The 139,326-nt window shown below is 56.7% G+C and overlaps 3 protein-coding genes across 6 annotated transcripts; 2 read left to right on the top strand and 1 right to left on the bottom strand.

Annotated features, from left to right (window-relative positions):
• Nucleotides 1-9,225: 9,225 nt before the first annotated feature.
• On the bottom strand, nt 9,226-59,370 carry TRAF3IP1 (TRAF3 interacting protein 1). Of its 2 annotated transcripts, XM_047773934.1 has the most exons (17): nt 59,153-59,370; nt 55,390-55,458; nt 54,815-54,976; nt 53,052-53,195; nt 52,572-52,955; nt 50,002-50,073; nt 48,993-49,065; nt 46,535-46,636; nt 39,052-39,114; nt 36,606-36,626; nt 35,391-35,475; nt 34,874-34,957; nt 33,683-33,806; nt 33,462-33,498; nt 30,933-31,009; nt 13,000-13,223; nt 9,226-10,971 (listed from the first exon to the last, which is right to left on the bottom strand). In XM_047773934.1, the coding sequence occupies exons 1-17, from the start codon at nt 59,273-59,275 to the stop codon at nt 10,806-10,808; spliced, it is 2,010 nt and encodes a 669-aa protein (XP_047629890.1). In that variant the 5' UTR covers nt 59,276-59,370; the 3' UTR covers nt 9,226-10,805. The 2 variants fall into 2 exon arrangements, with proteins under 2 accessions (XP_047629890.1, XP_047629891.1); XM_047773935.1 differs by lacking the exon at nt 46,535-46,636 and having other exon boundaries at nt 59,153-59,368.
• A 26,270-nt stretch (nt 59,371-85,640) lies between these two features.
• PER2 (period circadian regulator 2) lies at nt 85,641-127,964 on the top strand. Of its 2 annotated transcripts, XM_047773932.1 has the most exons (23): nt 85,641-85,789; nt 96,294-96,540; nt 97,319-97,381; nt 98,315-98,469; nt 100,273-100,394; nt 101,375-101,576; nt 103,635-103,686; nt 104,557-104,699; nt 107,263-107,341; nt 109,342-109,448; nt 109,932-110,085; nt 110,282-110,390; nt 111,095-111,220; nt 111,836-111,920; nt 113,187-113,334; nt 113,418-113,542; nt 114,311-114,475; nt 115,396-115,650; nt 117,881-118,656; nt 119,722-119,908; nt 122,216-122,408; nt 123,297-123,447; nt 126,978-127,964. In XM_047773932.1, exons 2-23 carry the CDS (start codon nt 96,311-96,313, stop codon nt 127,125-127,127), a joined length of 3,777 nt encoding a protein of 1,258 aa, XP_047629888.1. In that variant the 5' UTR covers nt 85,641-85,789; nt 96,294-96,310; the 3' UTR covers nt 127,128-127,964. The 2 variants fall into 2 exon arrangements, with proteins under 2 accessions (XP_047629888.1, XP_047629889.1); XM_047773933.1 differs by lacking the exons at nt 85,641-85,789; nt 96,294-96,540; nt 97,319-97,381; nt 98,315-98,469 and having other exon boundaries at nt 100,274-100,410.
• Nucleotides 127,965-135,638: 7,674 nt separating this feature from the next.
• HES6 (hes family bHLH transcription factor 6) lies at nt 135,639-137,390 on the top strand. 2 transcript variants are annotated; one of them, XM_047773929.1, is made up of 4 exons: nt 135,639-135,821; nt 135,903-135,989; nt 136,088-136,169; nt 136,381-137,390. In XM_047773929.1, exons 1-4 carry the CDS (start codon nt 135,741-135,743, stop codon nt 136,803-136,805), a joined length of 675 nt encoding a protein of 224 aa, XP_047629885.1. In that variant the 5' UTR covers nt 135,639-135,740; the 3' UTR covers nt 136,806-137,390. The 2 variants fall into 2 exon arrangements, with proteins under 2 accessions (XP_047629885.1, XP_047629887.1); XM_047773931.1 differs by having other exon boundaries at nt 135,641-135,821; nt 136,088-136,129; nt 136,381-136,509.
• Nucleotides 137,391-139,326: the final 1,936 nt, after the last annotated feature.

Here is a 139,326-nt window from a genome sequence, read left to right as displayed (position 1 = left end):
TGCACACCCACACTGACAGCAGCACTAGACACAAGAGCCAAACATCCATATCCAAGGACGAGATGAGTGGATGACCAGGATGTGGTCCATCCACAGGTGGAAGATTACGCAGCCGAGAGAAGAAAGGAACTTCGGACCCAGGCTACAACACGGATGAAGCCTGAAGACGTTGTGCTAAGAGAACTACGCCCCGTCACCATAGCCCAGGACTGTGTGACTCCACCCACACAGAACATAGAAGGCAGGTCTGTATCTCCCCAGCCCCTGGGGGGTGGGGGAGGGGTGCCTGGAGGGTTAGTGTTTCATGGGGACAGTTTCCGTTTGGAAAGAAGAAAAAACGCCGGCAATGGAGGGTGGCAACAGGTGCACAAAAACGTGACACAGAAATGTACTTAAAAAGGCTGAGGAGTTCCCGTCGTGGCGCAGTGGTTAATGAATCCGACTAGGAATCATGAGGTTGCGGGTTCGGTCCCTGCCCTTGCTCAGTGGGTTAACGATCCGGCGTTGCCATGAGCTGTGGTGTAGGTTGCAGACGCGGCTCGGATCCCACGTTGCTGTGGCTCTGGCGTAGGCTGGTGGCTACAGCTCTGATTAGACCCCTAGCCTGGGAATCTCCATATGCCGCGGGAGCGGCCCAAAGAAATAGCAAAAAAAAAAAAAAAAAAAAAAAAAAGCCAAAAAAAAAAGGCCGAAAATGGTCGGTTTTATGTTACGTGTATTTTACCACAATAAGAATGGGTGGGGGAGATAAAGACGTCAAATAGTGTTTGTTAGGCCCCAAAATGAGATACATTTTGAAAAAAAATTTATAAGGCATTTTACGAAATTACGTGCTAGGCCATAGGCAGCCTCCACACAGCTCAAAGGCTGAGATTCGGCAGGTCCCATTCTTTCCCGTGATGCAATCAAGCAGAAATCAAGAACAAATGATAAGGGCGGGAGCATGTATTTGGCGATAGTTCAAAAAAGAAATTATTATGGAATGAGGAAATGTTGGCAACTGAACCAAAATAAGCTATCCACTCAATGAAAGAGCACTCCACTATGAAAACTACGGTTAAGAGAAACAATGGCAGAGGGAAATAGAGTAAATCGTTTACTGACAAGAAGAAGTCCAGATTCATGACAGCACAAGCCACAGTCCCAACAGGGCACACGTGCACGCTGCCGTGCCCCTGCTGCGTATGAATAAGAACGGACAGAATTGTGAAAAGAAATGTTTAAAGATGGGAAAACAGATGCGTATCAGCAAAAACATCACGGTTAACTCTGGAAGGTGGGATTATGAGTTATGCTTATCTTCTTAGAAAGTTAGCTGCTTTCTAACGGAACAAAGACTAAGTGGCAGAAAGTGAAAACAACGAAGGTCATTGAGACGAAAGTAGCAACAGCTGTGTGGGTGGAGCGCAGGGACCCCACCCAGCACCCCCTTTTTGGTCCAATTCGTGCTGCTGCAGGGTCACCGGAAGGGCACTGGGTGGCCAGGGAAGGACAAGCGACCCTCCCCACCCACCCTCCTGGGTGAGGGATGCCACCAGCAGGACCCCGGGTGGGGGCAGCCTGGATCCATCCCGGAGGCGATGAGGTGCGTTCAGCTCCGTCGGCAACGTCTTGAGGCTCTTCTCTGATTCTGGAGCCCAGGCCAGACCCCGGGAGCACCTCGGTACCCCAGAGCCCGCTCAATCGGGGGGAAGGAAGCCACATCCCAAACTCCCTCGTGTGTCTGTTTGAGAAAACAGAGCCTGAGGTCACCGTGACCGCCAGGGGCTGCTTTGCTGGGAAGCGGGGCAGGTGTAAGCATTTAGAAAGCGCTCCGCACACCTTCCCTGGCTCCGCCGCTGCCCTTTACAGGGGCCTGGGGACCCAGCAGCAGCGCAGCCTGAAGACCCTGCTGTGGACGGCGGGGGCCCCCCGCCAGCCCGTTACCAGTACAGAAGGGATTTCCAGACCTGCCTGCGGAGGAAGCCTGTCCCTTTCCCAGGGGCTCGAGGCCCTCGGCCTCCCGCAGCACGGAGGCCCAGAGCCTCCAGGAGGGCCCCCCGGCTCTGGCCCCGAGTCAGACCCAGACGCCTCTCGCCTCTCGTAAGACGGCTCCTCCCCCGACCTGAGGGAGAGGAGCCACAGGAATCAACAAGGGGACGGTGCCTGAGAAGAGACGCTCGACGTATTACTCAGCGGTGTGTAGCACACAATGTCCAAGAAATAAAATAGGCGATACTCGTTATTACAAATTCCCCATCAGTGGACGCTTTTGTAGATTTTTGCTGAACGCTTGTACTCGTAGCCAGCCTGTGGTTGCAACTGACAAACCAGCATAGTTCTGACCTGAATGTCGGTTAATAATTTCTTTCTTTTTTTTTTTTTAAGGCCGCACCTGCAGCACGTGGAGGTTCCCAGGCTAGGGGTCGAATTGGAGCTGCAGCTGCAGGCCTCCACCACAGCCACAGCCACGCCGGATCCTTAACCCACTGAGCGAAGTCAGGGGTCGGACCCGCATCCTCATGGATACTCGTCGGGTCTGTCTGTTAACCACTGAGCCGCGAAGGCAGCGCCGAAGGGCCTCCATTGTTTGGCCATTTCCAACGTACTTTATCAGCACTTCCGCTCTATCAATCTGCCGATTTCCACGGCGTAGACACTCCAGCCTTAAGTGAATGTGGAGGCAAGAAGGGGTGAGCACACGCTCGCATCTCCACCACACAGACGCGCTCAGAGGCGCAGACGGGCGCAGAGTCGTCAGAGAAGCACTAAGGAGCTTTTGTCTCTGCTACTGTTTTTCACAGATCAGCTCAGCGTCCCAGAAAGTTTAACAATTGTAGGTCCAAGCGGCCCCAGCCCACCTGCGCCTCTCAATCTGCACGCAGGCCCCGGATGACAGCGTCTGTGACCGGGGGCTCTAGAGGCCAGGAGGTGCCCCACAGGCAGGGCCCTGCCAGGCTCCTCCTGGGGGACCCCAGTCCAGCTCACCCCCCAAGACCACTTTGCTTCTTATAAACTGTGACCTTTTCATTCCGTTGCTAAGAAGTCTAAGAATTTTATTTTAAAACCACAAATGGTTGTTTTGGCAGGTGTAAAAATAGGGGAAATACTGAGCTGCATGTGCGTTTTATAGGTGGCAGGAGAGGGCCTTGTGGACGGATGGAGGCCAGTCCGTAGGCCCCAGACAGGGGAGCTGAGCTGGCAGTGGGGCACAGAGGCCACCATTAAGGGGATAGCTTCCTTCCAGGGCGCCAAGGGCTGCAGGAGCCCATCCAAGTGCTGATGCGAGGTTTTGATTTTTTTTTTTTTTTGTCTTTTTAGGGCTGCACCCGTGGCATATGGCGGTTCTCAGGTTAGGGGTCAAGTTGGAGCCGGCCTATGGCACAGCCACAGCAATGTCAGCTCTATGGCGCGACACCTTCAACCCACACCGCAGCTCACAGCAACGCCGGATCCTTAACCCACTGAGTGAGGCCAGGGATCAAACCTGCGTCCCCATGGATGCCACTCAGATTCATTTCCACCGAGCCATGACGGGAACTCCGAGAGGTTTTGATTTTGCAACTCTATGAATGAGCTTAACGCCTGCCTAAAAGCCAGGGTTTAAGAGTTTCTGTTTGCAAATTCTGTTCTTAAATGCTTCCCAGTGTGTGGATTGAAACGGCCCCAAAGATGCTTCCCTTCAGAGCCATAACCCCTGAAAACGGGAAACCCACCGGAAGAAAGCGGGCTCTGCTCTGCTCCCTGGGAGGGCGGATGAGGTCACCTTCGAGGTGGGTCCAGCCACCTGGGGGATGGGGTGTGAGTCCCAGTGGCCAGGGGCACTCAGGCTGCACCGTGGCCTGCGGTACCCCTGCCTTTGTGGGCCCTTTCTTCACAAAAAAAAACATAAAAAATTGTATTTTACAACCACATTGCAATAGAGGCAGATGCATTCATATTATGTATTTAAACATTTACTCTGACCCAAGAGTTATTTTCTTTTGATTATAAAATACATTAAAACACTTTCATGGGCCCCCCAAAAGTGCTGTGGGACCTGGCACTGCACCTGCTGTGCCTGGTGGGTTGGCTGGTCCCGCAGAGGCGCCCCGATGAGCAGCTGTGGCCCCCGGGCAGGAAGAGGGTCCTGGCTCAGGTGTATGATTTGAGGCGGGGGTGACCCACAGCCACCACTGTTGGTTAGAGCGCCCTCACCCTGCCGGCTCGGGCTGGGGGCAAGAGGGGCAACCCCCCCAACCTTCTCGCCTACCTCCCCTGTGGGGGCGGGGAGGTGCCCCGGGTCCAGGGCTGCAGCCCAGGGGGCAGGAGCACAGAGAGGCCACATTCCAGGGATAGAGAACCCACAGAAGACTGGGGTCAACCAAACAACAGGGGGTGCCCCCAGCCCCCAAAGCCAGGCCACAAGCATTTGGCAACAAGAAACCCTGGAATAACGTGTTTGTAACAGAGCCAATCCGTATGCCAAAAGAATAATTCATCCTGATCAGGCGGGGGTTCATCTATGAATGGAAGGATTTTTTTTCTTTTTTGGCCACCCTGCGGCACATGGAGTTACAGAGCCAGGAATCAGCTCCAAGCCGCCACCGCAACCTGTGCCACAACTGTGGCAACAGGGATGCTTAATCCACGGTGCCAGGTCCGGGATCAAACCCGCGTCCAGGCGCTACAGAGGCGCCGCTGATCCCGTCGTGCCACAGCGGGAATTGTGATGTTAGGTGGTCTGGAATACCGCGCCGCCAGGCCAAAGGAGAAAAAGAGTCTCTCTCCCTCACAGAGAAGGACAATCACCCAAAAGGCTTCCTGGTGGAGGCTCTCTGTGAGCCGGCGTGAGAAGGCGTTTGCAATGTGCTAAAAGGACCGCAAAGCAGGGGTCAACACCGCTCTTGGCAACAGCACCCGAGGGACCATCCAGCACGTCAGCTGTAAAATGAGGACGATCAGCAGTAGGTGCCACCTGTTCAGCAGCACTCTGGGTGAAAGGCCGACTGGAAAATCATACCTACACCTCAAAGACACAAAGGGCTTCGAGAAATAGATCCACGAGTCCAGCAGAATGAAGGGCAAGTGATCAGAAGAGTCAGTTCACAGAAAGCAAAGGGCCCTTAAACGCACCACGAGATGCTCAAACCCCCTCAAAATAGGCGCAAATTAGAGGTCACGGAGATCCTCTCTCTCCCCCCTCAAAGTGGCGAAACCCCCAATGCGTGGGTATACGATGCTGGAGAGGCTGTGGGGAAACAGACACAGCCACACGTGTGCTGGCCAGAGACCGCACGGCACAGCCCGCAACCAGCACCTCGCAGCCAAGGTGCTGACACGACCGTGTGTTCACTCAGCGGCCTGCGACCTCACTTCTGGTCTCCGCCCACAGACACATCTGCACACGTAAGGAACAAGGCCCGTCACGGCACCAGGCTGGGGGCCATCCGAGGCCAGCGACAGGGAGCTGGGTCTCGTGCCAGGTTCAGGGGACATGGGGACAAGCCGCAAGGTTTGCAAGGCCTCTGGGGACTGTCAGCCTGTGGGCTCCACCAGACGGGGTGAATTTTTATTTTATGTATTTATTTTTATGGCTGCACCTGTGGCACATGGAAGTTCCTAGGCTAGTGGTTGAATCAGAGCTGCAGCTGCCGGCCTACACCACAGCCAGAGTCTACACCGATCTGAGTCGCATCTGTGACCAACACCGCAGCTTGCAGCAATGCCAGATCCTTTACCTGCTGAGCAAGGCCAGGGATTGAACGTGCATCCTCACAGAGACAACACTGGGTCCTTAACCCCCTGAGCCACATCGGGAACTCTGATAGAGTAAATTTTTAAAAGGTGCAGAAGAGCGTACCACAGCATCTACCTTCTGCGACGCTGTGTGATGGGGGGCATAGAGATAGGTATTCCTGTCTGCTTGCATTTCACTAAAGAAACATAGAGGAAAAGGCCACAAAAGTGGCCGCCTGCAGGGGCAGGGAGAGGTGGGCAGGAGGGGAGACGGCTCAGTGGGGACCTGTTGTGTCACTTGGATTGTTAATCCATGTTAATATTACCTACTCCCCATAGGAACAGAACAGAAGCCTGATTTTAGAAACCAGTTATGCCACATCTGAAAATTTAGAATGATTAAGGATACTGACACGTAATTACCAGTCAAAATACTTTTCCCTTTTTTTTGGGGGGGGGGGACAGGCGTGCCAGGGGCATGCCGAAGTTCCTGGGCCAGGGATCGAATCCACACTGCAGTAGTGACCTGAGCCGCTGCAGTGACAAGGCCAGATCCTTAAGCCGCTGAGCCACAGGAGAACTCTTCTTTAAAGAGACATTTACAGTAATGCTGGCCTTGGGGGGCACGCTGGGCTCCAGGGGACACAGGACTCTGGCCTGTGTTCTCAGACCAGCCGGGCCTCCTCTCCAGGGGCACCTCCTGAGATCAAGCTGTGCCCAGGTTTCCGAGTCCACCCATGGGGCCCTGCGGTCCCCCCGATGCTCTTCTCAAGTCAGGGCCAGCCTGGTTCCCTCTCCCCACGTCCTGGGAAAACTCTTCGGTGCCTCTGTCCTTCTAGGTCTGTCACGCTAGCCACACGCTACACAGACCCACTTCCCGCAGCTTCACCCCGACCAGGAAGGGGTCCAGCAGGCCCTGGGTCCCTCGGGACGACGCCGGTCCAGACAGGAGCCTCTGGGGGAGGTCCTCCCGGTCACGAATCCCAGACACACGTGGGCATCCCGACCCGGGGACGCAGAAACCCTGCCACGTGGCTGAGCTGTGGCTCCATCACACGCGCCCTGACCTGGCCCTCCGACCTCACCGTCGCGGCAGGGCTGTGGCCCCAAGGGCCCCACTAGCCCTCCACAGCCACCCGCCACCACGCGTAGGTTTCAGATGGGGAGGGGGCGGGTTGTCTGTCATCCACAAGGGGACACTGCTGCAGGTGGGGGTGGGGGGATGGGTTAATAAACAATCACGCTCTGAGAAGAGGCGCGGCTGCCACTGTCCTGAGCAGATGGGACCACAGCTCCCCTCCCGAGGGGGCCGCACTCCCAGGGGCGGGAAGGGCCGGGCGCACCTTGTTCTCGCGTGTCTAGCACACAAGTCCCCACACAAGCTGGCTGTCACCAGCCAGCAAAGTACTGGCTTGGATGAAGGTTCTGAATGGCAGGGCTGAGGGTTCTTCTGTTTGTCCGTCCTGGTGACAGCGATGCTAAGGCCTTTCCCGAGGACAGAACGGGGAGTCTGAGGCTGCAACCGGGAACAGAACTGTAGCGGGGATTGAACTGAAAACCCAGGGCTGGAACCTGGCGCAGGCTGCACGTCCTGCGAGCGGGCCGGACTCGCCAGCAGCGACGAGCGGGACCTTGTAACCCCAGGCGTGCTGTGCTGGCTGCTCTGCGAGCAGGTGCCAGGCTGCTGGGAACCTGCAGGAGCTGGGACCTGGACAGCACTCGTCCCCAAAGCCTTGTTCCTTCCTCCGCGCGGCAGCTCGGCCTCCCGTGACTCATGGACTTAACTTTCTTCCAAACCCCATTTTCCTTCTTTCTTTTTTTTCGGCTGCACCCACAGCACATGAAGTTCCCAGGCCAGGGATCCAAGCTGCACCACACCAGTGACCACATCGGATCCTTAACTGCTAGGCCACCAGGGAACTCCCCTGAACTGCATTTTCTACCAGAAAGACCAATTTGCTTGATTTAAGAAGCTGATAATCAATCTGAAAGTCAGCACTAAATATGGATATAAACCCTAGCTGCACAGCTTTAAAAGCCATTTAAATGTCTTTTCTCTCACGGAATTTAAAAAAGTCCTTCCCGGAGCTCCTGCCATGGCTCTGCAGAAACGAATCTGACGAGCATCCAGGAGGACACAGGTGCCACCCTTGGCCTCACTCAGTGGGTTAAGGATCTGGTGCTGCTGTGAGCTGTGGTGTAGGTCACAGATGTGGCTTGAATCCTATGTTGCTGAGGCTGTGGTGCAGGCCCGCAGCTGTAGCTCCAATTTGACCCCTAGCCTGGGAACCTCCATGTGCCACAGATGCGGCCCTAAAAAGACATATAAATAATAAAAATTTTAAAAGTCCTTCTAACCTCCCTTGATGAAGTCAGATAACCAGCAGCACAGGATTCTTCCGGGGGCCTCCTTCTGCCCCCCTGTATGAACTGTACTTACTAAAACACTTTTTAGAAAAGCACAAATCCCTTTCATGAGCAAATGCATCACAGGCCCCACTGTGGCAGAGCGCGTCCAGGCACACGCCTGCTTCTCTGCATCAGGTCCACCTGGCCGCTCAGAGTCGGGGGTGGGGGAGGGGGGCTCCTGAGAGACAGGAGGAATGGGGGTGGGGGGGGCCTGGCTCCGCCTCCGCCTCCTTGGGGTGGGTGGGAGACCCCAGAGCTGGGGTGGGGGAGGCCCGGTCTGTGCAGAAACCCCTCCTCCACGCTGCGCTCTGTGCGCCCTCATCCTGAACCCGACGCCTTTGGGAGCTCCAGCAAACCGGTCGTCCTGAGCCTGCGACCGTGACACAAGCTGTCCATTCCTCTCGCCCCTGAGCCATGACGCTGAGCGGGTCAACAGAAGGTACACGTCGTCAGCAGGGGCGGCTTGGGAGAGAGGCCCGGGAACCCTTCGGGGCACCTGTCACTCGACAGATTCCCGACAACCCCCTGCCACCCTGCACTTAGCGTCACGAAATAACAGCGTCCCGTCTTGTAGGTTCCAGCCACTCCTCTTTTTAAGTTGCTTACTGGAAAGAAAAGTCCGTACGAATACTAAAGCAGAAAGCTTGAATTTTAGTTTTAAATTACTTTTTTCAAAAGTTGACACATTTCCTTTAAATATAAATTAGTATCAGCTCACCCTTTAAGTTAAAATTTCTGATGTATGAATCCAGTACTTTCTGAAAACTTATAGACCAGAGGAAAACATGTGATAATCCCATTGGTGTATTTTATCAAAACAATAAATAACATGGAATTTAATTCATTTTTGAAAAGATACAGTAATACCTTCATGCAGAATCTTTCTAAAACTTCACGAGCGATCTTAAAGTTTCTGATAAATGCTTATCTGTCCTAAGGAACTTCCATTTATACAGAAAAGTGCTGTCACAATATGAATGAAAAGACACAGTTCCCTGAACTTGCTTCAGTGAAAAACAAACCGCACACACTTTAAAATTTAAACAATCCAAAGGCTTATAAATGCTTTTTCCAGGTGTGAACCGAACTTGCAACCCATGCACTTATAGAAAAATAGGCGATTATTTGTAATGATTTATGTATAAAAGAAAAATAAATTTTATGATACAATTTGATCAACTATTTCATACAAAATTTTACTCGCATACAAGGTCTGCATTCTTTCGCCACAAAAACTCTCCTCTTCTGGACAGACTGAGAAAAGGCAGACAGCTTCACCTGGGGCAAGACAGGGCCCACGTGGGGTTGCGGCCGCGTCGCAGGGACCGAGGACGGACACGCGAGGGGAGGCCGGGAGCGGACGCGCCTCCCCTCCCCCAACGACAGGTTTCGGGCCATCTGATCCAACAGACTCCCAGGCGCCGCACAGAGCGGGGGAAGGACCGGTGTTTCAAGATGCCAGATCTTAATAAGCTGATCTTGAACTCGGCTCAGAAAATCATACGACCTCCCTGTTACAGGTCCAGCTTGGAAATTACCCTAAGAAAACCTTACCCGTGCCCTTTGTGCTAACCTTTTAAAGAAACAAAGCTTCCTCAGGCAATTCCTTGGCTTGCACGGTACACACGGTATCTAGAGGCAAAGGGTCAGGTCCCAGACCTGAGGACCCCTGTCTCCAGGCAGGGGAATCTTCACACGCAAACCTCAGACCTTAGCATTTACAACAGCACATGGGGTGAAAACTACACGTAAACGATGCTTTAAAAAAAAAAAACCTTCTGCTTTAAAAAACAATTTAAAAAATGGTAACATCAACACCTTCAGTAAACCCGCACCCCCCCTAAAATCTTCCTTTTGCAGTTTCCCCCAAGCTCCCGGCCTCTCAGGGGCACAGGTGTGCGCCTGTGGGAAGGAACAGGTGGCGAGCAGCCCCCCGTCTGCAGGGCCGAGGGCTCCCTCCAACTATGCTGGGAGGCGCGTGGGGGAGGCCAGGGTAAATGCTGGGGAGAGTGAGGCTACGGCCTGTGACGAGCTCCCGTGCAGACGACAGCCGTGAAAGCCACTCCGAGGGCTCCCTGCCAAGTGTGTGAACTGCCAGGGCTGGAAATACAAGCCAGAGAGAGCGGGGACCCAGAGGAAAATTACACGAAGCAGCGCGTGTAGTTCCCAAGAGGCTGAAAACAAAAGGCCACAGGTACCTTCTAAGGACAGGAGCGGAACCGAAGCCTTTCCAAGTGGCAACGAGCTAAAAATGCAACGGGTTCCTCTTCGGGCCTCCCTGGCAAGTGCTCATCAGGAGGTGCAGCCCTCCTTCGCTCAGCAGAGGAGCCCCTCCCCGGGCTGAGTCCAAAGTCAAGGTCTCCTACGCCCTGGGTTTCCCGCCAGAGGACCCGGCACAGAACCGAACAGAGCAGCCTGCCGCAGAAATACCAGGACAGGCCTGTGAAGAAACTTCTCGCACGGGCGCTTTGCAGAGCTCTTTATAGCCGGCAAGCACGCTAGCCGGAGGAAGGTGGGCAGGCACGGTCTTCTCAGACACGGAGCAAGCCGGGCCGCGGGCGCGGAGAGGCAGCGGGCCACCAGCGAACCCCGCTCCCTGCCTCCCACCCGAACCCCAAGGGGGGTAAACGCCGTCCTGTCTCTTGCGCTTTACCCGCACACCGAGGACAGCGACCTTCAGTCTTGGACGCCGCGTGCCTTCACCTTCTGGAGCTCAAGCTGGCGCTGTGCACCAGCCTCCGGATCTTCTCGTCGTTCCTCAGAATGCTGGCCTTCACGGCGCGGATCTTGTCCTGCTGCTCTCCGACCAGCTGCTCCAGCTCGGCCAGCTGCGCCTTCAAGGGCTCCACGGCGCAGTCCGTGATGCTGGGGAGGACAAAGCCAGGGGCCCGTGAGCGTCTGGCTCGCCCTGGGTCTTTGCTCCCTGACCAAAACAGTGAAAGACAGTGACAACGCGGCACCCCAAGAAAAAGGGTAAAAACCAAGCCCTTCTTGGAGAACGGCATAAAGGGAGGAGAACTGCACGCCTGGGAAGAATCTTTTTCTTACGTGCACGCACACACCACAACCAAAAGCAAAGTCGAACATGGACTTTCCACAAAGGAGGCTAATATTTCTTAAAGGAATGGGCTCGAATTCCTGAAGGTGCATACGCTGCAGAGGCCTGAGGACGGCAGGGAGCTGAGCCTGGGGCCCACAACACCCCGAGCCGACAGCCCACGGGGCCCTCACCTCCCGGAGAGGCGCTCCAGCTTCAAGGGCTTCCTGCGGCGGCCCCTCTGCCTCGCTTGTTCAAGACAAGTCAGGAGGCCTTTGAGTTCCTGGATTAAATGCTAGGAAACGTCTAGAATATACCCGGGAAAGCTGAAGTCAAAAGTAACCTCTCCCTTTAGGTTTTTATATGTATTCTTTTTTTTCTTTTTACAGCCGCACCTGCAGCATATGGAGGTTCCTGGGCCAGGAGTCAAATCGGAGCTGCAGCTGCTGGCCTGCACCACAGCCGCATCCGTGACCTAGACCACAGCTCACGGCAACACTGGATCCCTAACCCAATGAAAGAGGCCAGGCTCGAACCCACATCCTCACGGAGGCTATGTCAGGTTCTTATCCCACTCAGCCACAATGGGAACTCCTATTTTCATTAAAAAAATTTTTTTTTATGGTCACACCCAATGGCCTATGGAAATTCCCGAGCTGGGGACTGACTCTGAGCCACAGGTGTGGCAATACCAGACCCTTTAACCCACTTCGCCAGGCCATGGATCAAACCCCCACCTCGCAGCAACCTGAGCCTCCAGCTGCTACAGCTGAGTTCTTAACCCGCTGGGCCACAGCGGGAAAACCCACTTGAGGTTTTCAAAGCACATAAATACAAAATAAAATATAACCAAAAACAGTGACAGTTTTCAACCATCCTACATAAAGCAAAATCAGGTTCTGTAAGGAAGCAAATGTCTGGGGAGATACTTTCTAATACCTTAAATCGAAATGTAAGAAGTGCCAACAGGAGTTCCCACTGGGGCTCAGCGGTAATGAACCCAACTAGCATCCATGAGGACTCAAGTTTGATCCCCGGCCTTGCTCGGTGGTAGGTGAAGGATCCAGAGTGGCTGCAAGCTGTCATGTAGGTCACAGTCACGGCTTGGATTCTGTGCTGCCGTGGCTGTGGCGTCAGCTGGCAGCTTCAGCTCCGATTCGACCCCTAGCCTGGGAACTTCCATATGCTGTGGGTGTGGCCCTAAAAAAAAAAGGCCCCCCCACCCGCGCCAAGGGCTGACAAGTTATCTCGTCAGAACAGGCACCAAAAAGTTCTCAGGGACCACCTACTTCTGTCATGCCGCTAAATTTAAGGGACTTTTAAGAATAAGCAGACTAGTAACAGAGAGCAGAGCTTCACTATAATTGAACTTTTAGTTACACGGGCTTACAGACAGAGCCCCGAGCCAATGCAAGCGTTTTCTCAAAAAAAGAGTTAACAGTTGATAGAGCTGCCTGCCGCCGCCCGGATCCACTGATCACGCACACAGAGTGTCAGACACTCCCTAAGCTCCATCTCTTCCAGTGGCTAGTCCACTTCTCTTGCAGGAGCAACTTCCACATGGGCTCACGGGCGTTCCTTTCGGAGGAAAACACATTCAAATCACAAACAGTCACAAAACGGGGCAATTCGATGAGACACATGAAAAAATACGGCATCCAAACTGCAAAGCCTCCTGTCTTTAACGTCTGAGTGCATCCTGCCGGTGAGCCAAGGCAGCAGGTCCTTTCTGACTGCTGCACAGAAAGGCGGGCTCTGAGACCAACGAGAGGGGGCGAGGGCGAGGCGAGAGGGGGCGGCGAGGCGATGGTCTCCGGGGGGATGGCCCCTCCCCGCCCCCGCCCCCCCCCCCGCACCTCTGCTCCTTGTGCAGGGCCTCGGCGTGCTGCCGGTTCTCGCTGTGCCACAGCTGCAGCTCGCTCTGCATGGCATCCACGTCCTCCTGGATGTAGTCCATGATGCTGCCCAGGGGCAGCGCGCTGCGGCACAGGGTCTGGATGGACACGCGCAGCTTCTCTATCTCCTTGGACACGAGGTCCTTCTCCTTCTTCCAGGCCGACTCGAAGACGAGCACCTTCTCCTACAGCGGCGGGAGAGGAAGCAAGAGAGACTCAGCTTCGGAAGCCCAGGGCTCGCCGAGGGCCGACAGGCCCGCGTGGGGACAGTGCTGGCTCAGACCCCGGGCTGCGGGGCCGTGAGGTCGGCCAGCAGCATGTCTGGGGTGCCAAGCCCTGCACGCGCCCCTCGGCAGCGTCCGGTGAGGGCCGGTTCCAAGGGGCACCTTTCTGCCCAGTAAGAGTTTTGGTTCCCAACTGACCAGAAACTGACTGCGGTCACTGCTATAAAAGCTCAGGACCCCAAAGAGTCTGGACAGGGGACCTGGCCCTGCCTCCCCTCCTTGACCACACCTCCTCGGTGCCTCTGAAACCCAGCTGGCCAGGCCGAAGCGGGAGAGCGGGCCAAAGGACAGGGGGGCTGGCCAGGGGTGAGGGGCAGCGCGTGTGCAGGGTGGCCAGCAGCACCACGGGGGCGGGCGGGGCTGGCAGGTGCAGAGGCCGTGGGGCCTGGGCCCTGTGGGCATCGATGGTACAGGGCTGGGGAGGGCGGGGGAGGCCTCGTACAGCAGCAGGTGACAGAGGTGAGGGTGGTGGTGGCTGGGGGACTTCATTCGGTTTGGCCAAGAGTCCTGGGCTCCTCCTCAAGGAATATTTAGAATTCTCTGCATAAGAGTTTTTACCTCGGGCCACGTCTCTGAATTTCAAAAACTGATGTAAGACTCAGCAAGCAGTCCGGCCTGGGAAACCTTTCCTGGGACAACGTACACGGCTCAGGCCCTCCCGGGGCTCCCACTCCACACAGGCGGACTAGGTGGCCCCGTTCTGCCCACTGCAGTGTGAGTCAGAGGCCCTAAGCTACAATGAATCAACTTCTTGCTGTATTTTCAGACTTGTTTTACTAAGCTACATAACCTCTCAGTCATTTCTAGTTCTGGTCTCAGACCACAGGCCCCAGGAGGGCAGGAACCCTGCATCTGGTCCGTATAGGTTCTCCTTAAATATCTGCCCACTGAACAGACGGAGAGAATATGTAATTTACAGGTGAAGATCCGAGCTCCAGCAACTCCTGGGCTTCGGAAAACACATCCTTAACATAACGCCTGGCACGCAGAGAGTGTTAAATGAACAGGACTAGAAGTAAAAGACAAAACTCACAGAATGAGCGAGTCCTGCCAGGTTGCGGGACACAAGAAAAAGACACAAAAACCAATTGTGTTTCCATTGACTGGCAATGAACACACGGGTTCCCAAAATTAAAAATACAGCGCCACTTGTAATTGCTTGAAAAAAGAGGAACAGGTGGAAATTAACAAAAAATGTATAGACTCTGCATATACTGAAAACTGCACGATACGGATGCGATAAATCAAAGGAGAGCGAAAAGAGAGAGCCACGCGGCCCTCCTCCCTCCTAAGAGTCAAAGCAGCAAAGACGTCCATTCTCCCCAAATTGACCCACACAAGTCCTAACAAAAGCCCAAACTGTGTGCAGACACGGACAAGGTTTTCCTAAAATTCACACAGAAACCAAGGAACTGGCGCAGCTTAGACATCCTGAAAGAGAAGAAACAAGAGGGTGGACCCAGGCTGCCCAATTTCAGGACTTGCGACGTGGCCACAGCGAGCAGAAGCGTGGCCATCCAGATCAACGGCTCAGAACAGAGGACCCAGAGACAGAGCCTCACGAGTGCGCCCAACTGACTGTTTTGTCTGGTACTAGAAAGACGGACCGCCTCTGGTCAGCAGGCTCCGTGCCTCTGTGGACCAACGTCTAATCCCCAAAAGGGTCAGGAGATTCTTCCACGCAGGCCTGACTGCAATCCCTTTTTTTTTTTTTTTTTTGGCAGTGCCCACGGCCGCACGGCACGTAGAAGTTCCTGGGCCAGGGACGGAACCCACGACGCGGCAGTGACAATGCTGGATCTGGATCGGGGTGCCACTCGGCAGTAAACAGTAAGGACCCCCCCGATTCTCACAACCACCTGGGTGGGCCTCCGGAGAGGGATGGGGAGTGAGAGAAGCCAGTCTCAACACGTACCTGCTGCCAGACTCCACCGACCTAACACTCTTCAAATGACACAGACAAGGTGGAGAAGAGGCCAGTGGTTGCCAGGGGTCCGGGACGGGTTGGGGCGGCAGGTGGGGGTGCGGTGCCCATCAGAAGGTAACAGGTTGTGACGCTGTGAAGACGGAGGGGTTCCCTGTCTCGCTCTATCAGGCCAGCATCCAGCCGCAATCCTGCACCCGGCAAGACGCCGGATGCCATCGGGGAGAGAACTGAGTCGGGGTCTCTAGGATCTACTGCTTCTTCTAACTGCACGGGAATCTACAGTTACCTCCAAATAAGTTAACTGAGGAAGAGGTAGTGGCCATAAAAAAATGCCCTTAAATTAAAATGCTAAATGACCAGGATGAATCCACACGATGATAAACTACTTCCCGGGGGGAAATGTATTGTCTTTAAAACTGACTATCGACTCAGCGGAGAAATTTTAAATTCTACTTAAACCCATGTGTAACGACGATTAAGTCATTCTCATGCGTCTGGCACTGCGTCGACTCTAACACGAGAGTGTTCAGGGCACGGAACTCAGGACGGAGACCTACAGGTATAAACGTCTTCTAAGATGGGCGTGTCACGGCGTGAAGACGCTGGAAGGTTACCTGTCACAGTCCGGCTTTCGGTGTCACAGCACCAAGCAGAATCTGGATCACTCATCTTAAAGTTTCTAATTTTACTTTTCAGAGACTAAGAATTTAAAACGAGTGTCCCTGGGCTGGGGTGACGATCGCGGGGGAGGCTTTCACTGTTGCTGCAAACACGCTGCTGCAAGACACCAGCAGTCTGGCATTTTTCAACCGTGCACTGCAAGTGGCGGTGGGCTGGGCAAGTCCAGCGCTGACAGTGCCTGCAAAAGCACACCCCACCCAGGACAGCCTCTGATTTACATGGAGCCCGTGCTACTGCACCAGCAACTTTCCCGGAAAATGCAGCTATTACACACCCTTGCTCTATAGACTTTTAACACACACGGTAAAGCCTGAGAATCCGCCACCACACCCACCACGCAGGAGAAAATAACGCAACTGTATCATTACACAAAACAGGACCCACAACGACCCAGGACACGGTGTGGGGTGGGGGGGAAACGCGTGGCAAAGTGGCGCGTGGTCAGGACACGTGCCCTGCAGGCCGGCCCGCCACCTCCTACCCCGCCGGCCCGGGATGAAGCCCGACCTCGCGGAACCTCGCTTTCCTCCCGGTTAAACGGAAATAGTCCCATCGCCCCTGCAGGTCAGATGACACGGGACAATGTAGAACAGGCAGCTGGGTGCCCCGCACCGAGCAAAGCCCCCCTCGGCAGTGACCGTGACCGCACATTCATCCCGCACAGGGCCCAGGGCGCGGGCCCCGCGTCAGCTCCCGGGTGACAAGGACTCCCGGTCAGGCTGGAGGACACGCTGCTGTGTGGTTGGCACCAACTACCAGGCTGTAGGTCCAGCTTCCAGCAGACGAGCTCTCCCCAAAACTCACTCGCCCCTCCCTGACACGGCCCCTCCCCATCTCCACCTGCTCCACATAAATAACCCCAAGCGTGACACCTGACCTTACGACTCAGCACCCAAAGGCTGACTCCGAGCCCCGAGGTCTGCTCGGAGCCCCGCTGGGCGGCCCGCCGCTCCTGTGTGTGGCACCCCAGCCCCGGGATCGGGTTCCACAAGTGACACAGAGCGTGGCGGCCGTCTGCGTCGTGGGGACACACAGGTGCCCTCCTGTGCCCCCGCCCCCTCCCCGCAGCGGGCTTTGGCACTTGGCCCCTTCACACATGCACTTCGATTTTCCAGCTGAACGGTTCCTTACTTTGGGGACCTACTATTATTTGCATTCACCACACACACACTTGTTCCCAGAAACGTTTACAGCGATTCTTAAATTCACAAGTATTTATTGTTCATAGTGATTCTTAAATTCACAAGTATTTATTGTAAGCCACACACCTAAGAACCACTGGCCAGAGAGATGTGTTTCATTACATTGCGATGCGATGCTTTCGAATGAAGTACTACAGTTCAAATGAGGCTGAAAAGCCTGACCCCAGCTACTGCAGAGGCCTCTCAGAAGCAGGAGTCGGGGTCTGACACTGGCCCCCCACGCTGGGCTGAAGGTCACAGACACCCCTGCGCAGGCCTCTCCCCTGCAGTAAGCAAACCCAGTAAAAAAAGACCTGACTGATGGCGGGGGAGGCTCATAAATCCACGCGTGTAGCTGCTTGAAGCAACACACTCTCCCGTGACCTCGGGAAGTCACCTACAGACGGCCTGTCAAAAGCTCACGTTCCGCAGAAGCCGAGGACTACGCCTACACGCGGGCGACCGAGCAGAGCTGAGGCTAGCGGGGCAGCTGCTCAGCCAGAACCTCCGAGGCTCCTGCTCATCCAGAAAAACCCCGTCATCAAGCGTCTCTGGAAACCACACTTTGGCCTCCCCTGCGGCTCAAACTGCGTGTCCCGAGCGCACAGGGAACAGCAGCCTGTGGCCAAACACCTCAGCCGTTCACACCCCCGGAAAAGCGCCGGAGACGTGGGCGTCCAGCTTCACAACGTGACAAAGCGACGCCTGCAGCCCTCGCCTGGGTCCGGACCGCCAACCCCACCAGGGTCCCCGAAGCCCGGGGCCCGTCAGGCCACCGTCGTGGAGACGGCGTCTGGGCGTGCGGGACCCGCTCTGCTGTGCGCCGACCCGCGTGCCTGTTGTGCACACCCGCGTGGGTCGGCCGCCTCTGCCGGGTTTAAGAGCCAATCGCGGAGTGAGGCTGGGTGTAACCAGCATCCTGCTCTTTGCCCCGCGGTGGTTGTTTCCTTACAGAACGTTCCACGAGTTAACCCTCGCTCTCCAGCGATGGAAACGGGCTATTCCTGGCAGGGGGTCACTGCGAGCCATGCAACCCTGAATAATTCCATCTTCTACCTCTGTCCCCGGACACACGGGCACAGGACCCTCCAGGGGTTGCCACAGAAGTGCCACTGCTGGGTCAACGGGCACACATGTCTTCAACGGGGTGACGTGACATGGCAGTTTTCTACAGTGGTCACGCCGGCTGACACCAGCGCTCCTTCACACACCAGCACTTGATTTCTGCGCACGAACAAGAGCACAGACTCCCACGGCTCTTCCGCAGCCCGACGACTGCAGTCACGACCCCGAACCCCGGCGGCGGTAAGAAACCGCTGCTCCCCGTCAGGGATGTGCTGCGGAAACCCTTCCGATGGTAAAGCCTGCTCACTGCAGCAGCAGGAAGCTTCTGGAAGATACCTTTGAGACGTTAAACAGTGTGAGGGTAACTGCCTGGGTGGGGGCCAAGCACCCCGACCTCTGTGACTCACTTGCTGCATAGCCTTGGACAGATGCTCTTGCACCTCAGCTTCCTAACCTAGGAGACGGGGCGACACCTGGCGGCTCAATTCCTGTGACGTAATGAAACGACTGAATCTTTCCTGGACATGGCAGCACACGTGAAGAAGAAATACTGACTATTAAAGAAAACAGACAGAGTTCCCGTTGTGGCGCAGTGGAAACGAATCTGACTAGGGACCAGGAGGTTGCGGGTTTGATCCCTGGCCTTGTTCAGTGGGTTAAGGATCCCTCATTGCTGTGAGCTGGGGTGTAGGTCACAGACGCGGCTCGGATCTGGCGTTGCTGTGGCTGTGGTGTGGGCCGGTGGCTACAGCTCCAATTAGACCCCTAGCCTGGGAACCTCCATATGCCACCGGTGTGGCCCTAAAAAGACAAAAAAGAAAAGAAAAGAAAGGAAAAGAAAAGAAAAGAAAGAAAAGGAAACAGACAAAATATATTTACTAGGGAATAGAGTTTTTGATCCTACAGTGTATTCTATTTCACAGTTAATCATATTAAAAATATGTTCGGAGTTCCTATCAGGGCCCAGCAGTTAACAAACTTGGCTGGTATCCATGAGGATGCGGGTTCGATCCCTGGCCTCTCTCAGTGGGTTAAGGATCCAGTGTTGCCGTGAGCTGTGTTGTAGGTCGCAGATGTGGCTCGGATCCCGCGTTGCTGTGGCTGTGGTGCAGGCCGGCAGCTATAGCTCCGATTCCACCCCTAGCCTGGGAACCTCCATATGCCTCGGGTACAGCCCTAAAAAGAATACATACGTCCTTTAGAAAAAACATAAGATTATCAATTCCAAAGCATGAACTTCTGGTAGAAACCTTACAGGCCAGGAAAGAGCAGTACAACTATTCGAAGAGGTGAAGGAAGAAACTGCCAACCAGGGATACTCCACCCAGAAAAGCTGTCTCCCAAAAACGAAGGAGAGGGAAAAAGGTTCCCAGACACACCAGCGGAGAGTTCATCAGCACTGGCCCCGCCTAAGAAGAAATGCTGAAAGGAGTTCTTCAGACTGAAATTAATTAGTAACATGAAGACACAGGAAAACGCATGATATACTGGTAAAGGTTAAGGACACGCTCAGATTCAAAACTCTCCAAGACTAACATGGGGGAGGTACAACCTATTTAATTCTAGCATAAAGATTCAAGGGGGAAGGAATTCAATACAGCTAAAGCTACGATACTTTGTCCACAAACACCCAATATAAAAAGAGGTACAGCACAGCATCCCAAACAGAAAGCAGAAGTAACAGCGAGGAGCTGTCCTCTGCCACTGAGGTTAAGCTGGCACCGCTCTAAGTGAGATGCTGTGTCTTATGTGAGCCTCATGACAACCACAAAGCAAGAACCTACAGCAGATACGTGAAGGGTGAAGAGAATTAAGACACACTGCTATGGAAAGGCATGAATTCACAAAGGCAGGGAGACAACGAAGAAAGGAACAGGGCAACTACAAAACACCCAGAAAACGGTAAGACGGCCGTGGTCAGCCCCTAGCTGACAATTACATGTAAGTGGATGAACTTCTCCCAGCAAAAGGCATAGAGGGGACCCAGCAGTTCCACCTGGTGGGACGCCTCTGGAGGGGATGAAAGCGGTGTGTCAGAGAGCCGCCTGCAGCTCCACACTCACTGCAGCACCCCTCCCAACAGCCACGACGTGGAAACAAGCTGTGTCCATCCACGGATGACTGGCCACAGAAGCTGCGGGACAGAGAGATGGCAGATATGCACAGCGGAACGCTCTTCAGCCTCATCAAAGGAGGAAGCCCTGCCACGTGCGACAACGCAGCTGGACCCCCGGAGCTAATGCCGAGCGACGTGCATCAGGCAGAGACGGACCCACACTCAACGGTGGGGCGTGAAGGGAGGAAGGCGGTCAAGACGGACGGATGTCCAGTTACAAGGAAAGTGAGGTGCACCCCGCTGACTGCGGCGAACGCTGCTGTGCGGTGTGCGTGGGAACTGCAGATCCTACGAGTTCTCATCACGAGGCGACAGCCTGTGTGTTGTCACATCTCCACGCGACGATGCGTGTGAATGCACCTGTCACGGCAAAACCATTTCATGGCATATTTCAGTCAAATCGTTACGTGGGACACCTTAAAAGCACACGGTGCCACCGCCAATTACACCTCAACAAAACCGGGGAGAAAAAAGAGAGAGGCTGGATGGATTAAAAAAAAAAAAAAAAAAGCCTCAAGCATCTGCTGCCTACAAGAAACTCCCTTTAGCTTTACAGGCACAAACAGGCTCAAAGTGAACGGATGGGAAAAAGATATTCCATGAAAATAAAAATCAAGAGCTGTGATGATCGTGGTACAACTATAAATGCAATAAAATTCACTGAGTTAAAAAAAGAGACAGGAGTTTCCGTCATGGCGCAGAGGAAACAAATCTGACTGGGAACCAAAAAAAAAAAAAAGAAAAAGAAAAAGGGAAAGAAAAGAAAACAGACAAAATATATTTACTAGGGAATAGAGTTTTTGATCCTATTTTGTGTATTCTATTTCACAATCATATTAAGGTATATTTGGGGTTCCTATCGTAGCCCAGCAGTTAATGAACCTGACTAGCATCCATGAGGACGCAGGTTCAATCCGTGGCCTCTCTCAGTGGGTTAAGGATCCAGTGGTGCCGAGAGCTGTGGTGTAGGTTGCAGCCGTGGCTCAGATCTGGCGTTGCTGTGGCTGTGGTGGAGGCCGGTGGCTGCAGCCGTGGGAACTTCCGTATGCTGTGTGTGCAGCCATAAAAAGCCCAAATAAATAAACAGACCTTCATGGACAGCAAAGCTATCAACACCCTTTCATCCTTTTCGTTACACCCGACATCCCTCTAATCTCTCTACAATTCTGTATTTGTTACTCACATCTTTCAGGAGCTCAGAGATTAGAAGGTGTGTGCAGACACAGCTTACTGACGGCTGCTAGGATGATCTCGCCTTGCGGTGAGCGACGGAGCTCGGAGCGGCTGGGCTCAGCAAAGTCGGGGCCGACAAGAACCAGCCCTGCTTCTGACCCAGAAACCTGGCTGCAAGGGGAGGGATGGAAAAAGAAGGGCACCTGCCGGCAACAGGCCCCGCCCCCTCGCGTCAGCAAGACGCAGCAGCAGCAGCCGTGCTCGGCGCACACAGGCCACAAGCAGGCGACAGTGGGTGTTTGCTACGGGTCAGGATGATGCCTTGAGATCTGCCTCAACTCCACAGCTCCCCACCCAAATGAGCCAGGCCCCAGGGGACACTGCCACCACCCCGGGGACCCAGGGAGCAGACAGGCTCCTCCCCAAGCATTAGGACCCCAGGTCTTCTGAGGGTTTCGTGTGTGTGTGCATGCGCAGCCCTGTGGGCAGGAACCAGAACTGCACGCTAAGCAGCTTCCGCCTCCTTCCTCCAGGGTCCAGGGATCAGGGACCACCTGCAGAAGCGCAAAGGCACCGCTCACGCCTGGCGGCGCATGCGAATCACTGGGGAATTTTATAAACACACTCGTGTGGGGATCCTGCCCAAAGGGGGCCGTGGGTCAGTGGCAGGCCCAGGACCAACATTTAACAAAAACTCTCTGGCAGTTCCCGTCATGGCGCAGCGGTTAACGAATCCGACTGGGAACCATGAGGTTGCGGGTTCGATCCCTGGCCTTGCTCAGTGGGTTAAGGATCCCACACTGCTGTGGCTCTGGTGTAGGCCGGCAGCTGTAGCTCTGATTTGGCCCCTAGCCTGGGAACTTCCATACGCCACGGGAGTGGCCCAAGAAATGGCAAAAAGACAAAAACAAAAAAACAAAAAACAACAAAAAAAACCCAACCTCTGGACAGCTCTAACGTACAGACTGCTCTGAGCAGATATACCTGAAGGAGGTTTCAAAGGCCACAAGGCTCTCCATTCACTTGCTTTCCATTTTTTAATCACCTCCCATGTTATAGGCAGTAGCAGCAAATGAATCCAAGTGCCTTTTCACTATCAGCTCTGGAAAGGACCATTAAGATTATTAGATTATTTTGCTTTCCTTTCCATTCCATTAACTACTTGAATTTGCTCTTTTAAATGCCTTGCTAAAATATTTATCATTTGCTATGGAGCCTATTGCTTCAATCTTGTAATTCTGGTTCCAGTTTTATTTTTACATATTTAGCCTTCTAAAGTTTTATATTTAGAAGCTCTAAAAATACCAGATAAAATGATCACACCCCAATTAACCATTAATCCCCAAAGGCAGTTACTAGGCAATTTGCCCTGTTGCACGAAGACCCTCCGGCCTGGAGCCAAATAAGAGCTGGGACCCAAGCCTGGGGCCTGAGACCTCGCAAAGCCCTCAGACGCCCAGACCTCAGCATTCTCAACAGGCAGTCGTCCTGTGGTATCCAGGCACTGGGACCCCCACGGATGCCAAAATCTGCAGATGCTTGGGTCCCTCATGTAAAACCACCTGCTTCCTTGAAATCACCTCTGGATTACTTACAATACCCATCACAGTGCAGGTGCTGCGTAATTAGTGCCGTGTAAAGAGTCCCACACACGGCAAATGCAAGTTTTGCTTTTTGGAATTTTTTTCTCCAAATACCTTCTGTCTGAGGTTAGCTGGACCCGTGGATCTAGAACCCAGGGGTAGAGCTGGTGGTGGTCACCACTGCTGGTGGTAACAGACGGGGCCCCGGAGCAGGGAGACGACAGGAGACAGTGCGTGGGGAATGGGGTCTCCCGGCCCACGGCCTGCAGAACTGCCATCCACCTGGGCGACCTGAGCACCTGCCCACGAGGCTGCCGGGGGCTGTGCTGTGGGGCGGCTGGGGGCTCAGCCGGATGTTTAGGCCACTCCCGGTGAGCCCTGCTTTCTAAGGTTCTTTTGTCCTTAAAAAGCAATCTCGTGATGTCTCACGGATACTTCTAGCCTTCACACCTCCTCACACACCTCCTCAAACGAGACAGAATTACTCTTCAATCGGGCCGAGCGTCAGCCGACCCGTTCTGTCAATGGAGCTGCAGACTGGCAGCCGGGGCTTCTGGGACTGGTGACGAAATCTCCTACTCGTCTACCTTCTGCGCCCCAGTCTACTGCCTGCACTCCTTTTCCAGCCAGTGTGACTAAATTCAGTCTGAATGCTCGTCCTGAGCACCTGACGTTCGCCCTGAGGCGTCTAGAGCACGGCCCCCCCCCACGTCCGGGAATGGGTCCCAGTGAATATCCCTAAACAGCGGGGCCACGCGACCTGTAACCGAATTGACATCTACAGACCGAGGCTGTCAATCCGTCAAACTAAAGACATTTTTTAATGCAAAGCACAGAACAGGGTATTGATGGAATTAAGGCCGAAATTACTTCTTGGGCCAAAACTGGCTAACATCTAGGAAAGTGATGGACATGATATGATATAAACCTTAAGTTGACATTTTGAGCAAAAATAAAATATTTGTCACATTATCGTTCACTGAAGAAACATATTCAAGAGAAGATGATGCCCACTCAATCTGGAAATGTCTGCATGGCTATAGCTAATCACCAAATTAAGAATCCGGCGTGGTCACCACTATGGCACAGGTTCCAATCCCTGGCCCAGGAACGTTTGCAAGCTGCAGGTGCAGAGAAAAAAAAAAAATGGAAAAAGACTACAGCTAATCATATTCTCATAACCCAAATTCTTAAGTCTCATACAAACATTTTCAGGTAAAGCTCCCCGATCCAATCATGCACCACATCACAGGCTGAACGGAGAAGGCCTGCGTCCTCTTAGCCATCCTCCCAGAGCTCAGACGCATCATGCTGTGTTTCCAAACATATGATGTAAGCTTTCAGTTGACATTTTGAGCATTTTCATGGCCTATAACATATTCATGGTGCCCATCTGTACATATGTTTAAGTGATGCTGTTGATAATGTGGGGGCGATAATTACATTTTATATCCAAAATCTAAAACCCAGAGCCTACATATGGGAAAACACTGTGCTATTAGGGGACATAAAACTATCACCTTATTTCCTAAAAAATAAAAAATAAGAGCAAACAAAAACCCTGTAACTCTTCACGGTTAAAATCAACCCCAGGGGCCCCCCATTTAGCTACAGAGGTCTCACCGATGAAGAAATATCATAGCGTATGTCCTTCTTAACTTCCTTCATAACAAGGTAAACAGGAGCGATATTCCCAGCAAGAGACCATCCAATGACACCTGGACCACGAACTTCCAAGCGAAACATACAGGGATCCGCAGTAGAGTTTCAGTTAGGCGGGGATTTGGAAGGGCATTTTCCCAACAGGGTTAAGGAATTTGTGACGAAAGTGCACCATCTAGTGACCAAAATAAGAAATAACTTGAAGGCTTATTCGGATCACAAGTAAAAGAGAGTAGGACTGAAATTCTCCACCCTCATACAAGAATTTAGCTACACTCTGTTTACCATAATGAAAATATAATATGTTTATAAGGTCGCATTATCCATCAAGAGCCATTTCAAGATACAACAGGCTCTCATCTGCCCCAGTAAGTGCTTCTTAAAGAGTCACCCTCCTCTCTCCCGATGGCTGGGCGCCCCCGAGGCCCTTGTGCCATTTTTCTTCAGGACAGAGAAACACACACCCAGGGTCTCATGTGAAGACGCGTGCGACCCCCAGCAGACCCAGAAAAATGCAGTCTACGTGACCGGGAAGATGAAGAGTCAACACACAAGAACTTTAAACAAAGAGGAAAAAACCCAGGAAGAGAAATCGCTCTGAGTCTAGTTCAAAACAAAGCATTTCAAGGAAAAGAAAAAGCACCTGAATGTTACCTTCACAGAACAGAGCAAATGAAAAACCAGCCAGGAGAAGACTGTGTACAAGGACAGTGAAAAATCAGGAGAGAGAAGCCTTTCAAGAGTCCTTTCAAGCGAGGGAACCTCTCTGACACCGCCGGCCCGTCCTCCAAAGCACCTGCGTTTACAAAGACTGAAAAGCAAGCGCCGTCGAAGCATGAGAAACTCCGCCATAAGACTGCTCTCGGGCCGTTCCTCAAAAACGTCATGAGTCTGCAGGAAGAAAATGCTCGGCGGTTGCAGCAGGTTGGCATCTGCTCTTGGAAAGAGCGAGGGCCAGTCGGGGAAAGAGAAGGCTCGGCGCACCCGACCCAAGCAGCCAGTCCCTCGCGCTGCCTGCCTCCCGTCCATCCGCGCGGCGGGAATTGGCTTTTCTTCCGACGCAGCTGCAAAGACCGGCTGCAGAGACGCCCAGATGACAAGCACGTCTTTCCTCACCCATGCAAAACACGCTCCCTCCAAAAACTAAAAAGCGCCCAAACGAAAGGCACACACAACTTAGGTGCAAGCAGAGCGAACTCCTTCCCCTGGAAGTTCGGAATGAGACAGAGAAGACACGCACGCAGGGTGAGAGGAACACGCATCAATCGGCAACGACCAGAGACGGGTACGGCCGAGACTTCCCATCGCCTCTGTGAAATCAGGGTGCACTGAGGTCTGCACCCCAAGTGTGGAGAGTAGACAGGGCGTGCAGGCGCCCAGCGTCTCTAGGAACGGACTATAAAGTCTCAATCCCAGAGCATAGGCAACTTCACACGGACCATGTGCAGTTACATTCGCGTCCCCCCAAAGAAACTTTTTAAAAACCCTCATGTTTGAAAACTAAAAGCCACACTCCTAAATAGGCCACGTGTTACAGAAGAACTAATAACCGAGGAATTTTTAATGTTCAAAATATTCGAAATTTAAGGATAAAGTATAATTAAAGGGAAATATGGTCTTAAGTATATTGTTTAAAACCATAAAACTACAATAAATGAGCTGTGTTTGTGACTCAGGAGGCAAGAAAGAGTGAACACCCACAGCCATCAAGAGCCAGAGTGAGGAGCGGGAATCCGAGGCGCGGAGCTGCAGACCCGAAGCTGACCTTTGCTGGAGGACGTCCAGCTACTTCCACGGTTTCCCCAAGTCTTGCGAAGGAGAAAAGACACAACAGTTGCGGACGGAAACGACACCTACAGATGTATTTTTTAAATCATAAAAGTGTCTTGAAACATTCTTTCGCCATGACTTGGTAAAACGTGGGTGAAAAGGCAGTTCCCTGGAGAAGCACCGGGAAGGGACTGCTGGTGGCCCCTGCATCGGCTCTCCCTTCTTGCAGCGACGCTGCCTGCACCGGGGGGGGGGGGTAGCCCTACAGTGCTGCCTGCGCTACATGCACCTGCCAGGGCCAGAGAACCGAGGAGGGGTGACCGTACAGAGAAGGAGGGGTGACCGCACGGGGGGAGGAGGGAAACGGCGCAGGGGAGGAGGGGGACCACAGGCGACACTGTCCTGGGAGCCAAACGGAGATGCCTCCTCTGAGAAGCTTTGCTACGAAAGGAGGGCAGACAATGGCCAAGAGGGAGCGTGTCAAGTCAAGAAGGATGAGGAGTTCCTGTTGTGGCTCAGCAGAAAAGAACCTGACTCGTATCCATGAGGACATAGGTTCGATCCCTGGCCTTGCTCAGTGGGTCGCGGACCTGGTGTTGCCATGAGCTGAAGTGTAGGTCGCAGACGCGGCTCGGATCCTGCGTGGCTGTGGCTGTGGTGTAGGCCGGCAGCTGCAGCTCCGATTCGACCCCTAGCCTGGGAACCTCCATATGCCGAGGGTGCAGCCCTGAAAAGCAAAAAAAGAAAAAGGAAAGGAACAATGAACAGAAGTCCAATCACAATCACAGCTGGATTTCCAGGGGAGCCACACACAGCGATTCTAAAATTCATGCAAAGCCAGAGAGATTTGCGAGTAAGAGCCAGGACAACCCGGGGAGTGGGGAGGCGGGAGGGGACAATTAGAGCATCTTTGCCAGGCACAAAACAAAGGACACAAAGCCAGACCACACAGCAGAACCCAGAAACGCCCACGAGGGGTGGCATCACGACAGGGAGAAAACATACAGACGCCTGCCCCCAACACAGCCAACTCCAGGCGAGATCACAGCGGAAAAGGAAGCCTGAGACTTATCAGAGGAGAACTACTCAGATAACCTCTTGACCTCATGAGGGGCAGGAGGTCATGGTTCTGGAATCGGGAGTTCTGCCACCCGCAGCGACTGCACCAAGCCATCCACGCACAGCCCCAGCACAGAGGGAACGGCGACAAATCAGAGCTGCCATGAGCACTAAAGAAACGGAGACCACAGAGCACAGCCACAGAGCCCCGGACGGCCACGTCTTTGTCCAGTACGACGCCGCCACAAGCGACGCTGAACATCTGGATGCCACAGGCAAACATAGATCAATGCACTTCAACCCACACCTCACACTCTACAAAAATGAACTCGACGTGTGAAACCTAAAGCTGTGACACCTCTAGAAGACGTGATGAAACCTCTGAGACAGGGTCAGGCAAAGACTGCTCGGTCCCAACCCCAAAGGCACAACCACGAACAGAACAAACTGACACAACTGACGGCTTTCAAATTTTAAACTTCTGCTCTTCGAAAGACACTGTTAAGAAAAGGGAGAGACAAGCCACAGGCTGGAAGCAGGTGCGAGCAGGGCGTACGGGACGGAGGTCCCCAGAACAGCCTGAGCGCGCTCAGGGCACAGCAGCAAGAAACCAACCAGCCCGAGTCAAAGAGCTTGGACACCTGAGCAGAGTGCGGAAGCAGCTGTCCACACGCAGACTTGTTCACAGCAGCGTCACTTGGAAGAGCCCCCACCTCGAAACAGCCCACATGTTCACCAGCTGAGAAACAGGTGAACACCCGGGGGAAGCTTGGGACAGCGGCCGGCTCACTCCTAGAGGCTGGGAAAGCCGACTGCTGGCAGGCACGGTGGCGGGGCTGTCGCGCAAACTGGTGACTGATGGATAAGGGGCGCCAGGCCCAACGAGACGTATATACCAGGGGATTCACGCATGCACAATTCTAGGAAATGCACACTTACGCAGGGTGACAAAAAGCAGACTAGCACTGCTGGGCCTTGGGGGGCAGGGGAGCATAGAGGGAGGTGGGGGGCGGGGAGCACCAAGGGAGGTGAGGGGCATGGGGGGAGCACAGTGGGAGGTGGGGAGCACGGTGGGAAGTGGGGGGCAGGAGAGCACAGACAGAGGTGGGGGGCGGGGGAGCACAGAGGGAGGTAGGGGGCAGGGGAGCACAGTGGGATGTGGGGGGCAGGGGGAGCACAGTGGGAGCTTGGGGGAGCACAGTGGGAAGTGGGGGGCAGGAGAGCACGGAGGCAGTTAAGGGGCGGGGGGAGCACCGAGGGAGGTGGGGGGCTGAAGGAAGGACAGGGGCCACTCCGGAGGGCCGGGCGCAGGTTCACTGTCCCGGTGGTGGCTGCACAGGGGTGCGGAAAAAGACTCTCATCCCACTGGGAGAACACATCAGCAGAGCCGCCAGGAGGAGTAACTTGGTGGCACCTGGGGACACTGAAGTCCTGCCTGCAGAGCCGTTCCAGGCCTGGCGCTGCCTCTGAAGCAGGGGGGGGGGTCACAGACTACCGGCCCAGGCGGGGTCCTGCTGCTGTGAATGCAGCCACACTGGCGTCCGGGCTCTGGCTGCTTGCAGGCTCCATCGGCATGCTGAGCCTGATCTATTTCCTATCTGACTCTCAGAGAAGACGCCGCTGACTGCTGCTTGGGAGCGACCGGGCTCTTGTGCCAGGACACACGTCCAGGGGCCCGCAGAGGCGCGGCTCACAACCGCGAGAGGCTGCAGCATCCAAAACATCCCGAGAAGGGTCTAATCAGTAACATACTGGACCATCGTTCGTCGTTACAGTGAAGAGACCAGATGGACAGGAAGCAAAGCAGGCAGGCTCTGAGGGCCCCGTGCTGCCTGAAGAAAGCACCCCGCACGACCTAGCACGGTTCACCTGTGGTTGCCCCGTGAGGACAGCCTGGAGCAGGGACAGGAAGGACTTGGACGCCTCCATTTATTTTTTTAAAAAAATACCTAATTATAATGTTTTTAGAAGTTAAATTTAAATCTGATGTTTAACATATACCAAAGAAGCCGAGACACCTGCTTCTTCCCGCCCAACTGTAATTCACATTGCCCCAACTGTACTTTTTTAAAGCAGCAAATGTTCACCAAACAAGACCATTTTTTTCCCTTTTATCTCCTAAAGTCAAAAGATCGCCTCATCTGAAATTTACTCCTCACAGGAAATTGAAACGCAGGCCTAGTGAGCTTTGCATAAACAACAGAGCTATAAAATTTAAACCAACTGAAGCTTCAAAGGCTACCTACAGCAACAGCCTGGGGCACACGCCGGAGGTTTCCGACAGGACTGCAGAAACACTGCCCGGACGGACACAGGACCACGGCTCAGGCCCATGAAAAGAACAATGATGCAATAAAATCCCACAGCAACACGAAAGGCATCCCGTCCTTTCCGAAGAGCCTGGGGCAGCTGTGAACGCCCAGGGCTGCCGTTCAAGGGCGCCCCCTAGTGGCAGTTTCTGCCCAGCGGCCACTGCCCGCCACATCTTGAAGCCAAACCAGGATACTTTAAACAAAATTATCAAAAACGAATAACCATTCTTTCTACCGGAGGGAAAACAAGGTGTCTGTGTGAGTGTGTGTATAAAACTTATGGCAACTGTTTGCTGCTGCTAAAGCTAACTAATCAAGAAACTTCTGTTAAAAAAAAATGAAGACTTTTTTTTTCCAGGCACCGTACCAGAGACCCAGCTGTGGCACTGCAGGCGCACATCCAGGCCTGCAGGTGTTCCCTCCAGGTCACCCCAAGCAGTGGCTGATGGGAGGCTGTGGGTCGCAACACCTGAAAGGAAGTTGGCTCGGAGGCCAGGAACAAATAGCACATGTATTTAAAAGCCAGGCTTGGGAGTTCCTCCCATGGCGCAGTGGAAACAAATCCGACTAGGAACCACGAGGTTGCGGGTTCAATCCCTGGCCTCGCTCCATGGGTTAAGGATCCGGCATTGCCACGAGCTGTGGTGCAGGCCGGTGGCTACAGCTCTGATTTGACCCCTAGCCTGGGGACCTCCATATGCCGCGGGTGTGGCCCTAAAAAGACAAAAAATAAAAAATAAAAGCCAGGCTTGAAAACTTCCCAGGCTGTCATTTCATAATCAGCCAGGGCCACGCGCACAGCTGCCCACCCTGCAAGCAGAAGGGACAGACGAGGCAGGAAGGAGGCCAAGGCCCTGCACAGGACAGGACTGGACGTGGGTCCAGGGAGGCAAGAACACAGAGAAAAGCCCCGAATCTTCCATCCCCCGCCCCTGGGGTGGGGTGGGGGGGGGAGGAGGCTTGGGAATATGTAAATGGGCGTTACTGATGACCACACACTTGAAAGATGCTTCTGGTTTTTAAAGTAAACGTGTGCAACAGACTACCACGATGCCAGAGTTTACCGACTGCGTTCTGTTACCTTTTCTCCGGGTTTGGGTGACGGCTGCGACTTCTCATAATCCTTCTTAGTCTCCAAAATTTTTTTGACAAGTCCTCCTGTGGAAAATCAGCAGTTTTAGGTTAAAGCGTTCTCTGCCTTAAGAAGCTGTCCTAGTCCAAACAGGGGGGATACTAGGTTCTGATTCTTCCTCTTTCCATCCTGACTTCGAGCAATCTTTACGCGATACAAGAGCAGAGCCATCCATTCCGCCTATGGAAGGCAAGACGTCCTTCACACGGGGCGAGAGGCATCAGCGTCTGCTTTTTTAAAGAAGGGTTACTTGTGGGGTAAATGTAAGAAAAGCCATTTGAAGAGAACCTCATTTGCTACATTTGACCTTGGAATCATGTGACTATTTTACATAAATAAAACGAAATTAAATCAAAAATTTCAAAGCCTGAAACCTGAAAGCAAAACGAAACTATAACTGCAGCAATATCACACGCAAGCATAACCTAACGGAGAAGAATTATTTCCTAAGCTGAAAACAGTGACACCGGCCTGCACCCCTGACGGGCCCTGCACACCGAGAGCCAAAGGCAAGCAGACCCACCAGAAACAACCCTCAGGTGTCTTCAGGCACCCGGTGGTGGCTGCTCTCAACTGCTGTGTGTGCATCACGGCAACAGACAGCTGACGGTGTCGGGGGCCAGGATTTGAGGCCCGAGAGAGAGATGTAGTACACAAATGAGAGAACTTAGGAGAAAAAGTCTGCAGCCATAAATCTGACTTGGAAATACCAGTAGAAAGTCAGGATGTTACTTCCTCACCAACAGATTAGAAAACTCCTACAAACAATGACCACCCCGGAAGCCGTGCGCGGCCTGGCTCCTTGGACACATGGGGCAGGAAAATACACAAAATGAGCCGAAAACTGTCACACCGGAAACAAGGAAGCTACAAAGTCCACTGGGACATGTCCACAGGCCCCCAGAAGGTAACGTGAGCCAGGCTCCCGACCAAACACCGGGCCACCGAGCATTAAGTGAGATGGACTGAAATGAAACACATCAAGTGTGGGAAAAACCGTGAATTCACATCGACGTCAAAGCAACCACCACCAGGAGCTCCTGCTACGCTGCAGTGGGTTAAGGACCCAGGGCTGTCTCTGCGGAGGCACGGGCTCAATTCCGAGCAGGTGCGGTAGGTAAGGATCTGGCAGTCTACACCACAGCTGCAGCCGAGATTCGATTCGTGGCCCAGGAACTTCCAGGCGCTGCGGGTGTGGCCAAGAGAGAAAGCAAACCATCACCACCACGGCCTCGGCAGCGACCCCCCAGGATGCCAGGAAACCAAGGCACCACCATGAACACGAGCAACAACGGGGGGCATGAGCTGGGCCTCGGATCCAGGCGGCAAAGGCCTGGGGAAGGAAGGCCTCACGGCCAGAGCCCTGCTGGGGGACGAGAGGGGGACGAGAGGGTCTTGCCCCAAACACCTGAGTCTGACCAAGTCCCGAGAACCACTTTTCAGGAGCAGACCAACACGTGAAAAACCCACAACACCGGGGCTACTGAGCAACACCCACCGTGCGCGACTGAAGGACAACCGACCAGCCTCTGCCACAAACAAACGACAAGGCAGGGCAGCGGCGGCGGGTTAGCAGGGACGTGGGCGCTGGACCAGCCTCCTGCGCACCCGGGGACTGCGTCTGGCTGCTGACTCACACCCGCGAACTAGGAAAACCACATGAAAACCACCAGAAACAAAGCAGCACCAGATACGAAGGAACGGCTGCTGTTTACAGGCGGTAACGGGACTGTGACGACGTTTTTCCAAAGCGAACTCGATTACAGAGGCACGGATGCTCTCCAGGACTCCAGGGCAGGCGGGGAGCGGGCTTCCAGCGGGCGGGGACTCCGATAAAACGAGAGGACCACTCGCTCGCTGCAAAAGCTGCAGCACAGCGCCGGGTTCAGAGGACCGCTCTCTGCCTACGAGGGTCGGAAGCACGAGACGCCGCCGTGGCGCTTGGGGAGAAACCACACTTCAGAACCGCCCATTTGGGAAGGACCTCGGAAGTCATCCAGTCCCCGCCCCACGTGCAGAGCAGAGGTGACGTCCCCCACCCGTGCCCCACCCGACCGCGGACCCGCCCCGCCCCCGCGAGTAAGACCACAGCCTGGGAGAAACCCTCTTCCCGCTGCCCAGACCCTGCCCAGACCCAGCGTACAAGGCTCACTTCACCACATCCTTTTATCTAAAAAAAAAAATAAAAAAAAAATTTTTTTTTGTCTTTTTAGGGCTGCATCCACGGCATATGGAGGATCCCAGGCTAGGGGGCCAATCAGAGCTGTACCTGCCGGCCTGCACCACGGCCACAGCCACGCAGGACCTGAGCCGCATCTGCGACCTACACCACAGCTCAGGGCAACGCCGGATCCTCAACCCACTGAGCGAGGGCCCTCGTGGATAAAAGTTGGGCTCGTTAACCACTGAGCTACGACGGGAACTCCCACCAGATCCTTGTAAGACCCACGAAGCGGACGCCCGGTGCGCCCCACTCACCGTGCTTCTCGTCTCCTTCTAGCTCCACTGCTTGAACCTGAACAAGGAAGGAAGGAGAACAAAAGGAGAGTCTGGTTTGTCGAATTCTCAAAATCAGGATTTCGTGGATCTCATCAGAGGAATGACGAAATTAGAGAGGGTAGAGACCCAGCTGAAAAGAGGAACCTTCTATCGCCCTAAGTCTGAAGGCCTGCGTGTCCGCGCCGCTCCGGTGAACTCACCAGCTCGAGCTCGGCCGTCTCGGGGAGCTGGGGGGCCGCCTCCACCACAAACTCGTCGTCGCCCTCGTTGTCAGAATTCTGCGAATCTACAATCACGTGTGCAACGGCCTTCCCGCTCCCCGTCCTGAGTGGAAGGACACGACATCCAGGGAGAGGCGAGCTTTCCCCAGCTTGCTCGGCCCCCACAACCCAGGCGCTCCCGGGAGAGGGGCTCCGCCCAGAACCACCCCCAGAACCACCGCACCGCGGGGCCGGGCCCGGGCGGGCCGAGCTGACGGCTGGCCACGTGGAGGGGCCCCGCCTCCCCAGGGGGCAGAGCCAGGGCAGGGGGGTGGCCTCGAGGTGAGGGCCTCTGCCGGGCCACTGTCACCCTCCAGGAGGATGCCTCCTGCCACCGCCTCCTCTCTCCTCCTGCTCGGGGCTCAGGGGAAAGAGCCAGAGAGAAGTCACTCCCAGGATCTCATGGCGCCCTCACCCCCCGGGCTCTGTCCCCTCCCCGCCCCAGCATCTCCTGTGCCCGCCTCCCGGGGGTCGCCCCACCCCCAGGCTGCCTCCTCTCAAACACAGAGACTCACAATGTCCCCTGACGCTGCCCCCCGCTCCTGCCCCATCCCTTTGCTTCCCTTTGCAGCAAAACTCAAAAAGCACGTCCACGCGGCCTCCAAGCCTGCTCTCTATCTGCAGCCCACCCGACCTACAGCCGGCTTTCACGTTTCCATTTTTTGTTCTGCTTTTTCGTACTTTAGAGACCACACTGTACCCACGGCAGGTCTGTCACATGTACAAAGCCCGCCTGCGGCTTGTCTTTACGCTGCTCAGGACTTTCCGACCGCCTTCTGTTTCTTCCTAATCTTCGTGCGATTGAGCCTTTCATCTTTTGATCCTGTCTTTCCCCCTAACTATCTGGATGCTGAGAAAACCCTCTAGCTGGAGATCAGAGAGATGCACCGTCCTGTGACCGCAAGGGCGCGACCGCGGGAACGGTCGCCTGCGTCTTCCTTCACGTCCCCCTGAAGCGGGTGGCTGCTGCGGGCTGAGGCAGGGCCTAAGCCGGCGTCTCTTTCCCTCGGTGCCAGGCCTCCCCAGCACCCTCTGCTGCTCTCGCCCCCCTCGCCCTGTGCCCGCCCCACCCGCCGGGAAGCCCCGCCCCTCGGTGCAGGTGCAGGTGCAGGTGCGGAAGGCAGGGCTCACCTGTCCGTCAGGAGCGCCTCGGCGCTCTCCTGCCGTCTCACCCGGGGCGGCGCTGGCCTCGCGCTCCCTGGCCGGGGTGTTCTCCTAAACCGGACAGCGGAAAACCAGAGGAAGAGTGAACAGCCGCTCCTCGCAGGGGACAGAGGACGCGACATGAACACCGATTCCCAGGCCACCATCAACCTGCCAGTGAGGACACGGTCGGCAGGGCCCCGGGAGCACGGCCACCGACACGACCGACCTGAAGGCGTCCATCTCGTGGTCTCCTGTGCTCACGAATTTTAAGGCACAAAAAGGAATCACACAACGACCCGGAGGCAGACCGTGATGTGATTCAGCCAAACCATGCATCCCCCTAAATCTCTAACTCCGTCCGCGCGCCTTAGCTATGGTTAAGCGGACACCTTCGGCTTTCTCTGCCCAAGCATTTCCTCACACCTGGGCTCAAGCCCGGGAGGCGCTGCGGGTGGGCAGAGGGAAGCGGGCAGCAGCCTGGGCGGGACTGGGGCACACGGACCTGACGGCGGCTGGGAGCTCGCTGGGTGGCTGGGAGTCCTCCAACGCCTCGCACTTGTCCTGGCCAGAGGGTCCGACCTCTCCTTCTGAGGGACGACGAGGCAACCGGCAATGTGCAAGCAAAGACACAAAGAGCCAGTAAATGTGGGAAAAGCCAGCAATCCGGCAACTGCCCACATAAATGGGCTTTCCAGCTATCATGCTGATGAAGATAAAAACAAACACTTGCCATCTAACCTGAGGCGAGATCTGGGCACAGGGGACCACTCAAACCTCGGAGATACAAACTGGTTCCACTTCTCAGGAAACAGAACCAAAAGGCAGGTGAGGAAGTGGGCAATTTACCTTAAAGCTAACACAGCCCGAGGACAGAAACGGGCGTGGGTAAACCCATGTGTCCAGACGCCCACCTGTCATCATTCTCAAGAGTGACAGGCCGCGGGACAGCTGAGGACGGCAGCCTCGGGGGAAACAAGGTCACCACTTTAACGTCGCCGTCGGTAGAGCAACGTGTCCAGGAGGGACACACCCCAGGCAGGGCTCTGGAAGGACCTTCGTTCAAGCGACGCGTGGCGGGAGTCCCAGTGCTTTCCGTTCTCTTCTTCACATTTCACGGCCGTTCTAAAGTTTTTTACTTTGGCTCTGTGCCATTTCTATTTTATTTTATTTTATTGTTGGTCCCCCACAGCATGCGGGGTTCCCGGGCCAGGGATCAGATCTGAGCCCCCGCTGCGACCGAAGCTGCAGCTGCAGCGACATTCCTTAGCCCAGGGAGCCAGGCCGGGGATCGAACCTGGGTCCCAGCGCTCCTAAGATGCTGCTGATCCCGCTGCACCACAGGAAGAACTCCATGTACCATACTATTTTTATAATCTGAATAAAGCTGCCTTCATTTTGATAAAAAATTTAATCAGTAAACAATAAGCCCAAACTATTACACTCACTCTACTGTTTAAAGTAAAAGGGCTTTTACCTTAGAAAGTAATGAAAATAAAACAGAATCTGATTATTGGAAAACCCTGGAAAAAATCTTGAAATGCATTCTTTTGAAACATAAAATAAAAAAGTTAAATCTTAAACTGGTATAGTTATGTTTCCCTTCGTTACTTTCACTCATACAATTTAGGCACCACACATCTGAGAGCGCCTGTGGAAAGCTATACGCGTGGATTCAGCTTACATCAAACACATTTATCTAAGGCCGGCCATTCCTTACCTGCATCGCTAGGGGAGTCACCTGGAAAAAAAAAAAAAGGCACATCAGAAAAGCACCTTCCGTGTTAGAACCTCCGTGAACTCAACGAGCACGACGGGGTCAGAGAAGACCAGGGGACGGACCACTCTGGACGCCCATCAGGGAGAGGTCATTTCCTCGCTGTCTTTGCCAGTTTCCTGCCTCAGCTTTACTTTCAACGCGAGAAGGACAAAGACCAAACAGAACCATGACGCCAACGTGTTATTACATGAGAAGAGCAGAGATGCGGAGAAGGTGAACCTCAGAGATGAGAAAAACAACAGAGGAGGGTGCGGGTGGCAGAGCCTGGAAGCCACGGGGAGGCCGGGACGGGGCCGGCACGCGGGGCCGGCGTGGGCCGCCGCGGTCACGTTCGGTGGGACCAGCACAGCCGCCGCCCTCCTTGCTCGGCAGCAGGTGCTGCTCCCTGGGCCCCAACGAGAACGTCTCCCAAGCCTGAGGCGGGCGGGCGGGCCTTGGCCTCTTCACCAGGGCCCTTGCCCTTCAAGTGCTGCGTGGTGGGGACAGACAGGACCCCTGCGGCCACAGTTAGTGAGCGGAAGCGCTGCGGGGTGGGGCGGACCAGAACTGTCGCTGTGTCACTCTCTCAAAGCGCACGAATGAGTTTGCAGGAGAGCCAAACCGCCACGGATGCAGGTGAGGCCAAGGACACTCGGGAGCATCCATGCCCCACGGCCACCTGCAGGCAGGGACACCCCACAGGTCCCCAGGGATGGGCCTCGGAGCACACAGGCACAGAGGCTGCAGCTGTGTGTTGGCAGGAGGCCCTGGAGAGCTCTCTGTGGCCTGTGGACACCACAGTCAGAGCCACAGAAACACTGCCCCAAAGAGGGGCTCTTGAGGTGAGGAGCCCTGCTCAGGGCAACAGGACCCACCTGCGGGACCCACAGCGCCTCCCAGAGGCCCCGCCCACAGAGGGACACCGCAGAGGACAGGCCTGGAAGACGGGCCATGGGCTGCTTGCAAAGGAGCCGGGAAGGGACCTGTGCGACAGCCGCTGTGCGACTTGGGCCTCGGACTTCCTGCAAAGCCCATGCCCTCAGCCCTGGGGACAGACTGTAGGTTCACATGGAGCTCGGAAAGGTTCCCGGGTGGCAGCTGAGTTACGAGCTGATGTCCAGAGGGGAGGCGCACAGCAGCCTCCATCCTGCGCAAAGGGGGTCCGGCCCCGCAGCGCCCCCCAATGTGGATGCTCAGGCCCTCTGGCTCCCCCTCAGCACCCCCACCAGCTCAGCCGCATCCCCAAAAGCCAGGGCTGAGGCCCCGACATGGCAGCCTCCCCCCACCGCGCCCCACCCCAGGCGAGGGCACCCACCGCCCAGCTCCCACCACCAGCAAACGGCAACAAGCCATCCTCTGAGCTCAGCCTCGGCTGTCCCTGAGCTTCTGAAATCTGCTGCTGCTCCCGGACCACAGCCCAGGCCCTCCTCTCCCTGGAGCACCGCCCAGCCTCCCAGACGAACTCACCCGACCGCAATTAAGCCACTCGCCCTACAAATATCATGAGCTTCCTGCTGCTACTGTCCCCAACATGGTCACCGGCCCCAACTCTCACCACCGCCCCCCAAGGCTCCCCCGGTCCCCGGGGCACAGGCTCCCACAGCCCTGCTCTAGCCTGGCCTCTGCCCACAAACACCCTCCCTGCCCGGAGCCTCAGCGCCCACCACACAGTAGGCCTTCAACAGTAGGCCTTCCAACCATATTTGGTTGGAAGAAGCCGACCACCACCAGGCGCCCCTGGCCCTGCCCCCTGCTGCCCCGGCACCACGAGGCCTGGTGCCGGGGTGCTGGTGCTGGGGTGCGGCTGGGCCTTAAAAAGCCTGGTAGAAGTGGCACGGCACTGCACATCAACTGCGCTTTAATATGAAAATTTTACAGATGTAAAAACTGTTTTTAAATAACTTTTTTTAAAAAAAGCCTGGTAGGAGCTCCAGGGCCTTAAAGAACAAATGCTAAGCATGTATTTGAGCAGGATTCCCTTTTTTAATGCTGAGGAAAACTACGCCGAAAGCAGACTCTCCCTGAGGTTCGACTTCAGACACTCCAAGAACACAGGTCACAGGAAAGCCAGGGTCCTGACGGTGCTCTGAGCTGCGGGAACGGCCTCTCCGGACACGAGGCCTGGGGCTGCACAGCTCGGCCTCTGGGACCCAGCAGGGGCCCCTCCTGGCTCTGCACTGAGTCTCAGAAGGAACAGTGGGGACACGGGAGGTGTGCTGCCATCAGGCGATGACCAGAACGTCCCACCCTCTCTATGTAGAAGGGCGCCCTCGGTCCCGACGGTGTAGAGAACGAGGATGCGGCCCCGTGTGGGTCGGAGGGCCGGGGGGCTGCGGCCGCGGCCTCTGGGAAGAGAGGCGCCCACAGAGCCAGCGTGTTGCCCAGGCGGGAAGGGCCTCCTTCTTACCTTTCTGCTTCACTGCGGGCTCGGGCTCAGCGCTGTCTCGCCACAGACCAGCTGAATCAGCATCTGAAACACGAGCTGAGTTAGTTTTGGCTCCTTCTGTTCCTGACGTAAGACAGTTAAAACGGATCCTCAAGAGGGGGCACGGCAGGCTGGCCAGCGGGCTCCGTTAACCTCACCGAGCTCCACTCCCGGCCCCAAGTGTACCAACGAGGACCCCGGGCGGCGCTGCAAAGAAGGCAGGGGGTCCCTCCCAGGCATGGCCGGGGCACAGACCCCGAGCCCGTCAGCCTGGCCAGGCGGAGGCCTGTGGCCCCACAGCCAGAGCCCCGCTACGTCCAGAGCCACCCAGCACGACTGTCAGCCAGGCCTGGGAGTCATAAGCTGCAAAGAGGCTGCAACTTCCGGAAAGCAGGACGAACAGGAAAACGATGCCCAGCCTGGTGCTCAGCCTCAGCCATGCGGAGAGCTCCCAAATACCCGCCTCCTGATTCCTGAGTGATGTGCAAATATTTATAAAAACAGAATATATCAAAAGCCTAAGTAATAAAATATTTTTCTATTAAAAACAAAAGGAGTGGATGCTGGAAGAACAAGATTTTGAATCGTGGCAGCACCCAGGGTAGAAACCTGACTTGTCACTAAAGCCCCCCCCATCCCCCCACTCCCTTAAAATCTCCATCAGGAGACAAAAATAAAACTGGGAGAAAGTTTCCTTTCCTGAAACCCTATCTTATAATTTCTTCAAAGAATGGCTTGTGTTAGAATTAAACTGCCATTAATGATCAAAGAACTGCTTTACTTTCTGTAATGGAACTACATAAAATGGACAACATAATTTTCTAAAAAAATTTTTTTCGATCTATTAAAATGCTGACTTAAACAGTCTGTTTCAAGGAATTAATTATTTATGATATCCCATAGAACGCAGCCAAAAAACCAACATGAAACACCATTCAGTTCTGAAACAAACAAATCTTGGTGTTCCCGTCGTGGCGCAGGGGAAACGAATCAGACGAGGAGCCATGAGGTTGTGGGTTCGATCCCTGGCCTCATTCAGTGGGTTAAGGATCTGGTTGGTGTTGCTGGGAGCTGTGGTAGGTCACAGCCACAGCCAGGATCCTGAGTGGCTGTGGCTATGGTGTAGGCCGGCGGCTAGAGCTCCGATTAGACCCCTGGCCTGGGAACCTCCATATGCCATGGGTGTGGCCCTAAAAAGCAAAATAAAATAAAGCAAATCTAAATGTAAGTTTGGCAGCTATAGATAATCAATTTTAAAAGAAAACATCCCAATAACTTTTAGGTGTTGTATATTATTTGAAAGTGTCAAATATTTTCTATACCGTGCAAAACTCACCAGCACAGTCAGTAAATTACAAAGGCATTATTACCGTCTGTAGCTTAAGAAGAAGGCTGCCCTGCACAATTTTATCTTCTCAAAGTTCTTTCTTTTATGAGAGGCCTATGGTGGTTGTTTTAACATTGCTAGTTGCAGTCTCAAGTAAGCTTCTGCTAAATCCCAAGATCACGCGGATAGAAAGAATATATAAAGCAGGCCACACATTCACTAATAATACTACAACCCACTCTTTTTCCTTTGTCTTTTGTCTTTTTAGGGCTGCACCCGCGGCACGTGGAGGTTCCCAGGCTAGGGGTCGAATCAGAGCTATGGCTATGGGCCTCCACCAGAGCCACAGCAATGCGGGATCTGGGCCGTGTCTGTGACCTACACCACAGCTCACAGCAGTGCCGGATGCTTAACCCACTGAGCAAGGCCAGGGACCCAACCTGCATCCTCATGGTTCCTGGTCGGATTCACTTCCACTGCGCCTCAACAGGAACTCCCTACAACCCACTCTTAATCACAGAAGGCAGTTTAACCAGCTTGACAAACAACAGCCCCAAAAAGACAACACGCCCAGAAGGAGTAAAGACCACTGCGAACTGGCCCCTAGGTCAGCACAAGCCTCTTATCTCAATCACTGGCAATCACGGAACCTCGTAGGTAAGAACGTGGCCTTGGTGTCAGACCTGGAGGCTCTCGTGTCAGCGAGCGTCGTGCCCTGAGTGGGCTGTGGCCCGAGTGCGGCCACACGGAAAAAGCAGGGGCAGTGGGCAGGGCCCAGTGTCCACACCAGCGCCTCTCTCAAAACTTGCCGGCCAGCCCCATGGCCCCCAGCATGGCACAGGCGGCCTGCCCTTCTGCCTGGCTCTCTGCAGAGCTGAGTGGCACAGGTCGCTGACCACATCTTGGTGGAAACGCACACAACCAGGGTTTGAAACGAGGGGCCCCAGGGGTCAGTCTCGGCATCACATGGTCAGATGCAGAGGCTTTAAGCGCATCCTGAGGACATGAGATAAAGGGCCCAGTGTCACGCGGGCAGGGGCGAGGGCGAAGCAACGTCTTCACCTCAAAGCTGATCAAGAATACGGCGGGGGCGGGGCGGGGGGCGCTACATAAGTAAAACGACACCCCAAGGAAGCAATCTGACAGCTGGGGAGGAGGACACCATGGAGACAGGCGAGCCTGCAGCAAGTACCGTTCTGGAGCAGAAGGCGGGGAAGAGCCGCTCCGGAGTCACAGACACAAGAGACAAAAAGAACAAGAAAAGCGTGCAGGGGGCTCACCCTCACAGGACCTGGTGTTTAAGCAAATAAAACTGCTGAGACAACCAGAACACAGCCTGCCTGGGTCTTAGATGCCCTCCGGCAACGAGAAATCTCTTTGAGAAAACTCTGATTTTGCGGTCGTGCAGGAACATGTCTTTTTTGGTTTTATGAGCTTCATGCTGAAGAATTTAGATGGAATTTAGAGGTAGAGTGTTAAGGTGGTTGGGTTTTTTGGGTTTTGTTTTTCTTTTCTTTTTAGGGCCGAACCTGTGGCATAAGGAAGTTTTTCCAGGCCAGGGGTCAAATCAGAGCTGCAGCTGCCGGCCTGCACCACAGCCACAGCAACGCAGGATCCAAGCCGCATCTGTGACCCACACTGCATCTTGCAGCAATATGAGATCCCTAACCCACGGAGCGAGGCCAGGGATTGAACCCACATCCTCATGGACGCTAGCTGGACTCTTAACCTGCTCATCCACAACGGGAACTCTAAGAGTTTTTTAAATACTTTGAAACAGTTCATAAAGATACATCACGAAGGGTGGAGCAAAGAAGCCCGCTTGGGAGTAGGGCTGAATCTAAGTTTGAGGTACACGGGTGTGGCTCACGCCCGGCTTTCTGCTTTTCTCTCCTTTTCATAGTGAAAAAGCCTGAACAATAAAACAAGATGAAATGAAGGAACCACGCTGGTGTAACGTGCCAGGAAACCTCGGCCTGCAGAGCCGCGGGGGGAACGAGACGTGTCAGTGAGCCTGCGTGCGAGGTGCGGAGGGCAAGAGGGCGCGCGTGGAAGCAGCAAAGGGTGAGCTCTTGCTGAATTCTTTAATCCACCTGAAAAGGCAAACGAGAGCCACGGGGCCCAGGAATCCTGCGAGCCCTCCCTGAGGACGCAGGCCACGAGCAGCCACATGACGGGGCTCGGCTTCGGTTTGAAGCACGAGCCAGAGCAAAAGGCCGTCAGCCAGACCCAGGGCCGCGGGATCCAGAAACTGTCATCAACCAGAGACGCGAAGGGATCCTGCCAGCGGCTGAGCCGTTTCACTCTATGTGCAATGACGACCAGCACAGGACATCTGGGGCTACGTGACTGCGAGTGCGCTGTGACAGGACTCAGGGAAGAAGGGGGAGGCGTCACAGCACCGCCCAGGGGCTGAGAGCGCCCAGGACCTGCTGGCAGCCACCAGGTGGCACCAGGCTTCCTTGTCATCTCTGCAACGCACTCGACTGAGAACTAACTGCCCGGTGCAACGTTTTGTGTTTGTTATAATAAAACACTCAGCTTTTAATTTTCACGCTTGCAGATTAAGATCTCTAAAGACCAGCGTTCCCGTCGTGGCACAGTGGTTAACGAATCCGACTAGGAACCATGAGGTTGCGGGTTCCATCCCTGGCCTTGCTCAGTGGGCTCACGATCCGGCGTTGCCATGAGCTGTGGTGTAGGTTGCAGATGCGGCTCAGATCCCGCTTTGCTGTGGCTCTGGCGTGGGCCGGTGGCTACAGATCCGATTCGAGCCCGAGCCTGGAACCTCCATATGCCGCGGGAGTGGCCCAAGAAAGGGCAAAAAGGCCAAAAAAAAAAAAAACAAACAAAAAAACAAGATCTCTAAAGACCTACAAAATGCTCACGTGTGTCTAAAGAGCGACCTCAACTGGTTTCGAACCCACACCAGCTCAGGACGCGCGCTGACTGACCCTGACCGGGGCTCTGCACACACGGTAGGGGGATGGGAGCTGAGGCGGCGCCGGGACGGGCCGGTCATTCCAGGAACACCATCTCCTCAACCCTCAAGGCGCCCATTCTCACGGCCACGGGCCAAAGACGAGACACGGCTCCGAGGACACCCGGCTGGCTCGCTCCGGCCGCAGGCAAGCAGGTGTGGCTCTGGGACACAGGCCTCTCCGCACAGGATGCCCGGACGCCGGCAGGGCCGTCCCTCGCCCAGGCTGCGCCGCCCGCTCCCTCCCCTGCGGAACTCGGACGGCGTCCTCCCTCCTACAGGACCCTGCCTGCGGCTCAGCGGAGCCCCCACGGAAACAAAATACACGACGTCAGAGGTGGCTGAACTGCCACACGCATGGCCACTGAGGAAAGACGTTCCCCCGTAAGACGCCAGCCTGCTCCAGCCTCGTAACCCTGTGTTCAGCCTTCCCACTCGGCCGAGGCCCTCGCTAAACCCCACGCAGGCCAGCGACCTCCTGGGAACAGAGCAACGGCGGATGCCCCCTGCTGGTCCAGGGCTGGAGGAGAAGGCGCTACCAAACACGCCTGCCCTCAGCAAAGCCTCATGAGGAAAACACCCAAGAAAGACGGGCTTCGTGTTATTCTAGCTACAGAATTTTTATTTTTTATTTTTGTCTTTTTGCCCTTTCTTGGGCCGCTCCCACGGCATATGGAGGTTCCCAGGCTAGGGGTCGAATCAGAGCTGTAGCCTCCAGCCTGCACCACAGCCACAGCAACGCGGGAGCCGAGCCGCGTCTGCGACCTACACCACAGCTCACGGCAGCGCCGGATCCTTAACCCACTGAGCGAGGCTAGGGATCGAACCCGCAACCTCATGGTTCCTCGTCGGATTCGTTAACCACTGCGCCACGACGGGAACTCCGTCCAGCTACAGGATTTCTCAAACCCAGATATCCAGCATTGTCACTGCAGTGGTTTGGGTCACTGCTGTGGCTGGGGTTCAATCCCAGGCCCGGGAACTTCCATGTGCCGTGGGCATGGCCTTAGGAAAAAAAAAGGTTAAGTCTGAGGCAAGTTCAGCCTAGAAAAATTTTTACAGTTCCATACACAGCTAAGCTTTACACTATTTTTCACCCTTAACACTACTCAAGAATTGCAACGTTTCTGAAGAGTTTAAGCATCCCCGAAGCCTACATGCAGTTATCACCCGGACTGTCCCACTGGAGTTCCAGATCCGCACACCTGACCGCATCAGCGGGGCGAGCCCGGGTGCTCGGCACGCGGCAGGCCTCGCGTGTAAAAGGGTGTGCCTGGGGAACACCTTCCCCGGGGCCAGGGGCAGGCCCTGTAATCCTTTATGTTCTGAAGAGAACACAGCAGAGTGGGCAGAGAACTCAAAGGCGCTTAACCATCCACTTCTTCACGACCCAGCAGAGACCGCGAGCGCCTCCTGCCTTGGAAGCAGCGACAGGACCCACACAGGGGAAAGGTGAGGTGCCTTTCAGCAGCGCCCACCTTCCTCACCGTAAAACTTCACACACCAGGGCAGACTAGCAGGTCGGTTCCGCCCTCCTGTACACTTTTTTCAGTGAACAAAAGCCTCTGGTGAACATTAAGTGGTCGTAATAATAGAAAATAACGGCAAACACCCTGAGACACACATACTTCATACCAAAGTGGGGAGGAATTTTAACTAACGAATGTATTTTTCTTACCTATTTCTGAAGTTGTAGTTTCCTGATCTGGTTCATTAATTAATCCAGACACTACGGGGCTTAAACTTTTAGCTGAAACGTTACCCTCCTTTCTTCCTGATGTAAAATAGTTAACGACAGGTTAGAACATTGCACACGTTTTTGCGTTTGGTTGGCCTGGTTGGGAATTATGCCAAGGTCACCAACTCACCGCCCCGTCCACTCAACGGTCGGCTCCCAGCCTCCGGGGGCCCCTCGGAAGCTCCCTCTTTTGGAAGGTCCTTCCCTGGGCTTGCAGGACGCCCGCCGGCTCTCCAAACCCCTCCAACTTGCCGGCCTCTCTCCCCTCTGCCACAACCGCCCCGCTTCTCCGACCCTGAATCCCTGGCTCCACGCTCCCCCAGCTTAATTACTGCAGGAAGGTCCAGGCCCACACATCCGCCCGCCGCCCCAACACCTCCACCTGTTTCACAGGCATCTTGAACGTGAGGCACTGCCCCCCGGCCCACTGGCCAGTCTCCCCCAGATCCTTCGCCACGCCACCAGCACCACCAGCACCACGGTGGGGGTGTCGGCCCCTCCCCAGATCCATCCTTCCTTCTACTCGTCTCCAGCAGGTGCCATCCGCGTCCTCCCTTCCGTAACGGCCCACCCCAGACTCCCCGCCTGTGACACTCGGGTCCCGGCTGCCACAGCCACTCACCCACCTATCTCAGCAGCCACCTGACTGCCCTCTGGCCTCCGGCCCAGCCCCGCTGCACGTTTAACTCATGTCAAACCCTGAGTCAGAGCCTGTCCCTGTCCCGCTGGACATCCTCCGGAGACTTGCGCTCAGTTACCATAAACACCTGGCGGACACGGCCCGGCCCCAGCCTGCCTGCTCCCAAGCCCCTGCTCCCATCTCTCTTCCCCCTCTCTGCCCCAGACAAACCAGGCTGCCTGCCCCTCAAAAGGCAAGCCTGTCCTCAGCTCAGGGCCTCTGGCTATCCCTGGACACCTGCCGGTCACGTGCTCCTTGACCCTGGTCAGCGCTCTGTCCAGACAGCCCCCCGAGGGGCCCCCGCTACCCCCGCCCCCACGCCGCGTGCCCTCGTTTTCCTTCAAGGGACTCATGGCCGGGATCGTGAGCGTGTCCGCCCTGCGTGCTTCTTATCATCTGCTGCTGCCTCTGGACCACGCTCTCCGGGAAGGCAGGGACGGCACCCAATCGGCAGAAAAAATACAAGAAGGCTCAAATGGACGGCTCAGCTAGTGACAGACGGACAGAAAGGCAGTCTGCGCATGGCTGCGGGCAGGGGCGCCTGCAGCTCTGCCATGGGGCCCACCTGCCCTTCTGCCCTGCTCCGCCCCGGGCCAGGCCCCACGTTCAGCAGGACCACATCGCTGCTGCACCACCCCGAGCTCCACCTGCTCCGTGACCAAACAGAGGCAAAGGGTCCGGCAGCTGCGGGTTTCAACGCTCAAACACGCACTCACGGACTCCACCGGGGCGCCGGCTTACCAAGCTGTTTCACCGTATGTTCCTTCTTAGCTTTGCTGTAGCAAGAGTTACGTTCTTTCTCGGTGGGGAGACTATTTCCACTGGTTCTAGAGTCCCTTCTTCCTGACGTGAAATTGCACAATGAAAATGCACGGTAAACGCAATGTGCAACACTGCACAGCACCCAACAAATGAAATTCAAATGCACTGACTCAAAGTGATTCGTTCTGCTACAATACACTAGTTGAGAATAAGCAAAATTATCATGTGCTTGTGCAGAATGGTTTTTGGATCCTATGGGGTTCTAGAATGGTTTTAAGATTCTTTTTTTTTGTCTTTTTAGGGCTGCACCTGTGGCATATGGAGGTTCCCAGGCTAGGCGTCCAATCAGAGCTATAGCTGCTGCCCTACACCACAGCAACACCAGATCCAAGCCACGGCTGTGGCTAGATTTAAGATACCCCAGCTCATGGGCAATGCCGGATCCTTAACCCACTGAGTGAGGCCAGGGATCGAACCTGAATCCTCATGGATACAGCTACGAAAATCAGGAAAGTGTCTAAACTCCAACAAGAATGACTAAAAATTAGTGAGGCAAAGAATGATACCATTTCCAAAAAAAACCTAAAAGCCAAGCCATGGAACAATCCAGACTGACAGACACACAAGCGCTGGCGCACACGTCTTCTCACGAGAGGGGGGAACCCTAACCTGCAGCAGAGGCGCCCTCTCCTCCCGAATAACGAAACCCTAAGTTTAATCAAGGGCAGTGACATCCTGAGAGGCCCGGGCGGTCTGAGAGGTGGGGCTCTGACGCGTAAAGCGACGGTAAAATGCACCTGGAAGAACGAGCACATGCGACGGCTTAAAACTGTTTTCAAAAGACGAACTGGTCGTGAAAAAAGAAACAGTGGAGTAAGAAGAAAAACGGAGACACCAGACTCGGACTACAAGAGGCATGGGGAGGGGTCGCAGAGGGAAAGGCAGGGCTAGTTAGTAAGTGACCCTGGAGCGCCCAGTGAATTATAAAAAATAAATACATTCAGAGCCTCATTTCCACGGGAATTAGAACAAGCGATAACCCCAACGATGCGACAAACAGAAAACGAAACACAAACCTCCATCTCTCACGGCTCCGAAACCAACTACAGAAAAAGGTTGGCGGCTTCCAGTGCCCACAAAGTAAACGCCTAGACAGGTCAGACCCAAGCGTAATGCAAAGAAAAAACTGAAAAAGGCTTATTTAAAAACCGGCAAACATCTTTAGCGCACAGGATGCCCATGCAAATTAAGAGCATGCTCCATCCCTCGAACGAATCCCTGCAGAGGGCAGGGCGGGGGGCTCAGCTACGACCCCCGCAGCTACGACCCTACGATGGCCAGGCCTTCTGTGCCAGGAATCACACCCTGGAGACCCATCCCACGGAGATCCCCCAAAGAGAGAGAAAGTTTCTGGCACAAAAAATGTCCTTTAAGGCGTCTGTCCATGTCAAAGAGTGGAACTTACCATCTAAGTTTAATTTTAAAATGAAAAATTCCAACTGCTGCATGCCTGCCTCGCGTCTTTAACATTTCCCATTTAGGAAAAGGGTGGTTTCTCAGAAACACTGCTGCTCAAAGCAACTTCGAGTTTCCACTAAAACCCCCTGGCCTCCGGTAGTACTTCCCTGCAGACCGGCCCTCCCGCCCGCACACGGGTCTGTCAGAAGAGGGCACTGTCCCTGGACAAACCAGGCCAGGTCCGTGGGCTTCGGCTGCAGCTTCCGCTTTTCATACCGTCCCTGACGAGCTCCGCTCGGTTTAAGTGCGAGGCCGTCCCTGTCTCAGGGCAGGATGCTCCTGCTGTCCGCCCTGCGTCAGGACCGAGTTGACCTACCCACTCAAGAGAGAGTCGGGGAGCTCCCGTCGAGGCTCAGCGGAAACGAACCCGACTCATACTCATGAGGATGCAGGTTCCATCCCTGGCCTCGCTCAGTGGGTCAGGGATCCGGCGTTGCCGTGAGCTGTGGTGTAGGTCGAAGATATGGCTCGGATCCCGCCTTGCTGCGGCTGTGGTGGAGGCCGGCAGCTGCGGCTCCGATTGGACCCCTAGCCTGGGAACCTCCACACGCCACAGATGGGGCTCTAAAGGACAAAAAAAAGAGAAGAGAGAGAGAAAGCCAGGGAAAAACGGATGACTGATGAATGTTTCTGGAAAATTAAAATTCCACCACCGCTTTTAGATCATAACGCAGACCTCCAGCAAAGAGGTGCTGCCCTGCCCCAGGTGTCAGGGGATCTCACACACGTGTGTGTGCATGCGTGTGCGTGTCAGAGCCCCGCATCTTCCCCTTCACATTCTCACGTGGTCTGTGTTCCTCCCTCCCAGGGGCAGATGGGCTTTCCAGCCGCGGATACTTTTTCCTACGAGACACTGTGATTCAGGCAAAGAATCAAGCATCCACCGTTTCAGCTATGTTTCTGATACGCTGTGCCGTACCTTCCACCGAATTTCTGGATCGCCGTTTCGACGTCTTTGCTGTCACTGAGCTAGACGCCCGCGCGGACTCAGTCTTAAAGAAAAGAGAAGGAAAGGCCATCAGTTGAGGCGCCACCCCGCAGCACGGGGAGCAGACGCGCTTGTTGAGCTCTGCGCAACCACGAGCACGCGCTTCAGAGAGGGACTGACTCCAGCTCGGAGCAACCAGCACTCGAGACCGGACCCGGGGCTGGAACCGCCGTCACTCCAGACGCAGAATCTACTCTTTCGTACAGCCCGAAGGTCAGCCATCCACGGACTGGACTTTGAGAACCACCGTCTCATCAGAGGTGTTTGTGGAGACCCAACTTCTGTCACCAGATGCTCAACTACCTCAACGCAGCTAAGACTCTGAGAGTAAAAACGGGCACGATGTGTTTGCCCGGGGCATGAGTCAGCAGCCCTCCCACCGCTGCTTCCCTGGCCCGACACGTCTCTCAGTGTCTCTCCACCGGCCACGCGGCCTCCTAACGGGCCCCCAGCCTCCACTCCACGCCCAACCCTCTCCCCTACGGCCGCCTGGACACACTCTGCTCTGAAATGCCACCTGGAAGAAGCCCGGCTGAGTCCGAGCCCCCAGGCCGCTCCCCCGTAACGGGAAACACACAGCAGGGCCTCCGGGGGCCCTCCCTCCCCTGCACCCCCCCGCCTGATGACATAATCCTCTCCCGGGCCCATCCAGGTGCCCCCTCCGCCCTCGCCCAAATGACCACCCTGTCCCACCGGACACCGTGTCATCCTTGTCAAAGGCGGAAGGAGACCCGGAGTCCACCGTGGAAACCGGAGGAGACACACTCCCATCCATTTCACGGGCCGCCGGCCTCCATCGTTGGTTTTACCACAACGTAAACGTGGACCTGCTGTGGGGGCCTCGCCGTGCCCCGGGGACCAGGCGGGGACCAAGGCACAGCAGTCACAGTTCAACACCGCTGTGGCTTTACGTCTCTGAATGTTATTTTTAAAAGTTTACCTCTGTTTCGGCTTTGGAGTCTTTAAAAGATCCATCTGACAACTTTTTAGACGCCTCGCCTGTGCTTGAGGACTACGAAAAGAAAAAAAAAATGTTCTCCAAACTCGAGAATAATTCAAATCTATAACATCTAAAAACACAGCAAGACGTTTTCCCCAACGCCGACCCACAGTGAGCCCGCCCTCCCCGCAGGGGCGGCAGCACACGCCGGCCGGGGCCCCGGTGGCTGCTATGCAGCCTGGATCCCAGAGGGCTGGCTGAGGCCAAGGGCCTCCGGGTGCAGGGGTCCCTACTGCCAAACTCCTGGGAAAGAGAGACTCCGGAGGTGAGGGAAGCAGTGAAGGGAAAGCTCCGACCCCCAGGAAAGGCTCCCCTGCTCCCGCCACCCAAGGGGCCACCCCCACCTCCCAGGGGCTCTTGCTCAGCAGAGGCTCCAGATGCCCCACCAGGAAAACACTCTCAAAACAAATGACGTGAAAACTGACAACTGTTAAATCGACACCTTAAAAAAAAAATCTGAGTTCCCATCATGGCCCAGTGGTTAGCGGATCCAACTAGGAACCATGAGGTTGCGGGTTCGATCCCTGGCCTCGCTCGGTGGGTTGGGGATCCGGCATTGCCATGGGCTGTGCTGTAAGTCGCGGATGGGGCTCAGATCCCGCGTTGCATGGCTCTGGCGTAGGCTGGCGGCTGCGGCTCCAATTCGACCCCTGGCTGGGGAACCTCCATGTGCCGCGGGAGCAGCCCTAGAAAAGACAAAACAAAACAAAACAAAAGTCTCCCGCTGAAATCAACTCTCAGAAAGACCCCTCTGGACACGAGGAGTAGAAGAGACACAATCACGGAAGCTGTCCCCCCTGAAGACCGAAAAGCAGAGGATGCTTGTTCACTATTTCAACGACTAAATGTCCTCACAACGTCATCATGAAGCCAGCAGTCTGCGCCCGCGGTAATTACCTGGCCCCGCGGCGCTCAGCTCCCCGCAGACTGGGGAGGAGGGCGGGCCACACCCACACACGGCCACTGTGACCCCAGATTCGTCTCCCCCGCCACTCAGGACACACCTGTCACTTCCGAGCACCTTCACACCTGCAGTTTCACAGACTGAGAACGTCTCACCACCACCTCCCTACATCAAGAAATCCGACTGGAGGGTACAGACGGCCCAGAGGGGCCCGGGCTAGAACTGCCTGCACAGGAACCCCAGGGCTCAGCTATATGGGGGCAGGGGGGAGGCACGGCTCCCAGGGGAGCGAGCAGCCTGCCTCCCAGACCCCCGGCCCACGAAGGAGCCCCAGATGGACACAGAAGGGCTGGTCCAGTAAAATCCCCACGACCGATGTACACGAATCCGCCCTGGGCCACCGGACCAGCTTTTAAACAAAACCATCGCCCACTCACAGCTGCAATACGTTCCGTTCATCCACCCCTAAAAATACCCTCTGGAACGGTCTCTTTTTAAAAGACCAGTCACGGCACCGGCAACCTCAGCGAACATCGGCTGGGCCGCTGGGCCCGAGGCCCGGAGGGCTGAGAAGTATGCAGGCTGGGCTGCCTCGCGCACCTGAGCACAGGAGAATACGCGAGAGCCGTGGAAAAGCCAGGTCGGCGGCGAAGACCTTTCTCAGAGCTCTGGAAAGAGGCAAAAGACGGGGAATGTCTGGGTTCTGTCTAAAGCTCCCTGGGAACCCAGGTTTCCGAGGCACGTTCAGCACCGTGAGTGATAGTACCCCCAGGATGGCGCTGGGGACCCCGGGGTTCGGGGCAGAACACCCACAATTACTCACAAGACCACCCAAAAGACTGGTTTCCAGGCCTGGCCTGGGATCCGTCCCAGGGGACACGAGGCCACAAAACCAGGTGGCTGACTCGACAGGAAGGAGAAAGGCTCAGGCCTGGCCCTTCGCGGCCCGGCTCGGACAGACCGTGAACTTCTGCGGACCTCAGCTCCCTCGGTTCTAGCAGCTGGAGACCAGCTCTCCACGACCTTCCCAGGGTCCTCTGCCCTGTCCAACGGGCCCAGGAGAACAGGCGTCTGCAGGGCCAGCCCCGATAGAGACTTCGCCCTCGGGCAGTGAGGCCAAAGTAGCCTGCACGTTGAGAAAACACTCTGAAACCTAAAGAAGTTCCTGGAAAAATCCTAAATTTACCTGAAATTTTAATTAAACAAGAACTCGGCAACCCGAGGTCTCACTGCACATCTGTGCTCAGGCCTCGGAAGCCTGGAAAGCAGCTCTAATCCTTCGTAAATGCAGCTGCGCCTGCAGCCCTGGGGCCCGCGTGCCCCGAGGCCGCCGGGAAACACCGCTCACCGCCAAGGCTGCACCCCGGTCGCCAGAAAAACACCCCAAACACACACGCCAGCACAGACGGGAAAAGCAGGGACTCTGCCAACGCCTGGCAAACACTGGCATCTCTGCAGGTTTCTGCCAAGGGGCCAAGCTGGTCACGGTTTTGAATCGGGGACAGAGAAAGCCACTTTCCTAGTCACACACAAGGACCAAGGCCCCTTGGGAGGACGACACAAAGCCCCCTGGGGAGAAGGGCGGCGGCTCCCACGCAGGACCCACCTTCTCCGGCCTGTCGTGCTCGCGGCTCTTCTCCCTGTCGGGGTCCCGGGCGTGCTCCCCGTCTCTCGCCCTCCGCCGCTCCCGCTCGCGGCCTTTCCCCCGCTCCTTCTCCTTGCCCGCCTCGACCTTCCGCTCCCGCTCCCGCTCCGCGTCCCGGTCCCGGCCCGGCCTGGGCCTGTTCTTGGCCCGCTCGCGCTCCCCTCCGCCGGCCGCGTCTCTCGCGGGCTCTTTACGTCTGTCCCGCTCCCTCTCCTTGGCCTTTTCCTTGGCCTTCTCCTTGTCCCGCTCCTTGTCCCGCGGCGGGCTCTCTTCTTTCAGCTCTTCTTTCTGGTTCCTCTCTCGGCTTGTACTTCCCACGTTGACTTCCGAGTTTCTTCTCCTCTCCTGAAAAGAAAGGCCAAGTAGCGCTGCCACTGCTGTATTTACCTGGACCACAAAAGGCCCCAAGGGCTCAGGTCCAGACGTGTCACCTGCACTCACCTCTTTACCTCTAGGGACCCCGGACTCTCCGTCCCTCATGCTCTTATGATCCGTTTCTCGAGGGTTCGCCGCCAGCGAGGGCCTTCCTTTCACGTCCCCCTTCTCTCCGGCCAACACTCTCTTCACGGCGTCCTCACTGGAGAGCTTACCCCGTGGGAGGAACAAGACGCAAGGTGACAACGACATCCGTGCGCGGAACAGACCCCAACGTCGGCGTGCAGAGCAGCCCGCCCGGCGGGTCCTCTGTGCGCCAGGGACGGACGTTAAAAGGAGAGGTTCTGCCGACAACGTGCTGCCTCGGCCACGGCCGTGCCCTGGGGCGCTCTGCCCGCTCACCGCAGAGGCCACCGCGCTCCGCGAGGCCGGCTCCGTTCCACCCGAGCGGTCAAGAGCGGACACATGCTGCTCAAGGACACGGACGCCAGCCCACGCGGCCCAGCAGCGCCTTCCACCTGGCTCGGGCCACAGAGGCCCGGCCCTGAAAGGCCCCTACGGAGCCCTCTAACCCGAGCCCCAGCCAGGGCACAACCATGCTCGACCGCCACCCGGTCCCTGACCCTGTGCGGCCGGGAACCCCGTCGCCCACACACTCACGGGTTCCACAAGCACACGTGAGCGACTCGACCACAGGCCAGGGACACACGGCATATGGGCAAGGGGCCCAATACAGCCGTCAAAAGTTAGTGCGCTGTGACGAGGATGCCAAGACAGCCTGGGGGAGGGTGGACAGGCCAATCCCGCGCGGCTGCCCACTGCCCGCTGCAGCAGCACCAGCCGAGAGCCCAGCAGCGTGGTGGGAGCGCGGCCGGGCGGGACAGGGGTGACAGCAAAGGACCAGGGAGGAAGCAGCAGCAGGTCTCAAGGGCTCCGTGAGCTGGGCCATGGAGCTGGGGCCACGGAGCTGGGCGGGGACGCGGGAGGAGCACCAGTCAGGTGTGCTTTCAGAGACAGGCAACGCACAGGGCCTGGGATGGGAACCAGGATGGGGCCAGCAAACGGGCAAAATCAGCTTCTGCATCCCCAGGCCTGGGACCCAGCCTGAGCCCCCTCCCACTTCCACGCTGCTGTGTGAGCCGAGAGCTGCCTTCCCCACCTTGGGGACATCGAAGGTTAGCCCCCCCTGCAGCCCATCAGCTCCGCGAGAAAGGGCCATGGCCACTCCCCGGGGGCTCAGCTCCCCCTCAGCTCCCACAAAGAAGGCAGGCCTTGGGGATAACCTGCTCCAGGGGTGCTGGGGTACCATGAGGCCAGAGAAGCCAAGACTCTAGCCCACGGAGAAAATCTCGGGAGTAACCAACCCAGCCCCTGCGCAAGTGAGAGAGGGTCTTGAGAGGCAGCACAGCTCTGCAAACGCCCTGGGGGGAGGGCGGGGCCGAGGGAGGCAGACCCCAGAGGAGGCAGGGAACAGGGACGTCCCCCAAGGCCCAAAGGCAAAGAAAAGCAGCTCCTCGGCCACCCGGGTCCTGGCTGGAAACAGTCACCTGCCCTGAAAGGAGGCCCCAAAGGAGGAGGCACCCAGGGCCTCCAGCCACGTGTCCCCCGCCCAAAGCGCCCAAGTCCCTGCCTTACACTCCCAGCCACAGAGCTCACAGGAACACCCTATGGTTTTAAGCTACTTCTGTGACTCGGGGCAGGGTCAGGTTCCGAGCTGGCCTGGAGTCCCTCCCCCGGAACACCTCCCACCACGTGGTCTGCCCTCCCGTCTGGGGTCTGCCATCCTCCTGCCGGGGGGTTCCCACTCCGAGGGGGCGGGCAGGGGGCACCTTGCTGAGACAGCACTTTCCAAGTCTCTGGAGAAGCTCGTTGGTTTTCTCAGGCTCGTGCCCGGCCACGATCCGGGCCGGTTTCGCCGACAGTGGCTCTCCGGAGACCAGCACCACCACGTCTATGGCCTTCTGGAGGAAGCTAATTTTTGCATCTTTATCCTGCAAGATTTCCACATAAAAGGCAAATATTAAAACACCTGAAGAGGAGGGTACGCTACCTTCAGTACATTCAACAGACACGGTTCCGGTTTAGATAAAAAGCGATTTTCAGATATACGTCCAGTTTAGAGATACTGACTCTTTACAACAACAACAACCAGGAACCGAAGTCCAAGAAAGCTCTGCATTTGGGTTGATGGGCTGGCATGAACCTTTAGAAGACTAACGCCATCTCTCGAGGATAAAATTCGCTGCCAGGGAGACCACGAAACGAGGAAGAGCAAGGGCGACCCCGGGAGGGACCAGCCTGGCGGTCCAGCCACAGGTCAGCACGGAAGCGAGAGCTGGCGCAGCTCCCGGCTCACAAGAGCCGCGTTCACGCAGGCGGGGCCAGGAGAGCCCCTCGGACCTACCTTAACGTTATCGGACTTCATCTCCGCATCCGTGTAGAGGCCCTTCATGAAGCCGGTCATCCGAATCACCTTCAGAGAGAAGGTGAGGCCTTGGTCAGCACCCACGGGACAGCCCGTCCATCAGCCTCACCCACTGCCCTGAGCAAAGGGCTGCCAGAACCCGTCCACGCGCAGGAGGTTGTTCACACACTTCCGCGACAGACACCTGCGTGTCTGCCACGGCGAGGCCGCACCGCGGGCAGAAGCCCTCCCGGTCCTCCCAGAGCTCAGCCTGGCCAGGGACCCCCAGGGAGCACACGATCACCCACGACCCACGAGCAGGAGGGCCCCATGGTGTCAGGACACACTTCCCCAGCCACTCACATCGAAACTGAGCCCAGAAGCTTACAGGGAACCGGGGGAGAGGGTACAAGGAAGCACGTGCCCGACAAAAGAAACAGGCCCACAAGGTCCAGGGCCAAGAGGGTCCTGCTCAAAGGACCAGAATTGCGCGGACAGGAGGAGCCTGAGGCCAGGGAGTCGGCAGGGGCTGGCCTGCAAAGCCATTCAGAAGCACGGCCTCAGCCTAAGGCCCACCAGGCAGCCCTGAGAGGTCCCACAGCAGGAACAGCCTCTTAAGAGGGTCCCTCAGGACAGGGAAGAGGATGAAGTTTGGAAAGAAGAACTCCCGGGCAGGGGTTTCTCCTCATCACCGTCACTCCCTTCCAGGGACGGGGTGCTCTGGGTCGCATCACTTTTGTTCTCCTGCAACCTCTCCTCTCCTGAGTCAACCTGGACCTCCCAGTGACCCCTGAGTCCAGCTTTTGGGGGGGCGATGTTCTCGGCTCCTCCCACCCCCAGACCCAGGCAGGGCCCTGGGCTCTCTCAGACCAGAGGTTTCCAGAATGCGGCAGCTCACTACAAGGTCAATGTAATGAGCAGCAATAAGGGAAAAGTTAATAAACAGAAAAGAAAACATCGGGCAAGGATGACTATGCCTGTACATGTGAGTCCTGGGTCAGATATAAAAAGTATTTTTTACCATAAGAAGTGTTTAAAAAAACTGTCAAAGACAGTCCTACACTAACATCGGGCTCCTTCTCTGAGACCAAACTACAACTAGCTACTAATTAAGCTCTTTCAGTCCTCAGCAAACTACTCAAGAGCTGTAAGAGCTGTGCCATTATTTTTCCTAAGAAGACAGGTGGAATATTAAGAGCATCCTGCATTTAGTATTCCTGGAACTTTTTGATTTTGCTTCTTTTGAAGTTTTTCCAGTGTGTTGACAGTTAAACTTGTGAGCAATAATTTAAGCAACAAAGAGACCTTAATTTCACAGGATCAAGGCTTCGATGTAGGCAGGGTTAGTTTAGCAGTAACTAAAATACTAATATGGCCATTGGAATACAATACTCAGGGGCAGCAGAGAATTTTCATTAAGAGGAGCTTCACATACTGTCTGAAAGTGCTTTCCAATATGTCAATTGTCCTGACATCTTTTTTTTTTTTTTGTCTTTTTGCCATTTCTAGGGCTGCTCCAGCGGCATATGGAGGTTCCCAGGCTAGGGGTCAAATCAGAGCTGTAGCCACTGGCCTACACCACAGCCACAGCAACGCGGGATCTGAGCCTCGTCTACAACCTACACCACAGCTCACGGCAACGCCGGATCGTTAACCCACTGAGCAAGGGCAGGGACCGAACCCGCAACCTCATGGTTCCTAGTCGGATTCGTTAACCACTGCGCCACGACGGGAACTCCTGTCCTGACATCTTGATCAAGTAGGTGACATCAACACACTCATCTCTACACAGGTAGAGAAATTCATTGCGACCCTGGATTAGAAAAAACCTGTGGCAGAAAAGCAGACCAGTGGATCCTGATTGGGAAGGTGGGATGCCTGCCTCATAGCCTGGCTACCTGGCCAACCAAGCCAAGTCCCACCTGGCCTTCCAGGAGGTGGGGACAGCAGCCACCACGAGCCAGGGCCACACCCAGACCCACAGGACGAGGCATGCCCCCGGCCTTCTTCCGGGATCTCTGTTTCAGTGAGGAGACAGGACTAACACAGAAAATGACAGTGTCAGGCCAGAGTCGTCCACTCACCCCCCGGGGCTAAGTGACTTGATCCCTCCTGGGGAAGAGGACCCTACCTGCCTCCTCCACAGGGCAGAGGTGACACAGCTCAAGGCCTGGCTCCCACCAGGCTCTCCACGCAGCCACCCCCTCCCCCGACACGGTCCAGGGCAGGTGTAAGTGCTGCCCTAGCTTAAAAGGAGGGGGAGGCCAGTCCAGACGTCCCTGGAATGTGGGTGGGATTCGAAAGTCAGGAGTACAATTAGGGTTTTTAACGCAGAGAGGCAGACAATAGAAGCTAAGATCGCAAAAATGAGTAAAGCAAATTTTGTGGACGAGCAACACGTCCAACCTCTTGGAAAGAGTGAGGAGTGAAGTTTAAGGACTAACATGGGGGGGAGAGCAATAGCCCCCACTGCCCGCATCCCACCGAACCCCGACACCTGCAAGGTCAACCTGATTCCTAAGGCCCAAAGACCACATCCAAGTTCCCAAGGTCAACACCGCTCTCAGATGTACCCTGAGAATGGGTGCGGCCACCCCGGGGTTACAGGAGCCTTGACAGACTCCACTCAACAACGAATGTTTGTTGTGAACCGTCTGGGTACCATGCCCAGGATATGCCAACAAACCAGTCACTATCTCCCACACTCAGGACTTCACCATCCAGTGGGGGAAAGTTAGACCTCGGCCCCTGGACGCAGGCTCTACCACTGATCAACATACACTCACCTGCTCTTTCAGCTTTTTCTTTTCAGGTCCCCTACAACCACCTTCAATACTTCACCCACAGGTATTAATTAAGCATCCAGGAGGAGTTCCCGTCGTGGTGCAGTGGTTAACGAATCCGACTAGGAACCATGAGGTTGCGGGTTCGGTCCCTGCCCTTTCTCAGTGGGTTAACGATCCGGCGTTGCCGTGAGCTGTGGTGTAGGTTGCAGACGCGGCTCGGATCCCGCGTTGCTGTGGCTCTGGCGTAGGCCGGTGGCTACGGCTCCGATTCAACCCCTAGCCTGGGAACCTCCAAATGCCGCGGGAGCGGCCCAAGAAATAGCAACAACAACAACAACAAAAAGACCAAAAAAAAGAAAAAAAAAATTAAGCATCCAATCTGTGGTGACCACTGTGCAGAGCAGGTGGAAGGAAACTGGGGGAGCAGGAGGTTTATAACAAAGGATAATCTCATTCTCCCGGATTTTTGTGCACCCTCCACGTGCTAGACACGGTGGATGGGGGGACGGAATGGCAGAAACAGCTCTGCCAGGCTGAGTGGAAGAGAGTTCTAAGATGTACTGGGTAGGATGGAAAGAAATGAGAATATTCCCTAAGGGGCCTGGAGCCTTCTTAGACGAGGCGGCCCTTGGGCATGGTGAGGAAGGAAGCGCAAGGGTGAGAGCAGAGGCACCGCGGCATCGGGCCCAGGAGTCATCCGTCCGCCAAGGCCGGGGTTATCCGGCAGGGGCCGCGCTCAGCGACGCGAGGTCCGACCCCGGGGCCAGCCCTGATCCCGACCCCACTCCCACCCCGCCACTGACCCCCGACCCGCATCCCGGCCCCCGGCCCGCACCCCGACCCCCGCGTGGGCCGTCACGCCCAGCCCGCGGCTCAGCCCGCACCCGGACCCCGCACCCCGACACTGGCCCACACCCTGGCCCATTCCGCGCCCGGCCGCGACCCCGCCCCCGCCCCCGGCCCGGCCCGGCGCCCACCTCTGTGATGATGTCGTGCAGGTAGCGGAACGGGGGCTTGTTCAGCAGCTTCTCCGTCAGCGGCGGCCTTCGAATCACCCTCCCCAGAGCCTCCTGCGTCCGCTTCACCACCGCCGCGTTCATGGCGGCGCCGTCCGCGCCCCGCCGGCCGCCGAGTCTAAGCCCCGCTCCCCGACCGCCGCCGGCCCCGCCGCCGCCGCCCGCTCCGGCCGCGACGCGCCGCCAGGGTTTCCATCCCACAGTGCACCGGAGTCCGCCAAGGCGCGTGCGCGGAGCCGCGGCCCTCGGTCGCTAGGGCGCCGCGGCCTTAGCAACGGACGCGCCGCGGCGCCCCGCCCCCTGCCCGGCTGCGCGCGCACGCGAGCGGCGTCTGGGGCGGGGCCGCCTCGGCCTCCCCGCGGACCCCCAGCGCCCAACCCCGCCGCGCTCGGCAGCCTCGGGGAGAAGATGCTGGCTCCGCGTTAGAGGAACCCGCCTGAGCACCGGGTAACAGCAACACGACTTCCGAGATTCGTGCCGACTGTTCCGCAGATTTCAGGGGGCTGGAACGAGTTTTCCCAAAAGACGGGGAAAGGAAATACCCTACTCTGTGTGTTACTTAATATGGCTTCTTGGGCGAGCAACTCCTTTTCTCAGAGACTCTGTTTCTGTTCCTCTACACGGGGATATGTGCCAGCCTCCCTAAAATTCCCAGGGAGGGGAGGACCAAGAGATGCTCTAGGGCTTTGTAAGCAGGACGAAGCCGCGCCCTGTGGTTCTACCAGGTGTCTGTGGTTCTGTCTCACCTGTCATCCATCTGTTAGGCACAGGCTCACTGCAGAGCCTCCCAGCAATTTCTAGCTTCTAGAAAGCATCGTGGTCTGGTTTTAGTTCTTCTGATGGCTACCTTTATAACTTTTTTTTTCCCTGCCTTTTTTTTTTTTTTTTTTTAGGGCCGCACCCGCGGCATATGGAGGTTCCCAGGCTGGGGGTCTAAGCAGAGCTGCAGCTGCCGGCCACAGCCACGCCAGATCCAAGCCAAACCACAACTCACCGCAACGCGGGATCTTTAACCCACTCAGTGAGGCCAGGGATGGAACCTGCAACCTCATGGTTCCTGTCAGATTTGTTTCTGCTGCACCAGGACGAGAACTCCTATCTTTATAACTTATTTACATTCATTTTTACCATTTTCAGTGTTCTTCATTTTTTATGTGCTCTTTGTGTGTGATCTGTCTGGATGTGGAGGGGTTTTTTTTACTTAAAATGTCTACTTGATTTTTTTTTTTTTTGTCTTTTGCCATTTCTAGGGCTGCTCCCGCGGCATATGGAGATTCCCAGGCTAGGGGTCGAATCGGAGCTGTAGCTGCTGGCCCACGCCACAGCCACAGCAACTCGGGATCTGAGCCTCGTCTGTGACCTACTCCACAGCCCACGGCTACGCCAGATTCTTAACCCACTGAGCAAGGCCAGGGATCGAACCCTCAACCTCATGGTTCCTAGTCAGATTCGCCAACCACTGAGCCACGATGGGAACCCCTCTACTTGATTATTATTGACAGTCAATAAAATTCACCCATTTTAAAGGTACAGCCTGACACATTTTTGAGAATTATGTGCAATTATGCTGCCGTCCCTACAGTCAGATATAGAACAGTTCCTGCATCCTAAAACATCTTCTCCACCCCAGCCGCAGGGAACTACTAATCTGGTTTCTGTCATTATAACCATACCTTTTCTAGAGTTTCATATACAATGAATCAGTCTTTTGTGTTAACTCTTTCTCTTACAATGTTTTTGGTTGGTTTTTCGGTTTTTTGGGCGACATCCATGGCCTGTGGAAGTTTCCAACCCAAGTTGCTGCAGTGACGACTCTGGATGCTTCACCTGCTGTGCCACAGGGGAACTTCTCTTATAATGTTCTAAGATTCATTCATATGTCATTCCCTTTCGAAGCAGAGTAGTATTCAGTAGTACACCTTATCTGTTCACCAATGGCTGGACATTTGAGTGCTTTTAGGTTTTATTTGTTTGTTTTTTGGCTGCAACGTCAAGTGGCTTGAGGTGGGATCTCTGTTCCCAGATCAGGGATTGCACCTGGACCGAAGCAGCGAGAGCACCAAATCCTAACCACTAGGCCACCAGGGAACTCTCCATCGGGTTTTTATTATTATTATTATATATAACATTATTAACACCATTCACATACAAGTCTTTACATAAACATAAGTTTCCCATTTCTCTCGTGTAAATACCTAGGAATAGGATTGCGGGATGATAGGGCAAAAATATGGTTAACTTTACAACGTACCCCTATACTGTTTTCAAAGTGGCGGCACCATTTTTCATCCCTCCCAGCAACATATGGGATTTCCGGCTGCTCCCTGTTCCAGCCAATGTCAGTCTTTTTAGTTCTAGTCATGCTGGTCAGTATAATCGTATCTCGCTATGGTTTTAATTTGCATTTCTCTGGTGATTATTAATCTGGAGCACTTCTAATGTACTGACTGGACATTCGTAGAGACTCGGTGAGGATGGCCCAGGAAGTATCATTCGGGCATTTATGGACTCACTGCTCTGGGCCGAGTCCTCTCTAGGTGCTGGGGAATTCGTGCAGGACCACGTACCTTCTAGTAAGCAACTTCCACAGCATCCAACGCAGTTCTGCTCCTGGGACCTTCCTTCACTTCTCTGCTGCCAATGGCACCTGGGACCCTGTGAGCACTGGTTATGTCGCCAGAGGCCAGGTGAACAGCCAGGGTTCATCTCCTTCCAGCCCTGTTGACCTCACTTCTTTCCACACCTCTCTCTGCAGGTGGGTGGCTGTCAGAGACTTTACTGAGGGGTTGGGAGAAGCCTGAGAGTTGAGAACCCACGAGGGAAGGAATTTGACGACACACCAGGGTACAATTCCTCAGTCCTTAGGGAGGAAAGCCCCTGAGAATCGCACCCTCGGAGAGACGCTCTCCTGGTGGCCCCACGTCCAACCCTCCTGGTCCAACCCTTGGCCAGAGCACTTCTGACCTCTGACGCCTGCCTTATCAGACCTTCCTGACTTTCTGGAAACCACGCTGGCCGTGGGAGCTTCTGTCTTCCCATCCACCCCCTTTCAGCTGTGCATCTGGCAGAGTCTGGGGTCTGCAGTCCAGACCCACAGCGCGAGGCCTGGGCAGGACCGTCCCCTGTGGCATTTGGTCCCTTGGAGGCGTCCAGGCCAGTGGTAGACTCCATGAACCAGGCTCCTTCCAGGGCTCCTGGTTTCCTGTTACTCTCCGACTGTCCACGCACGTATCTTTATCACGCACATGGCCTGCTTCCCAAGGACATGCATTCTGAAGCAATTTGTCAAACCCCGTAAAAAAGAATAAAGTCGCTTCTCAAGGGCCTCGTCACTTCTGAGCCCCCTGACCCTCCCTGAAACCTACCTGCACCTCACAGTGGAGAGTGACATTCATGCCCTTCCTTCCCTGCCCACCCCCCAACCCCACCTGAGGCCCCGAAAGTCTTGAAAAGGAGGGGGGGGCCACACAAAAAAAAAAAAAGAAAAAAAGGAGTTCCTATCGTGGCTCAGTGGTTTAAGAACTTGACTAGAATCTGTGAGGATGCAGGTTCGATCCCTGGCCTCGCTCAGTGGATTAAGGATCCGGTGTTGCCATGAGCTGTGGTGTAGGTCGCAGACGTTGGTTGGATCTGACATGGCTGTGGCTGTGGTGTAGACCAGCGGCTGCAGCTCCGATTGGACCCCCAGCCTGGGAGCCTCCATATGCCGCAGGTGCAGCCCTAAAAAGACTAAATAAATAAATAAATAGCGGGCCATAGTGAGAGTATGTACTTTTTTTTTTCTTTTTTCTTTTTTTGGCTGCCCCGTGGCATATGGAATTCCCAGGCCAGGGATCAGATCTGAGCCCCAGTTGCAATCTATGCCACAGTTGTGGCAACACCAGATCCTTAACCCACTGTGCTGGGCTGGGGATTGAACCTGCATCCCAGTGCTGCGGCGAGGCCGCAATCCCATTGCACCATGACAGGAACTCTGAAGGCTGGGCCTGAAGGCGGGCCCAATGCTCTGAGGCGATTAGGCCCTTAGACAGGCTGCCCCCGCTTCCTGCCCTCTAGGCGTTAGCGGGAGAGGGAAGGGGATGTCCCTGGCACCGGGGGTGGGGTTGGGGGCAGACAGAGCCCCCCAGGGGCTGCATCGGGTGCCGAGGGTGCTGTGGCGTCTGTGAGCCAGTGTCTCACCCACACCTCTTCCCCCACGTGCTCCCCACAGCCACACTGGGAGCCCACAGGCTCCGGCCAGGAGCCTTCACCTCTGAGCTTTGGACGCTGGCCGGGGCTGCGCGGAGTGGGGGTAGAGGGGAGCTTGGTGGGGGTCACTGACCCTGGCCTCTGACCCCAGGTATCCTGCCTTCTCAACAGACCCTCCCAGCCTCCTGTCCAGAAAGTTCCCACCAGGCTGGATCCTCCTCAGGGCCCGGAGCAGCCACGACAGCTATCTGTGTGCGGTGGGGCAGGAGGCTGACTGCACAGAGACCTTGGCTCGTGAGGTTTCACCCAGGACCCCGCAGTGCCGCATGAGGGGACTCCTGATTCCAGAGCAGGGTGTTTCAGGCTGGGGAGGCCCTGGGGAGGCCTGAGGGCATGAGCTGTGCTGCTCTCCGTGGGACAGCAGGGTCACGAGAGGGGTTTGAGGGCTGGGAAGACCCGGGAAGGGGGCAGAGTCACCACACCCCGCTGAGGGCCTGTCTGGGGGCAGGTGGCTGTCGTGTGGATGTGAATCCGTGCAGGTCACATCCTTAACTGCCCCTAGGCCAGTCCACACACACACACACACACACCCCAGCACAGAAGGCAGGTGGGCAGGCATTCTGGGCCCCAGGAAAGCAGAGCCCGTGGACACAGCCAAGGATCCCTGACTCCAAGAAAGAGATCTGGAACCCAGGCCTCAGGAGCAGGGGTGGGAGGCCAGCCCGGAGCCTCCGGTCCTGCGGGCTGGTTGCAGGGGGTGGGGGAGTCTGTAGCCTGAATTCCCCCCCGAGCGCCTCAGAGTCATGAAAAGATTAGAGAAAAAGCCAGAGAACATTAAAAAAAAAGTCATTCATAAAAAAAGATAGCTGATTAAATAACTAGAGAAAACCACAGCAGAGAAAGTGGTAGAAACATAAAAACCTGGCAGGAGATGTTTTGAAATCAGCAGTTTCTGAATGAATGACTGCGATGCCCAACCGTGGCCGTGACTCACCCCGGGAAAGAACGTCACAAAGCAGGGTGCCTTCCAGGCCCTCCCGCCCCTGCCTGAGAGGCGGACATTCCTGGAGACAAAGGCCCACAGAGGCTGCGGAGGGCCAACCCTGAGCTCTCTACCTGCGAAGAGCCCAGGATGTAGGTCAGCCAGAGGGAAGGGTGGGAGGCTGTCCCCAGCAGAAGGAGAAGTGGCCGGAGCCCTGGCCTCCCCAGCCCTGGGTCCCCGACAGGCTCAGAGGGGCCAGTATCAGTGAAGCACCTTGCTGTCCACTCTGCCATCTAAGGCGACTGATGTGGTTCTGTGAAAGCCAAAGGGCCAGTCTAGAAGGCCCTGTGCTCCCTGCTCCAGGGGAGCCTAGAGAAGAAGAAGGCAAAGCCTTTGCTCTGCTCTTAAATGTGCTGAGATCATCTCTGCCCCAGGACCTTCGCACGTGCTGCTCCCTTCAGCTCAGTAGGCATGGCCCTGGTCCCCCCACGCTCCACATGGCTGCATCTTCACTGTTATTTGGATCTCAGTTCGCGTGGGACTTCCTCAAAGATGTGAAAAGTAAACCACATCTGAGCCCTCCAGCCTGTTCATCTTTATTTTCTTTGAAGTACTTATCACTCTGGAAGCGATTTTTAAAATTCCCATTTTTTGTTTTCTGTCACCTCTCCCACCCCAATCACCCCCAGAAAGCGAGTTCTATGGGCACCGGTAGATTTGCTCCCTCCCGAATCCCCGATACCTTCAGTTTGGTCAGACACGTTCGGCTCCCAATGCCCATTTGTCAAATGCTGAAGGGACTACGCTCTTATGAAAACTGCCCTTGACTAAGGGCTCTTAATAATATGATTTGCTTCTACCACAATCTCCTTTTTATTTCTTTTTTTTTTTTCTGCAGCACATGGACATTCCCAGCTTAGGGGTCAAATCAGAGCTGCAGTGGCCAGCCTACACCACAGCCACAGCAACGTGGGATTCGAGACACAGCTGTGACCTACGCTGCAGCTGCAGCCATACTGGATCCTTACCCCACTGAGTGAGGCCGGGGATCAAACCTGCATCCTCATGGATACGAGTCAGGTTCTTAAGCCACTGAGCCACAACGGGAACTCCTTCACCACAATTTTGAGTGAAAAAAAATCAAAGCATAATGCTATGTACTCAGTGCCATCTCAGCGACGTTCAGGGTGTGTGTTTGTGCGAGAGTCCAGCAGTTTCAAGGTTTCAGAAATGACCTTGGAGTTGGGATGAGACATTTCTTCTGCTTCTTTATACCTCACTGTGATTTAGATTTATCTCTCCGTAAATAATAACTTCTCAATGAAAAGCAAAAGTTGAAAGGGGTCACTTTCCCATGAAGGGAAAGCCGCTGTGTTGATACCTTGTTGGTAAATGTCCCAGTGCCCACGATACCCCAGTCCTGCATCGCCACCTCTAACGGGACCCTTTAGGGGACTGGAGATGGCCTGCCCCGCAAGGCACTTCCCGAATTCGTAGCGAAGGTAGCTGATGGCCAGTGCAGCCTTTCCCTGTAACTAGCTGTGTGCCTGTGGTCAGTTCTGGCCCTTTTAGTCCTCATGCATTTCACCCAGAAGCGAGGGATTTGAACCGAATGAGCTCACACACCTCTTCCAGTGACCATCTAGTGGCCATGCATGGGTTAATGACAAGCCCTTGGAAAAGCTCCCCGTGGAAGGATCAGGGCAGAGCCCGCCTGCACCCGGTTCCCCTAATCCAGGGTCTCCTGGGACCTGAGGGTCTGATGGGACGCCCTTAAATCCATGACAACACATACGGAAGAATTATCTAAGGGCACTTTCCTGGAGTTGGGGGTCCACGGCTCTCATCTTATTTGAAAGGGGGGCTGGTTCTCAAATACAGGGTGAGAATCATTAGCAAGCGCTTTCCAGAGGAGTCTGGTTAACCAGTGTCCAAGGTCAGTCACTGTTTGCCTGAGAGCAAGCCAGGACAAGCCCCCGCCCCCCATGGACTTGGATCTTTCCGCCGGAGCAGGTGTCCACGCGAGGGCGGGGGGCGGCGCCAAGTCCGTGGAAGGCCCGGCTCTGCCCGAGGGGCCCGCTCCACCTCCGGGCGCTCTGCCAGCTAGAGCCGCACAGCCCGGCCTCACAGAGGCGTCTGAGAGCACAGCTTCTGTTTGAGGGGTGTCTGAGGACCTGAGTCCGGCCCCCGCGCCGGGCCAGCCCACCCCCCGGCAGCCCCGGGGTCTCCCCTCCTCCCCGTCCTGCCCCTCGCGGTCCCTCGGCAGCCCCGTGGCTGCTGTCATCCTCCTTCGGGCTGCCCTGAAATGGGAAGAGGGACCTTGCGGTCGTCTCCCCGCCAGAACGCAGGCTCCAGGAAGGCAGGAGCCAGTCCCCCTGTCTCCTCAGGGCACACCATGCGCCTTGGGTGAAGCCACCATAGTGGACCCTGTAGGCGGCCACCCAGATGCTTCTCGGACGGAAGCCCACTCCACAAGCAGCACTGGTCCTTGCCGGCTCCGGAAACCAAGGGCCTTACCTCAGCCCTCCTCCCCGGGAGAGTCAGCCTCCGAGGACTGATACCAGCCCACTTCCCAGGAACCTCCACCCACTCTGGCTGCTCCTGGGGGTGGTCTGAGGAAGCAGCCTCTAACCTGAGGTTTCCACGTTGAACCACCCACTAGCCAGGTGCCTTGAGCCCCCATTATGGGAAGAGGGACGGCAGAGGCCTGGCGCCCTAGTGAGGTAAGGGAGCATCTCCCCAGCGCTGTAGAGGCCTGGGAGCCCAGCAGGGGGCACTCTCTCTAGCATTTGAAAGGACTGGGATCAGTGGGCAGTTGTGGGGTGGCCAGGCCAGCAGATAAACACGACAAAGGCCAAGGGTGGACGTCAGAGGACCTCCTTGGAAGATCATAGGGAAACCCTTGTCTCTTGCAGCCAAAGATGGGAAAGAGCTGAGGACAGGCCTGACGTTATTTCTAAGGGCAGCGGGGCTCCAGAGAAGGTTTAATTCTCAGCTCCAGGAAGGCTACTGTGCCCAGATCAGACGCCCAGCTGAGCAGGGCTGTGAGCTCGTAAAAGCACATCTAGACGTGCTCCCATCATGGCACAGCGGAAACGAATCCGACCAGCATCCATGAGGACGCGGTTTCACTCCCTGGCCTCACGCAGTGGGTTGAGGATCCGGTGTTGCCATGAGCTGTGGTGTGGGTCGCAGACGCAGCTCGGATCCTGCATTGCTGTGGCTCTGGCGTAGGCCGGCAGCTGCAGCTCCGATTCGCCCCCTAGCCTGGGAGGGAACCTCCACATGCCAAGCGTGCGGCCCTAAAAAGACAATAAATAAATAGACAAAAGGACATCCAGATGGATGTGCTCCAATATCTGGAATCCCCAGAGTCCCCTGAGTCTTCTGGGCTTGCAGAAGCAGTCCACTCCTCCCTGGAAAAGGCGAGCCCTCCCCCTTTTCTCGAAGACAGGATGGAGGCCACTGCGGGGCAAGACACACATCTTTCTCAGGCTCCTCCCCAGTAGCCCCCTCCTGCCCCTGGACCAGTCGCTAGGGTCCGGTCACAACACAACCTGGCTGGGCCTTCGGGGCCACTAAGGGAGCGAGGAAGGAGCTAGACCTCACGGGAGCCGCAGGGCGCAGCAGAGCCTGAGGCCCGCGTGTGGGAGTCCCTCCCGTCCTGCTGGAACAGAAAGTTGAATGGGGAAGAGTTGGTCAATTGGGAGGATTTTTGCAACACAGGACTCATGACCCTGGCGAGGACCCAGGAAGACAGGACTGGGAATGTCCATTGTCTGTAGTTGGAAGCTTGCACAAAGCTGTGGCCTTCACCAAGTGAGGGAAGACCTGCATCCCTGCCGCGGGCGATGCGGGGAGAAGAGGAAGGGCTCAGGGAAGCAGGCCTGCGGAGCAGATGTAGGACGATATAGTATACATGGGATACGTATACTGGACAGACAGTGTATGCAGTAGCTGCAGTACATCTGTGTCCTCTGCCGGCCAGGGCTCGTGGGAGGAGATGCTGCCGTAAGTCTGGGCTCCCTGGTAACAGCGAGGGTGATAGGGTCTCAGGATGACAGAGGCCACGTCGAGGTGCTTCCTGCTCAGAAGCAAGGTAGGTACACTTACCGTGACGCGTGGCCAGGCCGGGGTGTTGGCCAGGAGGACCTGACGTGTGGACAGCTGTGAACATGGTCCCTGGAACACGGGGTCCTCGAGGCCGGATGGACGGGCTGCGCCAACAAGGTGTGTGCAACCAAAGAACTCCCAGATGTTCTGGAGGGTGAGAGCACCTGTCCCAGTAAAATGCCAGCGTCCCTTGCCAGCTTTTCTGACCCCGGACCCCAGTGGCTGAAGGAAAGCCCAGATTCCCAACATCAGTGCCATTATGTGTGGCCATAATCCCTCCCAGTCCTTCTCCAAAGGGACCTAAGATCCCTCATCCAGGTCACCCTCCACTGGGGGAGGGACATACACAACCATTTCCAGGAGCACGGGGCACAGGGTCCTGGGGACCTGAGGTACCATCAGGGCCCTTATCAGAGTGAGGGTGCTCAGGGTTGGGTGGTGAATAGAGTCCTGGCCAGGATTTGTTTAGGTTAGGTCTAGGTTTGTTTAGACTTTGTTAGGTCCACTGAGTCCACGGACCCACCTGGTGGTCATTTCCCAAGCCCTTGGACAGTTAGTTAAAATGGGTATGTGTGGCAGGTGGAATAACCTCTGCGTGGGGCACGTTCTGGGCCTGTGGAATAAGAGCTATATAGTAGGGAAGCCCCCAACGCTGCCCCGCCCCAACCTTGGCCAAGATGGTCAGCTGAAAACAGCACTGTACACTGCTGAGAATGCCAGTGGTTTTAAGAATGAAGTAAAGAAGATGGGGAACATACACAGTGGAATATTACTCAGCCGTAAAAAAGAACGAACTCATGCCTTTGGCAGCAACGCAGATGGACCTAGAGGTTATCACACAAAGTGATGTAAGCCAGGCAAAGACAAATGCCATATGATATCACTTGTATGTGGAATCTGAAAAAAAGGATACACAGACATTTATTTACAAAACATAGACGTATAGAAAGCAAACTTCTGGTTACCAAAAGGGAAAGGAAGGGAAGGATAAATTAGGGGTTTGGGATTAACAGATATGCACTATCTGCATATCTGCATATATTTTCTATAGAACAGAGATAACCAACAAGGACCTACTGCAAAGCACGGGGAGCTAGACTCAGTTCCTTATAATAACCTACAATGAAGAAGAATCTTTAAATGTATACATATATATATACATACAGAGAGAGAGCTGAATCGCGTGGCTGTGTACCTGAAACAAACACAACACTGTAAACTCTATTTTAAGGAAAAGTAAAGAATGAGAAAGAATGGGATATACCCCATTCCTAAAGTGGATCGTTTTCACCATCATATAGCCATTTAATTAATCATAGGAGTCTAACGCCTATGAAAGTCAGATGAATCCTGCAAAACCCAAGCAGGTAGTAGCCCCAGCTCTGGTGTCTTTGCTGGAGCAGGAAACACATTCTCAAGTCCATGGTCCACAGCCAATGCATTCTTTTCCAACCTTACGAAAAAGGAGGATCAGCGGCAGTTTACATTCATGTGGCGGAGACAAGGGGACGAATTGCCATCCGTCTCGCCCCAGGGTCGTGTTAACCCTCATCTCTCTGTCCTGACAGAGTCTGGACTCCCTGGGCGTTCTGCGTGATTCCCTGTTGCTCCAACACTTTGCGGATTTCATACTAATTAACCTGGGTGAGCCAGCGGACAATGCATCAGGGGCTCTGGTGAGACACACGTGCTGCAGAGGGCGGGAGAGAGCCTACGAAGGGCCCGGGGCCCGCTGCGTCCGTGTGTAGGAGTCCAGCGGTTCGGAGCCCAACACTCACCTCCTCCAAAGAAAAGACAGACCCTGCGTTTTGCATGTCCCTCCACGAAGAAGGCCCCGCAGGCCTGGTGGCTTCCTCGGATGCTGGAGGCAGCACGCGCCGTTCTTGGAAACACTGCCCAGACCACAGTGTGTAATGACATCCGCAAAGCCCCTCCGGCCCACGGACCCTAACATCTTCGTAGGTTTGGGGGATTAGGACGTGAACACCTTTGGGGGCCATCATTCTGCCCGCCACCCTGGAGCAGCCCACTGGGCTATGCATTTTGTGTAGAAAGAGAAGTGACCTGAGCGTATTCACACCCCTGAACAGCGACAGCAGGCGACAACAGGTGACAGCAGGCGGCAGCCGGCGGCAGCAGGCGGCAGCAGGCTTGGCTGTGGGTTGGAATCAGCACGCCTTTCCTGTGGGCCGTGAAGTGAGCACCGTGGTGGCTGGGTCACAGGACCACACGGGGCCCAGAGGCATGACGCCTACACCGAAAGGCCCAACCGGTTACGGCAGCAGCTGAAGTTCCACTCGGCAGCACCCGAAAGCAGAGTTAGCCTCATTCTAGCACCTTCCCTGGAGGAATCCCGCAGCCCTCGGTGGAAAGCTGGCCCGAAGGGGAGCCATGTTTCCTCCTGACTGAATCGGTGCCTTTTCCAAGCGTGGATTTCTTCTCCTGCCCTGCTGCTCCCTCTCTGAGGGTTACGAGAATGTTCCACGTCAGATCTGGAAGCCCACGCCCTATTGCTCCAGACCAAAGGATCTACCTGACAGCAAAGGAGGTGTGAGCTGGGGCTCGTCAGTCTGGGAGCCTTGGGGTCTGTTTCCCACTCCATCCAGAAGCTGCCCATCCAGGGGAGTGGTGGAGCGGACCTCTTCAAGGCCAACCTGAGGTCTCAGGTGGGAGAAAATACCCTGTAAGGACCGCATCCTTCAGGACACGGAATATACCCTAAAGCAGTGAGCAGCATAACCTGCTGTCTTGGAGTTCCCTGTTGGCTCAGTGGTTGAAGGACCCAGCATCGTCAGGGCTGTGGCTCTGGCTACTGCTGCAGCGCAGGTTCCATCCCTAGCCCGGGAACTTCTGCATGCCTTAGGTATGGCCAGAAGCAAAAACGCACTGTCTCCAGCAGATAAAATGCACGGGTCTGGGGACCAAGGCGTAGAGGCGGTATCCTTCCTTCACTTCCGGGCCTCACTGGGATAACGTGCGCTTCTCCTCCGGAAGGAAACCGCTTCCACCACTGCACACAGCATCAGTGCCACCACACGGCATGCTGGCGGTCCCCAGTCACTCTGGCTCCTTTGTGCCCGGAGACAGCAGGCCAAAAGAGAAGTCACCCCCAGAAGCTGGGGTCCCAGGGTAACATCTGGCCTCCCCAAGCAGAGACAAATGGAAACTTTAGGAATTGGGATTGTGCTTTTAAAATCACCTTTCAATAAGCTGTAAGTTCAGCTGCCTGAATTATGAAACCCAAGCCACTACTGTGCACAGTGCACACAACATACTTTGGGGGGAGGAGATAAAAGATAAAAGCAGGAAGGCCCAGGGTCGCATCCCCCGAGAGACCTTTCATGCCCTCTCAGCTGGTCCCTTAGCCCCTCCACCCAGTCCCTTTCTCAGGCCACGCCCTGGGGATCATTTTGAGGGTCAGACCCCAGACATGCCTTTGACCTTCCCCCGCCTCCTCCCACACGGCCGCACCCCTGACCTGCGCCGGCCCCTCCCCCAATCCCACTCCCATTCCCTGCTTTGTCCCTCCTGTTGGTCTCTGGTCCCCCAAACAAGCCTGTTTACCACCTTCTGAACAAGACTTGGTATCTTCCCTCTGATGCACTCGCCGTCAAATCGAACCAACAGTGTCAACACACAAATGGCACAAGCCAGAGAAACAGGAAAATAACATGTCTTCATCGCAAGGCAAACAAAAAAGCCGAGGCAGAGGTCCAGGCACGGGGCGTTTCCTCAGCAGGGCACTCTTCGGCTAACAGTTTAGGTGTCAGTCTTGTCCACACACTTGGTTCAGTCCCAAGAGATACATTTTGCATGTGTCCAGCAATTACGATGAAGTTAGGACAGATGACGCTGGGCACAATGCCAGCATCTAGAAGAAAGCCGGGCCGTGTCAGGCAACAGCCGCTAAGGGAGACCAGGCCCACCCCTGGCAGAAGCATGCAATATTTTGAGTTAAAGTAATGATCTTTATTTTATTTTATTTTATTTATTTGGAGCTGCACCTGTGGCATTTGGAAGTTCCCAGGCCAGGGATCAAATCGGAGCTGCAACTGCCGGCCTACACCACAGCCACCGCAACACCAGATCCAAGCCGCATCTGTGACCTATGCTGCAGCTTGTGGCAATGCTGGATCCTTAACCCAATGAGCGAGGCAGGGATGGAACTCGCCTCCTCGCAGAGACTATGTTGGGCTTTTAACCCACTGAGCTACAGCGGGAGCTGTGCTTTTATTGAAATGCAATGACGTTTTACAAACCAGCCAAAGCCCATTGCACTTGCTGGGACTCAGGAGGATCTTGGCAAAGGCCGCGTGCACTCAGCTCGGCCTTCTTTGAACCTCTCTGAAAGGTGGGACCCGGCCATGTGCGAGAGCACAGCCTGGCACCCGCATGGCACCGCCACCCCCGGGGAATCTGGCCTTCGCACACCTTGAGTCCCAGTTACCAGTGGGGGTCTGGGCTTTCAGGGTATTTCCATTGTCCCCTGTTGACTTTATGTCTCAAAACAGGTTTAAATTATGACCGAGACAAAGTCTTGTAAATTTTCCAGAAAGAAAGGAGGTGAGATTTCAGGGGAGAGCCGCAGCCGAGCTCCCTTCCCACCCGCTAAGCCCCCATCATTTCTCTGAAAAACAATCTGGCCCAACTGGAGAGGCCTTTCGGGGCTTCTAGACAAAGCGAACAAAGGTGGTTGCTGAAAATGGGTCAGTTTTTGATGTGTCAGTGAAAGACTGGTCCCTTACGACAGGCGCATGCACTTGAGCGCACACAGACACACACACACACACACACACACACACGCACGCACGCACATGTGTGTCTCTGGGCGATGCAGCCGGAGGCCCAAAGCCACCAGGGACAGACACAGCTCTTTCACGTGTCCCGCGGCCTTGACCTGAGCACCCTCCAAAGACCGGGAGGGACAATTGCCAGGGACAGAAGCTCCACCCCCCAGCCCGCAGGGCGCTCACCAGCAAAGGGTGGCTTCGAGGAGGGCCCATCTCTGGAGTTACACAGATGTGGCCTGAAATCTTGGTGGCCCAAATGGTGAGAGGGAGGGAGGTGAGAAATATCGCCCAGGAATTATCGCCCTTGTTTGTACAAGCGAAACAGAGCTTGGAGAACAAGCCAGGAAGCTTCTCACAGCACCCACCTGACAGAAATAGGTCCCCGGCACCCTTCCCTCCCCACGCTCTCCCTGCAGCATATGTTTCACATGGTTGTGCATATAAGATACACAGCCCCGGACTTCCTGTCCTGGCGCAGTGGAAACGAATCTGACTAGGATCCACGGGGTTCGATCCCTGGCCTGGCTCAGTGGGTTAAGGATCCAGTGTTGCCGTGAGCTGTGGTGTAGGTCGCAGATGGGGTTCGGATCTGGCTGGGCAGTGGCTGTGGTGTTGGCCAGTGGCTGCAGCTCTGATTCGACCCCCGGCCTGGGAAACACCACATGCCGCAGGTGCAGCCCTTAAAAAAAAAAAAAAACACACAGCCCCCAAAGCACAAATTCTGCTTTCTTTGCAGATTATCACCACATCTGCTTTTGTTGGTTTCACCAATGTAACTGCTCATTTTTTTTTTTTTTTGCCTTCTGTAGCGGGTGTGTCCTGGCCTTACTCTTAAACCCCCAGCATCTGGTGTGTTCCATCCCACTGGCTGCCCCGGCTCTCACTGCCATGGTTTGCTGCCCCGTGGCTGCCCCTGGCATGTGTCTGTCAGATGTTTTCTGTGGATCGTTTACTGTTTCCCCATCTGACTTTTGATTGGTCGCCTATTTCATTTGTCGTTTCTGCAAAGGTTTGGATAATAAATCTAAGCTTGCTAAAGCTCCAGAAGTGGTTGTTCAAAATAGCATGAAACGCATCTTTATGTAATTATTGAAGATGAAAACTAGGAGATGAATAGGAGTCAAATAAAAATAGTACCGTCACAATATGAAGATGCAGTGTCTTTGTCTTATCCTGTTCTTGCCCCAACTCTCCATCTCTGCTGGGCTTACAAAACAAAGCTATCGTGCTTTATTTTCTTATTGTTTTTTTAATGGACATGCCCACATGGCGTGTGGAAGTTCCGAGACCAGGGACTGAACTTGAGCTGCAGCTGCGGCAACGCCAGATCCTTTCACTAAGTGTGCTGAGCCAGGGATTGAACCCATATCTCCCCAGAGACCTGAGCCACTGCAGTCAGAATCTTAACCCCCTGTGACACAGAGGGAACTCCAAGAAAGCCATTTTAAAGTGATGCTATTCAAAATTAATTTTTAGTTCAACATGTGCAAATCAATCAAAGTGATCCTCTAATCAACAAAAGAAAGGACAAAAGCCATGCAATCATCTCAGTACATGCAAGAAAAAGCATTTAATAAAATTCAACATCCGTTTGTGACAAAAACTCAAAATGAATTTTTATTTACATTTAGTAGTTTATAACACTCAAAGTCTATTTTTATAATTATAAAATTATTATTATAAGTGTAGATTACCTAGAATTTATAATTTATATATAAATATATATCGCGTAATGAATACTTATTATAGGATATATGAAGGACCCTGAAAAATCGAAAGAAGAAAATGAATGTCTCCCATATTCCACAACCCAGAGAAAAATCCATGTAAAAGCTTTTTTCTCTCCTTCTTACTGTAAAAGTTTGTTTATGTTTTTGCTTTTTCTTTTAAAGGCTGCACCTGCAGCACATGGACATTCTTGGGTTGGGGTCGAATCAGAGGTGTAGCTGCCAGCCTATGACAACGCCAGATCTGAGCCACATCTCTGACCTACACCACAGCTCACGGCAACACCAGATCCTTAACCCACTGAGCGAGGCCAGGGATCGAACCCCGTGAGCCACACTGGGAACTCTCAGTATAAAAGTCCGGCTGTGCCTTTCTGGTTTTCTCCCAGGATACATTCACACAAACACACTCTGCTAGAAACACAGGCTGTTAACTGTGCACCTCAGCTGGAAGGTGAGTCCCTATTCTCTCAATACACTGCCAGGCTCAACCTCCCAGGCCACTGTTTGTGCCCAAGGCCAGGGTGCTTGGGCACAGCTCGTCCCCTGCTGGCCATTCTTACCCCTACCACGGAGGAACAAGCTGTTAGGGACCCTGGGACCTCTCAGGGACCTCCTCCTGGCCTTGGACCCTGAGGGCTGGAATCTATTTGGGGGTTGAATGCCAAGGTCAGCCCAGACTCTGGCTCTGGACTCAGATGGGAGAGGCAGGGGCAGGAGGACACCTCCCAGAGGGCAAGGGTCACTCCCTGGCGACAAAACAGGGGTGTTTGGAGAAGAGCCCTGGCAGCCTCTTCTTGTCACTGAGCACAGGCACTCTATTTTCACTGGGACCCTGATGGCGCCAACGCGTGCACCCTCACCCAGGGGCTGGACACCTGAGCGGTGTCCTCGTGCCAACGATAGATGGTGTGGCCACGGGGAGCGGGGGTGCCCTGACTGAGAACGGGCCTGTCCCTGCCACCAACAACGTCTCAAGAGCCCAAGGCGGGCTGACAGCAGCCTCCTGGCACAAGAAGCGGAGGCCTCAAAACCCCAAGCGACGTGTGTACAATGAACACGTTACTGAGGCTACTCGGCAACAATGGCCTCTTTTTAAATCTTCTAGAGACAGAGCTCTGGAGAGGAGCCCTGGCAGCCTCTTCCTCCTCGTCACTCAGCACAGGCACCCTATTTTCTCCCTTCCTTCTTTCCTCCCTCCCTCCCTCCCTCCCTCCTTCTCTCTCTCTTTCTTTCTTTTTGCTTTTTAAGGCTGCACCTTCGGCATGTGGAGGGTCCCAGGCTCGGGGTCGAATCAGAGCTGCAGCCACTGGCCTACACCACAGCCACAGCCACGCCAGATCTGAGCCGCATCTGCGACCTACACCACAGCTCACGGCAACGCTGGATCCTTAACCCACTGAGCGAGGCCAGGGATCAAATCTGGGTCCTTATGGACACTAATGGGGTTCCTTAACTGCTGAGCCACGACGGGAACCCCAAAGTCACCCTATTTTCTAAAGAAATGGGTACATTGGCCATACGGGCTGCATGTGGTCGGCGGAGCAGGGGTGGGAGTGGGGGGGGGGGGTGGAGGCCTTTCCAGATGTGGCCTCGGTAGCATTGTCACTTTCATAGGAGAGTCACGTAGGAGCTTGAAACTGGCTGTGGTGGGGATACTTACACCATGACAAACTCGTTTGCCAAAAGTTTAGTTGTTAAACTTTTACCAGACCACAGGGGCATCATCCTGAGAAATGGCCAGAACCAGCTCATGGCATTCGTGCCGCCGGGGTCTCCTCTGGTCGCCAGACCGGCCTTGCAGGCCTCCGCCCGCCCCCCCAACCCCCGCAGACTCTGAAGACCCCCCACCACACACGACCCCGCAGGTCCCACAGGCACAGGTCAGCCAGGCTTGCGAGCCCCGGAGCCCGGGCCTGGTCCTGACAGGGCTTGTGGGCCCCGCCGCAGCCACGCTGATCCCCGATCCTCCGCGTAGGCCTGGAACCAAAGACGCGCGCCAGTGTCGGTCCCAAGAAGAAACAGGCATCATTTTGCAGAGCACCTGCTCCAGGTGAGGCATCCAGGCTGTTCTCTGCGAGGAGGAGGTGATTGCATCCGCCATCCAGGAGGCTCCTGGGAACCTGGGGCTTGGAAACTCTGGGTTCCTCTACCCAGCGGCCCCATCCATGACCCCAGATCATTCCCTATCTGACTCCTGACCTTGACCTTGCAGACCTGTCAAGCCTGTGGCTTTGGTCTCCTTTGTAGCTTGGGAACCTCATCAGCAGAATCTAGGCCTGATTTCCCCGGGTCTACCCAGGGGCTGTGGAGATGTGACCTGCTGGGCTGCAAAGAGGCCCTCAGGCTCACAGAGTGTGTCTCAGGCCGGCAGGGACCCGCCCCGGGCCTCCCATTTCCTTTTTCCAAGGTCTCCAGCACCAGCCTAAGGCGTCACCCTTCTCCATAATCAGTGTCATTACCTTTGTCCACATGGATGAAGCATCACACCTGCTCCGTCTCCCAGAGCCCGGCTCTCCGCCTGCACCCCATCTGAAAGGACCACAGGCGAAAACCTGAGCAATTGTACCTGCCACCACATGGTAGATTATTACCCGGGGTCAGTAAGTGGCCAGGTAGTAAATAACCCAGGCTCTGTGGACCCTATGCCATCTCTGTAGCATATTCTCTCTCTCTCTTTGGTTTTTGGTTTTTGGCCATACCCATGGCTTGTGGAAGCTACCTGGCCAGGGGCCGAACCTGCACCAAAGCAACCCGAGCCCCTGCGGTGTCAACGCCGGATCCTTAACCCCCTGCGCCACCAGAGAACTCCTGCAACACATTCTTCGGCTTTTGCCTCTCCTTTTTCCTTTCAAAGAATATAACAACCAGAAGTTCCTGAGTGGTGCACTGGGTTTAGGATCTGGTGCTGCCGCAACTGCGGGACAGGTTTGATCCCTGGCCCGGGAACTTCCACATGCTGCAGCTGCAGCCAAAAAATTAAAAATTAATAGAGAAACCATTCTTGGCTCAAGGCGGTGGCTGGACATTGGTTGTTACAAGCCCACTCACCCCTGGGGTGGGGGGGCTCTGAGACAGGCGGGCGGTTCAATTCCAGAACGAAACCCTGAGGGTCTCCTCTCAGGACCGGTTTCCAGCCTCCAGGCTGTTAGTTTAGGTTCTCTAGAAAACAGAGCCTGCGGAAAGGCAAAGAACCAACACTTCATCCGGAGGCACAATCCCGGGGCAGCGAGAGCAAAGGAACAGGAACGGAATCGCAGAGTAAGGCATTTCCACGGCCTCTGCCTCCTGATGCAGCGTGAGGCTCACGTGCTCAGCCCGGGGCATCTCTGGACCCCTGAGGGAGAACCCAGCCTAAGAGTTTTGCTCACCCAAGGGCAAAGGGCATGGGTGGCTGAGGGTGGCTGAGGCGCTCTCTCCTGCTCCTGCCTCCCACGGCTCCACCCAGGGGTGCAGGAGAACCCGCTCACAGCTGTCAACGCCTGACCTTTGCGGCGCGCCCCCTGGGCCCCCAGGGCCTTGGATCCCTCCCCTTTCCAGTGTTCATGATGATTAGGCTGCAATCCCCCTCCCCACCCAAGGGAGCAGAGGACCAGGGCCGCGTTCTTCATCTTTCAGTTCGAAGGACGCAGACAGGGTGTGGGGAGGCGGCACCAGGACTAGCCAGGCAGAGGGGACCCTACGGCCACAAGCATCCCCTCCAGGACATCCCCGCTGACACCCTTCGGCATTGTCAGCAGGTGGTGTGCCAGCTCCCCAGCTTCAGTGCCCAATCCATCAGAGGGGCAAGAAGCTTTGCAGGGGGGTAGGGGGCACGGAGGTGAGGGTGACAGGCTCTTCTGCCCTGGGGACGCCTTGGCCCCAGCCTGGCACTTGCTGCTCCTCCTAGTGCTCACATGAATCTTCCTTCGCCATCCTCCACCCTGCCCCCACCCACGTCCTTCCAGCGGTCCTGCACCTGCTGCTGCGCCCCGAGTCATTCTTCTTGGTCTGGCGGCCTCCCCCTCAACCCCCACAGGGATCGGCCACACGGCCTGGGAGGGGCAGGTCCCCTCTCTTGGCTCCGCCTTCCTACTCAGGCAGAGATCTGGGCGGGGCTGTTCCCTCCCAGGCAGTGCCTCCGGCCTGGAGGAGCAAAGCCAAGGACGCGCGTCTTGAGGGCACCACCAGGTTAAATCACTTGGCATTTCCTGACTCCCACCATGTGGTCAGGGCTCCTCTCTGTTCCACAAATTTCCCTCAGGGATGCCATGGCCTCAGTGGGGTGTCCTAGTTCATCTCAAGGCCCCAAGGGGCTCCCTGGGGGAGGGGGGCGGTGGCAGGGGGGAGGTTCTCCCGCTTCCCTAGAGCACTAGCTCCAAGACACAAGTGGGGCTGCCTGGACCACCGACTTGGTGCCACAGTTCCCCCTGCCTCACCCCCAGCACCACTGCTGATTCTCATCGTGCAGACAAACCCTCCAGGCTTTCCAGGGCCAGGGTGCCTGTGGCAGCAGTGCCAGAGGGAACCCAGCCCTGTATGCCCACCAACGCAGGGTCTTCTTGCAGCGTGGGCCCCAGAAGCTCCGGCAGGGCCATGGGGTGGGGTCTTCTAGTTTCCCTTCCTCCCCCCTCGAAGGCTATGATGTGCGGAGGAGTCGGGGATGGGCACATGGCACCTTCCCCAAGGGACCACCGTGTGCCCCAAGGCTGCTGCTGTCACAGCTAAGTCGTCTGGCCTCCTGCCTTGGTGACTCAGCCAGATGACCTGTTGCCACCCCCAGAGGGGGCTCTGTGCACTCTGAGGGAACTAGTCAAACCCCCTTGTTGCTTCCAAAAAGGTTTGGTCTGGGCACAAGTGGCGTTTTTTCCACGCTCGGCACCAAGGACAAGCAGGAGCCAGAACCAGTATGGCAGGTAACACGCTAAGCGGTAAGGCCGCGTTACTGGAGGGAAAGCTTAGAGGGAGAGGCTCAGGCAGGACGCAGGGCCCTGCCGTCCAGAAGAGGCCCTGCGGGCGGCATGGCCATATGGGCCAGTGGTGGGTGGGGGTCCCTCCAGCCAGACCCCACCCCAGCCCTGTGGGCACCGTGAGCCTCTATGTATTTAAGGGGCTGTGGAGGGTGCACGAGCACCTGGCCAGCCTCAGCACCGGTGCAGATTTGCGGTGGGGACAGTGCTCTGGAGATGAGAGGGACATCGGAGTTTGGACTCCGGTGGCCCGGTTCCCAGGCTCCGCAGGGGCGGGGCCGAGAGCCCGGCTGCGGGATCATTCTGCAGACCAGGCTGTCTGTCCTGGAGGACCTAAGACGCAGCCTTCGTGGGTCCCCACATCTAGGGCGACTTTTGCAAAGGGAAACGGGGGTCTGGACACACACCCCACGGGCTTTTGTGGATAAAATAAGAGAACGTATGGAGTTCCCGTCATGGCGCAGTGGAAATGAATCCGACTAGGAACGATGAGGTTGCGGGTTCCATCCCTGGCCTCACTCCGTGGATTAAGGATCCAGCGTTGCCATGAGCAGTGGTGTAAATCGCAGAAGCAGCTTGGATCCTGTGTTGCTATGGCTGTGGTGTAGGCCAGAGGCTACAGCTCCGATTCGCCCCCTAGCCTGAGAACCTCCATAAGCCATGGATGTGGCACTAAAAAGACAAAAAAAAAAGAAAGAAAGAAAAGAAAAAGAAAAAGAAATAAGAGAAAGAAGGTAGCGTGCTTAGCCCGATCCCCCCACACGGCCAGCAGTGCTCATTCCTGGCTCGTCCACGGGCTGAGGGCGCCCTGAGGTCCAGGCCCGTCTGAGAATGCGGAGCCCACCTCAGCCTCCTGAAGGATCGCAGACCCTGACAGGGAGAGTCACAGCACGCAGGGGCCCAGGGCTGGACGCTGCCCCAGGACACCCACGTTTGGGGGGGTCACCAGCTGGGCCACCCCCAGCACCCCCCCCAGCCATGCTGGCAGAACCACGCTTAGACGACAGCCTGGGGACACACCCCAGGTGGAGGGCGACAGGGCAAGAAGCTGCTGCAGGGGCCTGCCTGCCTTCCAGGTCCATGGCCCCAAAGACCAGCTGGACAGCCAACCAGTGCCAGACTTTTCCCCTCTGAAGAAAGAGGCAGCTTGGACATGGGGTCACCTCAGACATGGGGCTCACCTCGGACATGGGGAGCCTTGTTGGCAAGCTGTCTTTCTTTGGGCCTTTCCAAGAAGGCAAAGGGTAGTAACGGCCCAGAAACTCTGGGAAGGGCGCTCAAGCCTCCACAGACCAGAAAACCTGACTCTTAGCTCAGCCCTCCAAGTCCCGAGCGACCTCCCCTGCCCACCACCGCTGCCCTCGCCTCGCTAAGTGCACAGCTCTCCTCACCCAAGGCTCTGGGGTATCGTTTAGTGGCCTAGCGACCAGGAAGTTTGAAGTTTTAGTCCTTTCTCAAATGACACGATAGCAAACAGTTTTTTGGCTCCCGTTAAAACTGTGCCTTTTAATTGCAAAACCAACGGTAAGAGAATTGAGTTGGGTACACATTGGATCCCTGGATTCCTATAGCAATGGAGAAGGAGCACATAAAAAAGGCACTAGTTTTTGTGCTCATTGTATCTTTTAAGACAGAATGATGAGGGAAGCAAGTCTGCATGCAGCGTTTTACCGCCTAGAGACAAACTTATGGTGATTTAGATTATTTGCGGATCTGCAAAACAGATTAGATTTATTTGGGGGAGAATATTTTAAAATAATAATTGCCATGACTAAAAGTCATTGCACCTACATATGATTTTTAAAGACTCTCAGCAAACTATAACAATAGGTAGGCCTTCCCTGGTGGCTCAGGAGGTTAAGGATCTGGTGGTGTCATTGCCGTGGCTCGAGTTCAATCCCTGGCCCCGGAACTTCCACATGCCATGGGCATGGCCCAAAAAAACTATAATAATCTATGAGATAATACCTATGTTAATAATAATGTAATAAAAGGACATGCTCTCTTTATGACAAGGACACCTATAAAACACTAAACACCTGAGGTTCACATGATATTTTATAGTGAAATACTGAGCCCTTTTTCTCCAGCTGGGACCTGGGCAAGAATGTCCACTGTCACCACTGCCATTCGACGTGGTCCTGGAGGTGCTGGCCTGTGCCTTCAGGACTGCGATGCCAAGGGTGTCTCTCGTGAAGGGGCAGTGGGGACGCGGAGGCCAACATTCCCAGCCAAGTAGCGCTGTGCAGACGTGCTCAGTGCCTTTTCAGAGTCTCTTCTCTGTGATGAGGGAAAGAAACATGGCGGCTGCCCCCTCATTGCTGATGGACCCTCCTGCGACATCCTGGGGGAAAACGTGCGAGCACACACGTGACACACACACGTCTCCCCCAAACAGAGGACAGCCTTCCTGGATCTATATTTAGTTTTCATGTGTTCATTTGTTTGTGTGGCAGCACTTGCAGCACATGGATTCTCAGGCCAGGGATGGAACCCGTGCCGTAGCAGTGCCCAGAGCCACTGAAGTGACAATGCCAGATCCTTAACCTACTGTGCCACAGGGGGACTCCAAGTTTAAAACACAAAACCCCTTCTCAGCAAGCGGCTAGCACACCAGAGACACCTCTTTACACTGGTCCCCAGAGCACTTGCAGCCAGAGCTCCGGCCCTCTGGTCACCGCCTGGTTCAGGGAACTTCCCACCCACGAGGGGCAGGTGGGCCTTGTCTCATCCGTGTCTTCAGACCCTGGACACCCCTGCCCATGCCCTTGGGCCCTCCCCTGAGCTGGCTGAAGCTGTCCTTGACAGGAGCAGCCTTGCTGCCCAGTGCTGGGCATGGGGGAGGCTGGAGAGAGAGGCTCAGGGTCAGGGTCAGGCAGTCTCATCTCCAATGGCCCTAGACCCAGGAAAGGCCTCTGCAGGGCCAGAAAGATCAACAGCATCCCCGCCACCTCCTTAGAGAGGACAGGATGGCCCCTCCACGTGGACATAGTCCTCTTCCTGGCCTCTGGCCTTTGTCTTCCCAGCTCTTGCCCCAGCTGCAGGCTCAGAAACCGTGTAACCCAGGAGGAGAGCAAGCAGTGGCCAGCACAATGCTTGTCACACGCAGTAGTTGCCTCACACACAGCTGGCTGCCCGAGTGCACATGCAAACAAGAGAGCCAGCGCGTGTCCTGGGGGCTCAGGTGCAGAGGCGCCCTGCAGGCAGGGCCCAGGCATGAGTGGGCAGGGCCGAACCTGAGCCAGACCCACTGGAGGAAACAGGCTGCTAGAAATGGACCAGGGGCAGGGGCAAGCGGCCTTAGCTCGGAGGCGGGGTGAAGGCTGAGACCCGAGGCCAGCTCTTCCCACGGACGGCATCCCCCAACAGCTGGGGCTCCTGGCTCACCATCGCCCCACCAGGACATCCTTCCTGCCAGCCTGCCTTCCCCGGTGCCAGAAGTTCTGTGCGAGAGATGACTGCTAATCCTAGCACATTCCCAGGTCGTCGTAGACTCACCAGGAAAGAATTCATTCCCCAGACCTCCCACAACCTGAAAGCACAAATGCACGCGAGCGCACACCCACGCTCAGCTGCCATCAGTGTGGATGTCATCACAGCCTTGGACTGTCCTAGGGGTTTGCGCCCTGTTGGAGCTGGGGTGGAGGCTTCTGCCCAGGTCTTTTCTGCTCACCTGGGATTCACAACCCATTTGGATGAAACTGCTTCCGGACCTGCCTCATCACCCGTCCTACACCGGGAACTCCTTCCAAGCCAAGGACCCAATGAGGGGCACGCCCCTCAATACTCAGGTGTCAGCATCCATCTGTGGACTGAATGAAAGGTTCCAATAACAAGAATGAAGCAACCAGCGGTGAGACCCTGAGCACAGATTCGATTCTAGGGGTTCTAGAGGCCCATGAGGTTGATAATTTCTAACAGAATGGATTTCACCTTTTACTGGATGTATGGGTGCAAACAGAAAAGGCTAAAATTAGGGAGGAAATGCGATGCTAGGCTGAAGGCAGAATATAGAGCAAGACCACAGAGCAGGTGAGCAGGAGAATCTCTGCGGGAAGTGAAAGGGCTGCCTGTTTTCTCTTGCTTCCAGAACAATGCACCTCACCACTGACGTCAATGTATGCGAGGAAACAAAAGGCCTTTGGGTGTGTGCAGGGTGCAGCTGGGCCTGGATTTGTTTGGCGTTTGTGTGCACGCACTGAGGGAAGGGCGCGGGGGGTGTGCCAAGGTGTGACTGTCAGAGAAGCAGAAGGAGGGGCCACCCTCTCCAAGGAGGGCGAGCCCAGCGGCGGGTCTGCCAGCCCTTATGTAGGAAGGAGGTTCCTGAAGTTGGTATCACCCCATGTCACATCCGTGTCTGAGGAAGCTGCACGCGCACCTGGCCGAGGTGAGGGGGAAAACGGACTCGCACATGGGAATACCTGAATGCGGATTTGGCTTTGGGAACCGGCAGCTGGGTTTGCTACAGGCCCCGGATCATAACTCTTCTTCCCTCCTGTCCCTGGTCCCCAAGAGAGCCTAGGAAGAATGGATCAGTGGAGGGACAAACCACAGGCCTCTTCAGCCCTTCAGAACCCAGCCAGCTTCGCCTCTTCCATTGGACCCTGCAGCTTCAGAGCCTGCTGGAGCGGAGCGGCCCTGTGGGTTCCTGCCCCACAGGAAAGCCTTGGGCCTCTACCTAGTCTGCGAGGAAGTTCTACTCTCTCCTGACGCTCTAGACAGAAGGCCGGGGGCTTGCATGCCGCAAACAATGCTTACTGAAAGAACAAATGGCCACAGCCTAGGTCCCCAACACCTTTCCCAGTCTTCAGGTGCTGCCTCCTCCATGGAGCCTCGGGGCATAGCTCTAGCCCTGGTTAACTTACCATCCACATTGCCCAGTTGTGCATTTCATTAAGCTCCCTTTTCATGAGACGGTCCCTTCTCCCTAATGACATGGCTGAGAGCAAGGACATCATTTATTCCTTTTGCACATCCTTGTAGTAACAAGGACCCTCGTTGCTAAACCAAAACTTGCGACACAAGGTCTGAAAAATAAGAAAGCCCACCTGGAAGCTAGTGTCCTGGTAGATCTGGGGCAATTGTCACCCTGAATGGTCTAGGTGGGCATGAACCAGAAGCTCCTGTAGGGCCGTTCTGTCGGGTCCCCTGGGCAGCTTCAGCGCCCAGCGATGAATGAATAAGAGTGAGTAAATGAATGAATATGAATGAGCGGAGGAAAGATGCCTGCAGGGAGTTTCCCAGGGCCTTGGCCGCGGGCGGGTGCGCCTCTGGCCAGTTGTTCCGGGTGGCAGCCTCTCGAGCCCTGGACTTCAGGCGGAGTTCGGCTGCCCAGCCCGCCGGGATGCACAGGAGCCCTTCCCGGTCCCGCGCCCAGCTCCCCCGCCCCGCGGTGGTACGCGCCACTCCGCTCTCCCTAAGCCGACAGATGCGAGCTGTCTTGAATGGAAGTCGCCGAGGCCGGAAGTGGAAGGGACCACTCAGGAGGACAGGGAGGGAGGCTCGAGCTCCCCGCGTCTTCATTGAGGAACCGACGCGGTGAACATGGAGTTCCATGTGCGTCTTATGTAAAGAGAGCGATGGGCACCTCAGCCAATGGGTGCGCGGCGCTTGCAGGCCCGGCCCTCCCGGTATGCAGATGAGGCGGCCCTGCGGCCAATGGCGGGCGCCGGGGGCGGGCACGGCGAGCGGTCACGTTTTCCACTATGTGACAGCGGCGAGTCGGCGGCGGTGGCGGAGGTGGGCGGCCCTGAAGGCTACGCGCTGCTTTTGGCGGCGACAGCGACGCGGGCGCGGGGTCGGCAGGCGACGCGCGGACGATCGGGCGGACTGGCGGGGACACGGCCCCGGTGAGTGCGCTGCGCCGCCGGCTGGGCCTGCCGGCCTGGGCGTGGACCCGCGTCCGGCCTCCGGGCTCACTGGTTACGTAACCACCACCGCCGCCGGGCTGGCGGCGGTCTGGGGTCTCGGCGGCGGGCGGGCTCCAGGCGGCGGCAAAGGCTCCTCTAGCTCGCGGAGGCGCGGTCGAGGGTTTCCTGGGCCATTTGACTCCTCCTGGTCTTGAAACCGGCCTGGGGTGGGTGCTGTTCTTCCCATTTCACAGATTAGGAAACTGAGGTCCAGAGAGGTTAGGCTACATGTCTAAGGTCACAGAGCTTCTGAGTGACTCTCATATCCCACTGTCCTTCTCTGCATGATTTCTCTATGCACCCTCCTCTTCTCCCCTGCTTTATCCCACCCCACCCCCGCCCCCCATGAGAGAAGGCTGGAAAGGCCGAGGCAACAGAGGGTCAGTATGGCAGTCCCTGGGAACATGAAGGGCCCCTCCGGGAGCTGGCATCCTGCTCAGAGGCCAGAGAGTCGAGTCTCCGGCTGGGGAAGGACCACCGCTGGGCGCTGGTCTGGGAGTCCTCCCTGGCCGGCCCGTGAGTCCCCTGGAGTGGGTGAGCAGAGAGACAAGACGTTTCCTGGGCCAGGCAGGGCCTGGACGCCTGATGTCCGCCCTGGATCTCCGCGTCTATTCTCTCTCCCCAGGTGGGGTAGAAGCCGGGGGCAGGGGCCAGCGTGGATCCTCCTTTGGGAAGCAGCAATCAGTTTATGCTTCTGGGTGTACTTTGGCAGCCAAGGCCTGGAAAGGACCCAGGGGGTGGGTGGCGGCCCGCTTACCCCTCCGGAAAGGCCAAGGTGAGAGATGACAACTGGTTGCCAGGGTTTCTGTAACCTACACAGAAGAAACAGTTTGGAAAGCTGATTCATACTCACAGAAAAACAGAGCCAGAAGGTACCCCGGAAACCATCCTTAGCTTGACGGTCGAGGACACTGAGGCCCAGATGCCCGCTGGGCACATGTCACGGCAAGGCCAGGCCTAGGCTCAGGGTGCCTGCAGGGTCTTTCCATCATCCGGAAGGAATTGATCTGGGTCAGTCAGAATCAGCTTCCGAAGTTCTGTCAGGGCCTAAAATTGGGTGCCCCTGCATCTCAAGTGGGCTGGAATTTGGGGGGAGGGGCCTCCGGCCCCCCAAACGTTAAGAATCCCAGCACCATGGCAGAAGCCCCTCCGTGAATACCTCTCGCCTCCCAGGCCCCTGGCAGCAAGGCCACTGGCCTTCCCTCTGCTGAAAGCGGAGGTGCCCGTCTTCTGCCCCCAGGCTCGGTCTCCAGGCCTGGGCGGGTTTGGCTGAGGAGGGAGCAGGACTCTACCTGAAGGTTTTCAGCAGCGGACGATGAGTTTTTCAACACAAGGCTCATCACTTTTTGTGAGGCGTCTGAGTGAAACGAGGAAAGGGACTCCTTTGCCTTAAGTGGAGCTGTGGGTGTGACATGCCACCAGGGATGGGACCGTGGGTGTTCGCAGGTATCTGTCACTGTCATCTCCGTGTGACTCACTGTGCAGAACTAGCGCAGCCCCGGCTTTCTGTGGGGGCTGGGGTGCTGGCGAGGCTGCCGCTGGGGGACTCGGCTCCCACCTGGGGCTGGTCTGTGCCAGGGGCCGAGGGCAGATGGTGAGTCTGTTTCAGTCCCCAGCTTTTTGAATTCCTCTTGCCCTACGGGCGATTTCCGGCACAGGACACAGAAGTTTCTGACGTGTAGAGCCACCTAACGTTAGCCTGTGAGGCAGGTCTGCCGTACTTAGAAGGAAATAGGAGAGATTCCTCTCACTGGTACTATTTCTCACGCCCTTCACTTTCAGAGAAACGCTGGGGGGCACGCCTGTGCTTTTAAATGATGATGTAACCGCACCAGCCTCAGCACATCTCTGGCTCTGGCTGGCCGCTCTCTCTGTGGCCGGCAGGACCTCTCAGCATCGAGTCAAAAGAAAGAGTGACGCTGAAAATGACCGTATTCGGCAGAGCTGACCAGAAACACAGCAGCAGGCAGCTCTGCAGCCGCTCTGCGCGTCCCCGCCCTGCGGAACACTGGCCCACCTGCCAGCCTGCAGAGACCCAGACAGGGCCTCTGATGGGCCCGCCCCCTGAGCCTTTCTGTTAAGCCCTGGTTTCAGCTCTGTGCTCTTTGTAGGCCCGTCTGAAACACGTCTGTTACTGTATTTCCAAGTCTAGAGCAGGCTGTGAGCGGGAAGCAGGGAGCGGGACCAGGGCGGCTGCCTGATCAGAGGCCGGCAGCTCCTAAGGTGGAGCTGGGCCTTCACCAGCCCCCAAGGCCTGGAGCTCCCTGGCGCTCTTCGTGAGGGGACAGGTGCCCCAGGCACCCCGACGCTGAAGCCAGAAAGCTGAGGTCTTTGCAGGTCCGTTGGTTTCAATGCTGTGCTTCTCCAAATGGGAGGTTCTATGTGCAGAGCAGAGATCTGGGCGGGGAGGGGCCGCTCCCCAGCCCCCTGCGCTCCCGGAGTTGGGCGGCTGCAGTCACATTTTCCTCAGTTACCCAGCCGTTTCCATGGAGAGCGCCGGTGTTTATTTGGCAGGACAAACATTTTCTCGGGATTGCAGCAGGCTGGCCTCGGGGAACTGGCTCCGACCAGGAAGTAGCAAACATGTTATAAGATCCGCGGTTGTAAAATACCCGGGGCCTGCAGAAACAAAGCACAGGCTCTGGGATCCCTGTCACACAAAGTTCAGAAACAGGCCGAAGGAAGGGGGCTAACGCATTCCGGGGGGTGGGAAGTGCCCTGGAGACCCCCCAGGCCTCTGCGGGCTGGTGGCTTCTGCCTCGTGGGCTGGGGGCTGGATTCAGTTTGGGGACATACATCGAGAGCTTACCTTTTGGGACTTCTGCAACTGTCTTTTTTTTTTTTTTTTGTCTTTTTAGGGCCGCACTGGAGGCATATGGAAGTTCCCAGGCTAGGGGTCCCATCGGAGCTGCAGCTGCCGGCCTACACCACAGCCACAGCCACGCCAGATCCTTAACCCATGGAGCGAGGCCAGGGATCGAATCCACACCCTCGTGGTTCCTAGTGGGATTTCTTTATACTGCGCCATGACGGGGACTCCTGCAACCGTCATATCTCCACTTCAAACCATTGATGATCCAGAGATTGGCTGTACAGGGATTTCTGCTCCCACAGAGAAGAGTACATCCCGCCGAGACGCAGGGAGGCCGAGTGCTAGAAGCCTTTACCACGCTGGCTGTGGCCATGGGGGTAGAGCTGGGGCCCAGGCTGCCGCCCCTTTTCTCGACCGCATCTTAGGGAAACTATGAGTGCATGTGAACGTAGGGAGGCCGGCGGAATGAGCGCCTCAGCCAGCCTCGGCTCCTTTCTGCCCTTGGCCGCCCTCCTTCCGAGGCCCTGCCCGCTTCCGCCCCCTCCCAGGCGGTGGCCAGGGCTTCCCAGACGCTGAGCTCATCTGGACACTCCGAGTGCTCCTCGGTCAGGGCAGCCCTCGCTACCGAAGGTGTGGCCGGGGGCCCGGAGTCAGAGTCTGAGCTCAGCTCCTTTGCTGCCACCTGACAGTTTTCCTGGGCCCGAACCCGTGGGTGGACACCTTAGAAGTGACAGCGACAGACGAGAGGCTCCCTGGCTCCCACCCAGAGGCACGCTGGCCTCCCCAGCGCCCCTTTGCCGAAGGGCTGTCCTCTCCTTCCCAGGGCCCCTGGGCTTGTAAGGACCCCCACCCCCGCCACCTCATGGAAACAGGTTTCCCGTGGCTTCCACGGGGCCCTGGCAGTGGGCACACGCGGGCACTCAGTGAATGTTTGTGGAGGGCAGGAGGCAAAGTCTGCTTTGACGGGTGCGTTGGTTTTGCCAACTTGGCAAAATGAGGTCGGTCCATTAGAGCTGTCGGTGCTGAGCGCCGCATTTTCTGCAACAACGAAGCTCGGGTGATTTGGTTTGGGTCGTTGTTTCCCATTCCTGCCGTGCTCGCCCTGCCCTCTCAGCAAAAAGGTTTCTCTCCCACCGAAGGTGATCCTGTGACCTTGCTCCGTGAGTCCTCAGACAGGCTCCCGGGGGCTGGGCTGGGAGGGCCAGGAGCTCCCCTGAGGAGCTGCGGGATGAGCCTGGCTGTGCGAGGAAGCAAAGTGCATGCCATCTTTGTTGCCTGGGGCAGCCAGAGCCAGCTCTCGCCACCATGAAAGAGCTCCTGTTTTTTATTTTTTAAGTTACTTTCTGTACCCCTATTTTCCTCTAACGGTTGGCAGTGACGGTAAAAGCTCGCCTTCGCTGGGCCCTGCTGCCTTCCTCATGCCGCACGGACGGTCGCACAACCCTGCCCTCACCTGTAGGAGGCAGAGGCTGCTGGTGCCCCTTACAGATGAGGAAGCCAGGCCCCGGAGGTGCCGACACGGGCCATGATGGCACAGTCAGGAAGCAGAGGACCCTGCCCACGTCCCCCTGTCCCGGGTCTGCTCGCCTAGCCGCCCCCTGCTGCTGCCCCGTCAATTTACTCAGCAGGGGGGACCGGCCTACTGCTTGTCTGGGGAGGGCTGAGGGATGAGCTGGGTAGGGTCCAGGGAGTCAGGGTCCAGAGCGGGAGAATGACCTCAGCACCCTGGGCAGCCCCTCGGCCACCCCAGCAGACGACAGAGGAGTCCCCAGGCCCCACAGCGACTCCCAGCTCTGCCCTGCGCCACACCACCCAGCTCGGACCTCACCTCGCCCTCCTTCCGTTGGCCTTGCCCCCTCTGCTCCGGACGCATCTTCAACCCGCCTGGCCTGGACCTTGGCTCCTGCTGCCCCCCTGCCTAGAATATCGTCCTCCGGCGTCCTCCTGGCCCACCTCTCACTCTCTCCCTTCAGTTGGTCCTAAATTGGATTCTCCCAAAGGCAGAGTGTGGGCCGAGGCCGAAGTGCTGGTGCTCCCGGGAGGCGCAGGCCTGGGGCAGCTGCAGTGAGGGAGGCAAAGTCAGGAGGCCGGGACACAGGCACACGCACACACGTACACGCACGCACACGCACACTGACACCCTGCTTCACAGACACCCAGCAGGCCGCTCAGCTTGGGGCCTCGTCGAACAGATTATCAAAAATAAAAGAAGAGAGGACAGAAAGAAAACCTCCAGAACGGTCCATCCAAAGGGGGGGTGGAGAGGGACCCACCTTCCCTCCAGCTCCTCCCGGGTGCCCCGTCCTTCAAGTCCAGCTGCCCCATGGGACTTTGGGACTCCAGGGCCCATCCTCTGGTGTGGCGCTTCATCCAAGGTCACACGTGGCCAGCAGAGCCAGAGTCTCTGACGGCCTCAGACGTGAAACCAGGAGGGCCCCGGGTGTGTGTGCCCAGTGGTGGCCCAGGAGGAGCCGGGGGCTGCAGGCCTGGAGGAGGTCGAGGTCAGGGGGGCTCAGGGACGAGGTCCAGTTTCATCCATGCATGGGCCTTCCCTGGCCGCCCTTTCCTAACTGCCACCCGGCCACACCCTCAGGCCTCCTGGACGCCTGCTCTGCTCCCCTCTCTCAGCTGCTTCCCATTGCTCTGCCAAACATGCCACTGCCTGGCTAGTGGCCTGTCCTCTTCACTGGAGCTTCAGCTCCGTGGGGGCAGGAAAGCTGTCCGCCCCATTCCCTGTGCCAGCGCTGGCGTCAGCGCTGGGCGCAGAGCAAGCTAACCCACGGAAGTGGGCCTGGAGCGGCACTGGCAGGCGGAGCCCTGCCCAAATGCCGCCTGTCACTTGTACTGTTTTGTTCCTTGTTGTTCTGGGACAGTCTGTTTATGCCCCAGAGTCTTTCCGCATCAGCGTGTCTGGTCTCCGTCTTTTTAATGGGGTCCATAGTATTCCACAGTCAGATGTCCCAGGTTTTATGCCTCCACAGCATGTGCCAGGCCCTGGGGTAAGAGCCGGGAGCCATGCAAAGCTCCCCCGCATCAGGGCGCAGCCGGGCAGCCGTGTCATTGCCATGGAGTGGAAGTTGAGCAGGGGCCACAGTGCTGGCGGGGGGAAGGCGGTGCTGTCTGTGCAGGCCGGGCGGGCCATCTGCAGGACGAGGGCTGTGGGCACAGGGAGCACGAGTTTAAGATCCCTGAGGTGGGAGCACAGGGGCTGGGCCCAGGGGGCGGCTGCCCGGGGGGTCCCGGGGGGCAGCCAGGAGCTGAGCTGTCCACCCCGACGTGGAGCCGCGCTGCGCTCTGTGCCCGGCGGAGGGAGGAGCTCACTTGCCCGCACGGACCCCTTTGGGTGCCCCTTGCCACGGCGGGGCCAGCTGAGGCGGGGGGCCCAGTTTGGAGGCTGAGGTTGGTGCCTGGCTGGGATGGTCAGGGTGGACAGAATGCCCTGGACTGGGTGCTGATAACCTCCTTGCAGTGGTTCTTTCCGGATTTTTGCCTCTCCATACCCGATGCTCGCGCGTCTCCGCCCTGAGGACAAGAATTCCCACGGAGCAGCTTGCCAGGCGTGGGAAAGGGCCGGGGTGTGCGGGTGCCCTCCAGAAAGACTCCGCTAGTCCAACACGGTGCGCCAGAGGGCTCCTCCTGGCCAGCCCACTGTTTGCCAGGGTGCTGTGGGTCCTGTTCGGTTTTGGAAACGCTGCCCTTTGCACCTTCCTCCTGTCTAGCAACAGGGGGCATCTTTCCAGGTTTATGGGTTTTCTCTTTGAGGGAACAGCCTGTTCTTAGCCTTTGGTCTCTCATCCCAAACAGTAGCACTTTTCATTCTTCCATCGAATTAGCTAGAACTTCCCTGAAGTGCTGAAGCCTGAGCAGGAGGCCTGCTTGTTTTGCTGCTGACCTTTGCTGGAAGGCGCTGGCGTTTGAGGTTCTCCGTGATTCAGCACCAACACACGGCAGCCGTCTAAACCAGTAGGAAGCTCCTCCGAGCCTTCCTCCCGGGGACCGCGTCCTCTTCTCTTCGGAAGATGCCGTATCAGAGCAGAGACAGCAAAGACTGGCATGGCTTAACCTCCTTCACAGGCACGCCGTCTGTCTTTCCTGTTTGGACACGTTAGAATTTTCTTTTTTCTTGAAAACATCGTTTCCATCAGGACATAGCTGGGCTGCGTGTCTCCTCGCCGGTTTGCCTGGGGCGCAGGGAGTCCCCGCAGAGGCACATCTGTCTTCAGGATGCATCTTTCTTCCTTCAAGTGTATCTTTCACTGTCGTTTGTTTCATTGTTACCTTGTCTTTTTCAGAGAGGGCTATTACCTGCAGGTAAGAATGTGGCTTTATCTCTGGCCCTTAGGCTGCTGAGAAAGCTGCTCCCATCCCTGAGTCTGGACTTTCCTGTTTTGCTAACTCTCTGCTCTAATGTGACCTGCTCGCCACCTGCAGCTTTGGCTCATCCCTCATTACCTGTCCCGCCGGACAGTTCTTGATTTTTATTTATGGGACAGAGCAGGCGCAGCCCTCAATTCACTTGCTTCCTCGTGCTGTGGAGGTTGTGTGCATCTTGTGTGTGTTGCACTACATGTATTTTTTAAATTTCTGTTGAAATATAGTGGATTTACAATGTTGTGTTAGTTCTGGGTGTACAGTAAGGCGATTGTTATGCGTGTATATATTCTTTTTTATCCTTCCATGATGGATGATTACAAGGTGTTGACTCAAGTTCCCTGTGCTGTACAGTAGGTCCTTGTTTATTTATATAGGCGTGTGTATATTTTCATCCCGATCTCCTAACTTGTCCCTCGGCTCTCTTCTTCTTTGGTAACCATGAGTTTGTTTTCTATGTCTATAAATCTGTTTCTGTTTTGTAAATCAGTTCATTTGTATTCTTTTTTTAGATTCCACACTAAGCAACATCATATGATATTTGTCTTTCTCTGGCTCATGTCGCTTAGTCCATCCATGTTGCTGCCGATGGCATCATTTCATTCTTGTTGTGGCTGAGTAATATTCCATTGCGTGTATGTACCACATCTTCTTTATCCACTCCTCTGGGGATGGACATTTAGGTTGCTTCCGTGTCTTGGCTATTGGAAATAGGGCTGCTGTAGGCACCAGGGTGCATGCATTTTTTTCCGAATGGCTGCACCCACAGCATGTGGACATTCCCAAGCCAGGGACTGAATCTGAGCCACAGCTGCAGCAATGCCGGATCCTTTAACCCACTGCACCTGAATCCATGGGGACTGAATCCATGCCTCCACAGCGACCCACACCGCTGCAGTAGGATTCTTAACCCACTGCCCCACAGCAGGACTTTTTTTTTTTTTTTTGTCTTTTTAGGGCTCCACCCGCGGCATATGGAAGTTCCCAGACTACAGGTAGAATCAGAGCTAGAGCTGCTGACCTACACCATAGCCATAGCAACACAGAATCCAAGCCACATCTGAGACCTACACCACAGCTCACGGCGCTGGATCCTTAACCCACTGAGCAAGGCCAGGGATCTAACCCATGTCCTCATGGATGCTAGTCAGGTTCGTTACCACTGAGCCAAGAAGGGAATTGCTCCTGTATTTTTTTTTTTTTTAATGTCTTTTCTAGGGCCGCACCCATGGCATATGGAGATTCCCAGGCTAGGGGTCTAATCGAAGCTGTAGCCACTGGCCTACGCCAGAGCCACAGCAACGCTGGATCCGAGCCGCGTCTTGGACCTACACCACAGCCTATGGCAACACCAGCTCCTTAACCCACTGAGCGAGGCCAGGGATCGTACCCACAACCTCGTGGTTCCTAGTCGGATTCGTTAACCACTGAGCCACAATGGGAACTCCTCTCCTGTATCTTTTTGAATCATGTTTTCCTCTAGATAGATGCCTAAGAGTGGGATTGCTGGATAGTGCGGTAACTCTATTTTTAATTTCTTGAGGTCCCCATGTGTTCTTCACAGTGGTGGTACCAATTTACGTTCCCACCAACCATGGAGGAGGGTTCCCTTCCCTCCACACCCTCTCCAGCATTTCCTGTTTGTAGACGTTTCCATGACAAGCCTCCTGACAGGTGTGAGATGGTACCTCATGGTAGTTTTGATTTGTGCTTCTCTCATAATTAGTGATGCTGAGCATCTTTCCCTGTGCCTTTTGGCCAAGTGTCTGTCTTCTCCGGTCACTTCTTTTCAGAAGCTGCATGTTGGCTTCTCTCTGCTTCTTGGTTTGTGAACGTGGCAGGGTCTGAGCAGATCTACAGTTTTCCGAAGGTGATATGGTTGAGCTCCCTACGGGTCCCATCTCTGGGGGCAGGCAGGCCCCGCATCCGGTGCTGCCTCCTGCCACGTGTGGCCTTGAGCAAGTCAGCAGCCTTCGTTCTCCCACTGAGATTGGGGTCCTGCGCGCACCGTGGGCAGTGACGGCGAGGGTCGCGTGAGACAGCGGGGGCCACGTCCCCGGCTCGGTGTCTGCGGGGTCACCATCACCCGCCAAAGCCCTCCCCCGCGGCCTCTCGTCCAGGCCCCTGAGCACGGGAGAGCTTGGGGGCACGTTCTGTCTCCTGGGGACCTCCTGATCGTCCCCCCACTCACGCCGAGGCTGGCACTGGGGACTGCGTCAGTGGGGCCCCTTGCCTTCTGGCTTCCTGACCTCGGAGGTCAGGAGAGAAGCCCCGGCTGTGTCCCCAGGCTGCAGGCTGTCTGGGTACCTCTGGTTTCAGGAGCCGCTCTTCCTGGCCCTCCAGGCCCCGGGCCGAGAGCCACTCCCTCTCCTATCTGGTTGCCCCGGGAGCCCGACCACACCCTTTTTGCTGGTTCCAGTGGCTGTCTGCTTCCTGCAGGGACCTTGAGGGGATACCATCCTGGCTCCTGCTTTCACCCTCTAAGTCTCCAGTCCTCAGGCCTCAGGTCCCCTGGCCCTGTCCTGTGTACTCGCTGGCATTACTTGTCCCAGCCTGTGGCTGGCTGGTCAGTCTCCCGTTTAGCGACCCCCTCCCCGGTCCACTGCCCCCAAAGCACCAAAGTTAAACTTTCTGTCCAAACACAGGAGTCGCTGCTTCCAGCGCTTCGGCAGCATCTCATCCAGATGAAGCGGCACGTCCACGCTGGCCTCAGACCGGCCCCTCCCCGCTATACCCACTCTCCTCTCAGGCCTCGGCCGCCAGGCACTGGGACCACCCCTGCCCCGACCCCGTGCGGGCTCCCCGCCTTTCTGCCCTCCTCACGAGCTAACGCCTGCCCCCCAGCCTCACTGCTGCCTGAGGTCTCCCTCGCCCGCAGCCTGGCTCTGGGCTCTTCTGTAGCTTGCGGTGGCCGTGATTTCTGAGCCCTGCCGCCCCCTCCCCATGACCTGGGGAGATTTGTAAAATGCAGGTTCCCGGGCTGCTCAGCTCCATGGGAACCTGTTTTCCCAAAGCCCCGCATCAGCAGGATGGGGGCAGGGGATGATGCTTGACGTTCTTAAGACCTCACTCAGCACGAGGCCATCAGCAATTTGATGTCTGGGCTGAAGCTGCCTGACTCCTGCGCCTTCACAGTGCGTGGCAGGCAGGAGCCGGAGAGAGACAGAAGACCGTGCGCGGCCCTGACCGCTGCCGGCTCCTCCGGCGACAGGCGGGGAGAGCGCCCTCCCTAAACGCCTGCCGCCTCCTCTCATCCTCCAGCTTTGTTCGGGAGCAGCATGAATGGGTACGCTGACTATGCCCCCAGCCCCGGTGACCCCTCCAAGGAGCCCGTGGAGCCTGGGCCCCGCCAGGTGCCCCTCCAGGAGGACGTGGACATGAGCGGTGGCTCCAGCGGCAATGAAACCAACGAGAACGGCTCGCCAGGGCGGGACTCGCAGGGCAGCGACTGTGACGACAGCAGCAAGGAGCTGAGGACGCTGGTTGGGCCACCTGGCGCCCACCAGGGGTGGGTGCGGCCTGCGGTCTTGGGCGCCCAGGCCGGGCATTTGTTTTCCCAGTGTCTCATTCCGTGGCGATTCGATTGCTTTTGCAGTCTTTATACCATGATGACCAAGTTTTTCAAGACTTTTGAAGATCTAATTAACTCAAAATAACTAAAATTTACTAGGGTCTGGCCTTCCTTGGAACGATGAGGTTGGTGGTCAGATTGCCCACAGGCAGGTCCTTCGCGAGAATAACGGGACCTCGGCAGGCAGAGGAGTCAGGTGATCCGCGAGCCGCTGGCGACGAGTGATTGATAGAAAACCATCTCGCGCCTCTAGTCCTCGGTTTGCATCTCCCAGTACTTCGTTTTCCTGGTATCCGAAGGTTTTATGTTCTTTCTTTTTTTTTTTTGTCTTTTTAGGGCCACACCCATGGCATATGGAGGTCCTCAGGCTAGGGGCTGAATCGGGGCTATAGCCGCTGCCCTACACCACAGCCACAGCAACGCGGGATCCGAGCCGCGTCTGCGACCTCCACCACAGCTCATGGCAACGCCGGATCCTTAACCCACGGAGCGAGGCCAGGGACTGAACCTGGGTCCTCATGGATCCTAGTTAGATTGGTTTCCGCTGCACCACGACGGGAACTCGGGAACGCCTATGTTCATTTTCCTAACCACCTATTTTTTCTAATTGTCTCACTAAGGCATAGTCCAGCCTATTGTCCCCTGGTTGGTTGGAGCAAAGAATCGGAGGGAAGGAGCGTTTTTGTGAGTTTTGTCTTTATTTTTGTTCTTTTAGTCCAGATGCCTTTAGCCTGATGATGGCGAAGTCCGAACACAATCCGTCCACAAGCGGCTGCAGGTGAGGCGGTTAGAAGCCCCTGGACTTAGCGCTTTCGGAGAGACTGAAAGATTTGCTATGAGATAGGGTGTGGGGGGGTGGGATGGTGTGACCTTTGCCAAAGCCCCTGCTGATCCCGTTAGTCACACAGGCTCCTCCCTCGTGGGCCCGGACGCACCCTTTCCCACGACCGAGCCCACTTCTGCTCAGAGCCCCTGGTGCTGCCCCAGCCCGGCAGCTCCTCCAGCTCCCACTGAGCAGACGTTGCCTGAGTCTTAGACACGTGTCTGCAAGAGGCCCCACTTCTCCTCAGGTGTTTGGAACCAACACGCCCTTCGTCTCAGGCCCACAGACACCTTCGTATCCCCACTGGAGCAAAAGCCAGATCGCAGTCCCGGGCACGTGGGGCCTTTGCCGTCATCCGCTGTGTCCTCTGCTCTGAACAGGCCACCTCCCTAGGCAGGCGCCCACCGTCCTGCCTCCCCGCATCTCCGGGTCCCTAAGATCAAAGCTCCTCTTACGAGCCTCCTTCCCTCCCTGCGATGTTCACACGTTGTTCATGTCCTTGTCCAAGAAGCCCCTTGGCTGTCCCCTGGGGTCCCTGTCACTCAGCCCTTCTCTGCCCAAAGCAGGAAAGGCGGGCACAGCTCAGGCCTGGCAGGGCAGGGCCAACTGTCCCCGTGTGAAGCACCCAGACAGAGGGACGTCCTCCAGCGCTCAGCCGGGTCAGCGCTCTGCTTCTCACGGCCGGTCCCTCTCCCCACGAGACAGAGGCGATGTTTGGAGATGTTTTTGGGTGTCACAATGGGCAGGGGTGCCGCTGAGTGTCCTGCACGCCCCTCCAGGAACTCGCAGACCCAGGTGTCCTAGCGCCCTGGTGGAGACCCTGGACCAGAGGCAGGTTTCTTCAGAAGAGGGCACTCAGGGCGCTGACAGCTCCCTTTAACTCCGCAGCAGCGAGCCGTCCACCAAAGCGGACGCCCACAAAGAGCTGATCAAAACGCTGAGGGAGCTGAAAGTCCACCTGCCCGCAGAGAAGAAGGCCAAGGGGAAGGCCAGCACCTTGGCGACCCTGAAGTACGCCCTGAGGAGCGTGAAGCAGGTGAAAGGTACGGCCGCCTCCACGTTTGTTCCCACCTGTAGAAGTGAGTTTCGGGTCTCTCCCAATTAGAGGCTAGATTGTGTTGATTTTCTAAAACTCCATCCTGAAATAGTGGAAGGAAGTTAGAGAAGCTGATGAAACCTTAACTGGATGGAAACCTCAATTCCTTGGAAGTTTTCTACTATGCTTGACTTTTAGAGGGGAAAAAAAAATGCATAGAGAAAACCAGCTGATAAAAGAAACCTCTTCACGGCGCAAAGCTCTTGTGCCCTGGGCTGGGTCCCCAGCTATTGCCCCTCCTTTAAAAATAGCATGCCCCGGAGTTCCCGTCGTGGCTCAGTGGTTAACAAATCTGACTAGGAACCATGAGGTTGAGGGTTCAATCCCTGGCCTTGCTCAGTGGGTTAAGGATCTGGTGTTGCCGTGAACTGTGGTGTAGGTTGCAGGTGTGGCTCAGATCCCACGTTGCTGTGGCTCTGGCGTAGGCCGGTGGCTACAGATCCAATTGGACCCCTAGCCTGGGAACCTCCATATACCAAGGGAGCGGGCCTAGAAATGGCAAAAGGACAAAAAAAAAAAAAAAAAAACAGCACGCCCCTTGTGGCGCAGGGCTGAGGGTCCGGTGTTGCCCCAACTCCGCCGCACCCTTAACCCCTGCCTCAGGGATGTCCCCGGGCCGCTGTGTGGCCAAATAATAATAATAATAATGTGAAGTGCTCCAAAGAGGCTGGCGCCAGAGCTCACGCTTAAAGGACAGTATTTTAGAGCGGCTCCAGGGTCAAGACCTGCCTGCGGCAGTTCATGTCTTGTTTTTCTAAAAATGCATGAATTTCCGGCGTTGTGGTCTTTGCAGGAGGGCGGGCAGGGCCGGGCACCCCCTTCCAGCCCAGGGGACGCAGTCACAGGTCCTACGAGGTCCAGACTCAGCTTCCCCCTGTGGCGTGCTTGGCGTGGGTTATCACGGGAAGAACACGGAGGGTTTCTCGGAAGCAGTCAGGGGACTAGGCTCGGGCTTTCACCTGAGACACGGGCGCAGAGCTCTTCCCAGAGGCAGTGCAGCTTCGACCCGCAAACCCGGCTGCCTCCAGAGCATTGCTGTCCTCACGCCCGACGCTTTACGGTCCCTTAAAGAACTCCCCCCGGACGTTCCGCGGGGCGGGTGCTCCCCTCTGGCTCTCGGGTCACCACCGGTGCCTCTGTCTCCGGGACAGGGAAGCCACGCGTTGCCGTGCAAGAGGCACCGGCATTTCCAGAAACCTGTTCTGCCAGGCGTCCAGCCCAGGACCCTGCGCCTGGGTCATCGCAGGACGGTTTAGCTGTAGAGGAGACTCCGCCTGGGTTCCTCTCACCTGAGGGCTCCCCTATCGGGGGGACGTGGCCCAGCCGTGGTCTTGTCACCCTACCCGGGGCATCCCCGCATGGGTGGCCCTCGTCTTCAGTTCCGTTCTGAGCAGTTTGTTCCCGGGGTTGTTTCCTGTGCCAGGCATTTCTAAGAGTTGATTCCATCGGGCTGGGAGTGGGGGCCGCCCCGCCCTCTCCATGGAGACACCGCTGTGGCACGATTCTAGGCCTCTTGGAGAAAGCGAGGCTTACATAGAACTGTGTGGCCGTCTATTAAAAAGTGTGTGTTTTGATCATTTAGAGAGTTCTGTAATCAAAGGCCTTCTGATTTTGCAGTAAAAAAAACCCCAGCTTTCTGCTTAGCTCTCACATTTCCCCGTGCGGTGCCCACTTTGCCACGAGGAAGGCAGAGTCCCAGCGCGGGAGTTGGAGGCACCGTCCCCAGCTCCCTCCCTGGTCTCCCTTACAGCCAACGAGGAGTATTACCAGCTGCTGATGGCCAGCGAGAAGCAGCCCTGCAGCGCCCACGTGCCCGCCTACACCGTGGAGGAGCTCGAGAGCGCCACCTCCGAGTTCGTCGTGAAGAACCCGGTGCGTGTCTTACCGGGTGAGGCCCTCACGCCAGAAGCTCCCCTGGGCGGGCCGAGGGCTTCACGGGGAAATGAGTTCCTTCCTTTAAAAAAAGAAAAAAAGGAAAAAGGAAAGCGAGGGATTCAGGAGCAGCAGCGTGTTGCAGATTTTGCTGTTTTCCGACCCAGTGTGGTGCCAGCTCGGGGTTAGGGACACACTAGGTGACTGGGTTCACTTGGGGGTGTGGGGCTGGACTCAACTCAGCTTCGACAGACTCCAGAAGCTCCTGCCTTTTGGTTTTGTTTTGGTTTTTTGGGCCACACCTGCAGCATATGGAGGTTCCCAGGCGAGGGGTCCAATCAGGGCCATAGCTGCCGGCCTACACCACAGCCACAGCCACGCCGGATCCGAGCCGCGTCTGCAACCTACACCACAGCTCACGGCAACACCGGATCCTTAACCCTCTGAGCCAGGCCAGGGATGGAGCCTGCATCCCCATGGATCCTAGTCAGGTTCATTAACCGCTGAGCCACGAAGGGAACTCCCAAAGCTCCTGCATTTTTAAGTAACCATGAAGGTGAAGCCTGGGGAGAGTGACACCCTGCAGCCTAACCCCCAGGGAGCTGGGCCCTGAGCTCAGAGGGCCGGTAGGCAGGGGAGAACGTGTGCTCTCCAGCTCCCCAGGCAGCCACCCCAAGAGAGAGCCAAGCTGGCAGAGGTCTGTGGTCCACAGCCCGGGAGAAAGAGGCCCCTCTCCCACCTCCCCAGTCACCCAGACTAGACGCCAGGAAGCTCTGTGCCCAGGAGTCTGAGCAGGTGGCACCTGCAGGGAGTCAGCACAGCTGGGTTCCTTGGCAGTGGAACCCTGGTGTGCTTTTTCAAACAGTATCCCATTTGGGCACCTCTGTGTGAGAGGGGAAAGGAGAGTTATTCTGGGCGGGGCTGAGGAGAGTGCCCCTGCCCAGCCTCGCTGGAGCCGCGCTCTCCGCTCTCTGTTCCAGGAAATGTTTGCCGCGGCTGTGTCCCTGGTGACTGGGAAAATCCTGTACATCTCTGACCAAGTCGCCTCCCTCTTTCACTGTAAGAGGGACACCTTTTACGACGCCAAGTTCGTGGAGTTCTTGGCGCCCCACGACGTGAGCGTCTTCCACAGCTCCACCTCGCCGTACAAGCTGCCGCCCTGGAGCCTCTGCCGCGGAGCAGGTGAGGCCCCGCGACCTCTCCCTTCTCCGCAGACACCCCGGGGCGGAGGGGACACCTGCCTTCCCGGGTGAGGGCCCGGGGTCTCCCCTGACGAGGGACGGTCCCTCCCCCCACCCCCGCTACCCACCTGACGGGGCTGGCGCTGCCCCCTCTGTCCCACGTAAAAGGTGGAGGTTGTTTGCTCAGAATAAACTTAGAAAAGAAGCAGCGCTTCATAAGCATCAGAGAGGGAAAGCTGCTTCAGATGCCTCCAAGAAACAGACATTTCAGGAAGGAAGCTGATCTGAGCACTGGGCGTCTGGACATGAGCCTGCAGGGCGTGGGGAAGGACCAGAAGGACGCAGGTGCCTCTGGAGAGCTTCCTGCAGGTGGGGGGAGGTGGCAGTGCCATGGGGGAAGCAGCGTCGTGAATGCAAGCGTTCAGACCCAGGGCGCTTCAGGCTCCGGTCTGCCCCGGGCGGCCGCTTCCTCGGGCCTCAGGGCACGCAGGTGTGTCCACTGTCGGGTCTGGCGGCAGGGCTCTTGCATCAGGTGCAGTGTGTCCTTGTCCTCCTGTGATGTGGTCGGGGGGACTTTGAGTCTGGAAGGCCTGGAGCTCTCTGGTGACCCGCACAGGCCTTCACATGAGTGGGTGCAGGAGGGGACCGGTGACCAGGCAAGTCTCAGCAGACACGGGTCTCGGGGGCCGGGCAGGAGGTACTGGAGAGGAGGGGCCCAGCCCGCTCAGGCTGTTCGGTGTCCAGGGCGGCCGACAGCGCGAGTCCTGCAGCACCTGTCCGCCTGCACCCAGGCCGTCGTGAGCCCCGAGAGGAGAAGCAGCCAGGAGCCGGGAGAGACAGGGGGGACCTGGACAGGGCTGGGAGTCCCCCGGCCAGGCTGGACCTGTCACGGTCTTGACCACGAGCCAGCCAGGGCCGCACCGCCCTGAACCAACTCCCGTTTGTCTCATCCTTGGCTCCTGGGTCAGCATCTCTGCTCACGTCAAAACAACTCTCAGCCCCCTCTGGCCTCCTCCTGGACCTTGGGCCCCTCGGGTGGTGCTCCCCCTCCCCCTGCTCCCAGCGGGCAGCCAGCAGCCGGGCGTCACTGTCACAGCCGCCGTTCAACAGCTGTTCCTCCCGGAGGACAAGAGCCTGGGGCCAGAAGCGCGGTCTGCTTCGGGGCTGACTCAGAAAAGAGACCTTGCTCCCAGTTTTGGCAGCAGAGCTGTCCGCTTTCTCCCGAAGTCCCAGCCCGGGGACTGGGCGGTCAGATCCCTGAAGTGTGTGGTGCGTGTCCTGAGGGCCCGTCCCTGCCAGGTCACCAGGTCGCCGCGTGGAGGGAGCTGACTGTGCACGTGGATTCACAGCGTGAACAGGCTGGGGGCCACCGCCCCCCCCCCTGCTGGCCCCTGACTCTTCGTCTGAATAGAAAGCAAGGACCAGGCGACTTCTCGGAGGCCTTTCCCGGCCCGTAATTTCACGTCGTTCTCCCTGGAGTCATCGTCCGCCTTCCCTCACTTCTCTTGAGTACAGAGAGCTTTGTGTGACAGACTGAAGGCTAAGGTTTCTCTTTCTAAAACACCTTTATCCTGGAAACGCCTTTCCGTCACCGCCGAGGAGGTCGCCCGACTGGCCTCATGATTTTAGTAGGCCTCTTGCGTTTTAAACGAAGTTAATGTTTAGCCACAGGCTTGATGTCAGCCGTGAAATGCCCGGGGTTGCTTCTGTGAGAATTGAGTATCGCCCAAAATGTATAGGTCGCCGTGCCGCGGGCTTTACAGGCGAAACTTCTGCACGTCGGCGTGTCCTCCAGGGTTGGGGTTCGTGATCTGGTGTGTTTGCGGCAGCACTTTGATTGTATGCCCATTTTGGTGGGCACCACACTCGTGAGACAGATTGCGCTTTAGTGGGAAATAGAGTGAACCACCTCTGAGCCGGGGGCCGGGTCGGCGCCTGGTAGCCCTGCGTCCACACCTTGACCGTTGACCCGCTGCTTCTGCCTCGTCTACGGGAAATGAAAGCCCTGTTTGTGCTCAGGGGTGTGACTGGGTGAGTGACTGGGGGCTTTTCCTTTTAGATTCTTTTACTCGAGAATGCATGGAAGAGAAGTCTTTCTTTTGCCGGGTCAGGTAAGCCCATTTCCTGGTTTTCGTGCATTCGGTGGCACAGACATTTCATCATAGGCACATCCGTGAAGGTGGAAAGAGGTCCAGGACGCCCTGCCCTGTGAGCTGCCCGTGAGCTCTTTGTGGCTGGAGCTCTGCAGAGGACCTGGCCACATAGCACATGTGTTCCTGAAAAGTCCGCGTGGAAACACATTCCCTAAGCTGTGTTTTAAATGTGTGCCAGGAGGTGGGGCAGCCTGGTCAGCAACGGAGCAACTCCCAGGAGTGTGTCCGCCTGGGGAGCCCGGACCTGCTGTCCATCCCCTAGGAAACTGGCCGGCAGGCCCTGATTAGGAGAGGACGTACCCGGGGTCCACGAAGCCTTTGGTGTGGTGTGTTCGGGGAGAGCCCCACAGCTTTCCCAACAGGTTTTTGGCCCCGACTAGAGTGACAGGTTGAGCGCTTCGCTGCAGGGTCAGGAGGGACCCCTGGCCAGACATTGGCGCCCACAGAGGGTGGGCTGGGACCCCACGCCTGGAGCAGCATCCCTCCCCCCAGTTCAAATCCAAACTGCTCAGAGAGGGGCCCTGGAAGGGCTCCCGCTGCTCCTGCTGGTGACTGATTTACTGTCACTGTCCCCCCGACATCTGAGTGGAGGGGACAGAGGAGCAGGGTGGTGGGTCCCGGACCCTCGGGTGGGGCGGAGGCAGAGACCACAGACTGCGGGAACACAGGCAGCTCGCCCCGGGGTCCCCAAGTGAGGAGCGTGGCTCTGCTCCGCGGACGTCTGTGCATCAAATAAAAGACGGCAGGGCTGCCGCGCTGCTGCGGGGGACGGGTGACCAGCAACACCGCCTTCTGTGTAACCCACCTCACATTCCTCCCCCTCCGCAGCGTCGGGAAAAACCACGAGAGTGAGATCCGCTACCACCCGTTCCGCATGACACCCTACCTGGTCCAGGTGCGCGACCTGCAGGGCGCCGAGGACCAGCTGTGCTGTGTGCTGCTGGCGGAGAGGGTGCACTCAGGCTATGAAGGTAACAGCCGCTCCCAGCTGCTCTCTCGCCACCTCCCCGGTGGCCCAGATGCCTCTGGCAGCCCAGCCTCCCCGCCCGCCTCTGCCCGTCTCCATCTCCCTGGAGACTCGGCATCACCTGGCCCTCCCGGGAGCCCCATCCACGCCACCTCCCGTGTCGGCTGAAGGCTCCAGCCCTGGCGTCTCACCCATGTGTCGGCTGTTGCTGGACCGTGGATGTCCCCCCACCTTCCATCCACGGGGTGAGAGTAGCCCTGAGGGGTCCAGGGCCCAGTCCCTGCCGTCCCCATGCCCCCAGGCCTCTGAGGTGCAGAGTCCCAAGCCGTCCCACCCCTAAGAAGTCGCGTGCGGGCGCTCCTCTCTGCCCTTCTGCTGGGTGTCCCGCCCTCCGCCAGGACTGGCTTCTGCAGACAAGTGGCCTGCTTGGCAGGGCTGCGTGAGCCCAGCATTTCCCCGACGCCCGGGCTCTGCGCTGCTGTTTCCTCTCTGCCCCCACCACCATCTCTCTGCAGAAAATCTGCCATCACAGCAGGCCTTTCTCACCAGGTGTCCTTTTCTGGACCTGCCAGCTCCTCAGGCCACTCCCTTCCCCGCCCCCGGCCAAAAGCCCCCAAGTCTGCTTCTTCGCTTGAAGCCCAAGGACCCAAGGCACTTTGCCATCCTGCTTGTATCCTTCAGCAACCCCTCCTAACAGACTGCCCAGTGACACCCGTGGCACCGGCCACAGAGCAGCCCCCGAAACTGCATCCTCACCTTGAAACTCAGCAGGCCACAGGATTTCAGAATTCCCTGAAAGCAGGTGCCTTCAGTAACCCCTGAGCCCCAGGGGATCCAGTTTAGTCCACGTTTAATGGTGCTTTTAATCTTCCCTCAGTGGTTACTGACGTCTTTTTTTTTTTTTTGCCTTTTTTAGGGCCGCTCCCGCAGCATATGGAGGTTCCCAGGCTAGGGGTCTAATTGGAGCTGTAGCCGCTGGGCTACGCCACAGCCACAGCAATGTGGGATCCGAGCCGCACCTGCAACCTACACCGCAGTCACAACAACGCCGGATCCTTAACCCACTGAGCAACCTCATGGTTCCCAGTCGGACTGGTTTCCGCTTCGCCACGATGGGAACTCCAAAAACAATTCTTCCTTTCCCTTTTTTTTTTTTTTTTTTGGTCTTTTCTAGGGCCGCTCCTGCAGCATATAGAGGTTCCCAGGCTAGGGGTCTAATTGGAGCTGTAGCCACCGGCCTATGTCAAAGCCACAGCAACACAGGATCCAAGCCACGTCTGGGACCTACACCACAGCTTGTGGCAATGCCAGATCCTTAACCTACTAAGCGAGGCCAGGGATCTAACCTGCAACCTCACGGTTCTCAGTCAGATTCGTTAACCACTGAGCCATGACGGGAACTTGACGTCTTTTTTAAGAAGGTGTTTCTTAAGGGATAGAAAGGCCTTAGGTATGACTTTCAGATGTTTGATGGGTTCCCACAGCAAAGGATATTCTCCTGTAAATATCCAATAAAGATGCGGAGAGGCTGCTCAGGTCTCAGCATGTTTTTCCCTTAAATGATCAGAGTCTCCTTCAAGGATGAAAACTTTTGGACTTTTGAATGCTCTGTCCATGAATTTGGTAGTTGAGGAAAATTCTGGATGTATGACTTCCTGCATGAAAATTCCAGTCGCCTTTGCCCACTGGAGAAACTGTGAGGCCCCAGGTTAACAGATGCAAACGATTGCCTTTGGAGTGGATAAGCAAAGAGATCCTGCTGTACAGCCCTGGGAACTACATCTAGTCCCTTGTGATGGAGCAGGATCATGTGAGGAAAAGAATGTTTACATGTATGTGTGACTGGGTCACCTTGCTGTACAGTAGAAAGTTGACAGAACCCTGTAAACCAGCTATAATGGGAAAAATAAAAATCACTTAAAAAAAAGAAAAAAGAAACTGTGAAGTCCCAACACAGTGATCTCTGCTGAGAATTTTGAATCCAAAGACTTGTACTCATTTTGTAAAAATAATTTGCTCAGCTGACTTTGTTGGAGCTTAAAAATCATGGAGATGGGGAGTTCCCATCATGGCTCAGTGGTTAACGAATTTGACTAGGAGCCATGAGGTTGCAGGTTCAATCCCTGGTCTTGCTCAGTGCGTTAAGGATCGCTGGCATTGCTGTGGCTGTGGTGTAGGCTGGTGGCTACAGCTCTGATTAGACCCCTAACCTGGGAACCTCCATATGCTGCAGGTGCAGCCCTAGAAAAAGACAAAACGACAAAAAATAAAGATAAAAAATCGTGGAGATGGCCTTCCAGCCTGATTTTGCCTGTACCTCACCACGTGGTTCTGTTTCTGTGGCATTTCCCAGCTTTCTCGATTACAGTGGGTCCACAAAGATGTTGAGAAGTCTGGCTGGTGGCCATCCAGCGTAGGGTCTGCCCTGCTCCCTCTGTGGCTTTTTCATTTTCCTTTAGCCTCCATCGCTCTGAATCTGCGTGGTGTTTTCTAGGAATTGGAATGTAACTACATTAAGTATGTATGCCTTAGTATCAGAAATTTGTGCCAAACTTTTTTTCTTTCAGCCCCTAGAATCCCTCCTGAAAAGAGAATCTTCACGACGACACATTCCCCGAATTGCTTGTTCCAGGATGTGGATGAAAGGTAAGCACGGAGAGCCTGCGCCCCCCCCCCCCGCCCCGCCCGCTCTCGCCTCTTCTGCCCCCCCACCCCCCACCCGGGCTTCTGGGCTCAGTGTCTCCCCCTTCACATCTGCAGACTCTGACCCCCCAACCCCCACGCCAAATATTTTGTGTTTCATCCTTATCCTGATACTTAATAGTTAGGTCGCTCTCAACGAATTTTTGTGTTTTGGGCATCGGCGCTCTTCAGCTAGAGCGAGGGCTGCACGTTACGTGTGATAATTGACACCAGTGTTTTCTTACACACAAGGGCGGTGAGAGAATTACGCTCCTAAGATAAGAGCACGGGTGGCACATGCTGGGGAGCGGGTCATCCTTCTCACCGAGCCTGTCTTTTAGCTTGTTTAAACGCTTTTCAAAAACCAGACACTCGAGCAAAGGCTGCTGCACCCGGGGACCGTGTGCCTAAAACGGTGTTAGGGGTAAAGCTGCAGACGCCACTGGTCGGATCCCAGCAGTGGCGCCCCCACCAGCCGGCCTGCCAAGGCTGCTACGGGCAGCGGGTCCCCTCCATCCCTCTGGCCAGAGCCCCCTCGGCCTCCCCTCCTGGGTGCTCTCCCACCCAGGGTGCTGGAGCTGGAGCACAGACCCCTCTGAGACGGCTCTGGGTTAGCTGGTGCGGGGTCAGGGCGGCCATGCGACCCCCAGCTCCTGCACAGATGCGTGAAGACAGAGGATGCCGCAGTGGTCAGGGCAGCGCCTCCTCCGAAGGCACCTGGGAAGCGTGCTGGGCTTTATTAAATGGGCGTCTGTGGAGGGTCAGGACCTCCCCGCTGCCTGCCCCTGACCCAGGGTGCCCCCACCCTCCGCCCAGGATGCCGGCCGCAGGGCCGCCTGATAAGCTCTGCTCCGGAGCAGCCTGGGAGCATCAGCATCGTCCAGCCCCAGGCCGACCCCCCGCAGCAGGGTACCTGGGCCCCACCCAGCCCTGCCCCACTGCGGCTTGGAGGCCAGGGCCTGGGAGCTGCATTGCGAAGCCACCGCAGGGTAATTTTTATGCCTCCAAAGCCTCAGAACCCTGGTCTGCAGCCACTCGAATGTGCAGAAGGGTGGAGGGCAGGTCGTTTGGGGCCGGCAGTCCGCAGAGTCTTCCTTAGCAAAGATGGCAGGGCTCCTCCCCCACCTCCGGCCAGGCTGTACCCCGTCCAAAGGCAAGCGCCCAGCAAGCGTGCCCCCAGACAAGGGGGAGGAAGTCAAAGCATGACGCCGGCCCTGAGGGGGCTCTGCCCATGCAGGACGGGGAGCTTCACTCTAGAGCCCAAGGGAGAGTCTGGCCAGAAAAACCGAGATGCAGCTCAGAAGAGGGAACGGGACACGGCAGAGGGCGCTGGGCACGGCAGAGGCAGAAGGAGCTGGATTGACGTTCAATGCAAAACGCCCCCCCGAACGTGTAATGGCAGCTCCCAGGGAAGAGCTGACGGCCCAGAGCCATGGTCACCTGCTGGCAAGGGCGACCCTGGGGAGCCCGGTAAACAGGACCACGGTGGCCTCAGAGCAGAAGGAGAGTTTCTTGAGCTGGAGAAGATGCACACAGACCGGGTCTTTCCAGGCCCAGGCAAACCTGTCTTTAGAAAGCCCATGTCAGGCCGCATCCGACCACACTTACAAATGACCTAAACAAAGGAAAAGATCTTTACAAGAAGAAAAGAAAACCTTTGCCATGACTGATCCTTTCAGGAAGTCAGACCCAGAGCTACTGCACTGAGCCTGTGACAGGCACGGCCAGGGGCGGGGGGGGCGGGGGGGGCTGGTTTCTGGTCCTAGACCCCCGGCCAGGCTCCCCTCTTTTGTTTGCTGGTCCATTAAAAGACTGTTTCTCCCTTAGCACAGTTCCCACACTTTGGTCTTCGGGGAATTTGGAGTCAGACTGGTTCCGGAAGATGCCCTGCTGCCCTGCTGGGGGCTGTGCTCCGGCTCGCGTCCTGGAGCACGGCCGTGACCCTGCGTGTGCTTGCCTTGCAGGGCGGTCCCCCTCCTGGGCCACCTGCCCCAGGACCTGATTGAGACCCCCGTGCTGGTGCAGCTGCACCCCAGCGACAGGCCACTGATGCTCGCCATCCACAAAAAGAGTAGGTCCCCTTCTCGTGGTCCACCCTGGGGGCGTCTTCCCAAGGTCAGTGCCCGCTGGGACGGGTCAGACCCACTGCCATCATGCACATGAGAGGTGCCCACCTCCGCCTGGGACCCTGTGCTGTCGGCCGAGGGCGGCCCATGGCCCGAGTCCTCGGCGTCTCGTTTTACGGGAGGAAGGGAGGCAGGGTCGCCGTGTGGCACGGGGCTGGGGAGGGGTCTGCGCAGGCCTCCCAGACACGGGTGACGCTGAGCATCCCCTGGGCGGGACCAAGAGGCTGCAGGGACCTGTGTCCTAAAATGTGTAAGGACCCTGCCGCCGACCATCCCTTGTCGCAGTTTAAAGCAACACCGGGGATTGAAAATGGTGGCTTTGAAGAGCTTTGGCAACAATTCCAAAATCCAGGGCCTCTCGACGTCTCGTCCCGACCCCGCGCCCCGGTTGCTTGTCTTCTGCCCTGAGCCTGTTTCCTGTCCCCCAGTCGTGCAGTCCGGCGGGCAGCCTTTCGACTATTCCCCCATCCGCTTCCGCGCGCGCAACGGGGAGTACGTCACGCTGGACACCAGCTGGTCCAGCTTCGTGAACCCGTGGAGCAGGAAGGTCTCCTTCATCATCGGGAGGCACAGAGTCAGGGTGTGAGTGCTCCCGGGCCCCGGCCCCCTTCCCCGCCAGGGCGACCGGGGCAGGGCGGGGGGCCAGGACCCGCCCCCGGGTGGGACGGGCCTCGTCCAGGCAGCGCACGCAGTGGGAGGTGGGGGGTAGCAGGTGGCAGCCCGGGCGTCTGCGGGGAGGAGGCGTCCCAAATCACAGAGACAAATGGAAACCACGCAGGGGGCCCCTGAATGAGGACGTGTTCTCGGCTCAGCCGTGCATGGAGGAGAAGGCGCTGCAGTCTGGCGTCCAGGAGTTCACGGAGCAGATCCGCCGGCTGCTGCTGCAGGTGGGTGCTCTGCCCGCCACCCTGCGCCCCACAGGCAGCTTAGAGCCGCCCGGCGCCTTCTCAGGCCCTTCGGGCTCCCTCCAGCTCCACCTGCACCCCGGTGCCCATGGGGTGCTCTGTGCACCAGCACATGGCCTGGTTTGGGTGAAATCCGTGCCAGGCCCCAGGCAGTGGGGCGCAGCTGCAGCCTGTCCGCTTGGGGGCTGTCCCGGCCTCGTACATTCGGGGCGCCCTTGTCTGTGCTGTGGCCCTGGGCAAGCGGCACAAGGCTGCCCAGACCCCTCTCCCCCGGCTGAGCCCCCAAGTCCCAGGCATTGGCCCGTATGTGGCATATGTGGGTGCAGGCTTGGGGACATCCCTTCAGTCCAGGACGCCACGCTGGCCCCAGGGGGACTGGAGAAAGCCTTCCCCCGACCTCAGGGACACAGGACCCAAGAATGGTTCCTGTGAGCACGTGGGTCGGATGAGGAGCCGTTCCTGCTTCCAGGGACGGTGGGGAAACTGGCAGTCTCTAAACTCTGCAGCTGCGTGCGCTGAGGGCCGGGGTCCCCGGTAGCAGCGTCTCCTGCGGACAGGGCTCCGGGACCAGCCCCGGGGGTGGAGACTGGGAGCCCCCGAAGCCTGACCCTGGGTGCAGCCCGGCCCCGCCTGGCCCGCACCCGGGGCCGCCAGGCGGGTCACGGCCTCTGTCCCTCTCTCCTCAGCCCGTCCCCCACAGCGGCTCCAGCGGCTACGGCAGCCTGGGCAGCAACGGCTCCCACGAGCACCTCATGAGCCAGACCTCCTCCAGCGACAGCACCGGCCAGGAGGACCCCTGCCGGAGGAGAGTCGTACGTCCCCTCCCTCCCCTCGGCCCCCCCATCCCTCCGTCCCTCCGTCCCTCTGTCCCCCTCTGTCTCTCCTCCCCTCTCCCCACCTCCATCCCCCTCTGTCCCTTCTGTTTCTCTGCCCCCTCTGTCCTTTTGTCCCTCTGTCCCCCTCTGCCCTGCTGTCCCCCTCTCTCCCGCTCTGTCCCTCTGTCCATCTGCTGTGGCACAGACCTTGCTTTACACGCAGCTCCCCCGGGGCCGGGCCTCCCCGACCTCAGCGTCTCTGGCCGCTGCACTCCGCTCCCTCCTCGCTCGGGACTTTGCAACCTGAAAAGGGGTGGGAGCAGCCGCACACTGTGGCCAAAAGTTTGAGTGCAAATTATTTAAAGCAGGCAAACCGAGCAAAAGTGAAGCTTCAGCGATAAGATCAGGGTTAGAAAGAAGAGAGTGCAGCGAGCCAGTGCCTTGAGTCCTGGCTTTTCCTCAGGATGGTAAAACCCGCTTCCTCCAGCGCTGCCTCTCAGGTCCCGCTCAGGACCTGCCTCTCTGTGGCTGGGCTTAATTCGGCTCTGCTCCCCGCGCTGCGGGGCACAGGGTCCCCTGGGCTGACGAGTGTGTTCGTTGTTTTTCTTCAAGGAAATTTGTAAAAATGATAACAAGGTCAAAAGCGAGAGCCATTACCCTGGTGCATCTGGACAACAAGAGAGCCAGTCTGCTGCAGGTAACACGGAATCCACCGTTCCTCCCCCGCCCCCCCGGCACACGGAGGACCCCAGGCCAGGGATCGAACCCACGCCACAGCAGCCGCCCCCTGGCACCCCTGCAGTGCCAGTGCCAGATCCTTAGCCTGCTGAGCCCCCAGAGAAGGCCAAGCCACCATTTCTCACTGAGACTTCAGAGTGGGGCCAAGACTTTAACTCTGGTGCAGGGCCTGTACCTCCATGAGCATAGGGCTCAGCCTTCCCTCCACACGGCAGCCCCTTTCCAGGCAGCCCCCTGCCCCCGGGGGGCCCCCGTGTCTGCTCTGCCCGAGTCGATCACAAGAGCACATGCTTGCCTCGGGGGCCGCCCAGCTGCCCTGCAGGCCGTCCAGCCCCAACACATCCTCGGCTCCCTCCACCCGGAGCCTGACTGGCTCAGCACCAGCAACCTCACACCCGCCTGCTGCGCCTGGGCCCTGTGCCTCCAGGAAGCCTCCAGGAGGCCAATAGCCTCAGCTTCCAGGCACTTCGATGTGCTCCACTCTGGGCTGGGGGTTTGGGAATAATGGGGAGCAGGACAGGGCTCTGCCTTGAGGGCCCCGCAGGGGAGCTGCAGGTGGCGTGGGGGCAAGGAGGGAACCATCGGGGCAGCTGTGTTACCTCAGAGTCCTGCTGGACCCACCGCCCCCCAGCCCCACCCCCAGGCAGGGAGTATCGATTGAGCCCAGAGCGCCTGTGGGCCTTTTGGCCCCAAAGTTTCAGGCATTCAAGTAAGAACTGGCCTTTCCACTGCTGAGTCCTTGACCCTGGCGGTGGCCAGGCAGGGGTGGCCTCAAAGAGCGGCTCCCCCGCGGACGGCCCAGCAGGCAGCGCGGACTCCAGCCTGTCCCTGGGTTTCCATGGCCGTGAAGTTTATTCTGAGCCCCCAGCCTTCTCTTTGGGTAGAATTAAAAATGCTTTATAGGAGCTCCCATCATGGTGCAGCAGCAATGAATCCAACTAGGAGCCATGAGGTTGTGGGTTCGATCCCTAGCCTCGCTCAGTGGGTTAAGGATCTGGCATTGTTGTGAGCTATGGTGTAGGCTGCAGATGTGGCTCAGATCCTGCCTTGCTGTGGCTGTGGTGTAGGCTGGCAGCTGTAGCTCCAATTAGACCCCTAGCCTGTGAACCTCCATATGCAGCGGGTACAGCTCTAAAAAGGAAAAAAAAAAAAAAGCTTTATAACCTGGAGGGTACTCTGGGGGCAACGAGTATTCGCTGAAAGAGCAATCTTGTCACTCCTCCAGCGACACAGAGCAGCTCCCTGGCGCACGTGAGCACTGTCCCAGCTGCGGAAAAAGACAGCTCGGGGGCCAGCCTGCCCGAGGAGCTGGCCTGCAAGAACCCGCCCGCCGGCTCCTACCAGCAGATCAGCTGCCTGGACGGAGTCATCAGGTGCGGCCCTCCCGGCCCCCTCCCCGCGCAGCAGCTCAGGCTCCCCGGTTCTCGGTTACATGAAGCCCTTCCGCCCTCCGCAGGTACCTGGAGAGCTGCAGCGAGGCCGCCACCCTGAAGAGGAAGTGCGAGTTCCCCGCACACCTCCCCACGCCCAAGGCCAGCGACAAGCGCAAGGCCACGGCCAGCCCGGGGCCGCATTCCGCAGGTGTGTGTTTGTTTGCGCTGCTAACCGTGCCACAGTTCGGGTCCCGTCTGGTGGGATCCGGGCATGTGAAGGCCTGGAGCCCCCTTCTTCCTCTCGCAGGAAATCGGAGCGGCTTCAGAGGCACAGGGTGGGCGCGTGGGCTGGTTGTTAAGTGACCAAAGGGGCTCAAAACTTTCCTGCAAGCCGGAGGCAGAGGTGATCCTGGACTTTGAGGACAGGGCCCTGGGGCTGCCGGAGGTCTGCGGCCTCCCGGGGTGTCACTCTTGGGCCGGCCGGTCTCCATGACATCTCAGAGGAGGACGGGCCTCTGAGTGTCCGCGGCCCCGGGACTCAGGTTCAACCTCAGCCCCTCGAACCGTGTGCCGCATCAGGATCAGGAGGGTCTGCCGACAGCACAGGCAATTGGACAGCTCTGCTCTGGTGGGGTCTGTCCCAGGCCTCAGGGGGGGAGAGCCGCCCCTCCTCGGACCGGCTCCTGGCAGCCGGTGGCCTCCTCACAGGCCTGGGGGCGCCTGACCCAGAGCCCGCAGCTGCCCAGCCGCCTGCCTCCTCCCAGGACTCCGATGTCCGCGTGTACTTGTCCCCATTTCAGAATTCCCTCCTGTCCTCCGTGCCCCTGAAGGAACCCCCGAGGACACAGCCTCACCTGCCAGGCTGTGTGGGCACGCCGCCCCTGGGCCCTGGGTCCAGCCTAGGCCTGGGCGCTTCCTACCCCAGCAGGTGGTGCTTATGGCCTTGTCACGTCTGCTTCTGTTTTCTCTTGTAAAGAGACAGCATCGGCCTCTAAGATGAACAGCCGCGCGGACGTTAGCACGCACTTGACCTCCCTGACGCTGCCCGGCAAGGCGGAGAGCGTTGTGTCCCTGACCAGCCAGTGCAGCTACAGCAGCACCATCGTTCACGTGGGCGACAAGAAGCCACAGCCTGAGCTCGGTACGCCGCTTGCTTCCTGGCTGCTGCTGAGAGCAATCTGATTTGAACAGAGGAAGGGACAAGTCCGGACTGCCGGCCTCGGATTCTCTAAGTCTGCCCAAGTGCAGAGCAGCCCAATAAGGGGGTCCAGGGAATCAGACACATGCAGTGCAGGCCGGGGAGGCCACATCTGTCCCGACCCCTGCTGCGCCCTGGCTCCACCCGTGACAGGTGTCTGCTCAGGGGCGGATACAGAGGAGCCTCCCAGGACTGGGCAGGGAGCCTGGGACTCCCCGCTTCCCGGGGTGGGGGTCACGAGCCTTTCTGCCGCCCAGCCTTGCCCTCCCGGGTTTGAGGACAGGAGCCAGACAGGCGGCAGCATCAGGACTGCCAAGGGCGACACGCTGAGTTGTCCTCCAGACTTGCGGGAGGATGACAAGTCCTGCAGTTGGTCTTTGCTTGGAAGAGGGGCATGACGGGGGCGCGCCTCCGAGGGTCAGGATCCAGCCCTTAAGGGTGGCCGGCAGGGCCCACCTGCCCCATCCGGTCTGCACCCACGGCGCCACTCGCCTCACGGGCAAGCCCTGTGGTCCTGAACCAGGATCGGGCCGGGCACCAGCCTTAGCCTGTTGTGCTCCCAAAGCGAAAGGCAGCTTGGAGCGCCTTCAGTGTCAGAGCCGAGACCCCAAGGGACCCCACATTTAGAAGACTGACTGTGGAGCCCCAGGCGATGGGGCTTTCTGCTTTGTCTGCCTTTGGCCTTTGGTGTTAAATTTCCTAGAAAGCTGAACAAACACGTGGTGCGTTTCATCCCCGGGCCATGGGCGTCGTGAGGGGATCTTGCGTGTGAATGATTTCTGTTTTTCATAGGCGCGGTGTGGGCTTTTTCAGGAGTAAGATGGAGGGGCCCTTGCAGGTGAGAGCTCTGTGTCTTGTTACAGAGACGGTGGAAGATGCCACAAGTGGGCCTGAGTCTCTGGATTGCCTGGCGGGCCCTGCCCTGCCCTGCAGCTTCGGCCAGGACCCCGAGCCCTTCAGGAAGCTGGGCCTCACCAAGGAAGTGCTGGCTGCCCACACCCAGAAGGAGGAGCAGAGCTTCCTGCTGAAGTTCAAAGAAATAAGGAAACTCAATATTTTCCAGTCTCCCTGCCACCATTACTTACAAGAAAGGTCCAGGGTGCAGCCGAGTGAAAGAGGTAAAGTAGTACCGCCGGAAAGAAACGTGCGTCTTTAACTTTATTCTTAGCAGTACTAAGTCCAGTCCTGCTTTCAGAGGGTGAAACATCCCCCGTTGGGGACACGTGAGTTTGTTAGGTAGCTCTTGGAACTTGACCCGTGATGCAGGTGACACTCTCAAGGATGTCACCTGTGTGCCGAGGGCACAGTGCTATAAATAGCAGTGACAGTCCCAGCCTAGCCCCCGCCCCGGGGCAGGGGGAGGCAGGGCGGGGGCACCGCAGTGCTGCCATGTCACACAGCTCTTACCTGGGGGCCTCGAAGGAGCAGGAGACCCTACCCCCGCTTCCCACCCAGACGCGACCCGGGGAGACCCAGGTGGGCTTGCTCGACCCACAGAGGAGCAGCGCGGTACAGACGGAGTCCTTGGCATCGGGCTCCACGGAAGGAGGACGCTCCAGAGGACGCTGCAGGAGGGACCAGCACCCTTGTCCCCAGAACACATACCCTCCGGCGGGCTGGCCTTGGAGCTGGGCTGCCAACTCCAAAGCCAGACTGGCCTGGAGTGCCTGAAGCTGCCCTTTAGGCTGAGAGCCCCCAGGTGCTCAAGGCCAAGGGATGGAGTGGCATAGCTTCTGGCTCTTTCCTGGTCCTGGGGCCTGACTCCCAACCCCCAGCCACCTTCTGGGGCCCCACAGACAGAGCGGAGCAGATGGGAGATGCCACATCCTTCCAGGGCTCCCAGGCCCGACACAGGGATCCAAGCTAAGAGCTGGTGAGCCCGGGAAACATGCACCACGGGACCCAGCTCCCCCCATGTCCCTGGGCAGACACGCCGAAACCAGTGTCTCAGAAGTGAGAGGCCGACACCCTCCTTAAGGATTGTATCTTCCTCTCTCCTTTCCCCTTCCTCACTAGGTTCAGGGTCACTGCCAGGGTCACATGGGGGACCTCAGTGGAAATTGGGAAAAGGTACACCCCCCAACCATGGCCACAGCTTGCTGCAGGAGTCCAGCCCCCTCCGGCCCCTTGGCCCAGCAGTTTGTGCAGTGCCCAGACTGCACAGCTGTCCACAGCAGCCCTGCCCGGACCCTGGTGTGCTATCCCAGGAGCCCAGTGCTTTAGCTGCTAGTCCCAACAGGGGACAGATTTCCTGTGGGAAGAACACCAGACAGGGCGAATCACAAAACCTCCACCCACTTAGCAGTTTGCCTTGGGCTGGCTGCGTGTGGCGAGCTGGCAGGGGACGTCCCCACATACCTGCTGCAAAGAGGCCAGATTTACCCTCTATGACAGAGAGGGAGAACTGAGGCTTCTGGGAACCGGGCCGTTGCCCATCCCGCCCCAAGGCCCAGGGAGGTGGGGGGACATGCCCAGAGTCCCTCATGTCACCAGTGGAGTCCCCCCAATGTCCTGAAGAAGGCCTCTCTGGCAGCACTTGTCATCAGAGAGGAAGCACCAGTTCCAAGGGCTAGTGTCCCTTTGACCCTTTGACCTCATGGGGTGGCATCGCAGGCTTATTTGGCAGGTGAGACAGGAAACATCTCTTTTTAAGGAATAGCGATAAAGTTCGGTTCTGCCTTTAAGATTTCACAGACCTCTAACGGGGAACAGCATCAACTTGCCAGCTTTCCTACTGTTTTGGACGAATAAAACCTTTGAACACCACTTGTCACCATTACTTCGTAAAAGAAAGGGCATTTTATTTTATTTATCTTTTTGTATTTTCTAGGGCTGTACCCGAGGCATATGGAGGTTCCCAGACTAGGGGTCTCATCGGAGCTGTAGCCCCTGGCCTACACCACAGCCACAGCAATGCCGGATCCAAGCCGCGTCTGCCATCTACACCACAGCTCTCACGGCAACACCGGATCCTTAACCCACTCAGCGAGGCCAGGGATCAAACCCACAACCTCAGGGTTCCTAGTCGGATTCGTTAACTCCTGAGCCACAACGGGAACACCAAGAAAGGGCACTTGAATATCAGAAGAACACGAGCAATGTGACCTTGCAACTGAGCATAGTCCTTTGAGTTGATTGAACCCAGTTCTGTGAAGACCTGACGTTTTGCCCTGATTTTTCTCACCTGAGGATCCGGGCGACCAGGTGGATGGTGGCCCCGGGGTGGCGTTTGGGAACATGGGTCTTGTGCTTCAGGTTTCTGAGATTCCGCAGATCTCTGACAGTTGATGTCGCGAGGAACACAACCCAATGTCACCTTTAACGCTCCCTGTTTTCCCGTTATTTTAGCTGCTCCTGGGCTAAGAAATACCTCCGGACTGGACTCATCTTGGAAAAAAACCGGGAAGAACAGAAAACTGAAGTCCAAACGGGTCAAGCCTCGTGACTCCTCGGGAAGCACTGGGTCTGGGGGGCCGGTGCCCCAGAGGCCCCCGCTGCTGGGTCTGAATGCCACAGCCTGGTCACCATCGGACACGTCCCAGTCCAGCTGTCCCTCAATGCCCTTCCCTGCCCCGGTGCCAGCTTACTCCCTGCCCGTGTTTCCAGTCCCAGGAACCGTGGCAGCAGCACCCCACGCCGGCTTCGCGGTGCCCGTGGACACCCAGCACGAGTTTGCGGTCCAGCCCCCGGCATTCACCGGCCCCTTGGCCCCAGTCCTGGCGCTGGTGGTCCCCAGCTACCCCTTCTCTTCAGTGGCCTCGAACCTGCCCCAGACCTTCTTCCCCGGCCAGCCTAGCTTTCCATCCCAGGTGACTCCTGCCTCACAGTCTGAGTTCCCTGGTCAGACCTCATCCCCCAAACAGCCACATGCATGTCCTCGGGCAGAGCGTGGGCCACCAGCGTCACGTGTAGCCACCCCGGCCACCCTGCCATCAGCCGCTGGGCCCGCAGGCAGGACCTCCCCGCCGCTCTTCCAGTCCCGCGGAAGCTCGCCCCTGCAGCTCAACCTGCTGCAGCTGGAGGAGACCCCCGAGGGCAGCGCCTCGGCCGCGGGGGTGGCAGGTGCGGGGCCAGACTGCAAGCCTGGCTCGGCCTGGGACCGGCAGCCGAAGGCACTGACGACCGTAAGAATCTCCTGATGCCCCTTCTCTAAGGCAGGCAGGCAGCAGACGCGGGCACCATGGGCAGGGCACGCCCACGCCCTGGCCTCAGACGTGGGTGGTCCCCACACTGAGGTCACTCCCGAGCCACTGCAACTTTGCCGTCAATAGGTGCGCTGGAGAGGAAGGTTTTCCGGGTAACAGGCCCCATCAGCGTCGGCCAGGGAGCTCCTGGCGTCCCAGGGTCTGAAGGAAGGGTGGCCGTCTGTCGGTCGCTGCAGGGTCCAGGGACCACAGGGCACGTGGGGACTTGTCATGGCCTCGGGGTTTTGAATGAATCCTTCAAGGATAAAGCACAGTCAGGGTGAAGTCCAGAATGCAGGCCCCTTGGAGCGGAGCCGGCGCCCATGGCGAAGGAGCAGGGCCAGGAGGGAGCTTAGAACCAGGGCCGGGTCCCCATGCCCCCAGGCCTTGGGGTCACCTCCGCGTCCTCTCTCCTGGTTCATGAGATGGTAATGAGTTCCAGTTAGACCCTTCTGTGTTCTGAGCACTCAGGCGTGGGACGGCGTCAGCTGAGGGGGTGCATCCATGGGCGCCCTGCGGTGGGGGAGCCGCGTGGGTGTCCCCAGCCTGTGCCCCGGGGAAACGACAGGGGAACCCAGGGTGGCTCTCCCAGCAGCTCTGCCTCCTGACTCCTGGGCCTGGGGTCCAAGGATGGGAGGGTCGGGGTGCGCCCAGCACCGTCCCCACCCTGGGGGCGCAGGAGCCACTGTGAGGGGCACCCTTGGGGTCCTGTAGAGGCGTTTTCTGCTTCCGTGTCTGCCCTGGGGGAGCGGAAGCTTTTCCCCAGGGATCTGAGAGCTGCCGTCTTTAGCGGGGCTCTCCTGGATTGAATGCGATGGGTGGTGTCCCGTCCGCCGCTGAGATCCTCACTGTAGGCCTAGTAACCATGGGGCCTGTGCAGGTGACACGCGAAGGAAGGGGTGGCGGTCTAAGGAGAGGCGCCCTCACTGTGTCCCGGGTGTTTGTGCAGACAGGCCTCACTCTGAGCACGATGCATGATCCGGTGTCTCCTCCCTGTCCCCAAAGGGCGAGGAGCCAGCCGACGCCCAGAACAGCGACGCCCTCTCAGCGTCCAGCGACCTGCTCCACCTCCTGCTGCGCGAGGACGTCTGCTCTGCCGCAGGCTCGGCGCTCTCTGGAAGCGGGGCCTCCGCCACCTCCTGTTCCCTGGGCTCAGGCTCACAGGGCTGCGACGCATCCCCCAGTGGGACAGGTATGTCGGTGGCGCTGGGAGCATCTGAGTGCTGGGGTGCGTGTTTCAGGTGCGTTTGGAAGGCTCGCACACGACGGACTGGTGTCCTTGACTGTCCACCCTGCAGGGAACCAGCTGCACCCGAGCCGCAGGCGGTGCTTTGGGCTCGGATCAGGCGCGGCCTGGGTCCCCAGGGGACCCAGCCACCCAGGCGGCTCTGCAGAGCCCACAGCAGCTCAGACGGGCAGGCAGAGCTCCTTCTGCCTCTGCCAGTGCCAGTGGCGGGCCGCAGCCGGTCCCAAGTCCCTCTTATCTGTCCCTTCCGAGGTCATCAGGCCCCGCACCCCAGGTGGCCCTGGTTGGACTGTCCCTCTGGCTCCACGGGTGTGCTGGAAGGGCTGGTAGTGGTCCAACTCCCCGAGTTAGCCCCCTGGGGAGACCCTACTGTGTACCCATGTGCTTTACACCAGGACCAGTCACCTGTGACCTGGAGCCGCCCAGGCAGGAAAATCATGCACCCTCCCCAAACCGTAATTCTCCCGCTTCCCCGAAGCAAGTGGGGCCCCTCTGCAGACCAGCCACCTCTGCCCGCCAGCTGGCTCCCCTGTGGTCTGGCCGAGTCGGGAGGTGGTGAGCTCAGGAAAGAGGACCACGGCTTCTAAGGGGTGGCCCTGCCTGGATGCCTCAGGGCCTCCCCCAGAGACAATCGCCTTGTTGGCATCATGATACCCCATTTTTAAATGGCCCAAGTTCCTGCTGGGGCGCAGTGGTTCAATGACCCGGCTTGTGTCTGTGGAGACACCAGGTTGAGCCCCAGCCCTGCAGCTGTGGTGTAGGTCGCAGCTCTGGAGCAGGTTCCGTGCCCCACCTGGGAACTTCCATGTGCCTTGGGAGTGGAGGAAAGAGGAGGGGAGGAAAGAAGGAAGGGAGGGAGGGAGGGAAGCAAAACAAAGAAGGGGCGTTCTTGTTGGGGCTCATTGCGTGAAGAACCTGACTGGCTAGCATCCATGAGGATGTGGCTTCCATCCCGGGCCTCGCTCAGTGGGTTGAGGATCCGGTGTTGCTGTGGCTGTGCTGCAAGTCACAGCTGCAGATCCCATTCGACCCCTAGCCTGGGAACTTCCATAAGCCGCAGGTGTGGCCCTACAAAGAAAAAAAAAGAAGAAAATAAATAATCCAGACATCTGAGAGCTGGAAAGAGAAGGGAAAACCCACCAGCACACGCAACTAGTCAAACCAGGCGCCTCGGCTCCTTGAAGCCACTGCTCCTTCACACATGCGTGCAGGAGGCCAGGCGTGACTCCACCTTAAAGGGTTTTTGGTTTTTTTTTTATGGTTTTTATTTTTCCCATTATAGCTGGTTTACAGGGTTCTGTCAACTTTCTACTGTACAGCAAGGTGACCCAGTCACACATACATGTAAACATTCTTTTCCTCACATGATCCTGCTCCATCACAAGGGACTAGATGTAGTTCCCAGGGCTGTACAGCAGGATCTCTTTGCTTATCCACTCCAAAGGCAATCGTTTGCATCTGTTAACCCCAGATTCCCAGTCCATCCCACTTCCTCCTCCTCCCCCTTGGCAACCACAAGTCTATTCTCCCAGTCCATGAGTTTCTTTTCTGTGGAAAGGTTCATTGGTGCCATAAGTTAGACTCCAGATATAAGTGATATTATATGGTATCTGTCTTTCTTTTTCTGACTTACTTCACTCAGTATGAGAGTCTCTAGTTCCATCCATGTTGCTGCAAATGGCATTATTTTGTTCTTTTTTATGGCTGAGTAGTAGTCCATTGTATATGTACCACATCTTCTGAATCCAGTCATCTGTTGATGGACATTTAGGTTGTTTCCATGTCTTGGCTATTGTGAATAGTGCTGCAGTGAACATAACTGCATGTGTCTTTTTCAAGAAAACTTTTCTCTGGATATATGCCCAGGAGCGGGGTTGCTGGGTCATATGGTAGTTCTGTATGTAGTTTTCTAAGGTGCCTCCGTACGGTTTTCCATAGCGATTGTGCCAATGTACATTCCCACCAACAGTCTAGGCAGGTTCCCTTGTCTCCACACCCTCTCTAGCGTTTGTTATTTGTGGACTTGTTAACGTCGGCCATTCTGACAGGTGCAAGTTGGTACCTTCTGGTAGTTTTGATTTGCTTTTCTCTAGCAATCAGTGATGTTGAGCATTTTTTCACGTGCCTGTTGGCCATCTGTATATCTTCCTTGGAGAAATGTCAGGTCTTTGCCCATTTTTCAGTTGGGTGGCTGATTTTCTTGCTGTTGAGTTGTATAAAGGTTTTGACCCGCCCCGTTTTGCGTTTTTAAAGGCAGCAGCGACACAGGTCACAGCAGCAAATATTTTGGAAGCATCGACTCTTCAGAGAAAAACCACAAAGCGAAAGTGAAGGCGGACAGGGCCGAAAATGAGCGCTTCGTCAAGTGCGTCCTGCAGGAGCCCGTCTGGCTGCTGGCGGCCGACGCCGACGACCGTGTCATGATGACCTACCAGATGCCGGCCCGGTAACCGCTCACCTCCTGCTCGGGATGCGGGAGGGCTCGGCCGGGGTCCCCCAAACCTGACAGGACGTCCCTCAGGGAGCCTTTTCTCAGGCCGAGTCAGGTGCCTAGACAGAGAAGCTGGGCCCCCGAGACGATTCCACTGGCTGCACGGAGCCCTGCGGTGTGGACGGTGCAGCTGGAGCCCTGCGGACTAACCCGCTACCGCCGCTGAGTAGACAGGCTCCAGGGACCTCCAGGGCATCACACTTGATGTTTACAAAACATTTGTGCCAACGTTGTCTCTTTTACTCTGTTGCCAATAACGCTTTGGGGTCAATAGTGTGTGTGTGTGTGGGGGGGTGTCTGTCTGTCTGTCTCTCTTAGAGATGCGGAAACCAAGAGTCGAGGTGGGTGACCAGCCCAAGGCTGCCGGCTGCCCTCCAGGGACCGGGGTCTGCCCCTCGGCTCTGATGGCCCTGAGGAACCGGAGACCCTCCTGGTCGCTGCCCCTGCAGAGCGCCCCCCCTCGGTGGGGGGGAGGGTCCTGGGGGGAGGAAGGAAGGCAGGGCTGATTAACCCTGAGGTTCAGAACAGCCAGGCCCCTGGGCTATGGGGCCGCTGTGAGGTACACCGGGGTGAGCAGGTGGCGTTTCTGCAGGAACCTCCAGGCTAAGCACCCCCTGCAGAACCAAGCGTCCACAGACACCCAGCTCTCCTGGCTGATTAAAGTAAAACTGAAATCAGAATTTGCCTCTCTAAGGAGACTGTTGCCTCCAGTAGGGTACTTTGTTTTAAATGGGAAGGAAATTTACGTTAAACAGAAGCATCTAAGGTCCCACAATTAACACTGGAAGTGTTGGTAGAAAGGCAGCGTCCTGAAGCTCACCTATTTCTCAATGTTTTGCGAAGAAACGTGGACACAGTTCTGCGGGAGGACAGGGAGAAGCTGAGGGCGCTGCGAGGGCTCCAGCCCAGGTTCACGGACGGGCAGAGACAGGAGCTGCAGGACGTCCACCCGTGGATGCGGTCAGGCGGCCTGCCCGCCGCCCTCGACGTGCCGGTAAGCAAGCACTGTGATGAGCTCGCTCCGTACCAGCTTTGCAGCTGTTTGGAAAGTGTCAGACTTTAGAAGTTCATTAGGAGAGTTCCCCTCGTGGCTCAGCGGTTAATGAAGCGGACTAGGGACCATGAGGTTTCGGGTTCGATCCCTGGCCTTACTCAGTGGATCGAACCCGAACATCTTAATGATCCGATGTTGCTGTGAGCTGTGGTGTAAATCGCAGTTGCGGCTCGGATGCAGTGTTGGCTGTGGCTGTGGGGTAGGCCGGCAGCTGCACCTGTACCTCCTATTCAACTCTTAGCCTGGAAACTTCCATGTGCCGTGGGCATGGCCCTAAAGAGACCCCCCCCTCAAAGAAAAAGCTCATTAGGAAAAAAAAAAAGGAGACAGACCATGACACGGTTAGGTCTCCTCCAAAGAACTGTCTTCCAATGGCCTTTCAACATCGGTTCCAAAAAGGTCTCCTAAATATCTAATCTCAATCACATACTGAAATTTAACTTTTTTTTTTTGTCTTTTTGCCTTTTCTAGGGCTGCTGGAGTGGCCTATGGATGTTCCCAGGCCAGGGGTCAAATCGGAGCTGTAGCCACCGGCCTACGCCAGAGCCACAGCAACGCAGGATCCGAGCCGCGCCTGGGACCCACACCACAGCTCACGCAACGCCGGATTCTTAACCCACTGAGCAAGGCCAGGGGTCAAACCCACAACCTCGTGGTCCCTAGTCGGATTCCTTAACCACAGCGCCACGACGGGAACTCCCTGAAATTTAAATTTTTTTCTTTCCATTCTGTTTCCAGTTAAAAATAAAAACCAAAACACCTTTTCTATCATAACCCCCCAACACCCACGTAGCCCATGGCGGAATGATGGGCACAGCAGTTCCCACCCTCCCGCTTTCACCAGGCTGCCCTGCCTGCCTGTGTTCCTTCCGCGGGGTGGAGGTGGGGTTCCAGAGGTGTCTGTGCACCCCGGGCTCCCCCCGACTCCCCCTGAGGCCCCTGCCCTGGGAGCTGCTCTTGCCACAGTCCAGCAGCTGAACGCACTGCCATTTCCACCCTAACCGGCAGTTGGCGCCTCAGGGAAGGATGGGCCCCGCCCTCCCCGGCCCCGCCCCTTGCTCTCCGGCCCCGCCCCTTGCTCCCAGGCCCCGCCCCTTGCTCTCCGGCCCCGCCCCTTGCTCCCCGGCCCCGCCCCTCGCTCCCCGGCGGTCTGCTCCGCCTCCTGGTCTCCTTGCTCTTCTCTGGTCCACACCACACCCCAGGCTCAGGGTTTACACATCTGTCTCCACTCCCTCCAACAGTCTGCTCTTGCTTTCGGATAGGAAGTCGCGACTACGTGCTGAGACCCCCTAAGACCCACCTCTGTGGACTTGTCTGCAGACCTGGGTGCGCTCGGAGAAAACCTGCCCACCGACTCCTCGCCCAACCCCCTTCTGCTCAGGCCACAAACCTCAGCCTCTCCCCTGGGCTCGTCTCCTCTCGCACCCCCTCCCGACCCCCAGCAGCTCATATTGGCTTGACCTTCCAGGTGGGTCGAGACCAGCCACTTCCCAGGGTTCTGGCACCACCACCGGCCCACCCACGATGCCACCGGATTGTCACAGCAGCCGCCCAGCTGCAGTCTGTCCCCCTTGTCCGCTCCCGTGAGATCATGTCACCCCTCAGCTCTGAGCCTCATCTCAGAAGAAACTGCTCCCGCTGCTCCAGCTGCGGGGCCTCTTGCCTGTTCCCTCACGCTTCAGGCTGTTCCCCTTCTGTCTCGGGGCCTCCGTGCCTGCCCCGTCCTCTGCTCTGAATCCCCTCCTCGGGTGGCCGCCTGGCTCACTCGGGCAGGTCTCTTTCACATGCTCCTGAGTCACTTGTCTGTTGCTCCGTAGCAGGGAACCCCCAAGTGTGGTGCCCCAAATGACGATCATGTGTAGTATTGGCTTCGTTGGTTCGGGAATCGAAGAGCAGCCTAGCAGGGTGGGTCTCCCGGGGTGAAGGCAAAGTACGTGTCGGGGCTCGTGCCACCCCAAGGCAGCTCCCTGGCGCACCTGTCGCCTTGTGCTGGCTGTTGGCAGGAGGCCCCGTTTCCTTGCCACGTGGATCTCTCCCTGGGGCTGCCCAGGTGTCTTCCAGGCATGGTGCCAGCTTCCCCAGAGAGAGCGAGGAGCTGCGGTGTCCGTTTTGACCCATAGGTCACCTCTGTCACATCCTCTTTGTTAGAGGCCAGTCACTGAGTCCAGTCCTCCACCCCTTCTTCCTTTCTTTCTTCTTTTTCGTCTTTTTCTTGGTCGTGCTTTCTTTAGGGGGGGGGGAGGGGAGGGTCGTGCGTCGGCTTGGATGTGCGGGGTCGTGCGGAGCTGTAGGATGCTTTCTTTCTTCTTCTTTCTTATTTCTTTATTTCTATTCTCCTTCCTTCCTTCTTCCTTCCTTCCTTCTTTCTTTCTTCTTTCTTTCTTTCTTCTTCTTTCTTTCTTTCTTTCTTTCTTTCTTTCTTTCTTTCTTTCTTTCTTTCTTTCTTTCTTTCGTCTTTTTAGGGCTGCACCCGAGGCATATGGAGATTCCCAGGCTAAGGGTTGAATCAGAGCTGTAACCACCAGCCTATACCACAGCCACAGCAACACCAGGTCCGGGCCGCATCTGGGACCTACACCACTGCTCATGGCAACACCGTATCTTTAACCCACTGAGCGAAGCCAAGGATCAAATCTGCAACCTCATGGTTCCTAGTCGGATTCCTTTCTGGAGTGCCACGACTAGAACTCCTAGTCCTCCACCTTTTGAGGAAGGGGTACGAAAGAATTTATGGGTGTATTTAATTTAATTTATTTTATTTTTTTATCTGAGCCTGAGGCCTGTGGAAGTTCCCAGGCCAGAGATAGAACCCAAGCCGCTGCAATGACAACGCCGGATCCTTAACTTGCTGAGCCACCAGGAAACTCCTGCAGGCATATTTTTAAAACCACCACAGTCACCCTCTCTGTAGCCTCTTCTGTGCATCCGGTGTAAAATTACCGATGTCCTCGGTGCCACGTTCCATCCTTTAATGTGCCGGGAGCACCTCTCATTCGGCTTCTCATCCCTCCCCGAGCTGGGGGATCACCTCCCAGGGACTCGGATTTTTCTCTGCTCACTGCGGAGCCTCAGTGCTGAGGACGTGCTTGGAACACTACAGGTGCTTCATCCTAGCTGGGGAATGAACAAATGAGGCGGTCGCTGTTGTCCCATTTTACAGATTAGAAAAGTGGGGTTAGAGAAGATAGGTGATGCCTCCGGGCCCCGCCCACAGCAGGAAGAGGAGGAGCTGGGCTGGAGCCTGAGCCTCTGGCGGATGTCAGCCCCTCTCCGGGCGAAGACAAGGGCCCAGGGAGCTGCGATCGGGGACCCCCCGGGAACAGCTCCAGCGTCCTTTGCAGGCAGGCGGGGTCCCAGGGCCCATGGGCATCTCGGAGGCTCCCGATCCTCCTGCAGCCTCACTCAGACGGAATGACTTTTCCGTGCCAAAGCTCTTGTTTTTGTCACTGGTTTACATTTTTTCTTTTAAGGAATGTGTTTACTGTGGAAACGAGGGGAAAGGCGGCATTGGCGTGCCATCTGAGGAACACCTCCCTGCTCCGGGGCTCAGCGAAGTGGCGGACACCGAGGAGGAGGGAAGCGGACCCCCCCTGAGTCACAGAAACCGGGAGCAGACGTAGCGCCCCTCCCGAGAGCCCCGACCGGCCCCCGGCGGCGCTGCGCGCAGAGCGGTCTTCACGTTTGTTCCAAAGAAGTGGACGGATGTAACTACATGGCTTTTTTTGTTTTAGGAAAAAAACCATCATTTTTTGAAGGGGTGATTTAGAACTGTGGTGGAGTTGGAAAGCTTTTTCTATATTGAAGATATAAACGTGGAGGTGTTCCCGCCGTGGCACAGTCTTGTCACTGCTGTGGCACAGGTCACAACCGTGGTGCCCACTTGAGCCCTGGCCGGGGAACTTCTACGTGCCGCGGGTGAGGCCCAAAGATACATAAAAAAGAAATAAAATACAAATACGGAGTTTTAGGGGACCGGGGGGAGAGAGTTTCCTTATTGTCTAACTTGAGAAAGACTGACTGTCTGCAGAAGCGCAGGCCCTGAGTGATCCCAGGGGTCCTGAGAGGGCGCTGAGGCCTCTTCCCAGGGCACCAGGGCCCGCTGGCTTCTGGTGAGTTGTCCCGAGGCGTCATGCCAGGCTAGGCTGTGACCTACAGCTGAGAAGCCAGGGGTGACTTTGAGCTGAGGGCCAGGGCTCCCAAGAGCTTCCCCAGGCTGTGTTTGGATCAGATCAAATTCTGTCCTCTGGGAGAGGGGGTGGCTTTTTCTCTAAATTATTTAGTCAGACTAGATGTTTTTAAAACATACCAAGTGGAGACCACAGCCTCTCCTAATTTTCTTTGAAAATGTTTTGCATTAAATGGAAACGTTTTGCTTTAAGTGAAGCTGGGAGTTCCCTTGTGGCACAGCAGGTTAAGGACCAGCAGCATTGTCACTGCCATGCCTGGGGTTGCTGCTGCGGCACGAGTTTGATCCCTGGCCTGGGAACTTCCGTAAGCTGCCAATGGAAGGCCAAAATAATAATAATAATAATAATAATATAATAATAAAAATAAATGGTGTGAAGCATAGTTTGGCAAGCCAGCAGCTTCAGCTTCAAGTGTGGTAGTGGCAAATATTTCAACCTGATGTAGCTTACGTTTGGGGTGAACAAAGTTGAAATGCTCACTCTGGACTAAAGAAGCCTCATGGTTTGTGTGACCGACTCTGCCATAGAAATACACATCAGCAGAAATACATGGACCCTTCTGTCTATTGCGCCGTCACGCCTGGGTCCTTTGCAGACGGGATCGCCAATGTGTAGACAGCAGTGTGTTGTCAGTCATCCCCTTATCGGGACTTCCGTCTAAACCAGGCTCTGATGGCCACCCTTGAACCCACTCATGTCTTTCCTTTGGTTGGCACCTCCCAGACATCAGCCCTGGCCCAGCCAAGCCAGCGCTTTCTCCCAGCGGACCTAGGGGTTGCATCTACATCCCCCAGATTGCTGCGAGGTCCCCACTCCCACCGCACCCTGAGCTGGGACCCTGACCCTCATGCTTCTCACGAGCCTGACCTCATTGGTGCAGCTTCCGGTCTGTGCGGGGACATCCACTAGTGTCACTGGCACTTTCGGGTGAATGGGACCCCGGGGGAAGAGCGAGACCAGACTGCCCACCTTTTGCGAAACCTCACAGTGCGTCATTAATCCCAAAGGTTGTTTGGAACAACGTTATCTTGGTCCCCAGAGTGAATGAGCAGGTACCAGTGGCCAGACAATCGATTTAGGATTGGACGGAGTCTGTAGAAACGTACGCAGAAGCAGCCCTTGCCTGGTTCTTTGGTGGTGAAGCATCTGCTGGAGGAGGTGAAGTCTCCTTGTAATCCACTTGGGTTTTGTGGGCCAAACCATTTTATGCCTGAATATCAATCCTATTTTTCATAAACTCGACACAGAAAGATTTTCTTTTTTTCATTTACAAAGTAACATCACCTTCAGAGGCCCCAGACGAGGGGTAGCCTGTGCGTTTGTGTGGAGATGAGGTGCTACTAACGTTCCTGCCTCTCAAGTCAGATCATTAAGGGATTCGCTGATAGCCAAGGCTGCATTGATGTCCCCTAAACACAAAACTGCCAAAACATTCTCTACTGTCACGAATGTTCCCCATTGGCAATATCTCACTCTTCACACACACCTGCCCGTTGTTAACTGTGTAGCTTCAACCGTGTGCTGAGAAGTTGACGATAGGAGCATTTGGTGAAATTGTTTACATGGCGCCACGCATCGTCTTACGTTTTCTTTCGTACGTGTGCTTACGCGGGTGTTATAGAAACTTCTCAATTTGAAACTGAGCCTTCTTTTTAATATATTCCTCAAAAGAGGTGTAAATAAGCTCTCAGAGTCTGTGTCATGACATGTTGGGCCTTGCCGGACAAGTGGTTTGTTCACGCGCAAACCGAACTTTCTTCACCCAGTGCAATGTGTTTGTTGGACTGCTTGTGTCTTTTTATGACCTTTTTGCCTTTTAGAAAATTGGTAAATAAAGCAAGTATATTTTTATTGTTTGTGTGTATTTTTAACATGGCCCAGAGAAAAGGCTGAAGAAAGATCAAAGATTATCAAAGGATTGTTTTTTTAAAAGAATCCGAGAGGGGGGAGGTTCCTGTTGTGGCCCAGCAGTAACGAACCCGACTAGTATCCATGAGGATGCGGGTACTATCCCTGGCCTCTCTCGTAGGTTAAGGATCCAGGGTTGCTGTGAGCTGTGGTGCAGCTCACAGACGTGGCCCGGATCCCACATTGCTGCGGCTGTGATGTGGTGTCACTCCGGCAGCTAGCCGGGAACGTCCATATGCCGCCCTAAAAAGGAAAAAAAATAATAATTCTAGAGGGAGTTCCCATTGTGGCTCAGTGGGTTAAGAACCCAGCGTCGTATCCATGAGAATGCTGGTTTGATCCCTGGTCTTCATCAGTGGGTTAAGGATCCAGCATTGCCACGAGCTGCAGCTTAGGTCGCAGATGGGGCTCAAATCTGATGTTGCCGTAAAAAGAAAAAAAAAAAAAAAAGCTTTCATGTATAAATAAACAAATAGGAGTTCCCGTCGTGGTTCAGTGGTTAACAAATCCGACTAGGAACCATGAGGTTGCGGGTTCGATCCCTGCCCTTGCTCAGTGGGTTAACGATCCGGCGTTGCCGTGAGCTGTGGTGTAGGTGGCAGACGCGGCTCGGATCCCACGTTGCTGTGGCTCTGGCGTAGGCTGGCGGCCACAGCTCCGATTAGACCCCTAGCCTGGGAACCTCCATATGCCGCAGGAGCAGCCCAAGAAATAGCAAAAAGACAAAAAACAAACAAACAAACAAAAAACAAATAAAACCCTGGAAATTCTGGGGTAGGGACTCTTCTGTTGCGAAGGCCCCCCTCGGCCTCTCACTGGCCCCTTGCCGTCTGTGTGACCGACAGGCCGCCCCCACCTCAGTGAATGCAGATGGAATGAGGCTGATGGAACATTGAGAGTCAGTCCCCCCCCTCCCCGAGGTTTCCACTCCCAGATGGGGCATGGGGCCACGCAGCACAGCCGCCGGTGCTCCTGTCCACCCAGAGGTGACCCCAGGCACCTCCTCCATCCTGTTCCCACCCTGCCCACGTAGTCTGTCCCACCTGGGCTGGCTCCTGCATGCTGGCCACAGGGTTAAGGGCAGAGGGCTGAAGGACCCAGGGCCAGAAAGGTGAGGCAGGCAGCAGGCCCAGCCTCCTCCACCCAGGCCCCATCCTTCCTTGCCCTGTGTGAAACCATGCGGGGCCTGGTCCAAACAGCGGAGGCCCGATCCTCCCCTTCCTCCCACTTTTCGCCCCAGGGCTGCGGTGGAACTGGAGCAGGGCGATGAGCGGATCCCGGACCTAGTGCCCAATCTTCCAGAAGCTCCCTGAGCAGGAGGGAGGCTTGACTCAGCCTCCTGGCCTGGCCCCCTAAATCCAAGTGGTGGAATTCCCGTCGTGGCTCAGTGGAAACGAACCCGACTAGTATCCATGAGGACTCCGGTTCCACCCCCGACCTCAGTGGGTTAAGGATCTGGCGTTACCGTGAGCTGTGGTGTAGGTGGCAGACACGGCTCTCCCACATTGCTGTGGCTGTGGTGTAGGCTGCAGCTCTGATTTGACACCTAGCCTGGGAACTTCCACATGGCATGGGTAAGGCCCCAAAAAGACAAAAAAATAAAATAAAAAGTAAATAGGAGTTCCCGCCGTGGCGCAGTGGAAACAAATCTCCGACTAGGAACCGTGAGGACTCAGGTTTGATCCCTGACCTCACTCAGTAGGTTAAGGATCTGGCGTTGCCATGAGCTGTGGTGTAGGTCGCAGGCATGGCTCGGATCTGGCGTTGCTGTGGCTGTGGTGTAGGCTGGCAGCTACAGCTCCAATTAGACCCCTAGCCTGGGAATCTCCATATGCAGGGGGTATGGCCCTAAAAAGACAAAAGACCAAAAAAAAAAAAAAAGCGAATAAGTCTAAGTGGTGATTGGGGGTGGGGAGGCTGGGCACACAAAAGGCCAGGTCCCCAGTCTGCAAACTCCCTAAATGGCCATATATGGCTCTTTCACTGAACTTCTGCGTGCCTTCAGGGGCTCCTAACTGCATCTTTATTTCCAATATAACCCCAGAGCCGCCCTTCCCCTTTATTTCCAAACCAAAGGCAGTTTCTCCAAGCCTGGGGCTGATTGCCCACAAGGAGCCTGGACATCCATAGGCTGGCCACCGCCTTTGTTCCCTGGGAATTTATGGCCTGCCACTCCTGCCGTGAACTGGTCCCCCTGTGGACACGGCAGCCCTACCCAGCCTCTGCTGGCCTCTGCTTTTGGATGTGAGGGGATCAAAGAGCCCAAATGCTCAGGAAGTCTGTGCTCAAGCAACCTTTGAAGGTGGGATCAGTGCAAGGGACAAATGGCAGGAAGTGGTCTGCTAGGGGAGGCCGTGCAAAGGAGGGAGAAAGGGCTTGGTGGCTTCCAGATGAAGTGCCCAGGCTTCCAGGAGGAAAAGGCCTAACAGCCCAGCCAGTGGGCCCACTAAGGAAACTGAGGCCGACTTCAAAGATGAGACCTTGGGCAACTTCTAGTCTAAGCTTTTATTCCCCAAGGTATTGGTCAGACGGAGGCACATCCCAGCACTTATTTTCTCCTGCCTTCAACTCCAGACAGTATTCCTCGATCCCTCACGCCATGTGGACAAGGCTTTTGAGACCCCTAGCCCTTCGTTCGGCCTCCTCCCTTCTCCCAACAACTGTAACCCGTCCTTTTGTTTTTATAAAGTCAACTTTATAGTCTGTAACCATTATGAAGCCTTCCTTGCCTTTTTTAAATTGATTCTAAATGTCGAAGCCCTATGTGTTATATCACTGGGACTGTAAAAGAATTGGCTCCTGGGTCAAGTAAGTGCTAAGACTACATTTCTCTTCTTGGGCGGCTTTTGGGTTTTCCCGGAGTTCCTATTGCCTTTCATTTTTTGCCTGCACCACTTGCCTTTATCATTCATCCTCCACCTTCTACATTCAGCTCCCCATCCAATCAGGAAAAGACAACCTTCCCCAGAGGGCCTCCCTAGGGTTCCAAGCATCCTGTACCAATATGAACTTGCCTTTCAACACAGCATTCTAAAATACTTGTTTGATCGTGTTCAAACAATATAATCAGTAGTGGGAAGGGTATGAATCAGAATACAAGAAATATCACTGAATTTATTTTTCCATATCTGAGTTTCTCAAAGTAGTGGAAACTTTTTTTTTTTTTTTTTTGCCTCATCAGCAGCATGAGGAAGTTCCCAGGCCAGGGATCAAACCAAGCCACAGCAGTGATAATACCAGATGCTTAACCCACTAGACCACTAGGGAACTCCCAAAGTAGTGGAACTTTCATTGCAGTTCCTTGGGGGGTGAAGGGTGGGTGGCTCTCCTTCCCTGGGGTGATGTCTAAATGGTCCAGACAAGTCAAGTCACAGGCCAGCTATTGGCTCTCTCGGCATCTACCACCCAAGCCCCTCCTCATTCTGCCAGCCTCACCCAGGAGTACAGGGGGAAGGGCATTTGGGCCTCTGACCAGGCTGGGGAGGAGGGGAGGAAGAGAGCCAAGCTTTGGGCTTGTGGGGGACACAGGACAACAGGGGGCGATTGAAACGAGTGGGTTCATACCTGGGGGAGCAACACAGCACTAGGGACGTCTCAGGGCCCTGCACACAGAAAAGCAGAGACAGGGAGTTCCCGTCGTGGCTCAGCAGTAACAAACCCAACCAGTGTCCATGGGGACATGAGTTTGACCCTTTCCCTCACTCAGTGGGTTAAGGATCCGGCGTTGCCGTGAGCTGTGGTGTAGGTTGCAGACGCGGCTCGGATCAGGCATTGCTGTGGCTGTGGTGGAGGCCGGCACCTGCAGCTCCTATTTGACCCTTAGCCTGGGAACCGCATATGCCACATGTGTGGCCCTAAAAGGCAAAACAAAAAGAAAGAGAGAGAGAAAGAGAGGGAGGGAGAGAAAGGAAGAAAGAAAGAAAGAGAGAAAAGGAAAGAAAAGCAGAGACAGCCAGGTGAGAATTGGCAGAAGGGGCCCCCAGGTAGTTATGAGGTTAGTGAGGTGACTTCGAGAACCATCAAGCACCTGACCAAACTCGCCCTCCCTGTGGAGGTCCCTCTGGTGGGGAGTCTGAGGTAAAATAGTCACCTGAATAGCTGTCAGATCCATCTTCATGTATTTATTTATTTTATCTTTTTAGGGCTGCACCCATGGCATATGGAGATTCCCAGGCTAGGAGTCAAATTGGAGCTGTAACTCCCGGCCTGCCTGCGACCTACCCCACAGCTCAGGCCAACACCGGATCCTTAACCCACAGAGCGAGGCCAGGAATCGAACCTGTGTCCTCACAGATATTAGTCAGATTGTTTTCCACCGCACCACGACGGGGACTCCAGATCCATCTTCAGACCGCAAACTGACCTCTGTAACTACCTGGGAGCCCCTTCTGCCCGTTCTCACCTGGCTGTCTCTGCTCGACTTTTCCAGTCTGTGGCCTAGTCCTACCACCCAACCACACTTCAGTCTCTGGAATTTTCTTTGCCCTGCTGCCTGCCGGGTTGGCTTGGGACATCTCACCTTCCCACCCACCCAGCGCTTCTGCTAGGCCAGGTTCCTGCTCAGGGAAAATAAGGGGTCCTCGGTGAGCACCTACCCCCCCCCAGGGACACTTATCCCCTGGAGGGGCGAAGAGCAGACCCTGACGATCCCAGGCCCGGGAGAGAAGCAGAGGGCTGAGCAAGGGCAGGGCAGGTAGAAGGCTAGGGAAGCTGAGGCCTCCAAGGGGGGCCCCAGCCTGTTCCAGGTGCAAGGATCCGTGTGTGCAAAGGCCTGGCGGCTAGAAGGCAAATTGGTATTCTGGCTCTGCTGGGAGGTGGCGAGACCCAGCAGCGGCCAGGCAGGGACCCACAGGGCGCGGCCCCACCCACCACGCACCCCACCCTCGGGGAGGCCGGGCCAGCAGATGGGCGGCCGGCCTGGGGGTGGCGGTCGTCTGGCGGCCACAGGCGCACCCACCGCCCGCCCCCGCTCGAGGGACAAAGCGGGCCGAGACAAAGGCGCGGCCAACACCTGTCGCTCTTGGCTGGGCCGCCGCTTTTCTCCGCTGAAGGGGCTGCAGCTGCCAACTGTCACAGGCATCAAGTTACGGCGACCAGACGGCAGCCTCGGCCAGCCCGGCGGGGCGGGAACGGGGCGGGGGCAGAGGAGGGGGGAAGGGAGCCCAAGGGGGAAAGGAGGGGGACGAAGGGGACAAGAGTTGGGGATGGGGGCCAGGGCGAAGGAGCAGGAGGGGGGACCAGGGAAAGACGTGCAGTGGGGTGAGGACCAGGGAAGGCTGGGAGGGGAGGGAGGGCGGGGGTCAGGGAAGGGGGTGCAGAGAGGGTAGGAACTAGGGAAGGGCGAGCTTGGGTTGGGGACCAGGGAAGGGTTGGCGGTGACAGGAACTAGAAAAGGTGGTCGGCAGGGGGGATCACCAGAGAAGGAGAGCCTAAAGATAGGGCAGTGCGGGCGGGGCCGGCGGAGGCTCCCCGAGCAGGCAGAAGATGGCAAAGCTTAAGTCCGCAAGAAACGCAAGGTGGCCTCGGGCCCGCTCCCACCCCTGCTGCCCTGGGGGCCCTCACCTCCCCGGAACTCCGCAGCCACCCCAGCCGGACCCGTAGACCTCTCTCCAGGTCGGTAGACGGCGGCCCGTGCGGTGGCGCCCGCATGGGATTCCTCTCCTGTTGCGCCCTCGGTCAACAAAGTCAAGCGTGAAGGAATGAGTGAATGAACGATGGGTGGATGAGCTCCTACTCGCACACACCGCCCACCGGCGGACCTTGCTCAGGGTAGGAAGGCAACCTAGCGCACCTCGGGCTCCAGCGCCCCGGGGCGTCGCCCCCTCGGGTGCCCCTCAGCGCCGGGTTCGCCCAGAGGCGGGGCTGGGCTCCCCACCCCCACCGCGCCCGCAGGCCACGCCCTGCCAGCTGCCGCGCGACCCGGCGGCGGGGCCAGACAAAGCGCGCCTCTCTCATTGGCCCGGGCGGCCAATCGGCGCATTGAGATGCAAATAAGGCGCTATAAAAGGGGCGGGCGCGACCGCCGGCGTAAGGACGCGGCGTCAGACGCGAGGAGGCCGGGAGGGCGGCTCCCGGCCGCTGAGCTGCGGGCAGCGCGGGGGGCTTCTAGCGCTCTCCGCGGTCTGGTCGGTGTGGGTAATGGCTCCGCTGCTGGCGCCCGGCCGGGACCGTGCGGGTCGGGAGGATGAGGACGGCTGCGAGGCGAGGGGGGACCGCAAGGTGCTGGCTGTAGCCGCGCGTGGGCGAGCGGGCGGGCGGGGAGCGGTGCAGCGCCGGGGCTCAGTTGCTCGCTCCCCGCAGGCCCGGAAGCCTCTGGTGGAGAAGAAGCGGCGCGCGCGGATCAACGAGAGCCTGCAGGAGCTGCGGCTGCTGCTGGCGGGCGCCGAGGTGAGACGGGCGGGCGCCCGAGGGCTGCGGGCGGGCGGGGGTCGCGGGCGGGCCGGGCCTCACCGCCCCTCCCCCACCGGGCCCTCCCGCCCGCGCAGGTGCAGGCCAAGCTGGAGAACGCAGAGGTGCTGGAGCTCACCGTGCGGCGCGTGCAGGGCGCGCTGCGGGGCCGGGCGCGCGGTGAGTGGCGGCAGGGCGCGTGGGCGGAGGCGGGGAGCGCGGTCGCCTGGCCTGCCCCTGCCCCTGCCCCGGACCCAGGGCTTCCCGGCCTGAGACGGGGTGCGCGCTCCCCACCTCTCCTGGGTGAGCCGCCGTCCGGGTGGGCCGGGCCACGGCAGTGGCAGCTCACGGGGCCCGGCGCGGCTCTCTCCCCTTCCATCCTCGAACGTAGAGCGTGAGCAGCTGCAGGCGGAAGCAAGCGAGCGCTTCGCCGCCGGCTACATCCAGTGCATGCACGAGGTGCACACGTTCGTGTCCACGTGCCAGGCAATCGACGCCACCGTCGCCGCCGAGCTCCTGAACCACCTGCTGGAGTCCATGCCGCTGCGCGAGAGCAGCAGCTTCAGGGACCTGCTGGGGGACGCCCTGTCCGGGCCACCGGGAGCCCACGGGCGGAGCACCTGGCCAGTGGGAGGTGCCCTGGGGTCCCCACTGCCCAGCCCGCAGGGCTCCGGGGACGACCAGTCCTCCGACCTGGAGGAGGCCCCAGAGGCTGAACTGAGCCGGGCAACTGTTGAGGGGCCAGAGTTGGTGCCGGTAGCCCTGGGCAGTCTGACTGCTGCGCGCATGGCCCATAGTGTCTGGAGACCTTGGTGACCAATGGCCAGTTTGGGGTCTGCAGGGTGGACCCTGCCTTCTCATGCTCTAGTCCCTCCTCCCTGGGGTCCAAGTGTGTCGAGGCAGGTTCCTGGGTCTCTTGGTTCTGCCACCCTCCTCCAGAGGATGGCTTGCAGTGAACAGCAGGGATAACCAGCCCAGCTAGGCCGCTAGCCCTGCTTCCTGAAGGAGTAATATTTATGGACCAGCCCCTGGTGGGTGCAGGGAGGGACCTACAGGCAGGAGGAAGGATCTTGCAGGGTCGTCAGGGCTCTCCAGGATTCACCTGTCCCAGACTTCTCAGGCACTGTGTGGGTCTGGGGGCAAAGGTGACAGCAATGCTGAGCTGGGCACAGGTGTCCTGGCAGAAGGAGACCTCAGACCCTGGCAGCCCTGGTCTGAGCAGAAGCTCAGACTTGCCATTCAGCCAGGACACAGGGAGGCATTCTGCAGCTTTGCCCAGAGCTGCCAGAGAGAAGCAAGGCTCCCTGTGTGTCTTGCATTTAGCACACTTGAGTTTGTGTATTAGGTTGCCACCGTTTGTTCCAATTCTGTTAAATAAAGGATTTTGGAGAGTTAGTGTCATTAATGTGCCAAATGCAGAAATACGAAACCAAGCACATTTTTTTTGTGTCTAATGCTGTGTTTTTAGGACACCTCGCCCTTGGTCAGCAATGTAAGTAGGATGATGGCAGTGGAGATGGGACAGCTGTGGCATGTCTTACAGTGGACAGTGCTTCTACCTCCCTGTGGCCACGTGGTTCCAGATGGGTTTCCCCTCAGGTCCTCAGGCATGGCCCACCCTCCCGGGAACTGTGTGTACCCTGGGGATGGGTACCATTGCACCGAGTTGGTCGCCAGAGCAACAAGCTCTAAGGAAACGGCCTGTCCCTGGACCATTCTGCTCGTGAGCTTCCGGGAATGAAACGAATGCCTGATTGCTGGCCTTGTGGTTGGGACGTTCCTTTCAAAAGTCCGGGTCCATGAGTGTGATGCAGAAGGTGATCTACTGAGGTTGTCCCTTTTCTGGATTGAAGAGGCAGCTTCCCCAATGCCAGTGACCTTGGGGTCGTGGAGACCCACCCAGTTTCCTGCCTAGGCAGCTTGAACTTGAGGTCCAGCTGGGCCCAGGAGGTCAGAAACCTTGAAAGGAAGGGTATGCCCCCTTGGACTGGGTCAAGGCCCACAGAGGGCCCAGCCCTACACCTCCCGCCCCAGGACCCCAAAGCAGCTTGTTCTTGTCCTCACTTAGGGTTGGCAATGCCCAGGCCAGGTCAACGTGTGACAGTTGAGGATTGACACCTGGTCGCCTCTTCTGTGTGTGCCCTTTGCTTTAAGAACATCCGTCCCGGAGTTCCCATCGTGGCCCAGCGGAAACAAATCCAACTAGGAACCATGAGGTTGTGGATTTGATTCCTGACCTTGCTCGGTGGGTCACGAATCTAGCGTTGCCATGAGCTGTGGTGTAGGCTGGCAGTTGCAGCTCCGATGAGACCCCCTAGCCTGGGAACCTCCATGTGCCGCGGGTGTGGCCCTAAAAAAAAAACAGGAGTTCCCGTCGTGGCGCAGTGGTTAACGAATCCGACTAGGAACCATGAGGTTGCGGGTTCGGTCCCTGCCCTTGCTCAGTGGGTTAACGATCCGGCGTTGCCATGAGCTGTGGTGTAGGTTGCAGACGCAGCTCGGATCCCGCGTTGCGGTGGCTCTGGCGTAGGCCGGTGGCTACAGCTCCGATTCAACCCCTAGCCTGGGAACCTCCATATGCCGCGGGAGCGGCCCAAGAAATAGCAACAACAACAACAACAACAAAAGAGACAAAAGACCAAAAAAAAAAAAAAAAACCCAGCTCTCCCCAGAGCCCTTTGAACAAGAGCCCCTCAGCAGGTCCTGGCCACCAGGGGTGTTTCACCATGGCTCCTCTGTGATCCAGTATTAGGCCTCAGCCACCAGGCTCTAACCAGATGCAGCTTAATTTTAGTGACTGAGATGAGTTATGGAGGGGGTGAGGTGGCGAAGGCAGGTCCATAAAAGAGCTCAAGAGAGATGGAGACGTTCCTGGGATTATTTTAATCGGCCAGATAAATTGATAGAGGTCAGGTCCACCTGTGAGACCTCTGTCCCCAGTGACTCCCAGCAGCAACCAGAGGCCACTGTCATGAGCTCTGATGCCACTTGGGGAGCATCAGCCAGGGACTGTTTAGAAGGAACCACTCTTTATACTGGTACCCAGACTTGGCACATCCTCCCAGAGGCCCTAGGAAGGGAGCCCAGGCCATGGGATTCACAGTACAGGAGGCTGGGAGTTCCTGCTCTGGTGCAAGGGGAATGAGGGAGTCTTGGGAGCGCTGGGGTGCGGGTTTGATCCCTGGCCCGACACAGTGGGCTAAGGATCTGGCGTCACCGCAGCTGTGACTTAGGTCGTAACTATGGCTCGTATCTGATCCCTGGCCCAGGAACTCCCAAGCAGGGGCAGCCAAAAGAGGAAGAACGACAACAAAAAATACAGGCAGCTGACCTGGAG

This window comes from Phacochoerus africanus, chromosome 3, assembly GCF_016906955.1.
Source record: "Phacochoerus africanus isolate WHEZ1 chromosome 3, ROS_Pafr_v1, whole genome shotgun sequence".
NCBI classification, from domain to species: domain Eukaryota; kingdom Metazoa; phylum Chordata; class Mammalia; order Artiodactyla; family Suidae; genus Phacochoerus; species Phacochoerus africanus.
This window is presented reverse-complemented; position numbering and strand designations above follow the sequence as displayed.

Bases quoted from the DNA above. Each gene is read 5' to 3' on its own strand.
- TRAF3IP1 (XM_047773934.1), bottom strand. From the start codon at position 59,275: ATGAACGCGGCGGTGGTGAAGCGGACGCAGGAGGCTCTGGGGAGGGTG. The intron at 31,010-33,461 runs GTGAGTGGGGCG...GATTTTCCACAG, and splicing joins AGAAGGAGACGAGAAGCACG to GAGGACTTGTCAAAAAAATT. The intron at 13,224-30,932 runs GTAACAGAACGC...CCGCCGCTGTAG, and splicing joins CACCCAAACCCGGAGAAAAG to GAGAAGGTGCTCGTCTTCGA.
- PER2 (XM_047773932.1), top strand. From the start codon at position 96,311: ATGAATGGGTACGCTGACTATGCCCCCAGCCCCGGTGACCCCTCCAAG. The intron at 98,470-100,272 runs GTACGGCCGCCT...TCTCCCTTACAG, and splicing joins GAGCGTGAAGCAGGTGAAAG to CCAACGAGGAGTATTACCAG. The intron at 118,657-119,721 runs GTAAGAATCTCC...CTGTCCCCAAAG, and splicing joins AGCCGAAGGCACTGACGACC to GGCGAGGAGCCAGCCGACGC.
- HES6 (XM_047773929.1), top strand. From the start codon at position 135,741: ATGGCTCCGCTGCTGGCGCCCGGCCGGGACCGTGCGGGTCGGGAGGAT. The intron at 135,990-136,087 runs GTGAGACGGGCG...CCGCCCGCGCAG, and splicing joins TGCTGCTGGCGGGCGCCGAG to GTGCAGGCCAAGCTGGAGAA. The intron at 136,170-136,380 runs GTGAGTGGCGGC...CCTCGAACGTAG, and splicing joins GCTGCGGGGCCGGGCGCGCG to AGCGTGAGCAGCTGCAGGCG.